At 39.6% G+C, this 106,416-nt stretch overlaps 4 protein-coding genes across 5 annotated transcripts; all 4 read left to right on the top strand.

The window, feature by feature from the left end:
• The first annotated feature begins 18,792 nt into the window (after nucleotides 1–18,792).
• Nucleotides 18,793–38,834, top strand: LOC137278970 (uncharacterized). The gene is made up of 8 exons (XM_067811464.1): nucleotides 18,793–18,829; nucleotides 19,451–19,510; nucleotides 20,089–20,148; nucleotides 25,263–25,322; nucleotides 27,532–27,600; nucleotides 28,203–28,501; nucleotides 33,916–34,020; nucleotides 38,178–38,834. Exons 1-8 carry the CDS (start codon nucleotides 18,793–18,795, stop codon nucleotides 38,655–38,657), a joined length of 1,170 nt encoding a protein of 389 aa, XP_067667565.1. The 3' UTR covers nucleotides 38,658–38,834.
• A 7,888-nt stretch (nucleotides 38,835–46,722) lies between these two features.
• Nucleotides 46,723–59,093, top strand: LOC137278969 (solute carrier family 22 member 20-like). Its single transcript, XM_067811463.1, has 10 exons — nucleotides 46,723–46,867; nucleotides 47,750–47,958; nucleotides 48,671–48,901; nucleotides 50,657–50,859; nucleotides 52,714–53,022; nucleotides 55,532–55,666; nucleotides 55,875–55,960; nucleotides 56,722–56,842; nucleotides 57,946–58,018; nucleotides 58,905–59,093. The coding sequence occupies exons 1-10, from the start codon at nucleotides 46,723–46,725 to the stop codon at nucleotides 59,091–59,093; spliced, it is 1,701 nt and encodes a 566-aa protein (XP_067667564.1).
• Nucleotides 59,094–66,676: 7,583 nt separating this feature from the next.
• LOC137276992 (arrestin domain-containing protein 3-like) lies at nucleotides 66,677–81,590 on the top strand. Of its 2 annotated transcripts, XR_010956602.1 has the most exons (8): nucleotides 66,677–66,869; nucleotides 68,315–68,437; nucleotides 68,698–68,924; nucleotides 71,612–71,794; nucleotides 73,162–73,344; nucleotides 76,372–76,606; nucleotides 77,513–78,228; nucleotides 79,252–81,590. XR_010956602.1 is itself a non-coding variant. In XM_067808647.1 (7 exons), exons 1-7 carry the CDS (start codon nucleotides 66,752–66,754, stop codon nucleotides 77,653–77,655), a joined length of 1,212 nt encoding a protein of 403 aa, XP_067664748.1. In that variant the 5' UTR covers nucleotides 66,677–66,751; the 3' UTR covers nucleotides 77,656–78,956. The 2 variants fall into 2 exon arrangements, 1 of the variants encoding a protein (XP_067664748.1); XM_067808647.1 differs by lacking the exon at nucleotides 79,252–81,590 and having other exon boundaries at nucleotides 77,513–78,956.
• Nucleotides 81,591–83,306: 1,716 nt separating this feature from the next.
• Nucleotides 83,307–105,350, top strand: LOC137278319 (DAZ-associated protein 1-like). Its single transcript, XM_067810587.1, has 12 exons — nucleotides 83,307–83,582; nucleotides 87,218–87,258; nucleotides 88,507–88,670; nucleotides 88,964–89,023; nucleotides 89,657–89,845; nucleotides 90,833–90,881; nucleotides 93,669–93,751; nucleotides 96,449–96,743; nucleotides 100,067–100,408; nucleotides 102,999–103,124; nucleotides 103,874–104,005; nucleotides 104,520–105,350. The coding sequence occupies exons 1-12, from the start codon at nucleotides 83,563–83,565 to the stop codon at nucleotides 104,684–104,686; spliced, it is 1,668 nt and encodes a 555-aa protein (XP_067666688.1). The 5' UTR covers nucleotides 83,307–83,562; the 3' UTR covers nucleotides 104,687–105,350.
• Nucleotides 105,351–106,416: the final 1,066 nt, after the last annotated feature.

The raw sequence follows: 106,416 nt of genomic DNA, 5'->3' as shown, positions 1-106,416 counted from the left end.
TTGTGTCCGATCCAACCTAGCCTCTTTGAAGATAAGCAGGAACCTGCCAACGACATGTTTTAATCAGTTCCATATTTCCATATGAAAAGATCTCCGGCCACCCCCTCGACCTCTTCCTCTGTGTATGATTACGTCCACGTGCCACAGATCAAACATAACTATACCAAACTTAACTGCAGTTATCTGGAGAACAAGGTCTATGTCGCTAAATCACATGTATACGATCTAATATCCATATGTCACAAATCCAACCGAAAAAAAAGAACCTTTTATGTAATATTTCAGGTGATACGATTGGTGATAACAAGCCCATACGCATGTTAACGATCGTAATTACGACATTACGACATTGAGTGTCACGAAATGTAAATACCTCCTAACCATTTAAGTAGACATACTACGAAATATTAAATAATTGGATAAACTATTTTCAAGTCCGGAAGTGGTTACTAAACTCTTAACAAAACCGCTTGACTCATCCACGTGCGGAACTGCATGTGTGACTGGGGATTTAAGTCGACCAGTCCATTTATATATGTGTGTGTGTGTGTGTGTGTGTGTGTGTGTGTGTGTGTGTGTGTGTGTGTGTGTGTGTGTGTGTGTGTGTGTGTGTGTGTGTGTGTGTGTGTGTGTGTGTGTGTGTGTGTGTGTGTGTGTGTGTGTGTGTGTGTGTTATATTAAGGAGACAATATGCCCTACGTCGGATTAAAGCTAAAGATACTACGTAGGGAACATACGAAGCTGAAATTAATAAAATGTAATAAAACGGAGGTTCGACGCACTATGCCAGCTAATAGTTCCACAGTATGCGCTGACAAAACATTTGGGCAGATCTGTACTGAATGTACATAATGTACATTGACTTACCGACTTACGTATCTGTATTTCATGGAAAAGATTATCACCAAAAGCTGGAATATATTAACTATTTATGTGTTCATCTGACTAGAGATTCAACACATTGGACGAACAGAGCCGTAATCATTTACCGGGACAGCTAAAACAACATTCCCAAATCCGTTTTAATGAACATATGATAGGCCACAGACTTCCGCTCCAATCTGCCAGACGCTTAAACTGCTGGAATGTTCGTCGATATTCCTGTCGACCTTGCCGCTGGGAATATCTCAAATTGAAATGACGTATGTGATATTATCTGTATTGGGTATACCATCCAAACTCCAGGTTTTAATTAAATGGTTGATTTATTTCCCAAGATGAAAGAAAGCGAACAAGCATGGTACCGGTGATGTTTTGAGTGTTTTGATGTTGCGACTGACCGATATGGCGTCACATGATCACGTGACCGTCTTGCTTAATCATAAAATGATTTAGAGCGACGTGCGTCTTAGATGCTTCAATGGAACGTTACTGTTTCTAATTGTGTTTGGTGTGCATTGTATACACCTAAGCGTTCATGATCAGGGAATGTAAACCATGTCTAGTGACTACCTACTACAAAATCCTTCAATATATTTCTATTCAGTCAAATTTATCATGATGAGGTCTATAACAAAAACGAAATGAACTTGCCTGTCGGTGTTCTGTATTTTAACAGCCTGGATATTTGCATGTTGGTAAAGCAGGTTTACGTCGTCAGCTTGGTGATAATTCTGTCTAGGTAATGTCCAGTTTAGCACTATATTGTGTTTAATGAACGCCGTTTTTACTATATCAACGCGTTTTGCGACACCAGCTTGCACGGTGTATGACTGAAATCGTATTAACACTGAAATCGTATTTCAGTCATAAGTGCTCAGATGTCATTTAGCATCCTTTGGAGTGAGACATATATGTTCCGGCAGTATTGATTTTGATATGTGGATTGTTCTCTATATGCCGGTTTCCTGTGCGACGAGAGGCTGACCACATAATCTCGGGGTTTCTGCATTCAAAGAAGTGTCATCGGCTCCTGATATGGTGAACAATTGGTGAGAATCAGGACACAAATGAGGACGTGCACAACTATCGAACGCTTCAGAGAGTTATAGTAGAGATTATCACCCATCATTTTCCGTATCTTGCCCGATTGGGTCATACTATTTTCATCACTAAATAGTAACTAAGCAAGAATCTATTATTTCTAAAACCATTTTATACTCTACAAACAAATTTATAGGAAATAATTTAATACACTCAGCAAGTTACATAATAAGTACATTCAAAATAAGATAAGTATGAATCAGAGCAGTAACAATTCTAGCTGATGAATCGGTACTTATATCAAAATAAACATTGGCATTGGATATTGCAGCTGATCAGCTGATCAAAACACAAACAAAACATAAGGAAACAGATTACATCATAGAAGTGAAAGCATGGGACAAATAAATTATTCAAATCGGGTTTTTTTTTATTACATTCTATTTTCTGGTGATAGGACAGATTCATTCAGAGTAAGTAACAGTGTTTTTTTCTACTGTGAAGATGTCTTTTGTGAAGGGTAACTAACAATGAATCAATACATGTTTTATGCCCTGTGTTCATAACAAATTTATATCCTTCGGCTAGATTTCATCAACTGTTAATACAAAAAGGAAAACAGAATGTCATGGTTTGTTATGTCAGTATGTTTTCCAAATAATCTATCAACATATTAGTTAAAATCCTCCCACAAGGATATGACGCATGGAAGTTTTATTTACGCCTGGTCAATAGTTTCACCTTCTGACTCACAGAAAGACACAAATGAGTCAATCACATTTTAGTAGTTATTTGTTATAAATTACAAGAAAATTGCAAGAACGTATGTTGAAATCCTGTGAGTTAAGTGTCACTTATAGCTTCTCTATATCCTCAAAATATATTTCCAGTCAATAGACTTGTAAACATCTGTTTCCCATTTATACCAAATATTCAGGAAACTAGTAACTGAGATGAATTCATCATAGAAAAGCCTAGACCGTTTATAGTGACTATCAATATTGTTCCAAGGGTATACGGTTTTAATGTGGGAAAAGATTATAATATCAATATTTTAATGTTGTGCATTATTGTTCTCCATGTATTTGGAGTGTAAAGTAATAAACGAGTGTAATCAGGCTAGGTGCCCTTCATATTGAAAGATTGAAAGATGTTTTAGATTTGTGGAGTGGAATTCATCCGTTTCCGTCATAGAAATCTTTTATATATACAATACCTTTGTTAATCCAGTGCTTAATGATATATCTTAGGTCATTTAAGCGTAGGAGATGAATCAAACTGTTGAAATCCTTACTATTAACAGACCTTTACATATTTACCCCTGGCCTTTAGAACATAATGTTTTAATGTAAAGTAGGGTGGTGGTGGTGTGTGTGTGAGAAGGAGGGGGGAGGTTTGCACCAAAATATAATATATTATCTATAGGAAAAGATCATATTGTTTCCGTGTAGAGATCTTTATAGACTGGTCTGTTTAGTGTGTCAGTGAATGGTTTAATATCAGTCATGCTGAGACCTCCATCTTCCTATTTTCGCCTTCTTCCTTCGTCTCCTCTTTGGCAATTAGAGAGTTCACAAGTTGACATAGTTTTAGAAATCAGAATCTAACGAGTGAGTTAATATATAGCGTCACATCGGCAATGTTGCAGCCACGTCATGACCAGAACAATTCAATTTATATCAATATTAAAATCAATAAATTCAAAACGTGAAAAAAGGTCATCGACAGGAAGTAAAATAATAGACTATCTCGGCACTTAATTTAAAACTAGTACACTATCATAAAAAATGAAAAACGAATTGTATATCACCAACAACAGAAGGTTTATCACCATATTAGGTACATACATGGACCTTAACTGGAATTTCATCATCTCCTCAGCCGCTGGCGATTGTAGTCACATTTATCAATCAATCACACACACAATCACTCACACACAAAGACACATACAAACACACACAGACACACACGCACGCACGCGCGCGCGCTTGAGGGATCAGCTGTTTTGAGAACTTCATCAGAGAAACATTTTACAAGGTCAATAACATCTGGTGTTAGTTCATTAGTACAGAGAGTTTCAAAATATGCCATTAGCCTTAGTGAAATTTCATCTTGATGATGGACTGACAGATGGAGACACATATCTTATTACAGTAGGGACGTGGTCACTTCCGTACAGGTCATCGTGAACTGGCACTAAATTACTAAACTGGAATCTATAGGTGACAAGTCCAGGCAAGAGTGAGTGCCAGTTCGGGGATGAAATATGAAGATAACTGTGTGAACCAACAGTAAAATAAATAAGTTACTCTTTGGGAAAATCTGATCTAAGATTTTACCACTAATATTAAGATTAATATCGTCTCTTTATATTATGATTAGAATATTTAAATTAGCTTTGACTAATTTTATGGATAAGATGGTGTTAAATGAAAGGCATAATACCGATTGTGATTGAACAAAAGAACCGAGAAATCTCTGAGAAACACCAAATGCGTGATATGATTCCGACGATGTCATGAATATGTTTGTGAATCATTATCATTATCGTGATGCTACCATTTGCAAAAGCACAAGGTTTGCATAAAGGGCCCCTGAACCAGAGTAGAGGTGATACTCCGTGACCAGGAGATCCTTGGGATTGAGGGGTATGTGAAGACTATTTAGAAGACAAAATACAACACAAATTATTACAATAAAAATTAAATTATAACGCCTTTCTCATATCGAACTGAATGTATATGGTGCACATGGTGCAGCTGCAACCAAATGCTGAAATCTATTTTGATCTATTTGCATCAGCTTCACAATTAGGAAAAACGAATTAATATGGTCTGTTGTCCAAATTTCATGTTTCCATATCGTAACCTAGTCTGCATCAGTGTTTCAGAAGGATGGAATTTTCCTTTCCACAGGGCCCTTTATGTAATGCAAACGCATTAAATGAAGCATGTCTCCATATTCACAGGTTCTGGTCTGTTATCATCTGAAGGAAAACAACTTGGCCACTAATTAAGTCTTGCCCCAGAGTTAAATTTAAAAAAAACCCAAACTAGATATGGAATCAAACAAAATATGCTTTATGGTACAACTTCTTTATTATACTGAAGAAGAGACTAGGAGCTGTCTCGAAACGTTGTGACCTTGTATAACAAAGAAGTTAAGTTGAACTGAAGAAGAGACTAGGAACGTTGTGACCTTGTATATGAGTGAGTTTGTGAGTGAGTGAGTGAGTGAGTGAGTTAATATTTAACGTCACGTAGGCAATATTTCAGCCATATCGTGACGAGAACATCAAACAATTAAAACAACTATTGTGTACATTATAAAACCTGTCAGCGAAGGACAGTAAAACAACTAGAATATCACAATTAGCATTAAAACTAGTGTGGAAAGTTAAAACTGATATCGTTATATGGACAATACAGTATACAAACAGGCTATAGATCGCCAACAACAGAAGGTAGATCACCACACTAGGGACCATGGGGACTTACAGTACCTCTGCTACCTGCATGGGCCCTAGTTGGATTTATACCATCCCCTCAGCCGCTGGCGATTGTAAGAAATTTTAGCCAAAATTAAAATAACACAAATACTACGCTTACAAATCCTTTAAAGTATAAATTTACTTTGAAAATTTTGGGACTTACGTACTCTCACAGAAGGACAATACTTTTACAATACTTCAACCCCCTTTGAGGGTACAGCCACTAATGATCAATGTTCCTAATCTATACTACCAACCATTAAAATACAACTATCTACAGAAAATGTCAATTATAATTCAACAAGGAAATCAATTTCTTTTAAAAATCCAATAATTAAATGCGTATTGACTGTGTTAAAAAGATCCGAAAGTGATTTTACATTGAAATATTTATCCCTTATGATGGAGAATTCAACACAGTCAAGCAGGATATGCTTGACCGTGGTTCTCTTATCACAAGGGATGTAAAATGGAGGATCTTCACCTTTCAACAGGTATGCATGTGTATACTTTGAATGACCAATACGACATCGTCGTAGGATGACCTCTTCAAATCTGGACTGACAACCCAAATGGGTATAACCAATGTAAGGTTTTATTTCGTGTAATTTATTGATACCCACTTGGGTGTCCCACTTCTTTTGCATTAGATCACGGATATAAGATCTAATAGCAGTTTTATAATCTGAGTATGGAATAAGAATTGGAGTCACAGATTTGTTGAGTGCTGCCTTAGCAGCAAGGTCAGCCAGTGTATTCCCTGAAATACCTACGTGGCCAGGTAACCAACAAAAGACGATGTCGTATTGGCCACTTGCAAGATCATTATACATTTCAATAATTTCAATTAAAAGTGCGCCACCGTCCTTGGACCCATCTGTAGAACAAGAGAAGACTTCTTGTCGTACAAATCCTCATTAAGTGGATTGAACACATAGTTATATGCAGGGTTAGATTCATTAGAGTATAATTTAGTAACGCACTGTAAGGATAATTTTATACGACGTTGTGTAAGAGATGGTTCATCGGCCTCAATGTAGAGACTGTCAATAGGTGAAGTTCAAAAGGACCCAATACAAAGTCTTAAACCTTGATGGTGGACAGAATCAAGAAGTTTAAGGTTGCTTTCACAGGCACCACCATATACGATGGAGCCATAATCGAGTTTTGAATGGACCAGTGATCGATAAAGGAGTAAGAGGGTAGTTTGATCCCCTCCCCACTTTCAACAGATCTAGTGCCTTCATGCATTTTGCTTTAAGGTATTTAATGTGCGGTAAGAAGGTTAAAAGAGAATCGAAAATTAAACCCAAGAACTTGGCCTCCTTTACAACTTTGATAGTAGTACCATTTAAAGATAGTTCAGGGTCCTTATGCAGCCTATATTTTCTATAAAAGTGTATACAATTAGTTTTGGATTTAGAAAATTTAAAACAGTTTTCAAAACACCATTTATTTATTTTGTTTAAGCACAAGTGCAATTGCCGTTCAATAGTAGGCATATTTTTACCACGACAGGAGATATTAAAATCATCCACAAAAAGTGATCCATCATTTGAATCATTTAAAACCTTGGATAAACTGTTGATTTTAATACTAAGTAAAGTGACAGACAAAATACTGCCTTGAGGGACACCCTGATATTGATTGTAATGATCAGACTGGGTTGAACCCACCCGGACTTGAAATTGCCTGTCTTTTGAAAACTCTGATATAAAAAGAGGCAAACGGCCTCTCAACCCAAAATCATGTAAATCCTTCAAAATGCCATGCTTTCAGGTCGTATCATAAGCTTTCTCGAGATCAAAGAAAATCGATACAGCATGCTGTTTATTGACTATAGCATTTTTAACGAAGGATTCCAAACGTACCAAATGATCAATGGTACTACGATCTTTCCTGAAACCACACTGAATATTAGTGATCAGGTTATTGGTTTCACGATACCAAGTTAATCTGTTGTTCACCATACGTTCCATGGTTTTACAGCTAGTGAGAGATATCGGCCTGTAATTCGACGGATCTGTATGATCCCGGTTTTGGTATTGGGACTACAATGGCATTACGCCAAGAAGGAGGGTCAGAAGTCCATATTTGGTCAAATATATCTAAAAGTGCCATAAGACATGGTTCAGGCAAGTGTTGATAAAGCAATAGCTGATAATGTATGTTGTCATCACCTGCTGCAGTGTCATGAGCTTGCTCAAGAGCTGTATATAACTCATGTTATGAAAACACTTCATTATAATCTTCACCGTCATTGGAATCAAAATTAAGTTTTGCTTTTCCCTGCTGTTTCTGATAGCTCTGAAACTCAGGAACATAATTTGATGATGATGAGTTTTTGGCAAGAGTTCCGCCAATTTTATTGGCAATTTTAGATGTGTCAGTTAGTAAATTATCACCGTCTTTAAGATGGTGAATAGCCGATTTTGAACCTTTGCCTTTGATTATCTGAATCATGTTCCACACCTTAGACATAGGAGTGCGTGAATTTATTTTGGAAATATAGTTTCACCAAGACTGCCGTTTGTTTTGCTTGAAGGTACGACGTGCCTTCGCAATTAATATTTTAAATTTATTTAAATTGTGGACGGTTAGGTGATGACGGAAATATTTCTCTGCCCTTTTCCTCGCTTTTCTAGCATTTTTGCAGTCTGCATGAAACTATGGCTTCCGTACATGTGGAGCTGTAGAGGACCTTGGTACGCACTCATCAGCAATTTCAGTTAAAACGTCGGAAAACGCGTGAATAGGATCAGCCATATCCAAAAAACATTTGGGTCGTAGTTTAGATGTGCATAAAGTTTGAAATATGGACCAATCTGCTTTGGAAATATTCCACCTTGAGCAAGATGGCGAATCAGTTGGAAATATTTCTGATAGTACCGTTGGAAAGTGATCACTTCCACAAAGGTCATTGTGGACTGACCACTCAAACTCTTTGAGTGCAGTAGAGTCTGCAAGAGATAAATCCAGAGGAGAGTAGATACCAGTTGCAGGATGCAGATAAGTACTCGAACCATCATTGTATATACACAAATCATTGTTGGAAATAAAATCTTCCAGTGTTTTACCCTTAGTGTTAGTATTTGTACCACCCCAGAGTGGATTATGGTCATTGAGATCACCCATTATAATGCAGGGTTTCGGAAGTTGATCATAGAGAGCTTGAAGATCAGACAGGTTAAGAGAGTGAGAGGGCGGAATATACAGCGAACATATTGTAAATGCAATATGAACAGTGACTCTTACTGCAACGGCTTGAAGATTAGTTTTAAGTGTTAGCGGGCTATGAATAACATTTTGCTTAACGAGCATTGAAGATCCGCCAGTGGCCCTGTCACCTGGAGGTGAGAAAGAGTGATATGCTTCGAACTGACGGAGATTGAAATTACCTGTCTGTTTCAAATGAGTTTCCTGCAGACAAAATGCTGATGGTGCCAAGTCTTGAACTAAAAGATGTAACTCATTAAAAGTTGTCTTCAATCCTCTACAGTTCCACAGTACTATAGTTCTGGAAGCCATTATCGTTTGGTTGGGTTGATTGGAGATCTACCCCGCGCTTTCTTTGAGGGCGACAAGCTATGTGCCCTGGGATGGATGTGATCCGATACATCCATTTCCTCAAGTGATCCAAACTTGTTAAACGATTTAATTTCATTATCTGACCCCTTGGTGCTCGCTTTGATTTCCAAGTTTCTGGCCTTGTCTTGAATTTCGATTTGACAGTTTGTTTATCGTTTCTATCAGACTGTGAAGGAGTTGTAGTCGGAGAAGATACGGTCTTTTGCGTAGACTGAGCTGTATCTGTCTGAGTAGACTGTTCTGAGGTAGACTGTGGAAGATCAGGAGAGATGGGCTGAGGAATATCTAAATTTACCCATGTCAGTCTGACATGAGCTTGACGAAGTTAGTACTGGCGTAGTTGTTCCCTTTGATAAGGTTTCAGATGTTTTGTGACAGAGGCGTACGTTTCAGTGTGCTCAGTAGATTGTACAGTCTTTCTTGCTTCAGCACAACTGACGTTCCTGGAAAATTTGATTTTGTTAATTTCCATTTGCCTTTTCCAAATGGGACATTCTTTCGAAAAGGATGAGTGATTTCCTGAAAAGTTTGCACATTGTTTGGTGAATACTGTCACAATCTTCGGTTTCACGTGTATTCCCAGCACACTGAGCACATGTAACAGACAATGTGCAAGTATTAACACCATGTCCGTACTTTTGACACCTAAAGCAGCGCAGAGGATTTGGAATATATAACTCAACATTCAGATTGCAGTAACCTGCTTTGATTGACTTTGGAGGTGTTGGAGCTGAAAATGAAAACAGATATGTGTTGGTTTGGACAGTCTCATTATTGTTCCGTGTTGTGAAACGTTTGACGCAAGATATTCCTTGATCTTTCATATCGGACATTATATCAAGCTCTGTCATGTCTGCTAGAAGACGCTCACGGTCTAGAACTATACCTTTGCTTGTATTCAGTGTTCTGTGGGCAGAAACTAATACCGGGACTCCGACAAACATATCAGTCGATAACAGGTTGGTAGCTTGTTGTTTTCTGCTACATTCAATCAGCAGTGAACCTGATCGCAAGCGTCTGATATCTTTCACCTCACCTGCAATGCCAGATATACCTTTTGAAATTGCAAAGGGATTAAATTTCAAAGGAGTCTTGTCAAGGGTCTCAATAATCAAAAAACGTGGCCAGTGATCAATTTGTATAGAGGGTCGATGCTGATCATCATTTTCCAGTTGACGTTTGGTTTTTTTGTTAGGGGTTTCGTAATCCATGATTATTGGTATATTGGTTCGTCATCCGAGCTCCCCACCCATCACGGAGTATCACAAGGACAATGCTAAATCAAGCGGGCCTCCAGCTTACAGCACCAAGGATACTCGGATGATATACTCCAGCAGAAGAATCAAAAGATTAATAATTCCACCAGATTGGCCCATGAGCCACCGCCTTCTGAGCATAAGACTCTAGGCAAAGTTCATGTAATCAAAATTCAAGTCAAATAATATTCTATGAACAAAGGGAGCCAAGACTAAAATGTAAACAATTCCAAAATCAAAACCGGGCCCATTCAACCACCCGTCTAGGTGAAGTCAGAGCCGAAGTGGTGTGTTGAGCAACAGGAACACTGGTCCTGCTCCCATTGCCCTCAACCACCAGGATCCCCTCTTCCACCGACAAAGCGCCGCAACCCACGGCAAACGGGTTGGTGGACCAAATATCCCCCCGGGTCCACTACGGGTGTGTCGGCGAGGAGGTGGCTCGCCACGGGTGCCGATTCGGTATATGAAACCGACGTACGCGTATGTTATGTTACTTTTCGTATCTACCAGAGTCGTGCCAAAAGTCGAACACTTAACGTAACTTCCACAGACTTACATGTTAATCTACTGTAATTTTCATTAATTTTGTAAATATCCAAATCAAATTTTGCGCATTTGTGATTTATAATTTCTTATCTATAATTTCTTATTTTATATAATATCCCATAATTTCTGTACAATACTTCCGTTGCTTATTTATCGAATGCTAACAACTTAATCAACATGTGTGGATTGTGCATTCGGGAACTGTACGTAAGTTGACGAATGTGATGCCATTAGTTAAATAGTAGTCGGAAAAATGAAAATATATACATGTTACTGGAAGTGATACAATCACTTCACATATCATATGAACATCTTCATACATGTTACACGCATCACCTTATGTCACTGTTATTGTATCAACACAAATGCCACAACTCCTGTCTGTTTTGTTTGGTGTTCTGTAAATCCTTGTGTAAAACCATCAATACTTCTCTGTTTCCTTCTAATATTTTCTATTTCAAAACAATAACAGATAACGGCACCCTATTGATTTAAGTTCATCACACACCTCAAAATCTACATCTGCCATAATTAAATATATGTCATTCGAAACATTAATCACAATACGTGAACTGGCCGCAAACAATAATCGTTCATCGTAATGTAGGAGAGGAAAATGATGTCAGGATGACATCACTGTACTGAAGCGCGAGTGACATGTCAAGTACAATGGGGTTGCTAATAATGATTTTCTCATTACGACAAGGTGTCTAAATATGATCATCTCTCTGGTACAACGCGAGAAATAATTGTAAATGTAAATACCATTGAAAACGTGTATGATCAGATTTAGAGTGATATATATTTATTCTTTTATACTCTCCAAAATGCTTGGGCGGAGCTGAATGGATTATTATCAAACTGACAGAAAACAGCATATATTTTATATGGTTCGGTGAAAAAAACTGTTTAAATGCTGCATCCATTTCATTGACGCGGCGCGATAACAGGTAACATATGGCGAGGAGATCCACCATTTCACTTAGGTTGAGTTGCCCGTGTAAGCTGGGTAATTGTCAGCCAGACATGACTGGCGCAATGCATTGAACTGATATCAGAGTTTGAATCAACATAGGTTTACATTGATAGTATTATTTGCTATGAAATAATGATATAAGGATTTCATGTGACTATATAACGGTATATTAGAGGGTATGGTCCACAACACGTTTTGTCCATTTCAGGGAGCCTTACATAATCTACTGACTGTACAGTTGATTTGAAAGTAAATACATGTATGATTGGGGTTTCTGGAGAGGATCCATGTGGATGTTTCAGTGAACACCTAAATAATCCAGATCCCGACATCTGTCATCCCCACAAAATCATGGTCAAATACAATGGTAAGTCAGGATTTTAATTTAAACTTATGCATATATGGCGGGACAAGTAGTTGTTTAGTCTTATTTTGTGTTTACATTTGAAACGCGTGTTTATTCACAATCTGTTGGAACTGAATATGGAATGTGCCATGAAGGATGCAGTAAGTTGCAAGTTTTCTCCCTGGTTAGAAGACGTCAATATGCAATTTATAAATATCTATACGTCAATTGAATGTTTTGACATGCCTATAATATTCATTGTGCGAGTGTTCACATGTCCCCAAGTTTCCGAAAGCAGAACAGCAGTCTGATACGGATGTATCCGAAACAAACACACATGTATCCGGGGAAACTGCATGCATTTCTAAAAATATACTTTTGTGCGAATATGATCATATGATCTATTCTTCAAGCCATATCAAAATTACTGGCGTGCATTTCTACATTTCGCTTCTTACTTATCCTTGATTTCATGACACATTGACTGTATTCCCTCGCGATTGTGCATGTAATAATGTGATATAACATTAGATTGGTACAACACTAGATCTGCTTAAGAAGTACGTGCCTCTTAATGATTCCCGAAAGATTATTAGAACTATGTTCCCCAATTTAATACAAATGTTTATGTTCGTAAAGTGTTGAGATTTAGGGATGTTGAGGACCCGGCAATTATCATATATGTACAAGTTGCTATTACGTTTGTCATTTACAAAAAAGAAAAGAAAAAAATCCCAGCCATCACATTTCCATAGAATACGAAAGTTTTTGTCACTTATAGACACTGGAGACAATTACATAATGAAATGTGACGTAATGGATTTTCATTAACATAGTGGTTAATTATACTCTGAACATTGTAATGTTTAACTGAGACTATATTTTCGTAACTGTGCCTGTGAAACCCAATAACCGATAAGAGGGATACAGGGAACATGTACCTATCCCTCGAACCATCATCTAAACGCATAAACACTTTGGGAAGGATAATATATAGCCTTACGTCATTCATTTAGAAACAAAAGACTGAAACAAAGACTATTAATCCTTTTCCATTCCATTTTTTCCAGACTATTATTATTAATAACAACGTTTTTCCCATTGCGTCAAATGTGATATTGGTGTAAGACGTTTTTAGAAAGGTCAATGTATTTCGGACAAGCATCTCGGCCAGCAATAAGTGGACGTTCTGCTGTTATAGCTACTTTCATTCCTGCTAGTTTCCTGAACTGTTCGGGACGTGAAGATGCGGGGTAGACTAGCTGTCTTCAGCACCACATCCTTGCCACAAAATGCGACTATGCTTGTCGTAAGTGCCGACTAACTTGATCTGGTGGCCAGTCTCGCTTGACACGTCATCGGTTCCCAATTACGCAGGTCGATGCGCCTGCTGTTGATCACTGGATTGCCAGGTCAAGAGTCGATTATTTACAGATCGTCGCCATATGGTTGCTGAAATATTGTTGAATGCGGCGTAAAACTAAACTCACTCAGTCACTCCTGATTTGTTAACTGTGACTTGTGTTTTACTTACAGAGGTATTGGGTCTGGAACGCACCTAGGCTCGCTAATCTTTAAAGAAAATATATTTCTCGGTGACACGTTTCACTTACCTCTGGACGTAGTTCATTTGTCGTCCCGTTTAATGGACAGGTACAGCGAATCGCCTCCTCAATGTATGCGTCAGCAACATGAATTTAGTGAATAAACGGTGTTCGATACAATAGTGGCAATAGTACATACAAAATAAGGATAATTAGCAGCCAGTCTCATTTCGACTGTACTTACGCCACATGTCTACACTGTGACAACATTCGTGATGTATTTGTCAATTATATTTGTTAGTCACTATAAAGTCAGCACATTGTGGGAACACACCGTGAGCATCTTCTTCAGTATTGGTAATAAGAATACATATAGTATGAAATATATGCGATGTATAGGTGAGTATAGATGATATTGAAAAGAAGCCGAAGGACCCGGTATTTAGATGGGGTTTTGTGATTTATCTTTCAAATGTCACCACATTACCATCGAGATTAAATCTTGTCTTTTTCACACAACGGATTTTAACAAGTCATGGGGACAAGACATAATCATATGTTAACCGAGATGGTTATTTTGATTTTATCAAAGAAAATACCTTACCCAGCGTATTATAACCATGCATTATGAACGTGGTTAAAACAATCCCCAAGGATTCACTTTCAGTTAGTGTGACAGTATAGTTTGCACCTTCAAAGAGAAAGAGCCAAACTGTTTGTCAGTGAACTTTAGAGACGTGGCATTAACGCATCCTTGATGACTGGGATAATCAATGTGCACAGCCAGTTTCAGTACTCGATAGTTTGGGGTGTGCATTTCCATATTTGCACTCTGGGAGGGATCGTTTATCCTACTAAGAGCATCAGACACGTTTTCCAATGCACGCAAAAGCCTTGAGCTCACGTGGCAAGAATGTCGTCGAATAGGAAGGCAGCGTATAGAGAGCAATTCACATTAAAAATCAATACTACTGGAACATATATGTCTAACTCCAAAGGACACTTATTGCAGCTGAGCACTTATTACTGGATTCCGATTTCAGACATGAACAGTGCAATCTGGTGTCGCACGTTGGTGTAGTTGGAGCTGCGGTTGAGTGCGGCGTTTATTAAAAACTCTACATTCTTCACTGGATATTATCTTGATAGGATTATCACTTTGTTGAGACCCTAAACTTGCTTTACCAAATGGCAATATCAAGACTGCTTCACTGCAAGAAACTGACAGGCAAGTTGTTTTCGTTGTTTTTATTGACCTCATCATGATAGCACAGAGTATTTTTTTCATTCTGGCAAATAAATTGACCAAAGAAGTCAAGCCTGGATTTGGATGGTATACTCAATACAGGTAATATCACGTAGGCACAACCTTTTCAATTCAAAAGTATTCCTAGCGACAAGAACGACATGAATATCGTCGAGGATTCCAGCAGTTTACAAGAAATAGTGATAATCCCGATCCCGACAATGTTTCGAATAGGCCTACTACAGATTGGCATGCAAGTCATTTGTCGATCATATGTTCATGGCCATACATCCTTCAAACAAAAAAACGCAAAATGATTTTTTTACGCATGTGCCAAATTAAATATGTTTTGAGGGTTGAGCGTGAGCGAACACAACCATTTTGAATAATCTTGCCTGTCATGATTGTCATGATGAGCTTGACTGTCTTGGAACACAACCAAAAGTCGCAATTATTGATATTCAGGTGCAAATCATGAGTGCAACCTTTGACTATAAAAGAACTAAGTGTATCTCGCAAATTCATCAAATGTAAAGGAAACGAAGGTTCAGTGAATTTATTGATGGAGTCGGTGAAGAAACTAAAGCTAACCGGACACCTCACTATCAGGACGATTTCCGAGTATAACCAAACTGTCCAGATATTGTTCGACTGTATCCACCAAATTCTCTGTATTCACGGGCATTGCGTTGTCGACCGCCAAAGGTAGCTGTTCACACGCATGACACTGCGGACCTCACACAGTACGTGCTACAGTTGGCTACCTGGTCAATAACAACATTAATGTCCTCACCTGGCCCTCCAGATCCCCGAATCTAAACCCAGTCGAACATCTGAGAGATGAGGTCGATCAACGTGCACGTCGATATCGTAATCCACTGTTGACTCATCTACAGTTGTGCCGTATGCTGACGGAAGAATGGAAAAGGATTCCACAACGGAGTGCAGTTCTAACAGTAAGAAAGAGAGACTGAGTTTACTTTTACGCCGCACTCTGCAACATTCCAGTAACATGACTGGTCTGTAAATAATCGAGTCTGGACTAGACAATCCAGTGATCAACAGCATGAGCATCGATCTACGCAATTAGGAACAGATGACTCTGAAGCTCTACCTTAAAGTCCGCTGCCAAAGTACGAAAGGCACTGAACATTCATGATACGAAATGTCACCCATAATAATCATTACTTAAAACTTTAAACATTGTGACCCAAATAATAAATAGCACTTATTCAATAATACAACTTGCAGAAAATTACACTTTCGTAACACATTTTAACTGTCAGGCAAGAGAAAAATACAGTTCCCCACAACTGTTCCCAACTGGCAATCAAATCAAGAAATCAAGAAGAAGCAAAAAGGGTAAAAACTTTATTTGCATACAATCTGCTTGTTATAAAATACATACGAAATGAATGCAGTGTGTAATGAGTTTCGTGTATATGAACTGGATGGATTCACGGAAATCTAATAAAACAAATGTGCGCGCAAGTAGCATTATGTGTGATCACTGCAATTTGGAAACATTTTCCATCTGAACAATTCGCAGGAGTCAAACATACAAACACTATAGACCTTTAGACATCGGGCTCAACTGATTTCAGTTCATACCCCAAAATTGGCCTCACATACTCATGTCCTGCCATGTCTGTAGGAAGGAATCCTGTTTCAAAAATTGCACTGAATACGAATTCAAGTTCACCTTGAATTAGAGACATTTTGTTATATACTTTCAGTACATATACTCTTCAAAACAAGTAGGGGAACTTCATTTTTTTTTTATTTACAATTAAAATATTTCGGAGATTTATCGGAGTCAGTCAATGTTGATATGATATTATTGAATGTGTTGAGAGTGCATCACCATTTGCACTTCCTTGGAACCATAATTATTTGGAATGTAGTCGCTTTTTTTAAGATGATTGGTGGCATGTAATTTGCATGTATACGATTTTTTAAAAAAAAACATTTTAAGACAAACGACTAGAAACAAACACTAAGAAATGTCTGATGGAAGATGAGTGGTCACAATTAATGTTCTAAGTGATTTCTCGACCTTGTTAAAAAAACGTCAAAATCAAGAATGGAGCCCCATGCACGTGTATGGGGCTCCTGCGTTGTACACGTGCATATCATGCGTTGTGTTTACGGGTGGTAATAGAGGGAAATGGTGTTGCGTTCATAAGATGTCTGTCCTTGAAGCGTCTGTTAATGTTTACACTTTTTATCCATATTGAAAGTTCAGGTTCCCCTACTTCTTTTCAGAGTATATTAGAGACAACCATAACGACTATTAGAGTCGACTGCGCCAGTTAAAAGGGAGGTAAAAGGGAGGTAAAATGGGGACAACAGAACAGTTGTCATTGTCTGTATCATATTTACCAGGTGTTGATTACTTGTCCACTGCCTTGGCCACGGATGATGTCCCTTTCTTGTTGCTGTGGTAACTGATTGTCCACTTGGGCTCTCCAGTGTTGATTACTGCTTGCGCAATCTGACTGTTGTGAAATGCAGCCATATACATCCTAAAATTAGAAGCAAAATTGTTTTAAATAAAGCTCGCAACTAGTATAATCTATACAACACTGAGGCATAAAAATGTAATAAAAGATAGACCACAGACGACACTAAGAGTTAAAGAAACTTGTAAGAGATGCAAACCATCATATGAAATATATCATAAATTACCTTCACAGCTTCTTTACCATTTTCTGTCTGTTGCAAATGTCGACGCTTCTGAAAGGTCTCCTACTAGTTGATCCTGAAGCTGTTTGCGACGGTACTCCCTGCAAAGTTTGGGTTTGGCGAATTTGTACACTGATCGTTAGTGAAAGATAATGGTGTATGGCATGGAATTTGCATGTAAACCAGATCCGTTTTCAAACAAAACAAACCGGCTAGAAGCAAACACTTAACAACTGTATGATGCAAGATGTTCGGCAAAATTGATGGTTTACAAGGATTTATCCACCTTCTTCAAACCCGTCAAAATCAAGAATCACACCCAATGCACGTGTAAGGAACTACTGCTTTGCACATGTGTGTCCCATGCGTAATCCCATCTAAAGGTAGTGATAAAGAGAAATGGTGGTGCCTTCATAAGATGTCTATCTAACTATTTTCGGAATCTTATTGATACAACTCTTGGACACATACTTCGGCAACAACGTAATGATACAAAATAAACGACAATACCCTTCAAACGTACACCAAACGTGATCAAACGTACATCAAACGTGATCAAACGTACATCAAAATTGATCAAACGTACATCTAAGCTGCTATTGCCATCCTTTCGTGCCATCGTGTAATGTTGGTCAAATGACATTTCGGCTATTGTCGTCCCGATCTTCCGGTTTCTATGCAGTGTTTAATGCGAAAATATATGCATGAATCAATTTTGTCACAAGTAGCAACCAAGCACGATATGTCCACGAGTCCATACTGTACGTATGTGTGGCGATTCCCTTCTAAACATGTTAATAATGGCACGATTTCACCTGAAAATGTCGTCTGGATTTAAAAGGTTTCGCTCACGAGGACGATATTTATTAAGTCAGGTACATGATTTTAACCAATCACGCTGGGCATTATACAGCCTTATACTTTTGCAATTTCATTAAAATGAACTTACTTCAGTTGTGGATGTATTATGACATTAAAATGTAAAATCAGTTATTGTGTGTCAACGTTCTAAATGGTGCATGAGGTATTGTAGCATTAATGTATTAAATATTCTGTTATCATGACAGGAAGGGCTTCTGGTTGACTGGTGTAGAATGAGTAACCCCAAAATTATCTTATAATATCATGGTATACAAATCCAAATTAAAATATTTCAGTATTGGCCTTCGCGTTTATTGTCCTTGTCTCCATGACGAAGATCCCTGCTGATTTGTCCAGACTGGCGTGTAAGTAAAACAGGGGCTTTGAAACGGAAATCATTAACTTACTACAAAGTTGAACTTGAGATGCTCATCATATCTTAACCCACGTTGCAAAGGCTTTCTACTAAAGTGTGTTCCCCTATCGCGATGTAATGCTTCCAAAGTAAGCATGTCCAGTAAGAACCATGACTGGAGACTGAAATGTAACGGCGGAAATACGAGCACAATAAAGGACATTTTCACGTAAAGCTGTCTTTGAAAGACCGTGTTGTTGCAAGATAATAATAAACAGGAGACACGGTGACTGAACAATATTTGTTTTCTTCCAGTTGGACATTTTGACCTTTTCCACCCGGAAAAGCCAGTGGGCCTAATACAACCAGGTAAAGTATATGATTCTTCTGTATTATGCCACCGCAGACATTGCGATATAAAATACATTATGAAAGGTGTCTTGACGGTGAATGCATCCCTCAGTTCCAGGGACAGAGACTATTGTAAAGAGTTACTTCACATACACAAACACACACGCTCAAGGCAACGTCCAAACACACAAAATTACTTCCATACACACATGCGCACGAATTTGCACACATACTGTTGATGAAAAGCTATAACAGATTTACATGAGCTTTCTTGTTCCAGTTCCCCTTCAGAAGGTCGATTTTGATGCTTTGTTGGAGAACTACACAAGGCAAATACAAGGTATGGTTAATGTTCAATGATGGTTAAAGAAACAACTGAATCTTTGTCAGGAGCTGCAGTCGGAACTGGGGCCGCGTCAATGAAAGCCCGTCCTCGAATTACACAGGGGTTGACATAGTATCTGCATCACCGATAGATAACTTACCCCCTAATTGTCTTCTATTACATGGTGTATCCTTATGGTTTGTGTTTATACAATGGACACAAGCGATAAAGATTATTAAGTAATATCCACTCAAATACATTTAATCATTCGGTAAAAAGTTACAGAAAAGATGGGCTTACCATGAGCTGGTTGTTCAATGGTCCATATTCATCAATCAAACTGACAATTGTCTCTACAGTTTGTAGTTTGTAAATGAGAACAATATTCATTATATCTTCACTCACTTTGCAAAGGCTATTGATTAAAGCTGGTTCCCCAATCGCGATGTAATGTATCCGTAGAAAACATATGCAGCAAAATCATGCATGAGCGTGGAGACTGAAATATAACGATGGAAATGTGAGGCATTCAACAAGGAGACATTGTCGCATAAAGCTGTCGGTGCAAGACTACAATATTTGTTTCATTCCAGTTGGAAAAGGGCTTTTTGACCTTTCCCACCTTGAAAAGCCAGAGGGCCTAATAAAACCAGGTAAGGCATATACTTCTTCTACATCATCTAACCGCAGACATGGTGATATAACGTAATTATAAAAGGTGTGCTGTCGTTGGATGTATCCCTCAATTTCAGGGACAGATACCTGACCCTGTGACAGAGACTTTTGCGAAGAGTTTTCGTTAAATACACAAACATGCACACTCAAGTTGGTGAATCCATCCCCTAGCATTAGTCACAGATGGGGTTAAGGGTTAGATAGCATACACAAACAATACTTCTCAAGCTGGCGAATGCATCCCAACTTTCAAGAAATGCATTGTCATCGGATACATTCCTATGCACATTTCATGTATGCTATGACCGGATTTTCAGGTATTTAAAAAAAGCAGGTACCCCATCAGATGCGTGACCATGGAGTATTTCCAACGCATTACTTTCAACAGTAATAGTCTCATATTTACGATTTCGCTCGAAGTTAACTAAGATTGTAAAAATAGAAATTTCATTTCTCGGCGAAACCTATGTAAATTTTCAAAGAAACAATGGTTTACAGAACCTTGATGGTTATGTATCTGGCAGATATCAAGGTTATGTAAATGAATGTGTTCACTAGTACTCAATGAAGATGATCCTTTGTTCCAGTCACGTGATGTCCTTGGTTCACGTAACTTCAACCTTACACGTTTTAATACGTTTGAAATCAACGTGCATATGACCTCATTAAGCTTAGCACCTGAAGAGCCTGGTAATGAAAACAGCATAGTGCAAGTTAACACGCCCGTATTGAACTGCAGTAGCCATTGCTTTCAGTATCAGTTACGCCTTGTGTACACTGCTGGCAAATAATGTGAGGTCCATGCTTCGAGAGATTTAAAGGTTCAGTGGCCATCAATGGGCGATGCACATCTCGTTTCTTCTCTCAATATCGATAGTGATGAAAAGCCCCCTATCTCTTTTTGACTACAACCAAATAGCCGGGACAAATCAGCCCATAATTTCAAAGTGTATTCAGATGGAACAACACTGCCATAAAAAATATAGTTCCGGGAGTACATAGTAGGAATGGCATTACAGTACTCGTAGTCCTATTTCTTGTCTTACAGTGCCTGAACCAAGTTATTACCCCTTCCAAACAACGCCATATCAAATGATATATATGGAAGACAACCCACCTTTGTAAAAAGTAATTAATTACTACAAGGTGCCATGAAGAGCACTGAATTTCGAGGCAATATCGTAAGGGTTTATGGAGCCCTTTCCGGGCACGTTTGTTTGTGTATTTCCATAATTTGGGGGAAGATCATTGCGGCGTGATATCATGCCAGCTAGAGATCTTGGAGGTGGTAGTTTTGATGGTCGCTCATGATCCAGGCCTCCAATTCAAAAAAATTACAATGCGACACCAAACACAGCTGTTTTGGACACGAAATATCCTATTAAGTGCGATTTTATTGGTGTTATGACCATGGAGGTAACCTAGACGTGTGGGATGCTCATGGAAGAAGCCTTCATGCCTTGAGACGTCAATTCCAGAATATTCAAGAGCTTGGCACCATGGTGGTACAGCACTGGTCCAGGTTGCCTAATGCTGTTTTCATGGATGTAACATTAGGTGTTAGACAACGTTGATCGTTTTCAGTACATTTCAATCAATGGTTCCAACTCAGACTCAAAAGGACTGAACTGTGGTGTTCCCCAGGGTTCTGTACTTCCCCCCGTTTTGTTTATCATGTACACAGGACCAATCAGTAATGTCATCTCATCTACCAAGGTCAACTATCATTTCTAAGCGGACGACATTTGCATGTCAGACAAGTGTGGTGGGACCTTACATCTACAGAGCATTGCATCAGAAACATAGAAAGTCAGTTGATGCTAGTTCTACATAACAAACATCGGCAGCAACTTCAACCATCTCAGTGATTCATGCGTACTAATGAGATCTTTTCTCCTCTCCAGACTCGACTACTGCAATTGTCTATTTGCAGGGGCATCTTCAGAGCAGATACATCGCCTACAAAGGATCAGAATACAGTTATCATGATTGTAACCAGATCACCAATGCACTGTCACATCAAACCGATTCTTAAGTCCCTGCACAGGCTCCCACTCCAGAAGAGAATTCAGTTAAAAGTCCTGACACTTTATATACCAATGTGTTGATGAAACATCGCCAAACGCCAAGTGCCAAGAAGTTTGTCTTGACTGCTCATCAAGCCGTTTTAATTGACAATCCACTAACTTGATACGAATGGCACAAGTTCACACAAGGACATCATTTTTGTTACTGATGCATCAGATTTGGAATTTGAAAATTTCCTCTACATGTCTACGATAAAACCTCTCGAAATTTTAACTAGGGCCTTGATAGTTATAGCCTTGATCAAATAATTTCCGACCGAGACTATCATGAGGCTCTTAGAAATCCTAATAAATAGAGTACTCTCTATTGTACCTCACAAGTTGTGAAATCAAAACAGCAAAGGTTGATACAGTGGGAATATTGTTCGACATAAAAGCTAAGTTGACAATTGGAAAATTCTTCCTTTTGTCGTACAACCTTGTGAAGAGTTTGGGTTTTTATGTGACTCTGAATCTTTAAGCGTAGGTTCAAAACATGAAACAGTTTATGTAATCTCACTTGTCTCCTTAATCTGATCATGTTTAGATCAGTGAATCACTGGAGGACAATTGGCTATTTGATGGTTACTGAAGTTTATGTTAAGCGCCTTGGCCAATTAACCCTGTTTTAATTTTGCAAACTCGAGCATTCACATGCAGAAAGAAAGGTGGTCACATCAGATACATCATCAGACATCAGACCAAGTACCTTTAATAACCTATCTGCGGTTTTACCCACCACTTACTCGATAGTCATGTTTTGGAAATTTGTAAAGCGGTGGATTTACTGTAATTGAGCAACGATGTCATGTTTGAATCAGCTATATGCTCTCAGTAAGTAAACAACTGTCAAGTTTTTTTTCTGAAGAGTATATATTCTGTATATCCTTTAGTAAACACCCACGAAGGGGCAAGGAATAACCAAGGAACATTGTGTATACAGTAAAGACATCAATAATATTTTGTCTTAAAAACGAATAATTATACATTTCAATTTCTATTTAACGAAAGTTAAAAGTAAAGAATAAGTACTTGAAGTAACGAGAAAATATTCAAAGCAACAAGAAATTAAAAATCACAGCAACGAACAAAACATTGATGCATTGAGTAAATACTCTAAATTTCGACATTTTTCAAAGAAACTTAAGTAACGAGAACATACTCGAAGCAATGAAAAAAATATTTAATTAACGAGAAAAGTATTAAAAGAACGAGAAAATGCTCAAAGCAACGAGTAAATAATCGAAGCAATAAGAATTGTCGCTGAAAAAATATTATATGCAATAAATATACCAGGATAAGCCTTTCGTAGCTGAGGACCTTTTATTTGTGTTGTAACGTGTTTAGTTCAAGAGTAACGTGCGTCTGTTCCATTTCTCATTTACAAACGTCACAAACACCTGCTACATATTTACATATCTTTGAGACAGAAATTTGACAGTACATTTAAGACGTATTTAAGCAGTATAAATCGAATATTTTGTCGAAGATACCTGTCTTGGGGCAGACTTTGGTCGTCGGGTTTACGCAAACTTCTGTTACCATGGCTTTGTCACATCAAATTGCCAGTGATGTAAGTTGAAATTACATATAGTCATTGCATAACGGATCGTAAATCATATGGTGTATGACAGATACACTATATTAAGAGGAATTATGACATATGTGGCATTGTTTAAAGGTACTATATACATTATGGTACTACTAGACTTTATTGATAAAATCTGTGTTTCCTAATACTGATAATAGACGTTATGTGGTAAGCTACTAAATATGTTACATAGGCTTGTATAGTGGACGGCTTCCTTTCTTGACATGGCGGACTTCACTGCAGAAGAGGACAGAGAGTTGGTTCTACACTATTGTGAAAGGGGCATGACTAACACACTGGTAACTGGAAGACATGACATTTCTCTCTGTCTACAGAACTTTGAAGAATACTCAGTCAGGAGTTGGGGTTGAGCACAAGGCAAGGGCAGAGAGGCCAAGGACGTTCAGTACTACGGATCATCGAGGACTTGGTCAGATTGTGAGTTGAGGAAAACTGAAAAGAGAATGTCAGAAATGAGATGATTAATAGAAGGAGAACTCAGGTGTGCAAATTTAATGAAACCTTTAGGCAAGAATTACAAAGACTCAACGGGGTGAAAAAGCGAGGAATTCCCTCAACAAGGATGAAAGATGCACAAACAGAAATATGTTTCAATTGGTGTATTGTTTTCTTTTCTGATGGAAGTTCTGTGTTGCTTGTTCCTGACTGTGTGAAAACCTGGACAAAAGATACCGTGAAACGTATCAACCAAAATCCTAAACATACTCCGAAATTCCACGTAGGGAGAGATATCATCACGTGAAGTGACGCCGTTGTGTAATTTGACGAAGGAACAGCATGTTGACAGATATTTCCCACGGCGGGAACATTGTATGAAGATTATGATAACGGCCCCAAATACAAATTTTAGACTGACCCTGCTACAGCCTAGATCCTAGCCCTATGAAGAATGTGTGAGGAATTAAACCTAAAACGGTTAGAAATATAGAGGATGTTAAGAAAGAGGTCGAATATTGGGATATGCAGTCACACTATTTCCTGCAAACTTTGTATTACAGGACAAGGAAGACTCACAAAGTACAAGAAAGACAAATCTAAAATATTCGATAGTTTATATAGTTTCTATGTGTAGATATTTGCCGAAAAAACACCTTTTCAATATTTTTTGCCGAATACTTCCTGGTTGAGACGTAACAGATGAGTCTGCACAGTAAACGCGCTTGTGACAAGTAGACAATACACCAAGGCGGGATACGAACTTACAACTGCACAGTTACACAGCTGCACAAAGCCACATGACATGTAGATTTCAAACACTGTTCCTGTGGCCGTCATATGAAACATTCATATAGTAGGATAAGTAAATTTCAGAAATACTGTAATGTCCTTTCATGTGGCGCACGTGCACGCACACGTACACGCGCACACTCATGCATGCTCATGCAACTGTTCATGAAGAGTTTCTATGTTCCAGTTCCCCTTCAGAAGGTCGATTTTGATGTTTTGTTGGAGGACTACACAAGGAAAATACAAGGTATGGAATATGGTTAATGGTGGACCTTAGTTAGCAAAGACACCTGGTTGGTTCCTAAGGAAAGGTAATCCTGATTTACTAATCCCTGACAAATTTAACAGCAGAGGCAATGTTACTGGTATGTGGAAAGTATTGAATCAAACGCAACACTGAATATATGCTGTATACCAAGGACATAGACGGAAAGTCGGCCATTTTGGTGACCTCGATAAACACTGTGTGTTGTAGCTGTGTGTTAAATCATGAAGTAGGCCAATGACTCTCATTACACTGATAAACTTCTGGAAGCTATGACCTCATTATACAGGTTACATTGACAAGAATATTCCAGAAGATATGACATCATAAGACTTTATGACTTATCCAGTTAAATCCACTCTTCCAAAAAAACTATGAAAATCTTGTTTTAACTCTAAGTACCATCAAAACATCATTTGACATTGGCGAATTCACATCTTGTGTGACTACACGAATTAGTTCAGGTTGTGTAATCTCGTCTTTAAAATGGGAACAATCATATTGAAACTTAGAAGCGTAAATTGAAAGTTTACTCAGTTTGCATTCACATTGCATAGAAATATCCCACTTTGAGGGTTGTCCTAAGAGGCGTGTGTCTGAACCTGCTTAATGACTCCACCGTTTAATGAATTTCTTGAATAGGTACAGTGTTTGAACAGTCACAGCGCTCAGGGGTACCTCGCATGGCACGTGCAACTCCACAGTCCACCACACTGCTCTTCCGTAGCCTTTAATCTATTTCAGAACCCTGGACCAGCCCAGCGTGTGCCTGAACAATGGATAAGGTGTTGCTCTATTGTTAGCTAAACAGTATTGTTAGCAGTAACATAGTCTGTCCCACTCATCGATAAAACATATTAGTTCAGTCACTACAGGGCATTTCTAGAGCTGTGAGTAGTATCCATAATGACAGAACGGGACCACTCACCCTCATTAAGCCCTTTCACCCGATACACTCTCCTACAACCTACAAGAGGCAAACAAAATTAGCTGAACACCAAATCATGTCCTGTTTAATTTAGCAATTTAACATCTAAGTAAACTTGATTTTGTCCGTCATTTCGGAACATATTGACTCGACCCAAACATGTCACTGCCACTGACGTACAGTTCGAGCCCACTGTAACCCACATTGACAGTGGTGACGTGTCAAGTCCATTCAACGAAAGGGACAGTGAGCTCGCATGCCCGCCACATGGAGTCGTCATAGTATGCTTATTTTGTCTGCTGATGGGGTGTCCCAAGGCCACATGACGAATCTGTTCCGAAAGGTGTATTGGCAAGATGTAGTAGTCTTCAGTTTGCGTGGCGAACCTTGGTCTACCCATTCTTGAATGGTCTTTTGTCTGGCTTGCCTCCTGGCTCAACAAGTTGCTGATGGCTGCTTGAAGACTCTTGCAATATGACACTGTGAGGCCCCCATTTCTGCCATACCAATGACTGTCACGTAAAAGCCTGTTTGTGAAAGTCTCTGCATTTCTGTTCTTGATTGCACATCTCTAACGCTTTTTGTTCACTTTTTTATGCCACCACGATATTCACTTAATCACTGACTTAGTCAGTTGTTGGCGATCTATAGCCTGCCTGTTTTTATACTGTATTGTCCACATAATGATGTTAGTTTTAACTTTCTACGCTATTTTTTATGCTAATTGTGATATTCTAGTTGTTTTACTGTCCTTTGTCGACAGGTTTTTGATAATTCACATATATTCCATTTCAGTGTTAAATGTTCCCTTCACGATATGGCTGGGATATTGCCGATGTGACGTTACATATTAACTCACTCTCTCACTCACTCACTCATGCCTTCCTACCACAGAATGTGTTTGAGCAAATGTTTTCTAAAACATTTCACATTATAGCAGTATCTGTAATTACGAAAGTGTTCATTTAAAAGTCTTAGGTTTCTGTTGCTCGGTAGTTGACATGTATAAATCATCAATCAATTTATCTATGTTACGACTGCCAGGTTCAGGTTAACACAGGTCCTCGTGTTGTCAAAAGTGGATCCTCCACCCCCACCCTCGTGGAACGCATTGTGTCACGGGTTGTCGATGTGTGTTAAGGGATTGAAATTTAAAACATTAGTGCATGACGTAGGAAAATCAATGATCCAGTGATAAATGAAAGATCCTATTTCAAGTTTGTACGGGAATTTAGAATACATGACATTGTGGTTTTGTAACAGAACTACAAGCTGATGGCCTGTGGAAGGAAAATATTGTGAAACCATGTGAACAGATGCATCACCACCCAGGTCAGTATCTCTACCTCAGATCTGTTGCTTGCTTCAACACCTTAAGAACAGCAATTAATCTCCGTCAAGTGAGTATGATTACCCAGGAGCAGGTTCTGTAGTTAGATCTGTGATTGAAGGAGGACTATCTGCTGTTCCCAATATATAGAAAGTCACACGAAACACACTTTGCATGACTGGTATGTCAGTCTGACAATTATTTTAATATATTGAAAAATATTGCCTAAGTAATCTCTTTGTTTTAATTGTGCTCTCCTTACATAAACAGAAATGGATTAGTCTGGCTTTATAGGTTTGTTGTGCCTTGCTCTTGTTGGTTCACGTTGTCCTTCTCCTTGAAATGTGTTTTCTGGGAACACAGTTCCCATTTATTCAAATGGCCAATGTATTCTCCGATGTAAAAATAGTGACAGTGGGCACTGAAGTCCATTTACAGGTCCAGGACCATGGTCTGATCACGAATTGGTGTCTAAGTACGTTCAACTCACTATATTCAAAGGAACCATTTACCATTTACAAGTTGTGCTGCATAGCATTTGTCCTTCCACGTATGTGTCATCTTCACCGGTTGGTATGTGTGGTAGTCTGTTTCTTGTTCCCAGGGCTACCTTGTATTGAGCCCTCCTGTCCTCGACCCCAGCCCACTACACTCGAGCACAACCTAAGAAGCGTCTTGTCCACCATGAAGGACCTGAACCAGAAGCAAATGAGTCTCATGCTGGGGCTATTCCCTGAGCCCCCCTCTGGCAAGAGAGTCATGTTCGTTACTGGTGCTTCAAACAACCACTATAGAGAGTCACAGATTCTGATGCGGAATCTCCACGAGAACGTCTTCCCATTCATCAGTAACTACACATTCGTGTACTATGATCTAGGACTGTTACCATGGCAACGAGAAAAGGTGACTTGATCATAAGACATGAACTGTGGCAACAAAGACACGTACCATCGCATTAAATCTTTATTTATATGTAACTGCATTCATTTCGTATCAAAACATATCTACACTGAACCGCAAAAAGAGTCACTCCCGTTTTGAAATTGATAATCAGTTTAATACAAACACTTAACAAAATTAACATATGAATAACATAATAATTGTTGGAAAGATTTCAATACTGACATGTGTGATCATCAATACGTAAAGACGAATTTCAGACATTTACAAGTCAAATGATGAGAGGTGGCGTGAGAGTGCGATGCAAAAGTCAATCACGTGTATGGCCTCCTTGAGCATTGCAGCGTCTGTACATGGAGTGGATGAGACGGTTAATGAAGGCCATAGGAACTTGCGCCGAGACGGTGGTGCGGCTGAGAGGGTTGAGCTGCAGTTGTCGACCTTGGTTGCACATCAATGAGCCTCCTCTGAATCTCGTCCCACAAGTGTTCTATTGGGTTTTAGTCTGGACTGAAGATGGGCCATTGAAGATTTTCTATGCCGTTTCGATGGAAAAGCTCTCTAGTTGTTCTGGCAGCATTGGTACGCACGTTGTTCTGCTGGAAGACATGGTTTCCATGACGACCAAAATGTGGCACGACGAAGGGTGTAAGCGCTTGATCAATTGAGGTGTCAGCGCTTGATCAATGTAGCGAGCAGATGATACACTATTTCCTCTACTAGGACCAATATTCTGGAACACCATAGGGCCCAGTTTGTGACTGAGAGCAATAGCACCCAGCACTATTATGCTTGGACCTCCCATGAGTATCTTTCCAGAACACAGTCATCTGCAAACCGCTTCCTGCGTTGTCGCCACACTCTCACTCTGCCATCAGCCGTCAAGCCGGAATACCAGCTTTCATCCGAGAAGAAAACACCTCACACGCCCCGTGATGCAGCTCTGATGATGTGTGGCCCACTGGAGATGAGCACGACGTGAAACAGTGAGGATCAGACCCCGGTAAGGCGTTCGACATCTGACGTTTTTTCTGCCTCAAGCGCCTCCGCACTGTGATGGCACAGATTGATATCTGGTAAATGCTAATGGTTGTCTCGGCAGTTTCCGTAGCAGTAGTGAAACGATTTTGCAGGTGATCATGGGCAATATATCAATTTTGCCTCAACGCCTCACAGGCGTTCTTCCACAGCAAGGACAGTCGACTGTGTTTGGACTCGTTGCTGCAGGCTTTATTTTTTGTTTGAACATGAACAGAAAAATGAACACAAAGAACGTGCCTTCATGGGAGAATTTAGTCTTCCTAAAGCTTGGTCCCACTATTTCCTTGATAATCGTGGCACGTTGCAACTGTCTAACAGTGAATGATTCGGTGTATGTTCGGTGGCACTTCTTATAGGGCGAGACCTCGGGATGCACGTGCATTGCCAACATTACTGTAGTAACTGTGTTTTGACGACACGTTCTTTTGTATCAAATACAGAATCTGAAACCATTTTTTTCTTGAACATTGGCTATGAACCAGCTCTACCTAACATATAAAATATGAAAAAATAATATAAATTTAGATGAAACATGTCTGGCAACATTTTTGGTAGGATGGCATTTCTTCTGTGGTTATGCACATAACAATGCATTGATATTTGCCCATATCAGTGGCTATATACACTTACTCATGCATCACATACACATGACAAAGTCAGCATACTTGTACAGAACATGCAGAGTATAGGTATGCATGGTTAGGGGCGTTGATACCTCCAGATATAGGGGATAACTGACAATTGTACATGGCCCCAAACGAGCATAATTCAACATTCCAGTTGGGGATTAATGTGCTCATCCAGTAAATATACTCGGCACTATGGAAGCTGGCTTATAGAGTCATCTTTTCATTTATTTGTATGTTTGTAGTCTATTTAGTCAAGTGCTGTCAAAAAGTGTTCCTTTGGTTAAAAGATGTCAACATTAAGTAATTGAGGACATTGGTGTTCATAACACTTCAGTCCAGAAACCCGTCCGTTTCCATGCCAGAATGAATGTCTTGATGAAATTCAACACTTGGATAAGCAGTTTTGAATGGGGTTTCCAGTGCATGCCATTTGTTGTTGTTGTTGTCCCGATGAGCGCCGGTTTAGGCACCTTCCACTGTAGTAGCATGCTTTTCCAAAGACTGGATAGCTCTTTCTCATGAAACATTGGCTGAAAATATTGCCAACGTGACGATAAATTGTACCTCACTTACTCATTGTTGCATATGAAGACTTTGTATGTGTCGATTCATGAAGAAAACCAAAACAGCAGCAGCTTGAGGTGAAGTGTCCCAATCACTAGTCCATGGGTAAGTAAAGCTGGATTGCCCTCGTGGCCTTTTATATAGATATCCACAGTGGTAACTAACCTTCAGCTTTCACGGCTTTCATACAGTTTGAAAGCGACAACATTAAACACGAACCTTAAAACCTTGTATAGTTTCAACACATACCTACTGACTTGCAATAATTCTAGAAAACAGCTCTTATTTCAATGTGGTTGGGATCTCAGTGAGATTAGTATTTGACCAAGCATCTATTTATATATCAACAAAGTCAAGAGATAGTCAACCATTGCAAATATGTTCAAATACTGATTTATTACCAATACTAGATGTGGTTTCACTAATGAGTGAGTGAGTGAGTTTAGTTTCACGTCGCACTTAGCAATATTCCAGCTATATGGCGACGATCTGTAAATAATCGAGTCTGGACCAGACAATCCAGTAATGAACAACATGAGCATCGATCTGCGCAATTGGGACATCTGTCAACCAAGTCAGCTAGTCTGACCACCCTATCCCGTTTGTCGCCTCTTACGACAAGCATAGTCACCTTTTATGGCAAGCATGGGTTGCTGAAGACCTATTCTACCCCGGGACCTGCACGGGTCGGTTTCACTAATGAAACAATACAGCTTTTTACACTGAACATTACATTCTTAGTTACAAATGTCAATTCACATGACTACTCCAGTGGACCACATCTTTCTGAGGTAATTCACCAGGACCAATATCGACAGTGTGGACACCATTTTTCACGCTCAACTCAGGGATCATGATTCTTGAGAACAAGAAAACACTTGGACGCCTCCCCACTGTTAAAGTACACAAACCATGCCTGGGCCATTTGACAAGGACTGTGTTTCATCTGCACAGTCAAAGGCTGAAAGGAATTCAACCAGGCTTGGAACCGCGATTGAGGTTCATCAGAGGAAGGTACATTAAGCGAGTAAGGACAGTTTTTCGACTACATTTTCTACGTCGTGTAGTTATGTCAACCTCTTCCATTTTCATCCTTCAACAGCCAACAGAGCCAGTACCGTCCACAGCACAGAAGAAGAGCTTTCTGTCAGTTTAGAGGCCACCGGCCCATGTACAAAAGCAATATAAAATATTCCTTGCATAATGACAATATGCAGATACTTGTGTTGTCATTATAAAGATCAACATTTAGGTGCTGATCTGATAAATTTATCACAATTCAATAAAAGTAATCTGTCATTAGAAGTTATTAACTTTGAGTTTACAAGAATTTGTTAAATTATTCCATAGAGGTAAATGTTTTTCGTAGCGTTGCATATTTATTACATTCAATAGGAAGAGTACCTCATCTTCGTTTCTATTACCATCACACATATTAAAAATTACATCTGATTTCATAATTTCATTGTTCAATACATCTATATAAACTGACGGACAAAAGAAACGCTGCTTTCATAAACTTTGTCACAAAATTAATTCAAACTCAAAAACATGGTTTACAGCAATATAAGAACATTCTTGCAAACCCAACCTTCGTGGCATATATAACATGCGATGAACATATAGCATGATTTTTTGGGTGAAATCCGCGCTTTTGCTTATAATTTCAAAAGTGCTTTTTCAAAAATTTCGTGCAAAGATCGGGCATAAATAATGACTAAAACTCTTCTCTGACATTCGACCGTTTAGATTTGATGAACAAGAATGTCACGTTTAACATCTGTACAGCGCGAGAGAGCGATAGGAATGCTGGAGATGTGTGCAACAGTCCAGGGTTGCGACAATCATGGGCTGTCATAAAACCACGATCGAGAGACTCGTGAAACGTGTCAGACAGACTGGTCAGACATCAGACAGACCACGGAGTGGAAGACTGCGGGTGAAAACGCAAAATGAAGACCGCTATCTACATCTGCTTCACCTTTGTAACAGATTCCTCACTGTTACGTCATCAGCAAGAGATTCATTACAACACCCCATCAGCAGGAAGACCGTGGCCCAACGTCTCCGCCATTATAGACTCAGGGCTTATCGACCATTCAGAGGAATGATCTTGACCCTGCAACGTCGACGAAACCGATTGAGGTGGGCTCGAACTGTGCAACTCTGGCAAAGACGACATTGGGACAGAGTGGGTTTTTTTCGGATGAAAGCAGATTTAAACTCTTCAACGCTGACGGGCGAGTGCGCGTGTACAGACGTAGAGGGGAACGAACGTCACGTTGCTGTGTTCAAGAGGTGCAAGCCCATGGTAGCGACAGTGTCAAGATCTGGGCCGGTATTTGTGGCGACAGGAAGACCGATTTGTTGGTTATTAATGGTAATCTACATGCTCAAGGATATATCAACCAGGTATTGAGACCAGTCGTGCTTCCCTTCACGCAGAATAACCCAAGAACTCTGTTCCAACAGGATAACGCCACTCCACACAGTGCATGTGTTACAAGGGACTTTCTGAACGCTAATAACATCCAGGTTCTTCCTTGGCCAGCCAGATCCCCGACTTGAATCCGATAGAGCATCTGTAGGATCACCTCGGGAGACGTCTTAAACAACGTCAGCAACGTCCTCATGACAGACGGACGATAACAGACGGACGTTGACGCAAACCCTGCAAGAGGAGTGGCGTCAAATCATCCCAGCAACTGTCAGGAGACTGGTTACATCTGTTAGACGTCGTGTCAGGGCGTGCATTCGTGCTAGAGGTGGACACACTCCATACTGATGACGTTTTCTCAATTTTGGGTGATTTCAGTGTGATCAAATTATGAACAATTCAACAAAATTCAACATAATTTCTTAAACACCCACCATATGATTGTTATAGCGTGTACACCTGTTGTCAGTTACCTTCTCTTCGCTTTAAAGTCATAATTGCTTACATATTTTGTCATGTCATAAGAATATGTTGCCAGCGTTTCTTGTGTCCTTCAGTTTACTAAATTCCAATATTGTCAAATATTTGAATACAAAATGCATTACCACGCATTTATACTTTTTGCTGATTGATTACTCACAAAACGAGTAACTACATTCGTAATTAATAATTAAGATATAGTTGTTGTAAAGAAGTCAGTTTTGCTGAAATTGATAAATCCTGTTTTTATGTATTTGCAAAAACAGGTGATGAAAGATTGTCGGTGTGAACTGAGGCGTTTTCCAGTGAAGTTGATGCCGCCAAGGCTGCAGGATCTACGGTGCTATACATGGAAACCTACAATCATACAGGTATTCACTGCAGGGTGATAGCACATGAATGTGCGTGTTTGAAGTGTTTTGACGTCAGATGATGCAGCTTCCGAAGATGACAAAAAAACATTCGGGCCAAGTTGTATGTGCTGCCATTAGAGAGCGTAGTCGGCGTAAGAATGACACATGGTCTTAATGGTGCAGGATAGATAATCAAAATCATCATAATCATTGTGTTTGTATCAATTCAACTAAAAAATATATATATTTTACAAATGGTTGAAATATATAGTTTCTCATAAATACACAGTTAGTCCAACATCTAAATTCTGATGTTCTCTGACATTAATCTCACGGTTAATAATTTGCCGTAACAAAAGGTATAAGAAATCCCCTCAGAACCAGCAAAATATAACAAAGACAGGTCTAAAATATTGAGTTTTATGTATTGAGCAGACAAGAGCAAGACACAAAGATTCACAAAAGAGGTTTCTAGTACAACGCAACTAACCTAATGTAATGGGTTCTAAATATGATATCAACTCGCCAAAGTCTTGTTTTCAGTGTGAAACAGTTCTACTACGTCTTTCACTGATTCTTGAGTATTCCAGAGAAGTATCGAAGCTTCGCGATCGGGTCGTATTAACCAACAGTCAAAACACACCAAAATGAAACAACTCTAAAGTGCTACATTAAAGGCGTGCTGCTAAAAGACTATTACTGTGATACGAAATAATAACATCACTCAAAACTCTAAACATTGTGACCCAACAATAACTATCGCTTAATCATTACAATACAGATTACACTCTCACGGTGCTTTTACGAGGCTTGGTCGGATCTATTGTTTCATTCTGTGGTATTTGAATCCTGAGAGCACCAAAGGAAACTCTTCCTCAGAGATTTTACTATCCGCGAGCTTAGTGGAAATAAGATCGTCCATTGTGTTTAACTTTGCTTTGGCCAGAATTCTTATTTCCTTCTGGGGGCGGTGGGGTAGCCTAGTGGTTAAAGCGTTCGCTCGTCACGCCGAAGACCAGGGTGCGATTCCCCACATGGGTACAGCGTGTGAGGCCCATTTTCTGGTGTCCCCCGCCGTGATATCGCTGGAATATTGCTAAAAGCGTCGTAAAACCAAACTCACTCACTCACTCACTAATTTCCTTCTATTTCAATGTTTCATGCTGCAATCTGCACGATGCGCACTTAAGCGCCAATCACACCAACCTGCTGCTTCAGTTCAATGCCTAGCACTACGGCTGCAGCTACGATGGTAGATAACAACTCAACTCCCAACAACAGCAGCCAGATCCTCAACACGTGCAATCACTTGGTTAAAATTTCTTTAGCAGCGAGGTACACCAAACACACCATGACCACCATGAAAGGTTTTGGCTGAGCAGCCTGGCCATTTTCGGCCCAGCAGCCATGAGACCATGCTGCCTAGGAAGGTCTTCAGGGTGTTTGCTGACAAGTTTCATCAAAAACTTTACCAAAATGTTTATTGATTTAGTATCTGACGTCGCCACTTCAGACATCGTGTGATGGTGTTGGCACTCTGCTGCCTCCCATCAGCGAGACAACCAAGGTGGATATGATGAAGCCCAGTGCCATCACTGATGATGGCCATGTCTTGCTCTCAGAAGAGAGTTCTGACCCTGTCGGCCCACGTGGTGTCTTTGTTGACACCGGCTCGGCCTATGGGTTCATGAATGCAACCTATTTGGGATCAAAGGGCTTTTCGGTCATTGGAAGCCGCTTTCATTCAGGACAGTCTTTCCTCAATATGACGTCTGCTGATGTTGCCATCATCGTCGACTACTTGTTTGAGTTTTGTTTTCTCGTAAGTGATATTGTCATCATGTGCGTTCAGCAAAGTTTTTAACCAGCAATTCGATCATTCTTTGCAAGACTTTGCCTAACCCACAGATTACTCAATGCTGTTAAGGTGTTTCGTTCATCAGGATATTATGTTGTCTTGCCCATCCGATGCTTCCTCGACGCATTGCGGTATGTCTCTCAAATGGTTTCGATTTAAGATACTTGCCATGGCACTGAGTTCAGTGAGTTCAGTTCGTATGGTTTGCAGAGCATTGGTGGTCTTTGTGGGAAGTCGTTGTATGTATTCTTTGAAAAGAATTATTCATCTCTGAGGAAACTGAATTAATGCCACGAAGTCTAGCTAGTGACGACCAAAAGGTGGGTTTTCCCGAGCAGACATTCATGACAGCAGAACGATGAGCATCTTTCAGTTGCATATTCTCTTCACTATCAGTCATAAACTTCGCATATTCGCGATATGTGCGTTCAAGGTAATTTTGGTCTCGCGTTAATGTGTTGTAATAACCATTCTCTGTCGTCTTCAAGAGTTCTGTGCTTATGTCATCACGCATGAACGATGTGTCCGCCTTATGTCCGCCTCTGCAGCACCATCATTCATGGGGAATCGTGCATAAATCATCCATTTCAAAACTCGTACTTGCCTTCAACCAATATTTAGATATACTTAACAAAAAGTATGGAAACTCGCTTAAATGTGGTGAGAACATTTATACTCTAGGGTAAATACAACTTTTCGTGTGCTAAATAGGCACGTCAAATCACATGCGTCTGAGTAGCTTCTTTTAAAGGAAACGCTGCTACAAGCTACATAGGAAGTCTGTCTCCCACGTGCACTATGCACCACCTATGTTTTTCGCTGTTTTCGATGATGTTTCATTTCATTCAAAGCCAATGGATGATTCACTGCATATTCTAACATCTTGTTCAAAGTGCCCATTAAGCAAACTAAAAGTTGCATTTACCTTCCAGTAGAAATGATCTTATCACTATTACGTTTGTATATCACAAATTATATGTATACAAATGTATGTATACAAATGCTAGGGCGTTCCCATACTTTGTGCTTGTAGTACATATTGAATCTATATTTTCACGTATAAAACAATGTGGCAACGTGGACGGAAGCTAGATCTTTTCTGAAAACTGAAGGAACCGCTCATGCGTCAGTCGGCGACCATCACCAAGAATCCCGAGCATGATCAATGAAAACCTAACGCTGGTTTGATTGGCCAACCTGAGCACGAACGACATTATCACCCCCTGCACAGACGTTTAACATTGCTTTGACGTCCGGGAACGCCAAACGCGAACTCGTGCGGTTCTTCGATCTGCCATCATCAAGAAAACCACCATGAAAATCAGTGGCAAAAAGGTATTACTGCTACATGGATCGCTGAGACATACGGGAACTGGTTTTATGTGCCACTCAACTTTGAGTTGTTCAATGCCACGCTGGGTGGCAGGCTGCAAGACGACAAAGACGTTCGCACGCCAAAGAGTAATGCTGGCAGTTATGACTTCAACAACATATCGCTGAGCCCATCATAAGCTCAAACCGTCTTGGCTGATTCGAAACCGGTATTGTGGAAAAGCTGTCCATCCAGCCGCACTGAGGAACATCAACTTGAATGTGCCATCACGATCGATCAAAGGCATCTTGATTGCAATCCACACTGCACGATCTTCTCCAGCCAGACCAGGACCGGCAAGACTGCTTCATTCCAGACATGCTCGAAGGTTATTATACGGACGTATTCGTCCAAGTAGAAGTAATTCCACATATGTTATAAATATCAATGTCAGAAGGAAAAAAAACATCAGTTAACAATGCACATCACGCCACCTTTGTGGTCCAGCCATAGGTTATGTTCATTTAACAAAAATGGTTCTCAAGCAACCCACGACCAATCTCGATTTCAGCATGCAGGACATGGACATGCTCATCCTGAATTTAGGGATGGCGATAGCCACCGAGGATGTTCTCGTGAGACATTTTTGCATGCACTTCGAATGATGCTTTACCATCATTCCAACGATACTTTTTTACTCACAAAGGACTGGGGATCGTAAAAATATCGCTTATGGGGGACCTGGTCTGGTACTGTCACTCCCTATTCTACTCATTTAAATCTGAGATTTAAACTTAATGTTATGAGATCATTGAATTATTTACGGTCAATACTCACTGGTTTCTTGTATTTTTGACCATGGGGTCACCAGTTTCCATATCTTACAAAGCACCGTTTGTGATAGTATAATAACATGACATTTACAAATTTCAGAACGAGTGAGAAGTGACAGATTAGAGTTTTGTATGTTGTCCTTCAAATATATGTTTCTTTCTATCTCCTCAGGCTAACCTTCCAAAGACGGACATTTTGGTGTGGGTGGACACCTCTATACGGTTCCGGAACAAGACCATCCCCCAGCTGCTGGATGACACGGAGAGACGAGGCATTATTAGATACGCTGGCGAATATTCGGTGGGGCAGCATACTCTGAATGTGACAATGAACTACATGAAAGAAGACGTGTGTAGTCTAGCTCCAGTCAGTGAAGCTCACGCCGGCTTCCTGATGCTTCACAACGAACGATGGATCCGTGAGGCTGTCGTTAAACCTTGGGTGGCATGTGCCATGAGCCCAGAGTGCATGTGTCCGCGAAACCCGGGTGAAGTCCTCAGATGTAACACTGGCATTCACAAGTACCATAAATGTCATCGCTTTGATCAGTCTGCAATTAGCATCATTTTCACTAAGCTGTTTCGAGATCATACAAGCAGCTTTTACTCGCCATATAGCGAGTATCCAAATGTGAAAATAGTAAGAATATAGTAAGACTGACATTGCCTGAAATCATTTCATGCTGTGTATGCCGTGAATACCAAGTGCTTTAATTTTAATCACATAAACTTTCACATGAGTTTGGGGGATTATTTCACATGTCTCAAAATATTAAATGTAAAGGGAAATATGAAGACATCATGCTTCTACGAATAAAAGTAAAGCAATTTCTTGTTTATATATATGCTTATATGTGTTTATATATAGGGTAGATAGGCCTTCAGCAACCCATATTTGCCATTAAAGGCAGCTATGCTTATTGTAACAGGCAACTAACGGGATCGCGTGGTAATCACGGGAAATATATAGAAACATCAGCCTTATTGGCATTTTATTCTGCATGCATATGTTAACTCATAAACGAAAAAGAGAGGTTCTTGGCTGTACATCAAGCGTCACAGGAAAAACAGAATGCACCGAGATGGCACTTTCCATGTAAAGAATGAGCTATGACCAATACGGCATCGCCTCAAAATGACCTCTTCAAATCTGGACCGACAGCCCAAGTATGTGCACGATTGTAGATTTAACTGCATGTAATTTACTGATACCGCCCTTGTTCTGCATTAGATCCCTAGTCAAATTCCCTTCTGTATGACGACAGCTTGTAAGAATTGATTACGGAAGAGATAATCTAGTAGTTGATATCACGAGCAACTATCTAGTCAAGCTGGGTATTGTCACCCATAGGAATCATGGAACTGAGCTTCATCACCTAAACCAATAACTTTTCTCCTTTATCAAGTAGGTTGACGGCATATTGTAATCCGGACTCCCTTTAGTGTATTGCTTATGTCTATTGTAGTTCTATTTATGAGATGTCACCGGCGTATAATATACTGACCGCAAAAGTAACGCGAGCTTTGTGTGATCGTGAACAGTATTTTAATTTCATTGACACATAGATGAAAAATGAAAATGTTATCAGTTCCTTTGTCTAGATACAGTCTGACCATAGTCTATGGCACATTCTCATGTATTGTTATAGAAGGCGGATCTGGCACATGGTGGTGTGACATTTCAGTACCGGGTATTTCAGTACCTCCCTGGCTGTTTTAGCCATACGCCGTCCGTACATGGATGAACAAGGTGGTGGGGAAAGCTGCCTACAGCTCAACACAAGTTGTCGGTCTTGGAACCGCCTGGGTCAGCCAGCGCAATATTTCATCCCACAGGTATTCGATGGGGTTCAAATCAGGGCTGACAGACAACCATAACATGGTTCTGATATAATGCTGACGCAGGAAGTCCATAGTGACCCTGGATGTAGCTGGAACACATGGTTCCGGTAACACGCGACGAAGGGCAGAATCTGGTCAATGTCACACCGCACTGTGATGCCATTCCCCCGTCCTGCAACTTTTTGCAACACCTTGAGTTCAGTTCTCTGATTCAGGTACCAGCACCAGACAGCATAATGTTATACCCACCCCATGCATCTCTGTGCATGACACATTCCTCTCTGCAGCTTTCACTCCTCCTGTGTCACACTCTCACTCTGCTGACCCGTGAAGGTCCGGGGTAGAACAGGCCTTCGGCAACCAATGCTTGCCATAAATAGTGACTACGTTTGTCGTACGTTTGTGATAAGAGGCGACTAACGGCATCGGGTGGTCAGGCTCGCTGACTTGTTTGACACATGTCATCGGTTCCCAATTGCGCAGATCTATGCTCATGCTGTTGATCACCGGATTGTCTGGTCCAGGCTCGATTATGTACAGGCCGCCGCCATATAGCTGGAATATTTCTGAGTGCGGCGTAAAACTGAACTCACTCACTCCCACTCTGCCATCCGAGGTGGAAACGCAGTATCAACTTTCGTCAGTGAAGACTACGGACCTTCATAGTTGGTGTTGCCAATGCTGGTACTGTGAAGCCACTGCATTCGTGCTTGACGGTGGCGGGTGAGAACAGGACGACGGAAACGAAGGTCGAGGGCTGCTTGGCGATATCATCCTGTGTCATCGCCGATGGGCCGCTGTCGAATGTCTATGGTCTGGCGAGCTGTCACGGTGGCTAGTATGAAGGGATCCCGTGGGTGTTGCCCGTGGATGAAGCAGTCCTGCCTGGGAGTAGTTACTCATGGAGGTCCACTGCGGGCACTGTCTGTGGTGCTGTTGGTATTGTTGCAGTGCTGCTGCAGACGTTTTAATATTGCTGAGTGCCTCGTAAAACTAAACTCACTCACTCAACACTTTCCCGCCTTTAGAGGTGCGATGATATATCAACACTGACTGAATCGTGATACCATTAATGACGATAAATATTTCGATACGTTTTCTGGTGTATCAATACAGATAAGATACCAAACATACGTTACCTTATTTATAATAAAAACATACAAATTATTTACATAATGGAAACAATTACGGCCCAAAACGAACCCAGAAAGCGAAATGTAAATTACCATTTTGAGTGCGAACAGGTCACCCCTATTTTTACCTGTTGCTGTGCAAAAGGGAAATCTTGCCCCCAATGAAATCTGGGAAAATGGACCCCAGTTGTGGACCAGGGGGTGGATATTTGGTTCACCAACCCGTTTGCCGTGGGTTGCGACCCTGTGTCGGCGGAGAAAGGGATCCTGGTGGTTGAGGGCAATAGGGGCCTGTAACCGTGTTCCTGTTGCTCAATACACCACTTTGGCCCTGACTTCGCCTAGACGGGTGGTTGAATGGGCCCGATTCAAACAATCGGCTGGTCACGCCAAGCCCTGTGTGTGGACATTGTTTTGCACATATATGATGACAGGTTATAAACTTTGTCAAAAGTCTTGGTTAAATATTACCTTTGAATTTTAAACGAACAGATAAGCTTTATAATTTGCCTAGAGTTGTATGCCCAGAAGGTGGTGGCTCATGGGCCAATCTTGTGGAAGAATTTCTTTTTGATTATTCTGATTCAGTATATCATTCAAGTATCCTTGGTGATGCAAGTCGGAAACCCACTTGCAATTAGCATTGTCCCTGTGATACTCCGTGGTCGGTGGAGAGCCTGGATGATGAATCAAAACAAACTCAATATGGACTACCAAACCCCCACCAAAAAAACCAAACGTCAGCTCGACAACGATAGTGAACAAACACCGTCCAAAGTAACAGACAACTGGCCACGTTTCCTAGTTCTCGACACCGCAGATGAGACACCACTGAAGCTCAATCCTTTTGTAATTTCTAAGGATATATATGGCATCGCAGGCGAAGTGAAGAACATAAAACGCTTGCGTTCAGGATCTTAATTGTTCGAATGCAGTAGGAAGCAACAAGCCACCAACCTGTTGAATACAGAAAGTTTAGCTGGTATCAACGTTTCAGTTACAGCGCACAGAATACTGAACACCAACAAAGGTATTTTAAGGGATAGAGATCGTTTGTTGGCGGAAATGTCGGAATTGGACATCGTTTCTGAAATGAAAGATCAGGTTGTCAAACATGTGAAGAGATTTACCACCCGCGGAAATAAGGACATCATTCCAACAAACACTTACCTCTTTTCGTTCTCTTCACCAACTCTTCATAAATCTGTCAAGGTTGGTTATTGTAATATTTCAGTCAATGTTTACATCCCAAATCCCTTGCGATATTTCAGATGCCAAAAATATGGTCACGGTGTCAACACCTGCACACAGCCAATAACGTGTGCTCACTGTAGCGAGACTTCACATGTAACTGAGGATTGTGAAAAATGTGAAAAAAGGTGGCAGAACCTCTGAGGCTTCAGAAAATCAAATACAGCTATCTAACAAATATGGTTCACTCGAGGATATCTATGTGTGTGAAACCATCAATCTCAGGGCACATAACTTGTCGCCCTCGAAGAAAGTGAGGGGCAGATCCCCTATCAAACTTGCTAAAAGATAGGCCATTTTAGTAATATCGTGCAGTGGAATTGTAGAGGTCTCAGAACCAGTTATAATGAATTACAGTTATTGGTCCAGGATCTAACACCATCGGCATTCTGTCTGCAAGAAAAGTATCTAAAACAGACAGATAATTTCAATTTACGTCAGTTTGAAGCGTATTACTCTTCTGCCCCTCCAGGTGATGGGGCTACTGGAGGTTCTACTATCATTATAAGACGGGATGTTATTCACAGCTCCATTACACTTAACACTAATTTCCAAGCTGTTGCAGTGCGACTGACTCTGGGAGTAGCATTTACATTATGCTCTCTGTATATTTCACCTTCTTTAAAACTTCAGCAGACTGATCTCCAATCACTCTATGACCAACTCCCGAAGCCATGTGTTATTATGGGTGACCTATACGGTCACAACCCACTATGGGGCAGTACTAACACTAATACTAAAGGCAAAATACTTGAAGATTTCATTTCGAGTAATGATCTGTGCATATTTAATGATGATTCAAACACATATCTGCATCCTGCAACTGGCACTTATTCTTGTCTAGATTTGTCTCTTGCAGATTCTGACCTCCTCAATGCATTTGACTGGTCTGCACATAATGACCTTTGTGGAAGTGACCACTTCCCAACTATCTTCTCAGAAATTACTCCATCTAATTCTCCATTGTTTACAAGATGGAACTTTTCGAAGGCTAACTGGTATTTATATCAAACTATGTGTGAATCAAAACTGCGACCCGAAAGTTTCAGTGATATAACTTATCCCATTCACACTTTTGCTGACATTTTAAATAAAATAGCTGATGAGTGTATACCAAAGTCCTCTACGACTCCACATGTACGTAAACAATGGTTCAATGCCGATTGTAGACAGGCCAGAAAAGCGAGAAAAAAGGCAGAACATTATTTTCTCCATCATCGAACTGTCCACAGTTTAAATAAATTCAAAAACGCAGAGACGCGTCGTACCTTCAAACAAAACAAACGACAATCTTGGAGAAATTTTGTCTCCAAACTTAATTCACGCACACCAATGTCCAAGGTATGGAAATGGTTCAAAGAATTAAAGGCAAAGGTTCCAAATCTGCCGTACACTATCTCAAAGATGGTGATACTTTAATTACTGATAAGTTTAAATTTGCAAATAAATTCGGTGAAACTCTTGCCAAAATTCATCATCGACAAATTATATTCCTGAGTTTCAGAGATATCAGAAACAACGGGAAAAGACAAAACTTAATTTCGAATCAAATAACGGTGAAGATTACAATGAAGTATTTTCATTACATGAGCTACATATGGCTCTTGAGCAAGCTCATGACACTGCAACTGGTGATGATAATATCGATTAACAGCTTCTGAAACACTTACCTGAACCATGTCAGATGACACTTTTAGATATATTTCATCAAATATCTTGAATCCTTCGTAAAAATGCCATTGTAAATAAATAACATGCTGCATCGATTTTCTTTGATCTCGAGAAAGCTTATGATACGACCTGGAAGCATGGCAATTTGATGGATTTACAGGATTTGGGGTTGAGAGGTCGTTTGCCTCTTTTTATATCAGAGTTTTTGATAGACAGGCAATTTCAAGTCCGGGTGGGTTCAACCCAGTCTGATCATTACAATCAGGATTAGGGTGTGGCCCCAAGGCAGTATTCTGTCTGTGACTTTATTTTGTATTAAAAGCAAAAGAGTTTATCCAAGGTTTTAAATGATTCAATTGATGGATCACTTTTTGTGAATGATTTTAAGAGTTCCTGTCGTGGTAAAAATATGCATGCTATTGAACGGCAATTGCAGTTGTGTTTAAACAAGATAAATGAATGGTGTTTTGAAAACGGCTTTAAATTTTCTAAGTCCAAAACTAATTGTATACACTTTTATAGAAAATATAAGCCGCCTAAGGACCCTGAACTATCTCTAAATGGCACTCCCATCAAAGTTGTCAAGGAAATTAAGTTCTTGAGTTTAATTTTTTATTCTCATTTAACCTTCTTACCCCATATTAAATTCCTTAAAGTTAAATACCTGAAGGCATTAGATTTATTGAAGGTTGTTTCCAACTCAAATATGGGGAGGGGATCAAACTACCCTCTTACACCCATATCGATCACTGGTCCATAATCACTCGATTATGGCTCCATTGTATATGGTGGAGCCTGTAAAAGCAACCTTAAACTTCTTGATTCTGTCCACCACCAAGGTTTAAGACTTTGTCTTGGGTCTTTCAGAACTTCACCTACTGACAGTCTTTACGTTGAAGCCGATGAACCATCTCTTACAATACGACATCGTCTTTTGTTGATTACCCAGCCACGTAGGCATTTCAGGTAACACAATGGCCGAACTTGCTGCCAATGCAGCACTCAACAAATCTGTGACACCACTTCTTATTCCATACTCTGATTACAAAGCTAGCATTAGAACTTACATCCGTGATCTGATGCAGAAGAAGTGGGACACCCAAGTAGATATAAATAAATTACATGAAATAAAACCGTATATTGGTTACACCTACTTGGTCTGTCAGTCCAGATTTGAAGAGGTTATTTTACGACGATGTCGTATTGGCCATACAAGATATAATCATGTATACCTGTTAAAAGGTGAGGATCATCCGTTTTTGTATCCCTTGTGATGAGAGAGTCACGGTCAAGCATATCCTGCTTAACTGTGTTGAATTTTCCATCACAAGGGATAAGTATTTTACAGTTAAAACAATTGTGGATCTTTTTACCAACGTTAGTTCTCATTTAATTATTGTTTTGTTTTTTTTAAAGAAATTGATTTTTTGTTGAAATTTGAGCACTGTGATTCTGTAAATAGATGTATTTTAATTATTGGTAGTTTGGATTAGTAACTTGAATTGTTGGTGGCTGTACCCTCTAAGGGGGTTGAAGTATTGTAAAATTATTGTCCTCCTGAGAGGGTACACAAGTCCAAAAACATTCACAGTAAATTTAAACTTTCCACTCTTCTTAGTCGTAGTATACGTGTACTTTTCTAGTTTTGACTAGATGTGTCTAAACTACTAACAGCTGAGGGAATGATGTAAATCCAACTTGGGTCCATGCAGGTAGCAAAGGTACTGTAAGTCCCCATGGTCCCTAGTGTGGTGATCTACCGCCAGTTGTTGGCAATCTCTAGCCTGTTTTTATATTGTATTGTCCGAATGGTGACATTAGTTTTAACTGTCCACGCTAGTTTTAATTCCATTTGTGATATTCCAGTTGTGTTACTGTCCTTTGTTGACAGGTTTTTATAATAGACCTATATTTCGTTTCAGTGTTAAATGTTCTCGTCACGATATGGCTGAGTTTTTACCGATGTGACGTTAAATATTAACTCACTCACTCACTCACTCACTCACCCATTCACTCACAGTTTCCAGAGGTAACGGATGTTTTCATTTCATTATGTGTTGAAATGAATGTGTGATCATGAACACATTTTTGAGTTAGATTGTGATTCATCGGAATCATTTTGACTCAAATTCAAGTCAGTCACACAACTGTCGCCTTTGAATGTATATGTGTGCGTGTGTGTTTGGGATTGCGGGTGGGAGTTATGGATGGTTACGACGCATACACATCCATCTGGATGGTAAGTTACGGTGGAAAATAATAATGTCGGTTTTCATAATGCTGGGGTGGCACATATTGACAAGAATGTTTTAACTAGAGTCCAAGGAACACTCCTTCATGTATGTGTGTTGATGAACATTCAACATATTTAAGGCATCAGATGAGAGAGTATGCTCAAAGCAAAACTTTATCCAGTCCAATTTCATATGAGTGATATCTCAAACAAACATTAACTGGATTCAGGTCAAAAGGAAAAGATACATATTCATCAGCATTTGGAGTCGTGAGCAGAATCTAACGTGAAAAAACAGGTATTTCTGCCTGAAGGTATAACTCACGATGTCAATTATAGTCGCCTACAGACTAGCACGCATACACCTGTGGGGTGACAATATCAAAGTATAATGCACGTATTGCCATATGCATTAATGGTATAACGTTTTGCATGAACACGGACACATGTGCATAGAAACAAGTTTAACCATTTGTATCTTCATCTTTCATTGGCGCGTGTTAGCATGCTAACACACACTGAGGGTTAATATCTGATACTTTTTACTCCACAAGACTTAAGTAACGTGTACACAACATAACAGGAAGATGGGCGAATCAAATAGCGACGAAAGTTTCGACAGCATACTGTTGGCCTTGAATTGGAGAGGATTGTATCAGATTTATCAACTAACGGCACTGCTCCTTCAAGCATTCCCTTCAGCACTGGCAGTTTCCTGTATCATATTCACAGGCAAGTCAGTGAACAGCTCTTCATATGAATACATACTACACACTTGTCCAACGAGTAGACATTGTTCACGCACATCATAAAGTAACAATGAGTCTTTTCTTGGGAAGTAACATTGTGTCATTACTTAATTATTTTGACGTTCATGGAGGTGCCTTGACATCATAGACCTGTGAAGGTCCCGGGGTAGAATAGGCCCTCAGCAACCCATGCTTGCCATAAAAGGCGACAATGTAAGATAAACCAACGGGATCGGATGGTCAGGCTTGCTGACTTGGTTGACACATGTCATCAGTTCCCAATTGCGCAGATCGATGCTCATGTTGTTGGTCACTGGATTTTCAGGTCCGGACTTGGTTATTTATGGACCACTGCCATATAGCTGGAATATTGCTCAGTGTGGCGTAAAACTAAACTCACTCACTCACTCACTCACTCACTCACTGTAGCACAATGCTAACTATATCAGATCCCTGCCTACACTAAATCTACTGGCACATAAACAGTTCAAACACTATGGCAATGGGAATAATACTGCTTCATAACAGCTTTCTGAGAAAGGGGTTGGGGCGCACAAAATGGGGTGCACGCTTCATGATCACCCGTTCTCACGAGAGTTTTAATAGCCATTTAATAAACATTCAGGAAAAAAGCGGGATGCGCACCGCTGCACCACCCTACCCCTACCCTCCCAAACACGACGACCACCACCACCCGCAACATATTCCTATGTAATATCATGCTGTTCCCGACTACAGCTTTTGCAAGTGTGTCTTGTATAACAAAAGAAATTTGAGGGCTATTCAACACTCCTCACATTCATCGAGAAACTTTTAGGACGCAGTCGAAGTGATGTTTAAAATGTCGTACACATTTCATATTCAGGTTTTCATGTCCCATTCCACTGTAAAGAGCTTAACCGTACCTCCGTGGAAAGCGTTCTTGGAGACATTGACACTGGATTAAATATCACATACCATGAATGTGATATCACCATCATAACCAACATGTCGGACCACTTTGAAAGCAAGAGACTGACCTGCCTTGAGGGTTATGAATATGGACAAGCAAGAGAAATGTCTCTTGTGTCAGAGGTAACATCATTATTGAAGAAAGTTTCCCTTTGCGTTTACGTTTGCTGACTTGTGAAGGTCCGGGGTAAAACAGACCTTCAGCAACCCATGCTTGCCGTAAAAGGCGATTATGCCTGTCGTAAGAGGCGACTAACGGGATCGGGTGGTCAGGCTTGCTGACTTGGTTGACACATGTCATCGGTTCCCAATTGCGTAGATCGATGCTCATGCTGTTGATCACTGGATTGTCTGGTCCAGACTCGATTATTTACAGACTGCCGCCATATAGCTGGAATATTGCTCAGTGCGGCGTAAAACTAAACTCACTCACTCACTCATGACAGATGCTTGGATGCAGCCCATGGTTTCCTTCTACTACTGTATTACTCACGTGTCGCGTAGGCAGCTTTATACTGTCAATATGCACATGAATGTCGTGGTACCTCAAGAAAAGCCGGGTTTTTTTTCAGATTTTGCAATGTTGACGTCAACCGTTTAGCCGTTTGTTCCCGGAAAAGATTGATCTTTATGTGTGTGACATGGCTTAGTATCCTCCATATTCATTTTAGTGAATTTACATGTAATATTTTGCTCTGTATAGTTTGTTTTGACTAACTTTTCAAAACAGGTAAGGGCAAACGTGTACTTTATTACACGTTTCATTATCAAATCTTCAGTTGCATTGTATCAAATCTTGTATTGTGGTGTATTCATGCGTCTTGTTATTCTACAGTGGGACCTGGTCTGTGAAAACGAAAGCCTTGGTGATCTGCTCCAAACATTCTACATGATTGGCCTTGGTGTCGGAGCCGCCGTGTTCGCAGCAATAGCTGATATGTATGGACGCAAGTTCACTGCTGTTACGGCCGGTGTCTTATCCTTGGCAGTTGGCGTTGGCATGTCATATGTTCCTCAATATGCTTTTTTCGCTGCCATGAAGATGTTGCAAGCGGCAGCACTGATGGTAACATATATATCTAAAGGAATGCGGGCACCTAGATCCCTTTTGTTGATACTCCAACCCTGTAAGACGACAGGTAGATCTTAGATCGCTTGTTGTCACCCGACACCCGACACCCGACTCACTCGCCCAATACACCCACATCCTCCCTCGCCCGATAGACCCACATACTCACTAGGGGTGAAAAGGTATACTGTGGTATAAGTAGAACCGCGATATTTGTTCATCGGTTCGGTATACCGTGATGGAATAAAAAATCGGTGTTTTCGGTTTCCATACCGTCATTTTAAAGACCTATTAATAGCTTTTCAAAAAAGCTTCCTAGACGGCTACCACTTTCCCGGAAATAAGACCCGAATTGCCTTGAATGTCATCTACTTGGATCTACAAGTCAGCAAGACATCAGTGCCTGGGTTCCTTTTTCAGTTATTTCAAATAAAAATATTTGTCCAATGCATGCATCCAATGTTTGCATTCTCTGATTGTGTACGTTATGTAAACACATCATTTACACTAATGACGAGTTGTTACGTATCGTAGGTATAAGATTCCCACTGGGCTTATCCAAATACGACTGGTGGAATACGTTAGACTTTAAAGTAGATTTTTAAAAATGATCAGATACATAAAAATAAATAATAAAAAACAACACTAGTGTGTTGTGTTTAGGCGTTTGACTCGTGCTGGGTGTGCTTAAGCACCCTTATTTTTGTCTCATTTCACTCAGGCTCAACGAATATTGAATCAGTTACATCACTGCAAGTTCTAATATGTCGTTCAGAGTGCCCATTACTTATACCAAAGTTTTGCACTTACTTCAGAGTATAATGAAAGCACCACGTTTCAGTATATGTGTGGCTATCAAATGTTAGGTTGTTCCCATACCTGGGTTTGTAGTGTATATAAAGATAATAGATGGAGATGTTGTAAGCCATCAAAGAGCAATTTTGTCCTGTCAAACCATGAACAGACATGTGTTGTTGATAAAAAAAATATGAACATCCCTGGTGATTTGCCGAATCAGCAGTAATACTTGAGGATCACTTGTCATGTGCTATACAGTTCTTATATGTTGTGTTAATTTATTTCATTTATTTATTATAATTTATATAACGACAGCTGTGAACATTCAAAATAACAAAGATTAGATGATTAAGTATTTCCTTGTTATTAAACAATGTAAGGTTTAGTTTGGCTCTTGTCAGTTTACTGCAGAATGATCATATCTCATATACCCACCCGAAACCTACCAAACTCAAGGCCTTGTGCTACAGTAGGTACCGTACCGTGGTGAGAGTGTACCCGTATATCTCTAATACCCACTTGCCCTATACACCCACATACTAACTCACCCATACACCCACATATTCACTTGTCCCATGCACCCACCACAGGCAAACTGTAGCGCAAATTGGAATGCGTAGCATAGAGAATATGACCAGTGTTCTTATATGCGAGCGAAGCGAGCAAAGGTTGGCAACGAATTTACCTCGTTTCGGTTGGAAAAATATTTTTCATGTCAAAAATAAAATATCGTCACATTCCAAGGTACACTCCCATTTCCTCACTTGCGTGTGCTCTCATACAAGTATATTTGTATCCACTGGTCTTTTGTTTTACAATGTATACTCTAGAACAGGACCTTCTGTTTTCTTTCAGTCCTGATCACCACCTTACCTCAAACCACATTGCCTCAAATTCTACCACGATCGAGCTTGTTTCATGAAAGAAAATGAATAACGCGGATGCTTATTTCAGGGTCTCAGTGTTACTGGAACATCTCTAAGTCTGGAGCTTGTCCCAGCTAAACAGAGGTCTACCATCTCTGTTGCAATGTGTTGGGTCTGGTCGGGCTCAACAGTGATCTATGCTGTGTTTGCCTACCTCACAAGGAACGTAAGCTGGAGGATTCATCAGCTAGCAGTGGGACTCTCCTCCTGTTACTTTGTGTTTCTACCCTGGTAAGTATACCTCGCTGTGGTGTATTTCGTGGCCTTGTGTTTCAACAATGTGTCCATTTTTAGTGTTGCTGTATGAAATAATTCACCCCCAGTGAACAATCAATCAAACGTCATCAATAAATTTATAAATTAAAAAAACTGTTGATGATGGATGAACAGTGAAAATACTAGAATATTACAGAAAAGGTAAAACTAGCAGGTAATCATAAAAAGATACCGTTACAATACAAAATAAGAATGGCTATAGATCGCCTTCAGCAGAGTAGGGGTATGTAGCCGACAAACCAAGAAAAAACAGAGGTCAAAACGGGATTCGTCGTCAAATAGACTCAACGCAGTACAGTGTGTGAGTGAGTTTATTTTTACGTTGCACTCAGCAATATTCCAGCTGTAGGACGGCGGTCTGTAAATATTCGAACCTGGACCAGACATTCCATTGATCAACATCACGAGCATCGAACCAAGCGAACCTGACCACCCGATCCCGTTAGTCGCCTCTTACGACAAGCATGGGTTGCTGAAGATCAGTTGTAACCCGGATCTTAATGAGTCCGTATGACTGTGTGACTGTATTTAACTGACAATCCAAGAAAATAGGGACCATGACGGGATTCGAACCTGTCATAGATTCTTGGAGTGTCCAATAGACTTCAGTCTGTACTGCGAACTGACGATGTAGCCACTCGCTCAACTCTGGAATTTGACTCCAATATTTATATCTGGTTTGCCTAATTCTGTCTGATAGCGGGGGTTCGGATATTGACAATTACAATTTTTCCTTGCTATTTTAGAATCCTACATTCTGATTTGTCCTCAAATCGACGTCAGGTCCAGGATTTTCTTATTGGCAACCACCTCTGGTTGCTTGGGATAGTTTACAATTCTAATGTCACTAACATATGGCCAAAACACACGACTCGTTAGCGATACCGAGACACGTTGAATTTGTCGGAATATGTTTAATGAGTGAGTAAGTTTTTACGCCGCATTTAGCAGTGATCCAGCAATATCGCGACGGGAGACACCACGGCTTCACACATCATACCCATGAGGGGAATCGAACCCGGGTCTTCGGCGTGACGAGCGAACGCTTTAACCACTAGGCTACCCCACTTCGTCGGAATACGTTCAGTATCAAGACATTAGCTGGATTATTTTCTTGATTCATTCTCAGTGACCCCGTTTTCAGTAAACATGTGTGTTAGCAATGTTCAGCGTGTCTTTACTTTAAAATATTCCCTCGTCACTCACTGTTCTTTACTACAGGATATTGGACGAAAGCAATTGGTGGCTAGCAATGCAATTCTGTTCAGAGCGCCTTTACTTCAAATTTCTCCATCACCACTCTTTGTTCTGTGCTTCAGGATATTGGACGAAAGCAATTGGTGGCTAGCAATGCAATTCTGTTCAGAGCGCCTTTACTTCAAATTTCTCCATCACCACTCATTGTTCTGTGCTTCAGGATATTGGACGAAAGCAACAGGTTGCTAGCAATGCAATTCTGTTCAGAGCGCCTTTACTTCAAATTTCTCCATCACCACTCATTGTTCTGTGCTTCAGGATATTGGACGAAAGCAACAGGTTGCTAGCAATGCAATTCTGTTCAGAGCGCCTTTACTTCAAATTTCTCCATCACCACTCATTGTTCTGTGCTTCAGGATATTGGACGAAAGCAACAGGTGGCTAGCAATGCAATTCTGTTCAGAGCGCCTTTACTTCAAATTTCTCCATCACCACTCATTGTTCTGTGCTTCAGGATATTGGACGAAAGCAACAGGTTGCTAGCAATGCAATTCTGTTCAGAGCGCCTTTACTTCAAATTTCTCCATCACCACTCATTGTTCTGTGCTTCAGGTTATTGGACGAAAGCAACAGGTGGCTAGCAGCAAAAAAGAAATACCATCTCATCGAGCGGAATTTGAAGAAGGCTTGTCGCATAAACCGTGTAAATGAAGATGATATCATGGCTCTGTTCAGAGAGAAAGTGATGCCACACAATGTGCAGGAACATCACTCACTCCTAGATAAAGACTCCAAGCTTGATCTTGACAAGTCTGCAAACAACGGGAACATCCAAGGTGAAAAAACGGAAGAGAAGCCAGTTCTGCAGATCTTCAAGGATAGACAGCTACTTCTGGTGTCCGCGGTCACGTGGTTTACATGGTAGGCAATTGTCCAGCTATTTCGGTTTTGGAGGGATGAAGTTTTCCAACGGTACACTTTTTTATATGTAATGTAAGCGACAAACACCATTCTAGAATCACGAGATAGTTCTGCTGATAGTAGAATTCCTTGCACTGTTTCGACTATATATGAATTGGTATCAAGTAATGAATTGCCATAGGATCCTTTCTCGAAGGAACATTTACTATAGGTTATCCTTAACTCCTATTCTTTAACATTGCACTAAGTTACCATAGTGCTTTGTTGAAGGAGGCCCTTATCTTCGAGACCAGACTGGATTCAGTCTTATAATGTGTTTTATTTTTTCTTACATCACACATACATGTTTTCTGACTGGCAAAGTGCTCTTCTGTTACTTTCAATGTACCCCACTTACGAGCGAGTAACATTTCAATGTACCCCGCTGCCAATGGCAAGTCATTCGGTACTTCGTAGTAGTACGTTTTATCTCGAATAACATTGAATCACGCATGATGCACGGAAGTTACCGATGTTTTGCAAGTCGATTGAAGGGAAATTACTCTAATTCTGATTTTCTTGTGTCGTCTGCAAAATCTAGCCTTTCTTGCCTCTCATCCCAATAGATAAATTTTGACAAAACGTTCAAATGTAGTCCTTGTGAATATTACGAAGGGGAATTACGCCGGCGCCTCAACTGAAACAATACCTGAGAGAAAAACAGCTAGATGCAAGATTCGAATCGCTCGATTCACACAGGTTGGCTGATGTGTACGATGCGATCCACATGCTTCAAACGGCTCAAGATTGACACTGAGGTGTTTGGTAAGGTAAATACGTTGTTCACTGGTCTTTCGGGATCAGTGAACCCTCGAAGACTGGTTATGGAACATAAGCAAACATTGAGGGTACATCACCTCATGCTCCACTCGTGACCAGTGAACAACTTTTGATGAATTATGTAACTAGGCATTATTTATGTTCATTTATACATTGTGTTTATGCGTGTGCGTGTCTGTCTGTGTCTCTGTGTGTGTCTGTATGTCTCTGTGTGTGTCTGTGTGTCTCTGTGTGTGTTTCATAAATAATGTCCTGTAAGAGTAATGCATCATGGTAGTCCAAAGATCTTGTATTCGTTTTATCTGATCCATCACACCTTGCGGATTTCAAATAAATGATGACGTCTACGAGTGGCATCACTTCGCATTACGACAATCGGTCGTGACGTAACTAACACATAGTGAACTATTGTGCATTATTCAGAAATTGAATATTTTCACGAAACCGCGTCGATATCCGGAAACAATTCTTATGCAATGACTAATGTGGAGAGGTCTGTTCATCGTGTTAAACTGTTTTGAACAGCTTTTGTGTCATATCATGAAAACGCTTGCTTAAAGGGAGACAACCCGGTAAGAACTCCAGTGATTTGGATTTAACGACGCTCTAAACAGTATTGTCAGCCGTATTTTGTAGGACATTGGCGTAACACACACAGCAAATCACGGTGAAATCATGCGGGACTATAGCGGCTGACCAGATTGAAATGAATTAGGTACAGATCTTCATCCACCTGAAGAAGGGGCAAGGAATAGCCCAGAAACGTTGTGAAAACAATAAAGAAGAAGTTGACATCCATAACATTTTGTCGTATAAAAGATCTTTTAGACGTTGATTTTTCATGAATACCTGCTCATGTTGGATTGCTTGGAAATGAGAAGGCTGATAATATTGCCAAAGTTGCATTAGATCGAATGGTCAGAACAGGGTGAGGCAATATTACCCTCTCCTGCAGTATTACGCACCGTCAGTAAGATCCATGCTCATACGAAATGGCAACAAAGAGAACCTCATCCTCAAAAGCAAGCCATCTCTACGGCGTCGAGTCTTTTGTGACTAAATCAAAATCATCTCGAAACATAGTCGTAAGCAAGGCGTTCTTTTCACGAGACGTCTTGGGCATTGTGGTCTTGGTCCATGTCTTGATGTTATAGCGCGTTTGACTCAAAAGCGGACCGATGACTCAAAAACTATTAAACATAACAAACTCAATGAACCGCTGATCATAATTAAAGCATCATACCAATTCTCTGAGGTTTTTGCAGAATTTGTATCCTAAAAATATATAAAGTTGTTTCACTAACTATCATAAAAATGTTGACACAGTTCACTGATTGTTACGAGGGGGGAGAGCAGAGAAAGGGACAGACGGGTAAGCGAGAAAGGATGGAGACACAGCACAGGTTAATGAATCAAAAACTTAGTCGGCACTTGTGCATGTGCTTCTCGCAAACCTGGCTGCTCGCACATCTATCATTGGCTTGACTATTGTGCTCAAGGAATATCATTCACAGTGAAATTCAGAATGTCATTCTTTTCATTTCCGATTGAATCCCTTCATATCCGGACAGTGTGGATCGTTCCTCGTATCACTTATAATTCCTCTTGTATTACTGGAAGAGTGTCCTGTTCGATGTTTGAACAAACAAAATCAATGTGTTTCGTACTATGTCTTTGTTTTGTTTTGTAGGTTAACTGACAGCCTCACTTACTATGGACTTTATCTCAACTCCACAACGTTCCACAGCGACAAATATATCGGCTTTGGCTTGAACTGTATCACGGATGTGTTAAGCGTACTCGCATTTTGGCTCACAGTTGACCGGTATTGATACGCAGTGTATATAGAAAACGAAAACTGTCCAGTGAAGACATGACCCTGTATGTCCCGTTAGATTGTGTTTGTTGCTTAACGACGTATCCAGCAATATTCCAGCTACATAATGGCGAAGGCCAGCTGTAACCTTGATTCTTACCTGTCTCTCTTCTCACAGGTAAACTGTTTGATAATGGGTTGGACTTATTCTTCACAGATTTGGGAGGAAACGGACATGCCAGGTCTTTCATCTTATGGCAGGCTTATCACTGATAGCCTCTGTGGTGTTTGACAACTTTAAAGGTAGGTGAGGGACCGTTCAAAATTTATGGCTAGAGGTGGTCGGGGTGGGGTGAGTGGTGGTGTCGACTTGTTCATGGTGGGTCATTCACATTGTACTTACGTCTCCGTAAGAATCACCATCATTCTGCTTATTCACGGTACTACCGTGTCATGATATTCCGCTCCAATCGTAGTACCACCGTCTTCCCCTTTAACTCTACCACTGCATTCCTTTACTGCCTCCTCGCCTCTGACCCTGCTACAGCTGTCTTCACACGTAACATGTTATATTTTGGATTACACTTTCTCAATAAAGAACAGATACTAGTACTTTGTTGGACTGAGTCCCGTTTGGACATAATCGACAGCAGACAAAGTCAGTCTAACCCACTTATCCACCGCGGCTTCAACAAAAAAGAAAGTTTGTCAACTCATAGTCTAGACAAGGGACTGTGTGATTGAATACTACGATAATAGCTTTACAGAAATAAAGGAACATTTGTCTTTTCATGTGATCCCTTATTTATTTATTTTCTCCTCAGTGTATTTTTTCCGTATTTTGATCATGTTTTAACGAACGACAGTCGTAAGTCTATGTTGAAGTATGGATCGTTACGATCTTAGCTCTACGATTGTTTTGAGGAAAGGGGCCTTGGCCACTTCTCTATATTTTCTACGCAGTTTGATCATATTTTCAACGAACGACGGTTATACTAAACTTACTGGTCCTTTTGACTTCGTTATAACTGTTGTATTCTCTATCCTCCCTACTGATGTTTCAGGTGCAGTCCCTTCCTTCAGTGTAGCGGTTACAACATTTTCCTTGCTAGGAAAATTTGCAATTGCGACTTCATATAATATTATATGGTTGTACACCCCTGAAATCTTCCCAACAAGCATACGGTAAGCCATTAAGGCTATATAATCCACGATGTGTGTTTTGAAAATGTTATGCAGAACATAATTCGTATTATTACCCACGTGGTACTTCGTAAAGGTGTTTCATAACAACGTGTTCGAATGATTTGATTGGCTAATACGTGAACTTTGACATTACTGGTACTGCTTTCATCACTCATTCCATTCATGATTTGTCACGAGCTTTAGCGAGAAAGGGGAAGCTCGTTTAATATCCTATAAATCGCCACGAAATGCGACATGTGAAATAATTCGCATTTTATCTTTACATTTACTGGTAGTTGCTTTTGGGGAGGTTTCTTACATGTTTAAACGAAATCTTGTTATTACTCTTTTACTGTTCACTAAAACACAATTTTACAAGTAAAGTCCGCTGCCGACTATAGTGTTCGAAACAAAAGACATACAATGTTGTCCAAGAACGCACACCTCACTCCGGGCGAATAAACATTTATTTACATCTTTTAAACTTATATTTGAAAGCTATAAGGAATCTAAGGGACTCAATGGTTAGGGAGTTAGGCTGGATGATATTGCTGATTGCATGTCATGGTAACTGGATGGAGCGATGTTCATGACAACAGTCTCTGCATTGTCTGGGGGAAACTTGATCAATTACAAATTGCAGCCATGTTCAACAAAACAAACAAATCATTTGAAAAGGACACGTTCGCACAAATTCATCACGCACATGCTAGTGCGTGAGTGAGTGAGTTTCATTGTACGCCATTTATAAGAACGCATTCATAAGAGTCAGCCGAAACCAACATTCCCTTACTCTCCCCAGTTTACACAACGTCTACAGTGTATGGGTGAGTTTGGTTTTATGTATCTTTAGGCTGTATCACGTCGGGAGACACCAGAAATTATCTTCACATATTGTATATATGTGAGGAATGGAACTCATTCACTTGTAACAACTTTGAATCCTGAATTAAAATGGCAATAACTGTATCACATGCACTATCTATCTATCTATCTGTCTGTCTGTCTGTCTATCTATCTATCTATCTTAGTGCAAATATACAATCCTATAAAGACCAAAAGCATGACATGCATGACTGTATCCTCATGCCAATGTGTTTCAGAAATGTTGGAATTGGCCTCGCATCAGTGTCTGCGAGGGTTGGTGGACTGTTTGCTCCTTTTACACGGACTGTGGTGAGTATTGTTTTACTGAGTGAACTAGCACTGAGGTGTATTGTATTACGTCATTCTGAACCTCACACACACTGAAACTGTGAGTTATCGAGAGACTGTACCAGGCTTGAATAATTCGAGGAACATAGATAGGATCACAATATATCATTCATACAGCAAGTTAGTCCCCAATGACAATTCATTTTCCATTTGCGTTGAGCCCCCTTGCTTGTCCCACCAGGCAATATTCTGGCAATGACACGTAGACCAGCGTTTTCTATTCAGGGCAGCACTCCACGCTCCTGGTTCACAGCCGATCTATTTAGTGCCCTCAGTAGCATAGTGAGTGGTTGAGTGAGTTAATATTCAACGTCACATCTCAGCCATTTCGAGACGAAAACAATAAAGAATGAAAACATTTTGAGGAGTAAAGCATGTCGACGATGGACAGTAAAAATACTAGTGTACCACAGACATGAAATATAACTAGCATGAAAAACTGAAACATTTCAAATAAAGGAGGCAGTACTATAAAAAAAACACGGGCTACAGATCGCCAACAACTGAAGGTAGATCACCACATTAGGGGCTTAGTAGCATAGACTGTCATAGGTTGTCAAACGTACAACGCTGACTCGTTTGAAGAATTAAACTTTTTTATATTTTGCTAAAAACATATTCTGACGTAATTATGACCAAGGGTTTAACTTCAATTTCCAAATGAATATTTCTTAAGAGGGTTTGCGAATTACAAACAGAATTTATGACAGGCTTGCCCGCGGAGTAACACGAATTGTTAACCTAACATGGAGACGTAACAAGATTCATTCTGTATTTATTTGTCACGTAAATTCCCATAAGGAACAGAAAATGATTGTAATAACTGATGAGTATTCTTGTATAACAGTACCGATACTTTCCCTGGGTCCCTGGCTCTGTGTTCGGCACCTTCTGCATCGTGGTGACTCTCCTCGTTCGCTTCCTGCCAGAGACTAAGAACCAGGAACTGCCACAGACAATCCAGGAGATGAAACAGTGGATCAGGAAACAAAGAGAAACTGTACAGAAAAGCAACACACCCGATAATGACACATGAAATAACTGGTAAATTTAGACAAAAAAAATAAAATAAATATCACTGAAGTAATATTATCGATACATATCCTGACGTATACACAGACCATAGGTGGATCCAAGTGGTGTGTGTGTGTCAGGGGGAGGGGAATAATTTAGTTTTGACTCGGGAAAAATGACAAGTGCTTTCCCCCTTTTCTCCACAGCGAGCCCACACCCCAATCACATCATCTAAGCAACAGATTTGTGACTATCACCTCCACAGGTTGTTCAGAGGGAAAATGTCAGCACAACGTCAGACTGCGCATAGAGTTATCAGAATTAGACGACCGTACATATATACAATCCTGAAGCATTCATTCCTGCTATCGTATACGATGACACAGACGTGCCATTTCTACCAGCGTCAGAGCAACATATGATTGTTTTCGGTGACGAGTTGTGCTTCACAACGTTTAGTCCCTGAATATACGTAACGTTCATTGTAACAAATTAACCCATTTGAATTTAAAAGGAGCACCGGTGAGCTGGAAATCTGGACTTACTCCATTTAGGGTTTAAAGCATTGCAGGAAGGTCTGAAAGAGGTCCACATATGTATTATCAGCCTTGGAACAGTGTTTTAGAAACCACCTGGAGATGTAACATATCGACAGTTTGAAAGCCTAATCGCACCCAGGAGATAATCTCACCGTTATGACGGAGACAGTGCAATGTGTTGATACCGCCAAGAACGACGTCGTTAAGATTGAAAATTAACGAAGAAAAGGTGCGGGAAATGGATATGGAAAAATGGGAAATGCACGTAAGTCATGAAGTCCAAAGGTTATGGGAAATGCTCCTAGGGGGGAAATGTTTCGGAGGGAAAGGGCGGTGTGCACCGCACCCACACCCACCCCACCCCTTCTGGATACTCTACGAGAAAGATGGCTGGAAGTTTACGTTTATGTCCTCTTTGAAATATGGGGATTGCAGATGGTAATCTTCCTATCTTAATATGTAATTCCTATGTAGATGTTTAGAATGCTTCTGTCTTTGAAAGATGTGAGTAAAGTATGTAAATATCCATCTCAGAGCGATGAAATGATCCAGCCCAACATTATACATACTGAAACAATTGAATGAAATGTATGAACAAAGTCATGTACTGAGTCAAAAATGAAACGTCACAAAATGTAATTTTCAAAAATAATGAATACGTTTTCTCTTATGATACATCTATGTGTCCGAAATGGGATCCCTATCTTTCGATGCTGGAAAAACGTTAGCAAAACCTACTCAAACCCATCCATTCGTCGTGCAAATGACGTTAGTGCCAAATCTGGTTTTGCACGTGCAGTCGATCACGTGATCTTCGCATCGACGTTTTTTTTCATTTGCACGTATTTGCATTGTCCTCAAGAATTGAAAATACTTTTATACCACAGTTCTAACGGTACTTTAAATGCCGCGATTGTCAGATGTGCAACTTGGAAGAGTGCAACAAGTGGGAAGATCAGTTATTGACGTCGCAAGAGCAATGGGATGCAGCCATCGTACTGTGTATGACTTGCGAGGTCGTCTACAACACACTGGCACCACTTCTGATCGCCCAAGGTCGGGTCGTCCACGTATGACGTCACGAGCAGAAGACCGTCAAATCGTCCTACGTCACCTGCGTGAACTCATAGCAATACGTTTTTCAGGGTTACGAATTTGTTTCACAATACGTCAGTGCATGTGTTAAAGGACACTTCTAAAAAGTATTAGGTTTTGCAAGAATTGACTTAGAACAGCTGAATGAAGTAAGTGTCTACATTTACTCTAGTGAGTCTAAACATTTTTTTTTGTGTGTAGTACACCTCGTCTGTGCCAGTCTGATGTCATCCAAAGTGCACAGTGACTCAGCATCAGGGACTGGTTGCTTTGATATGATGAACTAATGTTTCATCCATACTTACTAAACCTGATGCAAGAACCTTTCTGGGAAAGCTTCGAACAGGATCTAGATTATCTAGATGGAATGTGCAGTGAACTAGCAATATATACTGACTCAAGTGTTTAGGGATATACCTGTGTCATGTAACATCATTTAAAGATAGCAAAGATATCACTACTAACACAGTCCACTGTTTATTACGAGGGAGGAGTGCAGAGAAAGGCACAGCCAGGTGTTCGAGATGCACGTGCACAAGTCCCGAGTAAGTTATTTACTCATTCACCTGTGGTGTGCTGTCTCCATGCTTTCTCGCATAGCTGACTGTCCCTTTCTCTGCACTCCTCCCTCGTAGCAATTTGTGAACAGTGTCAATATTTTAGTGATAGTTTGTTAAACAACCTTTTTTATATTAAGGAAAATTTCTGCAAAAATCTCACAGAGTTGGTAAGATGTTCTGATTATGAACAGCGTTTCATTGAGTATGTTATATAGACTATAGACACCACCACCACCACAAGTATACGTCCACCAGAAGTATACGTCCACCACCTCCACTGCTACCACCGCCACCACCACCAGAAGTATACGTCCACCACCTCCACTGCTACCACCGCCACCACCACCACAAGTATACGTCCACCACCTCCACTGCTACCACCGCCACCACCACCACAAGTATACGTCCACCACCTCCACTGCTACCACCGCCACCACCACCACAAGTATACGTCCACCACCTCCACTGCCACCACCGCCACCATCATCACAAGTATACGTCCACCACCTCCACTGCTACCACCGCCACCACCACCACAAGTATACGTCCACCACCTCCACTGCTACCACCGCCACCACCACCACAAGTATACGTCCACCACCTCCACTGCCACCACCGCCACCATCATCACAAGTATACGTCCACCACCTCCACTGCTACCACCGCCACCATCATCACAAGCATCATCACGTATGATGCAACCAGGGCAACCACATTCTTCAGAAAGTACTGCCCACTGGAAGAATTCAGGATCTACCATTTACTATGATCGTCTCAGGGGTCAACCTCCTGTGGGAAAACATACTTAGTGAAGCAGCTTCTAGAAAGGATGAATATCAAACCGTGTCCTGAAGGTATTATATATCTCATTGTATAATGCCTGTTTATCCCTTCGCTGATGTTCATCAAGGCATTCCTTCTGATCTCGAAAAGGATGCGTTTCTGAACCCCAGTGTTGTGAAGGTCATGCTTGACGATTTAATGTCAACAGCGAGCAAAGATCCACGCATTACAGATCTTTTTACCAAAGGAAGTCATCGTCATGATCGCTAAGTGACTGCCGTGAACCGGAATGTGTGTTACAGTAAGAACTGTCATTATCTGTTAAACAATCCTATCAATAAACAACTCATCCTGACTTTGGCAGGGCAAATGTATACAGGCAACACATAACATTTCATGGAGCAATTTCAAAGGGCTACCCAAAAGACGTATCCCTACTTTTTGTTTGATCTAAAACCCCAAACACCGTCCCATTTGCAACTCTGTCCGAATGCATTCAGTTGAAAAGGAGACCTCCAAGCAAGGATAATTCAGTCGAGTTAGACTTTCAGCATAAACTGCTGTGTGAAGAAAACTTCAAACAATACCATATAGTGATGACTGCCGACTCGTGTTTCAAGACGTGCAGGATTTGCAAAAGCACAGAGGAAACTGGGGTCCCAAAAAGGTTTTCAGTGAGTCCACCAGGGACTTTAAAAGGAAGTGAGAGGAAGATCACAACTTCTTTCCTGTGAAGAGACCATATACACGATCAGATTATGACTAGTGTGGTCAAATGTTAGCAATAAGCACAACTTACAAAGACATTTCCAAGATGAACCGAGTCCTGAAATGGAAAAAGATGAGAGCAAGGTACCCGTGAGCAGAATAAAGACGTTTAACCAAAGACATGCTACAACCAAACTGAGAAATTGATCTGGAGCACGCTTAAAGAGACGTGTGAACGATTTGTTACTTATCTGCATTTTATGTTGTGTGGTATAAAGACAAACGGAATACTGAAACAAACTCAAGATACAAACAATATGACGTGTTTTCAAAATTACACAGATATAAATCTAGGTCGAAAACAATGACCGCAGATGTCAATTAAGACACCCTATCTCACATAGAGAGTGAAGGACAGGAATGAGCAGGGACAAAGAGACAGTAGATGTAAAGTAGACATTTGGGAGTGTTCCGAGCCTAATGACTACTGATGGAAACAGCTAATAAACAATGGAATGTGTATAACTGACTGACAACTGTTCGTTGTACAAATACTTGTTTTCTAAATAATCCTGCCCTATTTCACTTAATACATTTACCCCCCTTTCTTAACACCAGAAGATCTGCATATCCCACACAATACAGTGCCAAGAAGCTTACACAAGTATTTTATTATGCTGTCTGTGGAATAACCTATGTGTCCCATGCATGATGTCAAGTAAGTGCCATATAGCGTGTTCATGGAAATGCAATCGTTTTGACGTTTGACAGCCAGTTCAACTTTAAAATTGTGAATTGGAACGTTACACAGGAGAACAAGTATTAGTTTATTTTCAGTAATACCGTAATACAATTACAACATATATATATATATATATGACAAATAAATACACACAAACACACATACACATATACACTCACACACACAGAACTGATATTACGTCAACCTTATTGTGCTTTACGGAACTACGCTGAATAAGCGCAAAAAAGACATAACTGATTTAACCACTGCGCCACATGCAATGTGAATTATTTTACGACCTCATCAAAAATAGACAGTCTGTGATTCCATAGTAAAGGTATGCTGCCTGAACCCCGACGTAAAGTATAGAAATACGGTGTTATTAAAGTTTGAAATTAAAATTCATTTGTAAATACCATTTTCTTATGAGACAAGGAATTGGAATTCAGATTAACTAGAAATGAACATACATTTCATCAAACAAAAGGGTGATAAAGCAAACTAGCGGATATTACTAGAGTCGAGTAGGCAAACTCATAACATAATTGAACAAGAATTGAAAATATTATTTCTGAATAGCCCGTTAATATTGAGTCAAGGACTCATATCTAGAAATGAACATACATACGTTCACACAACTGTGTGATAAAGCAAACTAGCGGATATTACCAAATTTTGTGAACACTCGAGTCAGCAAATTCATAACATAACTGAACAAGAAATGATAATATTATCTCTGAATGGCTCGCTAATTTTGAGTCATGGGGGATGTATACTCCCATACCTAGAAATACACATACCTTTGGATCACACGGTTGTGTGATAAAGCTAACTAGCAGACATTACTGTGACAGGTAAACCTAAAGGTTACACACACACACACACACACACACACACACACACACACACACACACACACACACACACACACACACACACACACACACACACACACACACACACACACACACACACACACACACACACACACACACACACACACACACGTCAGGAAGAGTGGGGAAGGGATTGGGGCTTAACGGTGTCAGTGACTAGTGCCGCCAAACCCTAAACAGTAGTCGTTGTCTGATTGGTTAAATACGTTCGACCTCATCGCGTTTGACTGGACGGTCATAGGTCCCTCAAAGGTTACTTGACGCGACCTCCTGCAAGGGTTTGGTAGTGGGGTATTACGAAAAGTACTGGGACTTTGACTGATCACGAGGAGTACCAGAAATGGTCTTCACGCGATGTACCCATGTTGGGAATCGAGCTCATGTCTTCGACGTGACGAGCGAACGCTATAACCTCTAGGCTACTCAACCCCCATCTATAAGCTTTCACGGGCTTGTAATACAGGCACCTCATCAACAGAATATTGTCAGTGCAGACGGTGATGACTTCAAAGAACCGAAAGGTTCTATATTACACATGCATGTCCTTGGAGAGTGTAGGAAAGGGACTGCATTTGTTTTTTTATGCGTGCATGTCCATTTAGCGTGTAGTAAAGTAATTGTAGTGTTTTGCACGCGCATGTCCTTCGAATTTGTAGTAAAGTGTTAAAAAGTAATTGTTTTAGTTTGCACGCGCTGGTCCTTTCAACGTATATTAAAGTAATTGTATTAGTGTTTTACGCGTGTTTTTTTCCATTTCGCATGTAGTAACGTGATTGCAGTGTTTTGCAGTGTATGTCCTTAGAATACATAGTAAAGTGATTGTAAGTGGAGTTTTACACGTGTTCTTATGGCATGTTTTAAATGTTTGTTTGTGTTTCTACTTGTTCAATGACCCCGTGGAGATCGGGGTTAGAATTAATCTTCAGTAACCCATGCGTGTCGCAAGAGGTGACTAACGGGATCGTGTGATCATTCTCGCTGACGTGGCTGACAAATGTCATGGTATCCCATTTGCGTAGATCGACGCTTATGCTGTTGATCACTGGACGCGATTATTTACACACTGCCACCACATAGCTGGAATATTGGTGAGTGCGGCGTAAAACTAAACTCACTCACCTGTTTCACATTGCCATCATCATGACAGCTTGTGAGTGTGCGCAGGCATATATCATTGCAGTGTAACAGTAACACACAAATACCAAACAGCTGATGAAATAACTGACATGGGAATTGGAATGAGGTGTAACATTTCAGACCGCACAAATATTCTCGGCAGAATACTTCCACTAGCGTTACTGAGTATCATACGACGCAGTCAGTCAAGCACCCGTCAGGGCAGAGGCCCGCACAGAAATCAGTAATGGATACGATAGTGAGTTGGCCATATGAATATGTGAAGAGTGGGTTGTCTATGTGGTGTGCATCGGCATACACGAGTATTGTCCGTTGTGGTCATCTCTTGCGAGTGGTAACGACTGACCCCCTGCCCGGTGATTTCTGTATTCAGGACATACAGGCGCAGTCATGACGTAACTGGTCAGTTTGCATATCGCGTGACCGGATTTTCCCCTTCATGTAAACGAGCTTATTCTCAAATCAGAAAATACACCCTTAGTAGCTAAGTGGGTGGGTGAGTTTAGTTTTACCAGAGACCATATTATATGATCTATTATATGGTCTCTGGTTTTCTCCACTTTTAGCAATATTCCAGCAATATCACGGCGAGGGACACGAACATACATTGCACCCATGTCGAGAATCGAACACGGGTCTTCGGCGTGAAGAGCGAACGCCTTAACTACCAGGCTACCCCACCGCCCTCCCTGGGGTTAACCTTTCGGTGCACACAACATATAATTTTGCGGAATAATACAAATAATCAAATGCAACTACAATTGCGATAATGAGGTGTGTGACAAGATATAAATGTTTATTTTCCAAGATGCTTGTTATCCGTTTTCTCGATGACCGATTGATGTAATCAATGGATAACAACGCAAACAGTCCTTCACGACTCAGGATAGTTCATAACGAAAGTTGAGCATTAAATCCCATATGTTCATCTGGATGAGTAGACTAATCAAAAGTGAAACAGATGAATAAGATATGCTAATTTACAAAGTGTATATGACGACTCATCACAAGTCGGCTACCCGTGGGTTAGGTACTGTGCTGATCGCACCGGTTGGAAGAGAACGCATTCAGCTGTTATTCTGCACAGCACTTGGCTGTGTGCTCTGTCTCTGTGATTGGTTTGGAGGAGATAATCGCTTGCATGTATTGCGCATGATCATTGACTCACTGATGGCAGCCTACGCTTGCTTGCTAGCAGATGTCCGTCTGTTGAAGCCGTAATGGGAAAGCTGAACAGCTTTGTGATTGTGTTCAGTCAAACACAGGATATATACTATCCAGGTCAGACTATTCGTGGGCATGTCACAGTGGATCTGAACGACACGATGAAAATGAGAGGTAAGCGGCACCAGTGGCATCATTTACGAACCAGATCTTCGAATCACGTTAACCCTTTCAGTGCTGGGTTGTCTTGAGAAAATGTTATGTTGCATCTGGGAAGTGAAAATGGTTGTGCAAATCTATTCTGCCGTTGGAATTGAATGCGAGCGTGTGGCATCGTGTGTATGGATGTGCTGTCCATGGACTACTTGTCATGTTCCCAATCGGTGTTACAATACGTGTGAAACTGGTAAATATTTAGGGAATACATTAAATGCGAATGTAAAAATATATGTTACTATTATGACAAGTTGCGATGTTCTGTTTATAAAAACGTTTTTTTCTGTTTCTCACCTGAGATGAATTAACCTCCTTCCATTAGAGATCATGCAGAATACATGAGGAGGACAGGAGACAAATGAAGATTAAAGTAGAATCAGAATACAGGTAGCTTCTGACAGGTGACGTGAAGTTAGATGAAAGACATTTACATAAAAGGGTGAAATATCGACGAAACAGGAGACGGAAGTCCAGGTGAAGCTGGAGACAAAAAGGGGGCTGTTATAAGGGTTACATAGTTACAAGGTTCACATTCAACTACAGACACGAGTGAATGAGTGAGTTTTACGCCAAATTTAGGAATATTCCGTCTATATGGTGGCGCTGTGTAGTGAGTGAGTTTTGTTTTACTCCGTACTCAGCAATATTCCAGCTATATGGCGGCGGTTTGTAAATATTCGAGTCTGAACCAGACAGTTCAGTGATCAACAGCATGAATGCGATGACATGTGTCAACCAAGTCAGTGAGTCTGACCACCCGATCCCGTTAGTAGCTTCTTACGTCAAGCATGGATTACTGAAGACCATTTCTAACTCACATCTTAACGAGCATACAGGCAAGAAGAAAGTAAAATCTGCTACTTTGTCATCACTATTGGTTCACGTTGGATTCATAAAGATAGTTGTCTTCATCTTTATATGTGCTGTATTCACACCCCACTCTCGTGAATGTATAGTGCAAAATGTTGAGGTCTTGCCTATACCCGTAGTTTGAAAAAATTCCGAAGCCTGTGATTATGTTTATGCATGTCAATGAATTCTGTTGAATATGCAATACGTCAAGCTATGACGCTTGAGAGGAGTTAACCTTTCCGGCTGTTATCGATCGTTTATTTTATTTGTTTGGTGGCAGTAGTAGTAGATGAGGCTACTGCGCATGCACGGTAGTAAGGTCTTTATATTAGAGGGCGGGAGGGTAGCCTAGCGGTTGAAATGTTCGCTCGTCACGCCTAAGACCCGGGTTCTATTCTCCACATGGATACAATGTGCAATGCCCATCCTTTGTCTATCCCGCCCTGATATTGCTGGAATATTGCTAAAAGCGACGTAAAATTCAACTCACTCACGGTTGAACGAGAGTTTAAGTGTTCGAGTATTCAGATTGTGCTTCATTGATATTTCAGGAATACGCCTGCGGTTTGAAGGCAAGGCAAAGGTGGAATGGGAAGAAGGCTCTGGCGACAATGAGAAGCATTATTCGGCCAAGGAGAAATACTTTAAAGATGATATACTTCTTGATGGGAGAGGTAAGGACACCGGCACCAAACCTACTTGAACAGTTCCGTAAAATATGATGTAACAAGTCATAACAAATTTACCGTCTACTATTTCCACCATTGTCCTAAATAATAGATTAAAACATTTGACTTTCAAAAATAGATTATAACTGTCTTATAAATATACAAATATCACTGTGAAAATCACAACCACTTGAATTTGTGACGTATCTACCAAACTGCATAATCCCACGTTTTGGTGACTGACTGTTTGAACATATCGTCTCCAGGGAGCGAAGCGTCGGGAGCAGAGCTCCATCTTGCTGCAGGCCTTCATACCTACCCCTTCACATACCAGCTCCCAGAACAAATACCTTCTTCATTTGAAGCGAAATACGGAAATGTGCGATATTTTGCAAAATGTATCATTGATAAGCCCTGGAAGTTCGACCATGAAACCATGAAACCCTTCACGGTCATCTATCCGTTGGATCTAAATGAAGACGAAAGTGCCTTGGTAGGTGCGGTTCACGGTCCATTTATTTGTGTGTTATTATCAGTTGGTATAATCTGTCGGTCTTATTGTGTAGTTATAGCAGCATTATTTTGAACTTCCGAGATCAGCGCCTCTTGTCTTATGAGTGAGCGAGCTTAGTTTAGTTTAAGCAATATTCCAGCGATATCACGACGGGGGACACCTGAAATGGACTTGACACTTTGTGTCTATGTGGGGAATGGAACCTGGGTATTCGGCGTGACGAACGAACGTCTTAACCACTTGGCTACCCCACGCCCCATTTGTCTTAATAGAGAAACCGAACACGAATCATGTCCTAAAAATATCTACGTGTATGCCTTATTCCATTGAAAGTGGTGACTATGCTGACTTAGAGGCGGGTTGAAAACATGAATTAGGTACCCGTGAAGGTCCGGGATAGAATAGGCCTTCAGCAACGCCATGCTTGAAATAAAAGGCGACTATGTTTGTCGTGAGAGGCGGGTAACGGGATCGGGTGGTCAGGTTAGCTGATCTGACTGATACATGTCATCGGTTTCAAATTGCGCAGATCGATGTTCATGCATTTGAGCACTGCATTGTCTGGTCCAGACTCGATTATTTACACCCCGCAGCAATATAGCTGGAATATTGCTGAGTGCGGCGTAAAACTAATCTCACTCACTCACTCACTCTCACATGGAACAGGTGGTCGTGCTCCTGATGCAATTTTGGAAGATTCTGTGATTGCTACAGTGTCCACATGTCCTCCATCAGTCATTCCGCGTTCGTTTTCAAGCAGCAAAAACAGCGATTTAATCTTTATTTGACAGTAACCTCATACTTAATTGACAGTGACTTGATACATATCGAAGGCTATTCATCGTCATATCTTCTTGGCTATTCGTTTGCTATATTTGCTCGGTTATTCACCAGTATATTTCCCAGGCAATTCATCGTTATGTCTGCTAGTCTATTCATCCTTATGTTACTAGGCTATTCATCTTCGTATCTACTTAGCTATTCACCTCTTTATCTGTTATTCACTGTCATATCTTCTGGATCATTCACCGTTATATCTCCTAGGTTATTCACCGTTGTACCTACTTGACTATTCACCGCTATATCTGTTAGCATATTTACTGTTATATATTCTCGATCATTCACCGTTATACCTCCTAGGCTGTTCACCATTACCTCTTGCTAGGTTATTCACCGTTATATCTACTGGGTTATTCACCAATATACGAGGGGATGTCAATAAGTTTTGAGCCTTGAGCATTTTTCATACCCAGGTGTCACAGCCTATGGTACGACATTGAACCTTGGGGTGTAGCTGATGTGATATATAAGTTTTGGTATCCTACTCTCAGAAGTTATTGAACAGCTCACATTGACGGAAAGAGACCCCCCTCACGGCAGTGAAAATGAGTAATATTGAGTATAGAGCAGTAATTAAATTTTTAGTTCTTGAAGGAAACTCGGCAAAGAACATTGAAGAAAGGCTTTCAGCAGTTTATGGGAAGTCTTCCCCTTCATCTGCTACCATCAAACGATTGGTCAATGAATTTAAGCTTGGTAGAGAGAGTCTTGAAGATGACCCCCGTCCAGGTCGCCCAACAACAAGCACTAGTCAGGAAAACATTGACAGAGTGCATAGACTTGTGCTGGAAAATCGTCGAATCACACTCTCCGAGTTAGAGGAGACCACAGGCATTTCACACGGATCCATCGAGACAATTCTTCATGAACATCTCGTCATGTCTAAGGTGTGCGCAAGATGGGTGCCAAGAATACTTACAGATGAAATGAAGCAAACAAGGGTCACCATAAGCTACTCCATGCTAACCAGATACAAAAAGAATCCAGAAGATTTTCACTTTAGGCTAGTAACCTATGATGAAACCTGGATCCACCACTATGATCCTGAGAGCAAACAAGAATCCATGGAATGGAAACATGTCACTTCTCCCAGGACCAAAAGTTCAAAGCCTCCAGATCAGTGCAGAAGGTAATGGCGCCAGTCTTCTGGGATAGCAAAGGCGTCATCCACATAGATTACTTACCAAAAGGAAGAACAATGAATGGTGAATAGTACGCTAACTTGTTGAGGCAAGTGCGACAGTCAATCAAGGAGAAGACGTGGTATTCTTCTACATCAAGACATTGCTCCAGTAGACACCTTTCGCGTTGCCGCCGCTGCTGTACAGGAATGCGGGTACGAAATCTTGCTGCATCTCCCCTACTCTCCAGACCTGGCACCCAGTGATTACCATCTGTTCCCAGATCTCAAGAAACACTTGCGTGGTCGTAGATTTCAGGATGATAATGAGCTTATTGCTGCTACTGAGGCTTGGTTTGAGGACGCCTTCTACAGAGATGGCATCAGCGCCTGTCAGAAAAGATGGAACACGTGTCTTGACTCACAAGGGGACTATGTTGAAAAATAAATGTGGTTCATACCAATATTTTTATGTTTTTCTATGCAAGGCTCAAAACTTATTGACATCCCCTCGTATCTACTGGGTTATTCACCAATATATCTGCTCGGCTATTCACCGTTATATCTGCTATGTTATTCACCATTGCATTTACTAGGTTACTAACCATTATATCTCCTAGATTCTCCAGGGTTATACCTGCTAGGCTATTCACTGCACCAGGTACCCAGTGTACCAGATCCTAGCGAACAGATTGAATTTTTGTAGATGCCCGTAAAGGAGAGTAACTCGAAGACCGTCGGCTGCCTGTGCTGTGAATCTGGGCCAATCAATGCCACTTTTGCCATTGATCGACAGGGGTATGTCCCGGGAGAGGCCATTATTCTGAAGGCTGAAATAGACAACATGTCAAATGGCCAAATAGAGTCATCATCGGTCACTCTTACTATGGTGAGTTGAAATTTCTAAATATTGAGGGATGCAATTCCATTGATGGAAGCTCTCACCGCGAAAGGAGGAGTGGTATATTTTCAGTTTAAAATATATAGAGGTGAACGAGACAAAAAATCTCAACTGTCGCTTTTTGTAAATGAAGACAAACGCCATGAATACGGGGTATGTTCAATCAACTCAGTGGTTCAAAACTGATTCTTCTTTCTGATCAAAGGTTAAGACATCATGAGAGTGTCTGTGGTTTTTAATCACAGTTAAATTATGATAAACAAAATCAGATATGTAAACATTTTTAAAGCTATTGCTCGTACATACCCCTGACTGATCTGAACACCGTAGGGTTCCATGCATGCAGAGACCAAATATGATCCAAGAGAAATTTTGGTTGTGTGATTCCATTGACAATGCCTACGCGTGTGTGTGAAATATATGGCTATGTTTTATTCAGCATAATGGGTACTTCATTATACAATGCCGTATGGGATTCCTATTGTTAGAATAGATCCACAATACCCCCTGCTATGATGGAGACCGAATGTTTGGATTAGGTGGTCAGACTCACTGACATTTCCGTGCCATTTCGATCTGGTGCTCTCAGGCTTGTCAACAAATGAGAACAATGAATTGCAAATAACTGAAAAGATAGATAATAGTTTATCAAATGTCAATGTCATGCACGGCAAGTACAACCATTCTCCAGCGATAACACCCACCTGTTATATGTTTAACGATTAATGGTAAAAGTTGCTGATGTTGTTAAGTGTCCAAGTTGAAATATTGTATTTGGGTTTCATAACGGCAGGAGCAGACTCGCACGCATGTAATTGTCTGACACCAATTATTGAGACTTGGCTGGCAGCTCGGGGACTTTTCAGTATTGTATCTTTACCCACTCAACAAATATCTTGCCGTATTGGAAGTAAACTTCGACCACATCCAACATGACAAACGATAACTCTTTTCGGTTCCCCTTTTCTTATTTATTCTTCGTTTCCGCATGATGATTCGCAGATAATCATTTCGGAGACGAACGATGCCTTAATCTCTATCAAAATGCACGCGAATGGTGTCGTGTGTGTGCTATCAAACAGTTTTGAGCTGAAAATGCTTCTGATATTTGCGTGATAAAAATAACTGTATGATACTGGAGAATGCACGCAATAGTGGCCTGCACACGTTGCTAGACATCTAATCGCATGTACCCCTTGAAAAGGGGCAGAAACGGATAAGCTTGAGTACAGAGCAGTCTTATTAACAAGCAGTCAACGATATGACGACTTCAGTGTTTGGTGCATGTTACGAAGCCGATGCACTGAATTTATCAAACAAAAATTAGAACTGCTTTTTTGTACTCTTCTTTTCAGGAGACAACTTTCCGAGTAAAACACAAGACAAAGTATAAACAGAATAAAGTTGCCAAGCTGAAACATGGGTCAATACTTATGGGAGAGCATGACTACTGGAATGGAGACCAGCTCGTGATTCCTCCTCTGCCACCGTCTTATCTCAGGTGTTGCTCAATCATAGATGTCAAGTACATTCTCATGGTGAGATGTTTACCATTGGTTGAATGATTTACCTGTACGATAAAATATAGATCAGGTCTGTGATCAAGTCCCAGGTGAAATATCGTTGTATTGGTTCTTGAATGCAAGACACATTTTCCTAGCTGGACAGTAAAGATTATCTTATCTTATGTATTTTGTGACATGGAAATTATCATTCATTATCAATGAAGGAGTGTATTAGAATGGTCGAAGAAATGCAACCAAGTAGTTTTTGTTTGAATTACACGAAATGTACAAGAAGACCTACTGGAGATGTTTGCCAGCGATGTTCATTATGTATGGCCAAACAGTCGGACCTATATGATTTCTACTCAAGTGTAGAAGTCACCCCTTTTCATCCCAAAGATTGTGATTGAGGGGAACTTAAATGATGATGGGTACCGAGACGACATTTTTTCCGCTTTACCCTTTTCGCAACAACACTGTCATATGGAGCAACGTTTCAACACAATAACGCCAGACCATATGTACAGCAGTATCTTCATCAGATCAATGTTATTGCATCAGCCTGGTTCACAAGATCCTCTAGGCTGTCACCTTTTCAACGTATCTGAGGTGACACTCCGCCAGATCTTCTCTCGGAGTGAGTGAGTATGAGTTTATTTAGCAATATTCCAGCAATATCACGGCGGGGGACACCAGAAATGCCTTTCTCGGATAGGGAATGATCTTTCTCAGAATTTTCACCGACATTTATTTTGCCTCAGTGAAAAGAGGGTACAATGCATCAATGCACAGGATCGGAACACTCACTAATGACCGTGTGAACTTGGCCCATTGGCACATGCCAGGCGAATGCCCTTTTCTTACGGAAGAGGGATCATTGCCTTGAAAATTCGTTTTCCCTTTCATTCTCGGCAGTTAAAGTCTAACACTGATTCTCTTTGCTGTTAAAATGACACAGTAACTTTTGACTGTGAGAATATTTAGAAAGATTTACCCTCGTGGTGAGATGTTGAGTATGCTCGTATGAATCCATCCATGGTGAAAAATGTACATTGGAAGCTGTCAAATCCGGCATCTGTATAATCCAAGTCCCTTCCGTTGTACATTTATCATCAGCTCTGCAATCCGGCACGTTGCCTACAGCAGATTATTTCCTCAGTCCCGATGGGTGCCAGATTAGACAGCTTCCGCTGTATTTAGAATCGGGATAACGCCAAATCCCTCTCCTACTGCGATATTTATCAGAATTGAATGCTTTACACTCATGCTGAGATATGAACAGGGGTTTAATGTGTTATCCTAGTGGTGATATATTTATTAAAGGTCGAATAATTTACGCTGCCGGTGGGATATTAGCTACAACTGAATGAATCACTCTCATGGTGAGCTTCCATTAGTTAATGAGGTGTAGAACTTGCTTGACTAATAGTTTTCATTTGGGGGAAACGAATATCAATGTATTGAACAGGAAAGGAGAGTGAGAATATATCTATGCCCGGGATTGTTTCTTCCTAACGCTACCAGTTAATAAACACTAACATAACCAGTGTTTGGGATCTACCGGTTTCACTGGCATCACTGGAACAAAGCATGATGTTTTGCTTAATCTCAACCTGGTGATATATACCCATTACCCTATACCCAGGAAGATCTGGCGTAGAACCGATCTTGAGTAAGGCTGCTCATTTTGAAATGAGTCGAGTCTAGTAGAAACTTTTCAACTGGACTTATAGGGTGTTTTACATGTGTAGTAAGATATGCTATTACAAGAACGACTGTGGGATGGATGGCAATAATCTACTCTCATCAAAATGACACCGGGTCTGTGAAGATACGGGTTAGAACTGAGTAAGTGATCAGGCTCGCTGACTTGGTTGGCGCATGTCATCGTAGATCGATACTCATGCTGTTGATTTCAGGATTGGCTGGTGCAGACTCGATTATTTACAAACCACCGCTATAAAGCTGGAATGTTGCTGAGTGCAGTGTAAAAATAAACTCACTCAATCAAAGTTTCATTCATATCTCCCATAAAAACAGTATTATTTAATAAGAATAATTAATTATGAGACACGCGACATTTATACAAAAGGGTGTGCTAAGCTGTCGACTGACATTACTAGTGGCGTTACGGTTAAATTGAAATGATCGAAGATAAGTCGCAGTAACCAAAGGACCAAGCAATCGGTCACATATTTTCCTAAACGAACACAAACGAGGTCATCCTAATGACCACGAACATGTGTGCTTGTGTAGTTTTTATACCAATCACGAGTAGTACTCCTTTTGTAGTACTCAGTCACTGAGATGATACCGTTGTCAACGCGTCCATATGGTGGGTAGATTGGGGATTAGCTTATGATTATGACGAACACTACGTTGACGAAGTCGAAGGCATAGTTGAGTTCAAACTTCTGGAGAGTTGCTTTCACAGACAGACAGACAGACAGACAGATATATTCAATAGAGAGGCCTTGGGCCCATAATACATACATTTGACAAACAAGCACACATGAATGAGGTGAGCGGCTCGACTTCCAGCTCAACCCAAGGGCCTTTCCTGCGAGCGGTCGTCCCTATACAGACAGTTGGAATACCGGACTCCACACACGCAATGTAGATATGAGCATACATATATATCTATACATGTACAGGTTTTAACCACAATGGACAGATAGAGAAACAATAGCACTTCCTTGTACATTTGAAGTGATGACAAGCACAGTGGATGACCAATAGAGGCCATAAATGTCATAAACTGAAATTAATGGAAGTGACAAAGAGGAACAGGGAGGCTCTCAAGACAATGTACTCTGCAGTAGTTATAAAGTGCAGATTAAATAATAACAACTAGTCTCATATGGCTTAGCTACAAAGTGTTTGGTTTTTAGAAATAGTTGGACGATGGCTGTCCTGAATTAGATGCTATAACACCGTTAAAACAGCACAGACACGTTCTACTCTCTTGGCGATGGCCAGTCTCTATATTGCTACCGTACTATCGAGCGTAAAGCATGAAAATAAGAACAATCTCCAGACTTCATTTGGTCTTTGTTCAAGCTCACAGTTCGTCCTCCTGGACTTGCATTTGATCTCAACATCCAACTGCCGGTCATAATTGGAACAATCCCCTTGCAAAGTGTCATCGACAGTCATCCTGCCATCATGCATCCTGCGGCATCGTCTTCCTTCCCACCATCAGCATATCCACCGGGAGAAACGCCACCCACAGATACATTCTCCCCGGGGGCGGGATTCGCATCACCAGTCTATCCACAACAGCGATCAGCATTGCGTAAGTTGCCATTGTTATTTTATAATGTGATTGTTTGGTAAAATAGACTTAAACACGTGAGGCATTATCCTACTTGTGAGTTTCTGGGTATGGTTTGACACCTCTTTTAGCAATATTCCAATGGCATTACAGCGGGGGACACCTGATATGGGCTTCACACATTGTGGGGAACCGAATCCATAAGGCTACCCAATCGGCAATTCCTTTTTATGACTTTCTTGTGTTCTTTTTGTGTCATGCTTGTGTCCATTTTAGTGTCATGCTTGTATCCGAGTCCATATACACCATAGCAAGAAGAGGCACAAATACATGTAATGACATTGACTCTCATAATTACTCCCATATTAAATGCAGATTTAGCATTTATGACAGACGGGCTTATTATCACTTTAAGAGGTGTATATTATGTTTATAATGTATATTATAGCTTGTCAGGTAAGCAGGAAGAATACGTGCAACGCATTGTTCCCCGCGCACTGATTCATAGTTGGTCCCATGCTACCCACGACTATCTTCATGCTTCATGATACACGCGACAAAGCGTACTTAAAAGCTTGGACGTCTGTGGGAGTGTGAAAAGGATCATTAAGAATGATAAGTCCTTGATAGGCGTTCAGTAGTATGAAAACATGAAAGCATAAAGCTGTCACTTCTTTGCCCATAGCGATACTTCTGGGCTACCTCTTGTCCCTTCATCAGCAAGAAGTGTTTTGATGAAGGGGGAATTGGTCGTACAAGAAACCATTTGCCATCCATCTTATGGCGCCACGTCAAGAATAGGGTTGATTGGTTGTTAGAAACAGACGTTTTGCGTCTCTTAGAATTAATTAATATTCGTGTCAGGACATGTCTGAACAATATTCACATACATTAATATGTATTGTAATATCTTGGAACATGTTCCAGCTCCTTCGTATGAAGAATGTGTGTTTGGCAAGGTCAACATCTCAGAGGAAGGTGACAGTAAGTATTTGCAGGGAGTTACGGAATATGCTCCTGCCTATGCGTACTATGACTGGGGCCACAAGCCGACTGGTCTTCCCGATTAGTCATCATGGCAGACGTCTGTTATAGAGGACTTAGCCCGGTATTCGCCATCAGCCTTCATCTACTTCAACTGGTCGCAACCTGTAAATTTAGTCATCATTGGAGACGTCTGTTACAGAAGAGGGACCCTGGTTTTCCATATCTGACTCCATCTACTACAACGGGTTCTCAACCCGTTTTCCTCCATTTACTTATCTTGGCAGACGTCTGTTGCAGAAGACGGGCCTTGGGTTTCACTATCTGCCTGCATCTGTCCACGACCCGTCTTCTTCCATTTAGTCATTATGACAGACGACTCTTACAGAAGATTGATCCTGGTTTTCACTGTCTGCCTACACCTGTACGACGGGTCCGCGACCCGTTAGTCATCATGGCAGACGACTGTTACAGAAGAAGAACATTGGTTTATGCAATCTGCCCACTAGTGCTACATCGGTCAGTGCCCATCCCATTTGATTTAATCAAAAAGCTTGACATCCGTTTGAAAAGGGTACCTCTTGTGGGGAGAAGAGAAGTCATATGTGCAGACTTCCACCGATAAGTTATCACCACCTAATGGCAATCTACACGATTGGGTAGGTATGTACATGTATGTTTTTGGATAAATGTGAAGGTGAACGTTTTGGTATACCGCTATGTGACGGTGTCATTTGCACACTAACTGCAAGGGAGCTCAAACAAAGCAGTTTGATAAGACCACTAATTGCATAACTTTAAAATGTATAAGACCCACTTATTCGCGAACACCTGGTGTCATCACTGATTGAATCGTATTGTACTTGCTTAGCACATATTTGGAATCATACAATCGACCCTTTAACAGTTATCAACGCTTCTGAAATATGAAATTGTAAAACTCGAAAACACAAAACGTTTTGAATATCAGCGCCGTATTACTTTACACGGATTCTTGTGAATGTAGACTCCTCCCAATGTTCATCCTCGCAGCTCCAAATATTTAGAAATTACGCTTGTAATTGTACTAACAACTGTGCAAGGTGTTTTCTCTGTATAGTTATTAAAACTTTAATTAACGTACGTGTCGATACTCAATATTTAAATATTACCGGCTTCATATTATCTTGACCGTAGATTCAACAGTTAAATACACTAATACCATATATGTACAATTAGATGAAATGTATGCCCACTATACCCCTATTTGGAATGTTATTCATACCTGAAGCATACCTGTTGTGAAGGCAATATATCATTCTGCATGCTTCATACGCCTGGAAGTAAAGGTGATATGTCATTTTATGCGATTCTCATTTTTCATACAGTGGCCACTTATACGGTCTAAAGGTACTATGTTATATTGCATTGATCGTATATATGCGCTGTTGTTAACGATATGTATCACTAATTGAATTGTAAATCGACAATATTCGATACATGTGAGACAATAATGAGTACGACAAGTGTCTTAGAGTTAGATCACAAGACATGACATCATGGTTTGAAGTCTTACCTCGGTGTCCTTCTTGTTTGAGACCTCGATTCATTTTGGAGTAATCGTGGTATATTGAAATATAGTATAACCCATTATAAAACTACGATGTCACATATTCTTTATGCGCGTTTTAATTTCTACCCAGTGTATAACATGGGCATCTGACTGAACAATATAACCGTGAGTGTGGAATAACGCATGTCGTGTTTGAAATTACGCTTAGTCTACAGGTGTGTCCTGCTTCTTTCTTACTGTAATCAAAAGACTTGTACACATCTCCTAAGACTTTCGATCCTTTGTCTATACGTCTAGGCCCAGTTTCACAAAACTCTCGTAAGCCTAAGATCTCGTAACTTTTCTCGTAGCGTTCGTACCTCCTCTGTTACAGTGTACGAGGTATGTGTCAATTATTATACAAGACACAACAATGCTGGAAAATTAGGCGGACTTACCAATTTATGCTTTAATTATCGCTATCTGAATCAGTCTCGGTGTCTGAATCACTTGCAAGTCCTAAGTCAATCACTAGTCTGTCAGTTTCCCTTTCTACTGCGATTTCGCGTTGCCAGTAACCATCTTCAATTGTTTTAACATGTTTACAACATTCCGACCATTCTTTTGCACCGATTGCAGACATCCTTTCATTTATGGCAACTCTTAAGGAACTTTTTGTGAACTGCAAGTTTTGTGAAGCGACATAATTTTTTCACATTTTAGTTCTGCGTGGTATGGAGGTAGTACATCATGACCATGTTGCTTCAACATCGTGTCTACTCTGTAGACATGGCCCGATTTGTTGGATTTGGCAAGAAACAATAGCTTTAAGCATTTTCTCATCAAATGAGATATTGTGCCTTTGTAGCCACGCTTTTATGTCATCTTTTCTGTTGGATGTTGTCGGACATTTGTCCACTTGCTTGCTATGATATGGTGCATTATCCATAACGATGACAGAGTGCAGTGGAAGGTTTGGGATCAACTTTTCCTGGAAACATTTGGAAAAATTATCAAAGTTCATCTCGTCATGATAGTCTCCTGATTTGAGTTTGGAATCAAAAACAAGCAAAGCATTTGGAACAAAACCGTTTTCATCCCCTGCATGAACCACAATAAGCCGAGGTCCGGTGCCAGACGGAGGTTGAACCCCATTTATTACGATTTCACCCTCAAGTTGCCAACACTTTGGGACAATGTGGTGTACATGCAACCATGTTTCATCGATAAAGATGAGTGTTCGATTTTCTTCTCTGTATTTCTTTATTGCACGCAAGTATTGCAAACGCTTGGAAACAATGTCTTTACGTTCCATTAAAAGTTTACGGTTTGACTGCGTTTTTCGCCACCTAAACCCCATGTCTTTGAGATTTGTTCGAAAACCCTCCTCTGAACCCTTGTAGTTCAAATGGCACTTTGCCATATCATACATCGTATCCAGAGTGGGTAGTTGTTTTTTCACGCCATATAAACTTTGTACAAATTGACGGACTGCACTCCGGTCGAAATCATCAAGTTTGTAACTGCAAGTTTTGGGTTTGCGCAACTTGGTGGGACTGATAAATGTAGGTCCACTCGCACTCTTACCACCTTCTGCCTTAATGCGCTTTAAAGTTGCCGTTGGGAGTCCAGTAGCAAACCTACTTTGTAAAAGAGAATCTGCTTTGGTTGCACAATTTGTGTCCATATCCATGATAACATTGTATGCTATCTCCCTTGCCTGAGAATGAACTATTTGCCCATGTTTTCCTAACTTGGACATTTTTCACTACAACTGAAATCTGTTTAACAGTATTGAGACAGGTGTAAAACAGTAGCGAGACTGGTGTTAATCAGTAGCGGTGTTGATTTCATGTCACGGTTAGCATGTATTGCACGAGCATAATCGTCAAGCTACCGTAGCAGCCAAGTGTACTCGCCCAATTCGTTGTACCGCCTCTCTTGTCACAAATGCGTTTAGTGCGCAGGATCATCTAATATGTGTCAAGCAGTACTTATCGAAGAGTGATAATTTCACTCTCTACTAGCTCTACTTTATTATTATTGCAAACATTAATAGCTTCATTATGAGCAGGTATGAAATGAAATCCAAGGTTATCTGCGGTTTCAAACCATAGGTGGAAATTATCTAGTAGTCCACTGACAAATAAGATACCATTATTTGATTGCACGAAATGAAAACTGACTTGTCCCGGGCGTCGGGCGATGGGATTTTTAACCCCTGGTTCGTTATTTCCTCATTATCACCGCTCTAAGGATATAATCAGTTATATCAGTACATAATTAATGGTTTTCAATTTTCATTGTTGTGTTTATGAAATACATGAGGCTTGTTACGTTAGTGTTTATTCAACGAAGGTTTCATTGTTATTTTTACAGACAAGTCACATTGATGCCCATCGTATTGACCTAGTTTTATATAAGTTGAATCTTTTGTAACGAAATTTTGGGTTGTGTTTTTGTACTTTCAGCTAATAAATATGAATATTACTCATGTTGTGTGCTAGTTGTCTGTGCTTGTAATGTCCTACGGTGGTGAGTGTACATAGGGATTAAACGGTTAACTCGCCATGACTGGTGGGAGTTTGAATCCCCGTTGTGGACGTTGTTTGTTATGGTTGTACATTTCCACGTGCAGACGTCGAAGTCGGACCCACAGTGTCGATACAACCATTTTGGGAGAGTGAGTATAGTTTCACGCCGCACACAGCAGTATTCCAGCTATGTATATGACTGCGGCCTGTAAATAATCGTAATTAACCCATTTGCGTAGATCAATGCTCACGTTGTTAAGCATTGAACTGTCTGGTCCAGACTTGACTATTTACAGACCGCCACCATGTAGCTGTAATATTACTGCTTGCGGCGTAACATTAACTTCACTCACTCATGTCAAAATTGCAACAACACGGAGTCTGGAGCAGTCAAAAGAATGACTGGTGATGCCGCGTCCTCGGGACACTCCCACGCAGTCACTCATGTCACCATGGCAACCGTGACAGAGGAATCTGTGCAAATCCAGAATCATCACGAAAACACTGCGAAACTGTCCACAGGAAAGGTTTGAGTACTTTTTCTGTTACTTGGGTTGAGTATTGATATCAATTACGTAAAATCAACGAGGTTTATGATATTGAGAAAGTAATTTATATATAACTAATTCCTATAAAAGTGACAATGTGCAAGCTTCATTGTGCATGTCTTTCCTCACTTGATAAGAATATTATACAGGAATATTCTCTTGAAATACAAAATCACAGACACCCTCACCCAAACTCCAGAATATGAACAGGTAATGACTCGAGTCCTCTTTAAACTCATGAGGATACCCACGAAATTTACACATTACAAGGTCAACCCACGAAATTACGATACATGAACATTGAACAACAAACAGAGTTCGATGGACGTGTACCTTCTTTATCATTTATATGATCAACGCTTAGGTATAGCTATACTAACACTTTTATCAAGCAAATGATGACAGTGATGCTTAAAACTGCTTTATAACGGTGTTAGTAGCTACACCGAAACGTCGCTCATATTAACAATAAATAAGTAGTACATTGTATATCCATAGAACTCTCCACGATGTTCAAAACACCAACTTCTAAATACCACTGAAAGACCTTTATCTGACAATATACAAAACACTTTAGAAACGATTCCTATTTCGAAATTATTGTCACAGAAAATGCTTTACCAATAAATATTTACTCGTTCTTCCGTTACCTTGAATATTGTTGAATTGAGATTCGGGATACTTTTTCTTCTTTCATAAGGTTGGTCTAAATTCAGTTTCATCAACATTTTACATGTGTGATCTTGTAGATGAGAAATGACTCTTTCATACAAGGAGACACCATGAGACCATGTTGATAAGTACAAGTGTATGTAGCAAGACACTGTTGCACAAAATGTCTCAGACATGTACGTGGTTTTGTGCAAGTATTACATCACTGCATTGTGGTGTATCAATAAGGAATCTGTCGTCCTCCATTTAAAATAAGAACACTTTTAAGTCAACATGTGCATGAATAAGTAGTCTTGAGTAAAATGAAAACAACATTACATTCTCGTTGGTTCCAACATTCATCTGTTGCTCACTCGCCTGTAATGTTCATACCTTAGTGTGACGATCCAAGGGAAGGAACCAAGTTCTGGTGTTGAGTAAGGAGTCCAGAATAGGTTAGTAGACAGGAGCCCAGTCACAAAGCCTCTAATGGCCGTGCGAATGAAGGGCAGAGAACCGACTGAAAAGCGCCCCCTATGCAGTCGCATTCGGATTTTCTCGGCTCTCGGCGACATTGTGATTGCGTTGCACGAGTTTTAGGTTACAGGAAGTTCAAGGAGGTTCTTTCGATTGTACCACACGCTTGCAGCGCCATTTTGGAAATCAGCTTGGCTTTAGAAAAAGTCATTACAAACCCAACAAATACCGAGAAACCCTCAGTTTTTCATCATGCAGAGAGACGAACCCGGGTAAGATAGAATTCATACGTCGTTTTACCAGTCTCACGTTATGTTGTTTTGCAGTGCTGTGGGTGAATTTATCTTTTCAGTTTGTGCATGTACCATTAGCCTACATTTGCTCCAGGCCAACATTTCAGAATACTATGATGTCGGGAACGATATATTGACCGACATTGTGATTGTCTGCTTATCACAGTAAATAGTAAATGTTCGACGAAGGAACTCACCACTCAGGTGATGTAGCACGTCTAGGGTTTGGAATTAGAGCAAAGTTTTTTTTGTCCATTGTTCCAATAACCCACAAAATGGACACCGGTTAGCTAATGGCTTTTCTTCGCGTTCTTCTGCGGTGTTAAATGTGGCTTATGGGGATTCAGTCAAAATGTGACCACCATTAAATTCACAAATCTCAATGAGCAAATTTCTTCCGTCTGATTTCATTTCCCACTTTTCCATCACATGAACTTGAATGAACTGAAGTCAGTGAAGCCCGCAGCTTCTTCAGTTGAGCTCATGACAGCAATAGCACTACTTCATATGAATAAACTCGTATTCCAGCCAAGGCCTACATCAAATTTATACGGCGAGTGCATTTTCTTTGACGGTTTAAGGCTAAATCAAGACTGAAAACTCAACCTATCGATCTTTTGCAGGTTTTGCTAAAACAAACATTCGTTGTAAAAGCGGGACACTTACCTCCAACAAAATACACTCATTTTATTTCTGACAAGTCTTGAAACATATATACCCCCTTGACTGCCGGCTATTGTGGATATGTATATGAGAGGTTGCTTAAAAAACGGAATCCATGAAAACGGACTATGACGCTCTGCAGTAGGCGGGAGGGGAAACAAACCGTTAGTGGTGTGTATCATTGTTTGTGGACGGTACATTTCAGGTTCCGAGATGTCATGAGACCTACAATGTCATTTCTAGATGTTTTTGGTGTTGGATAGGTGTGCATAGTGTTCTTATTATCCAAATGGGAAAGGTTTTTTTCAGACACGACATTGCCATGGCGTCACATGTCTCATGCTACTACCTTGATAAAGACTGAAGTTCCTATGACATTTGAAGCCTAGGGATTAAGTCGGTGGTGAAAATCGGGGTTCGAATTCCAATTTGTGAAGTTCATTTCTGGTGTCGCGCGTCTCGATAGTCCTGGAATATCGCTGAACACCGGGGGCTAAAACTAAACTCTATCACTCACTCACCCACGTAAGGTACACACGCGTGTTATTGGAATGTGTTAGAATGTGTGCCATTTACACATGTTTGACACATATTTTCGGAAAGTTATTCGACAACTGCCAAGCTTTCTATTTAATATGCAACATTTTAGGAAGACTTCTGTCTCTTGTATGGGGAAGAGCCGTATTATTTCAGTTGACTTTATTAAATATTTGGTGGACGTCCTGCCCTAACGTCTATAATGTCCCTTCCCTCTAGCGATAAGTTAGCCCCAAGTTAAGTGTAAATATACAACCCTTCCTCCATCAAACAGTGATGCGTATAATTAGTTATTATGTTTATATAGTTATATGTATGGATATGAATCGAAGAATGTTATGCGTAATGAGTGCTCAAATAATTCTCAGTACTTGATGTTATGTTTATAGAGCTATATGTGTGGATGTGAACGTATGATGTTTACGTCGTTTCATGAAACTGTAGATGTGGTCTTTAGGAGACATCCTCCATGTACCATGTCCCCGCTTAACCACCTCCGACTTGTATTTACTGAAGCGTAATTAAAAAAGTTTTACGTTGTATTACTTTAGTTAAGTCAATTGCTGGGCCTCCCCTGTTAACCTTCTGGGAGAGGGATTTGAAGTGATTGTGCCCGCATATGAAACACTATCAAATTATTCTTGACGAAATACAATCCCAAGAGCGTGTGTCATACAGTTTTTCTTATCTTGGAAATACATTCACCGATTTGTTGAATATGCCTTCTTTCTGCATCATGTAACTTGCGTAATGGCCCCACTTTATTACTGAAGGATAGGATATTGTACGGTGTAGACATGTAGAACGTAGAGGAAATGAAACATTTGAATGAATCAGTGAAGAAATCCTAATTTGAAAATATGTCAACTTTACAAAATGCATGAAAGTGAAAACTGTCATCTCATAAAACCCATTATGTATACTACATGCACATTGCATGATAATGGTGTAGAATTATAATTACTTACAGTGATTCATTTCGTTTTAGAGCAATCAATGTAATTTTAAGAGTTCAGTGAATGGTGCGATGATATATGGGATCCAGAAATGTCTACAAACGATGAAAAAATGCCATAAGTTTGTTTCCCCGCAACCATAGTCAATTTATAGCTAACCGTTTTAGTGCGATTCCACTTTTTGGTTAACCAATCAAAAGGTCCGTCAAGTGGTGAAAAATGGGGGTGGTTCTGTATCAGGGCTGATATAAAATAAGTGAATGGATGTTAGTGGATGTAAGTATGCCGTTTTGAAAATGAGTGTTTGTTTTAGCAATCCGTGCACCTGTTCTAGTCGATAGGATGGATTTTTGCCTTAAACCGCTGTACATATCTGTACAGCGCACAGTGCGTCAAAGAAAATTCACTCGTCGGCTAGACGTCGAGCACACCTTGGTATAGTGCGAAGTCGTCTAGTTATATGCTGGACTACAATAGCACCATTTATATATGCACCTAAAGTGATCATATTTAACTTATTTTGTTGTTTGTTCCCAGATCATAATGTCCTGTGAAATAAACACCATCTGCCTGATGAGTAAAATATATTTCACAAGGCCAGATGGTCATACAGCTAGAATGTAGTTTACCATGTGCAGCACCAGCCAGTGCCACTGAGTTATTATCTCCACCCATAAGGTTCTTAGGGTTAGGGTTTGCGGTTTGTGTTAAGCTCTGGTTACGATCCTTAAGGTTATGGTCCTTTACCCTTTCCTATCTTACAGGAGCGCTAATTAATCTGACAAAGTGTGCTCGCTAAAAAAGTACAACCCGTGAAGGCCCAGGGTAGAATGGTCTTCTCTGCTTGTCGTAAAAACCAAACCAACGGGATCGGGTGGTCTGACTCATTGACTTGCTTTACACACAATGTCGGTTCCCAATTGCGCAGATTGATGCTCACGGGATTGTCTTATCCAGACTCAATTATTTACAGACCGCCGCCATATAGCTGGAATATTGCTGAGTGTGGCATAGAACTAAACTCACTCATTCACTCACTAAAGTGCAGTACTCTGGTCGTACTGCCAAACAACAAAACTCGCCACAGGTTACGGTAATTTAACATTGTCCAGCACACAGCCAATAATGAGGTTGTGACATGGGGACATTGCTCATAAAATATGAGGTTGCCACTGGCCACACTGCAGCATGGTGTCTCAGTGAACTGGAACTATCATACCATCTTAAGTTTGGGCTTGTATAAGCAGCCACACATACACGTGCTTGGAATTCACCACTTCAGTGAAATATTCTTAAGACACTAAACACATCAGGTGAGCCATTTCACCTCACCCACACCTAAACTCATTACAAATACATGGATTGAGTACAAATGTAAATTGAATAAGCTTCTTTCCAACTATATTAATCCTGTGTGCGTCAAATATTTAACAGTAAAATGTTTGTTTTTCTTTGCAGAAAAATCTTCATAGGGGGCTTGAGTTGGAACACTGATGCAGGTACTGCAATAGCCATATAGTTTCACTATAACTAGTATAAGCATGTTTATAGATAAATGATTTGTGCATGTTACTTGTTTCTTTTGTCTTTATGAAAATTTTCACAACTGACCAAGTTCATGATCGCCAAGCAGACATTGCATGATTTTTTTAAATTGGTTGCATGTTGTTTGTTATTGAGTATCAAACAAATATTGAGTGATCTGCACCCACATAAATTTGTACCTAGATGACCTGTACCCAAATTTGTAACCCAGGTTTGATTTCCCACTTCTGTACTACATGAGATATCCATTTTTTATCCAGTTATCCACTTGACTTTCTGATGTTAATTATGTTTTTTATTTAAAACTTTATCAAGAAAATCATTGGTATAGTGGAAAAACCATCAGGGCAAGTGTTTTTAGATGTACTACTGCACTGAGTAATACTTCCATAAAATCATACTCTTTCACTATGTTGTCATTTCTTCTTGTCTATGCAAGCTGTACCCGTGAAGGTCCCGGGGTAGAATAGGCCTTCAGCAACCCATGATTGCCATAAAAGGCGACTCAGCTTGTCGTAAGAGGCGACTAACGGGATCGGGTGGTCAGGCTCGCTGACTTGGTTGACACATGTCATCGGTTCCCAATTGCGCAGATTGATGCTCATGTTGTTGATCACTGGATTGTCTGGTCCAGACTCGATTATTTACAGACCACCGCCATATAGCTGGAATATTGCTGAGTGCGGCGTAAAACTAAACTCACTCATTCACTCACTCTATGCAAGCTAAAGGTCAGACAGATTAAACTTGGCAATATTCTAGCTACAGGGTCGTAGATGGAAAATGATAGGATCATGTTGCAGTTTTAAAAACATTCACTTAAGGAAGCATTGTAACAAGAGGTTTACAGTCAGTCCTAGGACGTAAGTGTGTTTATATGAAACAAAACACAAATCTCTTAATTGAAAATGTCTTTATCAGTGTTTTACACAGAGCAGTTGGGCAAATGGAAGTACATGACAAGACTGTTTTCTGTTCTTCAATATTAAGTTGTTCCTTTCTGTCACCCATGTATCAGATAGCATTTTTGGTCAGTTTGGATGACAATAGAAGTGAATTGTCCTGTTGACTGAGTATGGGTTTTGCAACATTCATGTATGTCCGCCAAAATAAATACAGATCTCATGTCCGAGTACAGATTGTAATGTTCCCACTCAAACACTGCATTATTTTTTATATTTTTTTTATGCTTGTGTTTCTAGAGGCCTTGAAGTCATACTTCTGCGCTTTTGGAGAAGTGGTTGATTGCGTTGTCATGAAGAACCCACAAACTGGCAAGTCTCGTGGGTTTGGTTTTGTCACATTCAAGGACCCAAGTGTTCTTGATGTGGTACTACCAGAAAAACACAAAATCGACAATAGGATGGTAAGACTTCTAAGAATTATTGCCTTTTTGCAAGTGAATTCAGGGGTTTGGGATGTGAACTTTTACAATAGGCAATTTTCAGGAGTATTAGCCATTTTCTCAATTTAGAATGGGCCACTACCCTTATATCAATAGTAAACTTCAAACTTTTAAGGTGCCATTTTTTATTCTAATGTGCAAAATGCCTTTCCCAATTCCTGTGAATTATATACACAGCATTATGATTTCGTTACTGAGTTCTTAATGTAAGTATGTCCTTGTGATCATGCTGACAGTACATGCTCTTCTTTCAGGTTGATGCTAAACCATGTAATGCCAAGCAGGGAGGAGGAGGTGGAGGCGGAGGAGGACGTGTATGTGTCTTTATAATACTGCTTTTGAAGTCAAACTGTGTGTCAAATTTGTTGATTAGACTTTCAATATAAATTGTCACCTCTTTCCATAATGATGTTAGGATCCATTAAGTCCCCATCTGTGAGCAGTGCATTATTTTATTGGGTGTGGAGATAAAGATTACTGTGTGCATTTGTATTGTCAGCTAAGATGGAGATAGCAATCATCTGTGTTCACATTACATAAAACTAAAACTTTGAGTAGTTACTGTTAAGTTCAAAGGCGTATGTGTTACTTTTATAACAAAAACAAAATGTTTGCAATTAATTGTGTAATAAGACTTTAATGTGTAGTACTGGGGTCCATGAGTGACAAGGAGGTAATCAGATTGGGGGTGCTGAGAATAAAGAGAAATTGGTGCTATTACAGTATGGGTAAAAGGCAGATCACTGAGTGCAATGTTAAAAAACTTTAAGAATACTGCCAGTTTCTCCTCTGAATTTAGAACTGACCACCAGAAATACAGTCAATATTGCTGATTGCAATATAAATAAAGACATAGTTTGTATCACGTGTGAACTAAGCCCAAGTTATAGATTTATCTTGTACCTGAGGATCTGTGTCTTTGATGTGAGTGATCATGTTCATGTCAGGGTGGACCAGGAGGTCCATATGGGCGTGGAGGTGGCGGCGGAGGTCGTGGAGGTTATGGTGGACATGGGCATGGCGGAGGTGATAATCGTGGTGGAATGCAAGGAAAAACAAACAAGATCTTTCTTGGTGGTATTCCAAATGAAGCTAATGAAGACAGCCTCAGAAACTACTTCAGTCAGTTTGGTGGTGTAAGTATTTTGTGATTGTGATGTTGGTTAAACATGTTAAAGGCTGTTAGTCTTTATGATGACCACTGATACATTTTGATGAAAAATGTGCTAAAACATGAAATACGTGTTGGGCAACCCTTTAGTTTTGTGTGGCTTTCATCTCTAAATGGGCTTTAGTTACTATTTATTGAGTCGAACAAAGTGTGTCCATCCACCCGTTGATTAGATGTAGTAACAATGTGTTTTCTGTCAACGTGAACACTACTGTTTCGTTTCACAAGGATGATTGAAGAAAGATTGAATTGCTCTTCTATCGTTATGGACTGCACATTTAAAGATTTCAACATAATTCAGTGATGTTGAAAGCTGTTTAGTTGTGGTCCTAGTGTTAGCATAGTGGCTAAGGAGTCCTTAAATTCAAATGACATGGAACCAAAGCTGAAAAATCCTTTATACCCCTCTTAATTACTGCCAATACAAGCAATGGGGTAGCATAGTGGTGAAAGCATTTACTGATCTTGCAGAAGACCAGGTTTCGATTCCCCACATGTACTCAATGTGTAAAGCCCGTTTCTAGAGAAGACCCTTCCATGATGTTGCTAAAATATAACTAAAAGTGTTGTAAACTAAGCTCTCACTCACTCGCTGCCATTAGAACTGTGCACTTAGACAATTAGCTTAATAACAGTGACACATTAACCCCACAGCCTGAGTGTATTCAACTGAGTGTTTGTGAAGGTTCTAATATACTCAAAATATTTTTGAAAAACACATGGACAGGCTTTTTTTTTTTTAACTCAGACCGCAACAACGATCCAGTTGTGTATATTTTACCCCTGATTTTAGACAGCAGATCCAATTCATGACTCACTGCTATGTCTTTTTATCTCAAGAAAGAAAGATTGAATTTGTTTGTGTTGCCTGACCACTCCCACAGATTTTGATGCATGAAATACATGATGTGATATGGAAGTCTGAACGAGTATTCTTCTCTCACTGTTACAGGTGACAGATGTGACGATAATGTATGATCAAGAAAAAGGCCGTTCTCGAGGTAAGATTACTGAACTGTTATAGAAGATGTAAGCCCTATGACTGGTTTTTAAAAAGCTAATTAAATATGTATATTGGAAAATATCAAGATGTAGACATCTGTGTATAGGAAAATATCATGAAATGTGTGAATTTAGTTAAGTATAATAATTTAGTTAAATATATCTACACATAGATATGAAGACCTGGTGCTAATACCATGTTTTATTTGGTCACAGTAAACCTGACACAGTAAATGTGATTTATGCAACAATAAACACATAAAATACATGCAAAAATCTGAATTGTGAATGTTTGGTCATAAAATATTAGTCAGGTTTACATATTGAGCAGCTGGAAGCTGGAACTCCGACCTGTCTCAGTTGCAACTTGAACTCGTATGGTGTGTTTAGTCCTGTGGATTCAGAAAATGAAATGGTTTTACATGGTATTAAGTCCAGAAAACCCAGGTCATGATAGCTTACCGAAATCATAATTGTATGTGTGATACACTGTCCGTAAAGAAGTATGAGCACTGCTCATATATAATGATTTCATTGTGAAAGTAGCAGTTTCTGTCCTGGTGATGTGTACCTGTCATGTCCTTGTTGACTTAGTGACAATAAGTTCTATGAAAATATATATGGTACAGTAATCATTATGCCCAAACTGATATATTCGGTAAAACAGTTACCTGATTTCGTGGTTTGAGTGTTACTGATATAATTTAGTGTGGTGAATAATTTGATTGGTTAGTTTGAGAATTAGTCTACAATGCAGTTGAATCATGACAATTCTAAGTTGCTCTACAAACAATCATAATATGGGTTCTGATATTGTTAGTATTGTATTGATTACGTTTATGTTAATTTATTAGACAAATTTAAATATTCTTTCTTGGAATGTCTTTCCATCATGTAATATTAAAAGTGAATTTATCATGTACTTCAATTCTGTATTTAGACATTTCAGCTGTCTTGTGGTATTTCATCTGAAGAACGAAGATTTTGTCAGGCTTACATAATGTCAATCAAAATATCAGGAACTTTGCTCCAGTTTTCCCCATTTTCTCATGATGAATCCTACGTTTGGATAAGTGGTTTGATTTATTTTATACAATAATTTTAAATTCATGAAGAAATGAGTGCCTGATTATTTGTCTCATTATGTGAGCCTGGAAGTGAGATTGAAATGAGTCACCTTTAGGTTGGTTCTTGGATCTTGTTTGTGTCAGTCGTCATATTTTTGGGGGGAGGAGAAGAGAAAATTTAACATTTCAACTGGGAATTCCATGTTCATACTTCCTAAGGTCATTTTAAATATACATTATGATTAGTACAATACAGAAAAAGGAATTGCCTGTCATGATTTTTTGTCTGCCACTGTACTTGATCCAAGATTGACCATGACTTTAGTTTCATGTTCCATGGTTCCCAGTCCTGTCACTGCATGTTGCAATGACACAAATTGCAAAGACACAAACCTGTCAATTACTTGTGCACTGTCACCATAAAGCAATTGAGGATTCATTGGGTAAAACATTATGCAAGTCCAAAGTCACTGACTCATGAAAACATTTCATGTTTCATTATTTTTCTCATGATACCGTAACCACAAACACTATACTAGTACCTCTGGATTTTCAAGTAGCTCTTCAGTGTAGTGTTCATGGGACAGACAACAGCATGTCTGTGTTAAGATGTATTAAATCACTGGATCTCATGGGCAGATGTTTTGAATTTCCCAAAAGTTTTCATGAGTGAATGACTTTCAGCATGTTCAGTGGGTAAAACATGTTTAGATCAAACCAGATGACTGAAGTATCCCTTACAGAGGACATGCATTGATAGTTCTAATGTAATGGTTCTCTTACAGTTGATTAAGAGGAATATGACCTGTTTATTCATGAGTGAGTCAGTGGTTAGCCTTCTGCTAGACATATCTCAGTCAGACGGAGTCGGCACAGTTAGGCAGTTTCAGACACTGGAAATGTTTCCTTGTATATTGCGGGCGATAAGTGAATATGCTCATGGAACACTTTGGTCCATATATTTGGTTTGGCCTTTTGTGTGAAAATGTATCACAAACGCATTATCGCAACGTTATCGCAAACGCATTAGTTCGATTTTTGTATCTGATTTTTAAGAAATCAGGTTTCATGGTTAAATAATATTGAGAAATATGAGAATAACAAAACTGCTGAGTGAGGAAGAATGCCCTGACAAAGATTTCAATAAAGTGGATTATCCTGAAGTGTGTCTGTTGTTTGTATGAAAGATTAATGTGAGTGCGTACAAATGTTTGTTTTAAGATATCTATTTCTATTTACAATGAATGCCAAAAATTAAGTATTAAAAATGAGTTTCTCCTCAGAAAGGAGTAAAGTGCTAATTGATTGTAATTGCCTTTGTTAAATATTTTGGTAGTTAACAGAGAAATGTTTGACAAACATTGTACACATTCACAAAGACAAACTTTTGTTGGCAATGGAGGAAAAACGTCACTTATCAGTGTCTCACTGTCTTAAGAAGTTTTACTGATTTGTCCTTTTGAAAAAGCTACTGACAAATTCTGAAGGAGAAAAATCTTAAGTTATTTTGGTTCTAAATGGTTAGTAGAAGTGACATATTGCTCATGTCACTGATATTGCCAGGAGTCACATCAAAAGTTTGTCAAAGTCATTATTGATAAAATTGTTGTAACCATTACTTCCCCCTTTCTTTTAGGTGAAGATGCTTGTAAAGTTTGTTAATGTTTATATGCATATGATGAACCTGCTTATTATTGTCTTGCTGTTACTATTAACTAGGCTTTGGGTTTTTGACATTCGAGAGAGAAGACAGCGTTGAATTGGTGTGTGGAGATCAATTTCATATTGTGGACGGGAAGAAGGTTATTTCTTATTTACACAACACTATCAAATTATTGATTATTAATTTAATGAACACATATAAGGATATTATCCATGTTCAGTATTGTTTTAATAGTTCCTTGTGAATATTTTCTTGTTTCTTTAGTGAATGTGCATATAAAATATAAGACGTTTAAACACTGGAAAGAAGACTGTATATATCCCTTTAAATATTTGATATTTTAACCAAATGGTGATTTTAGGTGATTAAACTTTGGAAGAGATGTACTGCTTGGTTTAGTTTAGATTATAGACTTTAGTTTATTTCCCTGACCTAAATTATGGTATACATTTGTGTCATGATGAACTGGTGCATGTTGAACTGTTGATTCAATTAAGGTGAACAATGTGGATTGTTCACTTAATTACTTAGCATGATTACATTAGTGTATTTACGTATGTCACCATGAGATGTGAATATATTATAAACTACAGCTAATGTTAGTTCTGGTTTGGATCTCTAAAGTTAGTGATTTATATTTGGTTATTTAGTGCAGGTAATTTAGGTGAAATGTGTTATTGTAGCAGCCATTTACATATATAATACTGCAGTCCTACTAATGATTGTTTGGGACATAATTTTAATGGCATTTGTAAATGGTGAATACAAATGCATGTTTACAAATGTCTCGACAATATCTTAATCCTGTAAAGTCCAGGTTATCAAATCGTTGCGCTTAGGCTGTGGGCTTTGCTAGTTCCTTACTTCAGTGGCACAGGTTGTCAAGTGGATTAATGCAGTACAATTTGTGCAGTGTTGTTTCCTTCAGCTACCAGAATCTGCTGGTTGTTTCACATCCTCTCACTGATTATGATCCTTAGTTTGTACCACCATTCATGTGGTCATGGATATCACCAAAGTGGTACATATCTGTGACCTGGGTCGTATAATTAAAGTGCCGTACATTCAAACAAAATTAAGGTTATTGTCAACAAGTGACTTAAAAATATGTTTAAATGAGGATATGTTACTGAACTGATTGTTGTAAGTATATGTGCAGACATTCTTCCTCAAACTGTTTTTCAAATCATTTAGTATATGTTTCAATTGTAATGTACACATGCATAAGAGGAAAGTGGTGAAAGCCGTCAATATTCCTAAGATGCTCTTAATCTTTACATAATACTCTATATACATAATAAGTGTCAAGTGTTCTACAGTGGACCATAGATTATGAGTTAGTGTGTCTGATATTTGAGACACTTATTTAAGTTAGCACTTGTCTATTGAAAGTAAGATTTCTCAAAAGTATGATAGTGTGACATCAGAAAAAAAGATATGTAGATATTAACTAGTGATGTGGTCAGGGTAAAGGTTACAGCTAGTGCATCTCTTCCGGATGAACAAATATATATTAGATTTGTGTTCTCTACCGTTAACAAAAGTTGTTGTTTGTTATGCTAACATGTTTTGCTTATGAAGTTATTTGATCCATTTTTGATAGTGCCTGTTTGCTGTGCTAAATTACATGTTGTGCAAATATCTGACATTGGGGCTATTTAGCAAATGCAGTCAGTAAAAAGCATCTCTTAAAGTACGTCTTTTTAGGAAATATTTTCAGTTTGACAAGCTACCAACCCTTTCACACTTTATTTTAATTAGATTGCAAATCTGACTTATGATAGTGAGTATGTATACCTGTGCCTTTCCATTCTGATAATGGCTGAAGAAAATGAGTTCATGTATGGGGGATGTAGGGTGTAAGATGTGCTCGTTGCTGCATGGGAAGTAACAAAAGGATGCTACCGTGGTGCTTGGTGCACATATCAGACTTAAAGGCCATCATTTCACTGTATTCAAATATTCTGATTTGCATGTATATGTATTGAATGTTCACAGATAGTGAAAACAATTAATATTGATTCTGGGTAATGTTTTCTTATCTATATTCAGATAGTGATATGAATACTGTCAGAAGTTCTCTTTTTTAGTTTATTTTCCCAAGTTAACATGATTACTATACCTTTAACATGCCTTTGTATAATGCAGTATTACAAGAAGTTATTATACGTAGAAGACTTGTAATATTGTGTTATGTCCGTGCAACAGGTGTATGTTTTGACTAATTCCAACTTATGGTGGAAGTTTCCCAACTGAGTGTATGTGTTGTGTCCAAGGTGTAGTAATGTTGTTGGTTTTGGTGGGCAGGGATGAGAATTCTTTATTGACGGTACTTTCTGAAGTATTCCCTTCATTGCATACTTTTCAATTCTTCTCTGACCACATCCTCAGCTTGAAGTAATTTTGTTTTTGTGGCTACTGTTGAAGGCCATGATCGACCCATTCTCATCCCTGAATGATCTGTATTGGTGTGTCAGTGTTGCCAGAGACATTCTGATAATGAAGTTGTATCAACTTCTTTAAGATGAATATAATGAAGTTATCATAAAAGTAGGCTGAAAGGGTTGGAAGCTTTCTGTAGCCCTTTTGTCAAGATATTTAGTTTACAGTTAGAAGCTAGTTAAAAAATATATGTGTATTAGGTAGTTTAAGGAACAGATTTTGATATACCTAAAGCTTGTTACCATGCCATTCACAATAATATGGTAATTTCAAGTTGTACACTGTACTTAATCTTAAGTCTATGTTGTTTTATTAGTTAGATTAAAGATTGTATTAAATATCTTTGTTAATTGCAACTTTATTGACTCGGTACCATTTTTTCCTCCTACAATAGATTGAATGTAAACGTGCAGAACCTCGTCAGGGTCGTGATGGTGGTGGTGGTGGAGGAGGAAGGGGACGTGGACGTGGTCCACCAGGACCTATGATGGGAGGAGGTCCACATGGACAGGGTCCTCCTCAGTTTGCACCTCCACAGGGACCTGATAGTTGGGGACAGGGAGGAAACAACTTCCCACCCCAAGGAGGTCCTCCAGGGGGCCCACCTGGCTATGGATCTAATGGGCAAGGTTATGGGGGTGCTTATCAAGGCTACCAACAGCAAGGTGGTGGATATCAAGGACAGCAAGGTAAGGTTTCCTTTTGCATAGACACACACATCTTTTCAGGCAGTCTTTGCAAAACTGGCTTGTTTTTTACAGTTTCGTAATAACATCTTTAAAAACATTAAATAGACAATAGATTGTTCTTTTATTAGAAAAATTGAGATCAAGTGTATTCTCAGAGCTCAAGATCCAAAGCCTTTTGAGTACGATAGGATTGTGAAAGTGTTGAAGCCTTCATACCAGAATGTGAAACAGTTATTGGAGCTGTTTCACTCTCAAGCATATTGATGTAAAAACTGCTGGAAATCAGTAGTTAGTGAATGCTTATATACAAGTTGAGACATTAAATATATATACTAAAAGAAATTGAGCTAGGAAAAAGGCTTCTCTTGAGCTTTGGCATCTGATCAGAATAGAGTTGTACTTGCTGTATTGCTGTTTACCACATGCTTTTAAAAGTCGATTTGATTTTTTGTCACATTGCTTTGCATAAGTTAATGTGAACCTGGTTCTTGATGATTTCAGTGGCATGGCCTATGACTGGTATGTTTTGTAGCCACCGTTAGTCCTTGCACAAAGAAATCCCAATGTAGCCTCTTGTGACAATTTCCACATAAAAATACATATTTACTTGTTTATAAAGATTCTTAAAAAATGTCCAAAATTAATTTCCAAATACCGTGTAATGTGGATGATGTCACTGTTGTTGAAGAAGCATCATTGAGGACCAGATATTGCTTAGTTTACTCCTAGGTATTCAAGTGCAGGGTTGTCATGACACTACATTAACATGCTTGTTGCCCTACAGTCAATAGTGATAAAGACCTCTGTACCAATAATAAGTCTGAACAGTCTTACTCCAAATTCATGCAGTCAGATGTTGAGTTTATTGTCTTCTGACCTTTTATCATTGAATCTATGAACAATACATGAGACATGGTCATTTCCTGGGCACAAGTGTTGGTTTGTATCACATGCACATGACAACTCTTCTGTTCTGGTTTAAATATTATTCATTAACAATGGTAGTATGTTCATTCACAGGATGTTTTAGTTACACTCCTTCATATTATAAATCAAACCACCCTTTCAGATCTTCGACTAAACGATCCTGTGCTCCTTTCATATATTTATTTGGTGATTCCATCTGAACTTGCTAATGACAGAGGGAACATGGGTTATGCATATGACAGTGTTCAAAATTCATGGAATCACGTATCAGTAATCTGTAAGTTAAGAATCAGTTGGTCTGGGTGCTTTTATTTTGATTACTATGTTCAGTTTTTGTAACCATAATGTCCCCTTTGGAATTTTGAACACTGTTTCAATAATAATCACGTATTTATGTATAGTTACATTAGTTGAGTGAATTATTTGTGCATTTCGTTTAAGTCAATCATGCCTACATGTATCCAATCATCAATGCACTTATAAAGAAAGGGCTTTACATTATTTTTTGACTCACTGATCTGAAATGATTTCTCATGGTTTTCAAGCGCCTTGTTTTGAGAGTAATATGTCGCAAAATTGCTGTGTTCAAGAAGAAAATGAAATGGTTAACAATGTAGTGGTTTAATTTTAGTAGAATGGTTTCATACTTCACATGGCATTGGTGATTTTCCATCCTATTTTTACATTCTTGTTTGTGCAAGGAAATGTCTGACCACATCTTAGCTCTCTAGTAACTACATACAATGTGTTGCCACTGTTTCACACAATTAACGAAAGGGAAGAAATTTCATACTGGTTTTATCTTTTTGTTTTTCTTGAAATATTTTGAATGTCATGGATGCATGGTCACATCAGTGGAGGAATGCCTCAAATGAAATGCATAACTTGAACAGAGCTGCTTATAGCTTAACATAAGCAGTTTTGTTGGTAAAAGTATTTTAGTGGTTCTTTTTACTTTTGAGCATGAAGTTTCTGGTAAATCATGTTTATGGGTTCAACAATACAAGTTACAATGCAATGCATTTATCAATTCATCTGTAGCTTATGTATCCTACTTGGTAGTATACTTAAAATTGCAAGAAATGTCCCCAAGATGAGGAACATTTGCACAATCAGTATAAGCAGTAGGGTATCATCCTGTGATTGTTTTGGCATCAGAGGCCATATTATGTTCTCATTTCAGCATTGCATGTACCATTGTTACTCCCCTAATCATACTACATTGTTATGTGTTAAGTAACATTTATAGACATCAAATGCTCTACATTAAGGAGGGCTGGTTCAAAATACCTAAGGTTTATTAGTTATGGATTCTCTAATTAAGCTTTTGTCAGCATTCTGCTGGTAGTAATCCAGACAGAAAGGTAGACAGTCCAGCTTGTGCCCTGGAGAAGAGTTTTTTATGTGCTTTTGTATCCTCTCCCTAATATGATTGGATTCCTGAGCTGATTTCATTTTAGTGGCATGTTCTGAAGTAGAACTATTCTTATGAATTAAGTGGTTCAAGATCGTGGAAAGGACCATTTAAAGAAAACATTGATTGGGTGTCCCAACATTTGACTTGCTCCACTTTAAAAACTGACATTTGGTTGTTGAGCTGATACCAAGATGACATGTGTATAGCGTTGTCAGTGATAGTACTGGTTAATTAAATTCTTATTTTACAAGTAAACCATTGTTGTGAAAGAATTTGTCAGCTATTTTGGGACCCATATTGTTTCTAGACTCAGTGTTTTTGACCATAAATGGATTTGAAAACTTGGGACCATAATGTCACTCTTGTGTCTTTGTGTAAAATGGCTTAACTGAAGCAACGGAATTGTTTGATTTTCAAATACATCTGGGTTTAAATTAAGCCTGTCAAAATTATAAGGTCTGTTTCCACCGATCATTTAGCGGTATAGTATTATAAATGGTATTAGAAACTTAACAATACAAGGGTTTTGAAGATTATGCCAAAATTCTTTTGCTTTGACTTTGGTGTAATTAAAGTATAACAGTTACAAAAAAAATGAAAGTCATTCCCCAAGTGGATGACTAGCACACTTTTCTTTGTCTTGGTCACATAGATTCTTTTAGTACCCCACATGCTTTTTAAGCATGTTTGAAATAAATTAGGCAAGTTGATCACGTTTATTGCCTTAACCACTTTATATATATTTTTGAAAAGTCAGTGCATGCTTGACGGTTAAGATATTTAATACACTGCACAAACTATTATCATGAACCATATGAAGAACTTTTAGTTTACTTCAGTTTGTTGTGAATTCTTTGCCATTTTGGTGAATGTTCATGTAAATTTATTGTTTGGTGAGAGAGTTAGCATGGAAAGTGTCGTCTACATCAGTCCTGTGTGTTTACAAAGGTCTGTATTTGTAGCCTAATCTGTTTTCCAGGTGGTTATGGAGCCACACCGCCAGCTCCAGGCCAGGGTGCTCCTGGGGCTACCCAGTCCCCTACCCCTGGGGCGGCACCTGCTGCACCTCCACCTTACAATCAGTGGGCTTCCCCTCCCCCGGGGCAGCAGCCCCCTCCTCAACAGCCACCACCGCAGGCACCACCACCACAGCAGCAGCAACAGCAACCCCAGCCCCCTACCCCGGCCCCAGGCTATGCAGGTTACCCGCCTCAGGCTCCTGGGGGGCCAAGTTATGGTGGTGTACCCACCAGTCCCACTCAAGCCCCACCCCCCAGACAGCCTGGGGCACCACCAGCTCAGCAGACATATGCAGACTTCAGTGAGTGGTAGTTAATATACAGTAAATTAAGGAGAAGTAACCTCAATGTTTTGGATTGCAAGATACATCTGACATAGCATGATGTCAGTATTTCCATTCAGATAAATCAAATGAGTGTTTCTTTAGTTATATTTTGTTGTTATTATTTGCCCTACCACTGACTCAAATTTGTTCACTCAGCTGATCAGTTGACCAGTTGAGCCTGTTGGATCATGCATATCGTCCTCAGTAAAGCATTGTGTTATAGTAAAGGTAGTCAGTCATATCTTGCTGATCAGGGTCCTGTTTCACAAAATGGTCATGATGTTAAAGTGATAAGTCCCATACTTAAACATAGACATGATCAATCTTACACTAAGATTATGTTTTGAAACACGGTCCAGGGTCTCGCTCCACGGACAGACCTACATATGAAAACTAGCAGAGAGCATCCGATGAAACAGTTCTTAGAATGCATTGTCCATGTAAAAAAAAATACCACATTTACTATGGAGACAACTTGTTTGTTGCAGTTACCTGATTTAGTATTTGTTTCAGTTGAAACTTTAGTAGGTTATTATCGCACTTCAGTTTGGGTTGTGATTTCTTTTATTATTTAAAGTGTGTCCATATTCCATAGATTGGTTGCTCTCTGCTGTTCATTGTCGTAAGCCCCATACTTTCATTCTACAATAGTCGTAATATGGAGCAGACTCTAGATAGTATTTAGTCAGCACCCACAAAGTAGCTGAGATATTCAGAAAAAAAACAACAAACCTACTGCTCTTAGAATAAACTTGACAGTGTTTCTAAGGCATGTGCTAGTTACTGATTTTAAATTGATAATGCACCTTAATTTTGTAAGTTCTGCATTGAATTGCCTACCAATACATGCTTCTCACTGCCTTCTAGCTAAATAATTTGTCTCATGGTTCAGTTCTTTATTTGTGGATGCCCGTGTTTGGGAAAGGAAAGTGATTCAATAGCTGAGACAGTCAATTGCTAGATACTGGGTATGCTGTGACTTAACACGGTACAGTGTATAAGCATTCGCACAGAAATTCAATATGACTGTAATCTAATGTCAGTAGGTACACTGATGCATTTAATGATTTCAGCAATTAGTATTTCAAGGGATAAAGATTCCACTTGAGCACAATCTCGTTGCTTTGGTAGTTGTGCTGTTTAGCTTCCACTGTTGATTTAGTTAATGGATAATGGCACCAGACTAACAGTAGGTAAGTCAGGTGCTTGCAAGGTCTTTACATTGTTCAAACAGTACTGATTCTTTAGTTTATCAATTGATGGAATTACTCTCAAGGTCTGCTTGATAAGACATAACATTGCTGATGTGTAATTATAAACAGTTTGACACTCAATTCAGTTTTGAACTCTTCATGAATTCGTACAGAAAATTTCAAATCAGTCAAAGTACCTCAACAATCAGACCTTGAGAATTATCAGTTTCTGTGGTTCCAGGTACTTCTATATTTGCTATGGTACCTATATTTAACAATATTTAATCATTTAGTAGATTTAGTGTTTGTATCATTAATGATGATGATAAATAATCATAATTGATCATACAAATACAAATAATTAAATGAATAAGGAATACCTTATTACTTTTGGGTTATTGGCAGGTCCATGCCTTGTACCAGTACATTAGATAGTTATCAGTACATTTAAGTTAGACTGTCATTATTAGTTAATTTTTATAGAGTTTCTTAGCCATACAGCGATGCTGAATCCAATGCATTATTTTCATTCTTGTATTGTTAAATATTATGCTTTTTGAAGTATTTACCTACTGATTTTGTGTGAAAAAAAGACATCAGTGCAAAACGTTATTTTGGTATCAAATGTCATTGATAAGCTGGACATATATGTCATATGAGTTTTTAGTTTCTGGAAATGACAAAACTGATGTTTCAGAAGACAGTTGTGGATGTGTTCTGCCTTTCTGGCTGTTTCCCTTCATGGCAGCAGAAATAAGAAACTGTTTGAAACATGTTCAGAAGTTCTCAGCTAAATATATTTTCTACTCATATGAATTTTCAGTTACATTTCCTCAGATTGTTGAAAGCCTTTGAGTCTAAATTTTCTTACTCTTATGTTTTTAAACTAAGGTCTTAAGTATTGCCCTTGCATGTTTTACAATTTTAATTTCTGTATCTTGAATTCTTTGGTTTTCTTACTAGAAGAATTAAGTGACGGGTTGATGAATGAATAGTAGGTTTAGTGTTGACCTACAGCTTATTTTTATGAAATGTCATCTGCTTGGATTTAGTCCTGTTTTGGTCAGTTTTATTAGAATATGTTAGATTTAACATTATGAAAACTGTTAGTGTGAAGACTTTAGATATTAGTTAAGTATGTTTGCATATTTATGTGATCAGTTCAGTTTTTCAATTCATACCTTTCCCTTTAACTTGGAGCTGTTTCCTGCCTGCAAGCTTTAGAAATTGTCATCAGATGAAAATGTTTTGAAAAATTGATCTGATCCTACACTCACTGTAATTGTATTTTTTGCTTTTGCTAACGACCTTTCTTTTCTAAAGTAACCCATCTTGAGAAAATAGTCTAATGTGTATCATTTTCCTGCTTACAGACCAAGCTGCTCCAGTGCCTGCTGTAGCACAAGGTTACCAAGGTTACGGTGGTGCCTACAGCAATGGTCAAGCACAAGCTGCCCCAGTAGTAGATCCATATGCTCAACAGACTCAGCAGTCACCAGGTATGTTGTTACTTTGAACTGTATCCACACCTCTAATGTCATTTATACATGATTTGCTTGGATACTGTCAACGATGTAGTGATCTATGAACCCATAGGTCAATTCTGTCTATATCTATATATCACTGTATGAAGCAACGTCTGCCCATCAGCATGCTGCTTGCTAGTTACATAGTTAGCTTAAAGCTTTATTTTAACCAGTCCTGTTGGCCAGTACATTTTCCAAGGGCATATTTTTTACCATGACACTGACTACAGGAAATAGTTCTAAAATAATTTACAATTGTGGTAGGTAGACAGAATCTGTATAGTTCATGATCATTGAAACCATAACTTCCATAGATCAGATCCAATTATTAATATGGGGCAGGTTACATTTTTTCAGTTATCAGCCCTGTTGGCTTCCTTGTTTTGATTAGTTTCATACACTGTATGTATATGTGCATCATATATGATAGGGACCCGTCTTCAGCAACCCATGATTGCCATAAAAGGCGACTGCTTCTCATAAGAGGCGACTAACGGGATCAGGTGGTGAGGCACGCTAACTTGGTTGACACGTCATCAGTTCCCAATTGCGTAGATCGATCCTCATGTTGTTGATCACTGGATTGTCTGGTCCACGTTTGATTATTTACAGACTGCTGCCATATAGCTGGAATATTGCTGAGTTCAACGTAAAACTAAACTCACTCACTCACTCACTCATATATGATAGGTACGGGAGCATTTACACATTTGTTTTTATAGCCATGGGACAGTATGCTCAAGATGCCAGCAATTATGGCCCCAGTCGAACGTATGGACAGACAGCAACAGCAGGTGCCCCTGCCGGTGGAGCATACGGTCAATTAGCTTCATATGGTCAGCCCACAGGTCAAGGTAGTGAAATGTCACCTATTTCTATATGGCCTTAACCTTGAGAACTGATAAAAAGCCAGACTAATTTTTGTTATGCAGATTTTTGTCATCTGAAACCTAAAGATAAAAATAAAATTTCCAATCAAAGTAATATTCCTTCTAAATTTTATTTTTGGCAGTTTATGAAGCAAATATGGTTAAAAAAAACAACCTTAAAAGTATTTTCTTGTGAGTTTACATTTATAGGCAATAAAAACATTTAGATTTTATTTTATTTGAGCAGGAAAATGTTTTTGTTTTTTTTCTTTTTCTTCTTCTTGAAAAAAATATGGCATGCGGATCCATAAACAAGAAACAAAATTGGTCTTGCCTTATGTATTATTGTTCCAACCGAAGTCCATAATGGTTTGAATAAATTGGATATTATCCTTTATTAGTTTTCTTACCTGTGGAGTATGATGAGTTGACCACTGATTCATAAACCCAGCCTTTTTCTGAAGGTGTAATTCTCCAAACGTAACTATCATATTTTCAGCTGCAGTGTACAGTGACCCAAGTGGCTATGGAGCTGCAGGTGCAGCTGCCTCACAGCAAGTAGCATATGGAAGCCCACCAGATCCCCAGCAGGCAAGCTATGCTGGCTATGGTGCTCAAAGGCAGTCTACAGGCAGTCAGCAGGCTTATCACCCATATCGACGATGAACATGAGGCTGCCTGCCGCCTTAATCATATTGTGTGGAAGAGCGCGAGGACTGACAAGCAATTTTAGTATTTCCTACTTGAGGAGCATTTCATCCATCAGAGCATTCATGGTGTTTTAATTAATTATGCTATCTTGGAGTTGTCAAAATTTGGTTGTAAATTATTTGTGAATTTAATACACCCTAAGAACTTTAACCATTTTTGTAGTTAAGGTATGTTCCAGCTTAGAAGATTTACTGAGAAGACTGTGCCAAATCATTCATTTCATCTCAAAGTTTGTTGTCCTAACTGAAAAGAATTTTCTAGGAGGATTTGTTTCATTTTTGGCATTTGTAGGTTTGTCTGATAAGTTGCAGGATTAACATTGTGTTATCTTCTTGAGTAAAATGTGTTGCTTTTGTTTGATGTGACTCAACTGTTTACACATGTCAAGAGAAAGTAAGGTGGCCAAGCCACAGATCCTTTCTTGTTTAGGGTCCGTCTCCCAGTTTTGGCTCTTTTGATGCAGTCAGTCTTGTAGATAACAAATATTTCACAAATTCTATCAAAAGAGATAAATAAGCAGAAACTGTTGAGCATGTCTATTTGTGACAATTTCAGGTTTTGTTTTTGTACATATTCATACCATTGCTCATCGATCTGCAAAATAAACATTTTATTGTCATGAGTGTATTTTGTTTTCTTATGGGGAAAAGTGAGGGTGCTTTTTTGTGTTTTATATGCAGTGTGACTATTAGAAAGTAGTTGCGAACAAGTTAATTAAGTCTTGACACTACAAACTACTGTAAAATGTTTTGGTTTCAGTTAGGGCAGTAATAAGGCTTACAATTTGTTGGGGTGAAATGCATCTCATGATCAGATTTGACAAATATGGTACATGTACCACACATGTCAATATCAGAAAGAGTGATTTTCTAAGAAAACTTTAGTCAGGTAGAACTATTAAGAGGAATTACATACAGATTTAGACTTGCTCAGGAGCTCTTACTGGAGGTAGGCACTTGCATGTATGGCTAGCTTTTTAAAATAATGAAAGTGATGGGGTTAACTAGTGGCTAAGGTGATTATTCTTAATGCCAAAGACTTGGGTTTGCTTCGTCACACAGGTACAGTGAGCGAAGCCCATTTCTGGTATCCACTGCTATGGTATTGTTGAATCCAGCATACACCATTTTTAGTGAATCAGTTGTTTCCATGTCACACTGAGGCACTGAACAGTAGTTTGTCTGATCCAGACTTCACAAGCAGCCTAAGTACAACTTAAACGTTGCAGTATGCAGCCTTAAACAAGGCAACATAACACTTGAGATAATCCAGTGATTGTGTAATGAGACTGGAAGGGTCTGTCCATGACCAGATTGCCAACATTTCAGTCAGGATGTCTACCAGGTTATGTTTCGCTATATTGACCGGTATTGATAGGAGGTGAATGCTTAAATTCTCGAGCAGTCTGTTGTTGAATCATGACTTTGTGCCAGGAATCAACACAACACCCCACTGAGGAATTCCAAGAGTAATCAAGAAGTTATGCAGCATACACCAAAGCCATTTGACCTCATTGTAGTGTTGACATTTGTATTTTCAACTCTTAATTATAAAGATGTTAACAAATGTAAGATCTCAAGAAGCACCGCCCTAAAGAGTAAGTAGTCCTTATGACTAAATCTTTCTCTTGACATCAGGGAACCCATGAAAGTCAAGATTAGAATTGTTCTTTCAGCAATACATGC

The sequence above is a fragment of the Haliotis asinina genome, chromosome 3 (genome assembly GCF_037392515.1).
Source record: "Haliotis asinina isolate JCU_RB_2024 chromosome 3, JCU_Hal_asi_v2, whole genome shotgun sequence".
In the NCBI taxonomy this organism is placed as follows: Eukaryota; Metazoa; Mollusca; class Gastropoda; order Lepetellida; family Haliotidae; genus Haliotis; species Haliotis asinina.
Note: the sequence above shows the minus strand (reverse complement) of the source record. Positions and strands in the feature narration are given on the sequence as shown.

Coding starts and splice junctions, on each gene's coding strand:
- LOC137278969 (XM_067811463.1), top strand. CDS start 46,723: ATGGGCGAATCAAATAGCGACGAAAGTTTCGACAGCATACTGTTGGCC. Junction 53,023..55,531: donor GCGGTCACGTGGTTTACATG/GTAGGCAATTGT, acceptor TTTGTTTTGTAG/GTTAACTGACAGCCTCACTT. Junction 55,667..55,874: donor TTTTGGCTCACAGTTGACCG/GTATTGATACGC, acceptor TATTCTTCACAG/ATTTGGGAGGAAACGGACAT.
- LOC137276992 (XM_067808647.1), top strand. CDS start 66,752: ATGGGAAAGCTGAACAGCTTTGTGATTGTGTTCAGTCAAACACAGGAT. Junction 68,925..71,611: donor ATGAAGACGAAAGTGCCTTG/GTAGGTGCGGTT, acceptor GAATTTTTGTAG/ATGCCCGTAAAGGAGAGTAA. Junction 73,345..76,371: donor ATGTCAAGTACATTCTCATG/GTGAGATGTTTA, acceptor TCTTTGTTCAAG/CTCACAGTTCGTCCTCCTGG.
- LOC137278319 (XM_067810587.1), top strand. CDS start 83,563: ATGCAGAGAGACGAACCCGG. Junction 89,024..89,656: donor GTGGAGGCGGAGGAGGACGT/GTATGTGTCTTT, acceptor TGTTCATGTCAG/GGTGGACCAGGAGGTCCATA. Junction 104,006..104,519: donor TGGTCAGCCCACAGGTCAAG/GTAGTGAAATGT, acceptor TCATATTTTCAG/CTGCAGTGTACAGTGACCCA.
- LOC137278970 (XM_067811464.1), top strand. CDS start 18,793: ATGACGAAGATCCCTGCTGATTTGTCCAGACTGGCGT. Junction 18,830..19,450: donor TGATTTGTCCAGACTGGCGT/GTAAGTAAAACA, acceptor TTCTTGTTCCAG/TTCCCCTTCAGAAGGTCGAT. Junction 20,149..25,262: donor AGAGGGCCTAATAAAACCAG/GTAAGGCATATA, acceptor TCTATGTTCCAG/TTCCCCTTCAGAAGGTCGAT.